Raw genomic sequence first — 134094 nt, 5'->3', positions numbered from 1 at the left:
CTAGAGCTTTGATTCAAAGATCAAAACAGGAATATTAACATTTAGGAAGACACTTGAGTGAAATAGCACCATCATGAGCTTTTGTGGGTGAATACCCACTTCGTAGGTAGGAAATAGTCTTGCATCCGAAGAAGTGGGTATTCACCCACGAAAGCTCATGCTGCAAAACGTCTGTTAGTCTATAAGGTGCCACAGGATTCTTTGCTGCTTTTACAGATCCAGACTAACACGGCTCCCCTCTGATACTTGAGGGAAATAGTATTATTGTCTATATGCAGGGCCAGTGCAAGGAAGTTTCGTGCCCTAGGCCGCCCCCAGTCCCCCACCCTCCCATCAAGGGAGGCCCCCCCCCGGTAGCAGCTACCCCCCTCCCCACGGCAGCTAACCGCGCCCAGGGAGACTCCCCCCGACCCTTCCGGCTTGGGTAACCAACACAGCCTAGGCCTTGGGGGGGGAAGGGGTCAGCTGCCACCCCAGAGGTGGGGTCGTCAGTGGCAGGGAGACCCGAGCCTCCTCTACTCCACTGGGTCCCAGCCCTGGGCCCTAACAGTGGAGGGGAATCCTGCCAAAACACGCTCACTCACTCTCCGGCAGGAAAACCACTGAAGTCTAGTTCTTCAGGACTATTTCCTACCAGTCTGGGTGTAGGGCTCTGTATCCAAAAGTCATTGGTCTACCTGGGGCACTCGTCTGAGGGCGGGTCCGGCAGCTCCGTCCGGAGGGCGCTCGCCTGACGGCGGTCCCGGCAGCTCCATCCCCATGGTGCTCGTCGGACGACAGTCCCGGGTGCTCCGTCCTCAGGGCGCTTGCCTGACAGTGGTTCCCGGCAGCTCCATCCGTGGGGCGCTCGTCGGACGGCGGTTCCTGGCAGCTCCTCGGGGCACTCGTGTGTCTCCTCCAGCTGCAGGGCACAGCTCCATTCGGGGGCAAGTCCAGGATCCTATTGAGATCCCAGCTCCCTTGAAGAGACATCTGCTCCCTCCAGGGCTCTCCTTTTACACTGCCTGTCCCGCGCCGCTGTGGGGGTGCATTTAGCTCTGCCCAGGGGGAGCGTAGTGGTCCCTCACTCTCCAGTCTGGAGGGAAGCCACTTTCACCTCACTACAGCCAGGAACACACAAATACATGTCCCCTGGGCTGATGCAACAGGCTAGGGCCATTCTACAGCTCCCACGGTCTGGCCCATCTCAGTGTAACACCTTTCTGAGGTTTCCTTTTTAAACACAAAATATAACATGATCCCCCAAAGATGCCACATGCAGTTGCAATATCTGTCCCAGCAACTGCTACAGAAAATGCCTGAGTCTGAGCTGGCTGGGAGCTGGAGCAGAGTAAGGAAGGGGCTAAGGCTGGAGGTGGGTGAGGGTGGCTCAGGCCTTCCCCTTTCATCCCTTCCAGGTCCCAGTGCTGCCGTCATTCCCAGGCACAGGGGAGTAGACAGGATGTTTGCCAGGCTATTTTCAGTGGCATTGATTTGGAGACGCCAGTTGCAGTAATGGCTGCAGCCCTGTCTGAGCAAAGATTCTGTTCCCACCCAGCCACCGCCGGGGAAACACACTCGAGGGGCTGCTTCCCCCCGGGCGGTTAGAGAGCCTGCACCATGGGGTTTGCCCTCGCCCCCCTGGACAGCGCTGTGTGTTGCAGCAGGTAGCTAGGGAGTTCCCGGCCCCCAGGAGTTCCCATATCCCTAGGAACTGGTTCAGGATGTTCCCATGGCTCTGGCTGCAGTATCTTCTTTCATTCCCATTCCTCTTTGTGGTGGATTGAGGACTGTGCCAGAATTTAAGCTGTTGCTTTAAGAGCTGGGTTCCCCCACCCCAACCTTTCCAGATCCTGCCTGCAGGCTTGCGTGCTCTGTAGCAAAGCATTCGATTGGAATCAGTCTGAAAAGAGCCAGTTCAAAGCAGGGAGGAGGGGGTGAGCTGTGCCTCTCTGTAGGGAGCAGCCTGTTTTGTTTCTCTCTGCTTTGGGGTTCTTGTGCGTTTTGACTTATAAGAAATAGGGTCACATTGCAACCGTCCAGCACAAGTATTTTGTGTTTGTAAGCTATTTTTTCTAGTTGTACGCTCATTTCACCATCATCCCAGTTCCCCCTGCCTGGCTGCATCAGGCTGTCTGACACATGGTGACTTCTCCCCTATAGATCATGCCCTTCGGCAGTGATGTTCCCCCTAGGAGAACCATCCCACCAGGCATCAGTTGGGTCCCTGAAGGATGAGCTGCCAGTCAGTATCAGCATTTGAGCCTTGTGTCCATCTCCTGCCGCTCGCGTATAAATTCATGCCCATTTTTAATTCCGACTACTGCTTTCCAGAACGCCGGCACTCTCCCCCCAGGGCAGGGTCTGTGAGCCCTCAGCCAACACGATGGCCTCCATGGGACACCGCCCACTCAGGAACCTCTGGCACGAACAGCTGGCGCGTGGTCAATTAGCACCTACCATTGTTAGTTCTTCCCTGAATTTATTTTTAATTATCCCTTGTCCTATTAGCATAATTGGGAAGCAGAGGCCCTGACTCCGGGAGGAGAGGCACACGGAAAGGGAGGGAATGCCACCCCCCCCCAGGGTAATGCTCCACAAGGGCGGAGTCTGGAGTTTAATGTACCTACCCCACATCATTCAGAAGCTTAGTTGCTGGGCCTTTAGCTGAGCTATGATGTGGAGCTGCCAACTGGTGCTGTAGGTCTGTTGCTGAGGAGAAACACTGGTCCCCCAATGAGCAAGTGTCAGGGTTGTGCAGTTCCAGACCCTCACTGCAACACGACTCTGACGGCAGTTTTCACTGTTTACGTTCATTTCACCCCCTCTTGTGGTGTTTATTAGTCAGAGCTACCCCCAGCGACGCATTCCGAGATTGGGGGTGGGTTTGCATGGGCAAGTTTGTGTTGTTTTCCAGAAATCCTAAAGCTGTTTAGCATGCGGCAAAAATGGCAAATAGCAACACGTTGCAATAGACTAACATGAAATGTTTTCACATCCCATATTCTGAATTGTCGGCAGCGTGTCTCACAAGGGAGCAATAGATTTTTATATTTTCAATTGAAATTCGCTGTCCAGCTTTCTCAGTGAAATGTGCCCCAGGGCCCGGCCATCGCTGCGCAGTGGTAGATATGAATTGCTCCTGTAATGCTTCTGTACAGACAATCTAGCTGCCTGGTAGAACGGTTCAATGTGTAATTGCCTAGCATGCAATAACAGCCTTTGAAATAGTCTAAAAACTGGCTTTTGAATTCCGTGACATGCACAGTTCAGTGTTAGTGTTAGAGACGACACTGTGCAGCTTCGATCAAAGTGCTCACTACGCAAAAATGGCAGTTTGGATACTAACATATCGAGCTAACGTAGCACAAGTCTGGAGACTTGTACACAGTGAAAAATGGCGGTAGTGATGGTGGTAACGTTAGCAACATACTTTGGGAACTCCCCGCTGCAGGGAAGTTACGGTCTATGAAGACATGGAGGATACAAGCTCCTTAGAGCTTAGACTCTCCACAAACTTTGAAAAATGTGTTCTTTGTCAAGAAAATCCAAAGAATGCCAACCACCACCAGTGCTGGGCAGAATTCGGTGCTGCTGGCAGCAGAAGGCAGGCGAGATGAAGTGTACTGATGGCTATTGGATGAGTTGTCTAGGTTAGAGGATTTGCCATCAATGCTCCCGCATGAGAGCTGTGTCCAGAAACACACACACACAAGTCGAAGTTGGTGCATTTCAGAGTTGTCTTGAACCCAGGAAAGAAAAAGACACTGAATCAGAGACTGTGTTTATCTGCTTCTCTAGCTACTCCAGCAAGCCCGTCCGCCCAAGCCTGGGCCGGCTGCATTGTTTGCTTGAGAACAACAAAACAGACAAGAAACTTCCTAAAATAGAAACCATTGAGACAGCACCAATCGAGAGAAGGCAGCACTCAGAAGAGATGATGTCACGTTGCGCAGAAGATCTGTGAAGACTTGATTGCTAAGGATGCAGTTTATCACTCATTTGCCTTTCTTCCCACTTGAGTAAAATTAATCAAAGCAAAACCAGCTAGTTACAGTACAATGGTCACCTTATGACACTGCATATTGTCAGCTGATTGAAGAGCTAGACAATGATCTTATGGACAACACCACGAAGGCTCTTCTCCTGTCCAAGGGGCTACACAGATGGGAAGCCCTGCACTGGCCTCAGCTGCACACAGCACACGCTATTCCAGGCAAGATTAGAAAAACACGGTGGTTCTGCAATTTCGTTCCATGCCCAGCATGGACAAGGCAAGTCTACCATTGCTCTAGGCAGCACAGTAACATCATCGGATCCTGTCCTAGCCGCTAGCAAACTGGACCTGGCACGTAAGTCATCCAGGTGTTTGGTGGATGTTCTGGTGAGGGAGCCGGATGAGCCGCTTTCAAATGACCAAGTGGTTTGTATAACCCCCCTTCAATCCTTCAGGCTGAAAGAGCCAAACTGAAGCCTCTGCATATTATCCAAAGCAGGTATTTGTAGTTTACTACTTTTGTCTCCAGCTGGTGCAGGAGTCAGTCCTTTGGTTGGTAGATAAAGGGGCACAACGGTCAGCCAGCAACGAGTACCAGGCTTCAGGAGACAGTCAGAGAAGGTGTCTCAAGTGCGGAGCACCTCCCATGAACAGTTCCAGAACAATCGCCCCACTGCACAGGCGCCTTGCTGCTCAGCCACCCCAGGAGTTTGGGCCTCGCAGTTTAATTGACAGACTGCGCGTCCATGGGTCTGCATTAGTTATGATGAGCTGAGATAGTTCATCAGCAGGGCTGCAAAAACTGCAGTGGACAGACTCCAGGGAGGTGTGTGTCACAGGGCACGTTGCTCACCGCCAGACGGGTGCCCCGTCCACGGCTTGCACACGGTCACTGCATCTGCCTGCAGTCCCTCTCGCACCCTCTTTGCAACTCAGCCCTCCAGCCGTGTCACCATCTGTGTTCCCACCTTCTGGGGAATAGCACTGCAGTCCAGCTGGCCAGCCACTTCCCCAGTGACACCTTGGGGGAGACACCCAGGCCCGTCCACTCCTCTGGGTCCCAGCCCAGGGACCCTGTAGGTGGCCGCCACAGGCTGTGTCCCTTCCAATTGCTCAGTATGTTTCCCTGCAGCCCCAGCACCTTCTTCACCCTGGCCTCAGGTCCTCAGCCTGCCAGCCCTAGCAGCCAGCCCGGAGCTCCCTCTCGCTCCCCGGGTCCCTGCCGGCAGCTGCTCTGTCCATGGTGCTGCACGACTCTCAGCCTGCTAGAGACAGTCCTGACTCCTTCAGCTCCCAGCAGCCACTGACCACCTCTGGCCCAGCAGCTTCTTTTATGTGAGTCCACTGGGCCCTGATTGCTTGCTCCCTGCAGCCCTTTCCTGATAGGCTCCGCCCAACACAGCCTCTCTAGGCTTGGAGGACTCACCTCCACTGCTCCCACCCAGGATTAACCCCTTTTACACTTATGTGGGGGAGACACCCCATCTCAGCGTGTTCATTCCAAATGGAATTGTCCAACGTCCTGCTGGCATCGAGCTCACCCAGGAAGGAGACGCTAGTGCTCACAAACGGCACGAATGGCTTCCATTCAATGGCCAGAGAGGCATGTCCACAGCAGCCTGCACCGTTTCCCATGAGGCTGGGCTACCACTGAGGCACTGCCTCTTCCCGGCCAATCAGAGGCGCTTGTGCAGGGTGCAGCGGCTGAAGCTGGGGCATCCCCCGCGCTCTCAGCAGAGATCGGAATAATGAACAAGATGCCGATAATGATGTTGACTAGAAATGTCACCAGCGCGATCACATTTCAATGATCCCCCTACACACCCACAGAGTTTGTTTTGTTTGACTGTTGCTGTGATGCTTTAAGGTCACAAAGAAATCCAGTTGTGTGTCTCGTCATAAACAGTCATTAAAAGTAACAGAAACAAAGGGAAACATTTCAAAGGGGTAATTTTAACATGTTGATGGGTCACCGTTGATCCCTGTTTCTATGGTAACGACACCCCTTGACAGCTCCACATCCCTCATCATAAAGTAGATGTAAAACTTTTGAGTGACATGAGGTGGGTGTAGGGAGGGGGTGCACTATGTCACCCGAATCGGTGGAGTCTGCTCGTCCCATCCCCATGGCATCAGAACTGGCAGCCGGCGACAGTCACTCATTTTCCTCCAGGCCTGTGCTGGGCTGTCACGGGGGCCTGTACTCACCGCTGGGGCTCCTCCGGGGAATAGTGCCGCTCGGTCCGATTCCCCCAGCTGGCTCTCGTTCGCACTGTGGGGCCCCCTTTCGGGTGATCTGTCTCAGGCCATCTTCCATTCTGCTGCCCAGACTGCACCACTTCCCCTGGCCTGCTGCTCTGGGTTCCAGCTCCGGGACCCTCAAATCAGCAGCCAGGGTCGGCTCCATCCCAAACCTCCTTTTCCTACTCGCCTACCAGGCTCCTCTCCCCCACTGGGCCCCCCCCTGCCCTCAGGGCCTGGCCTGGATCCAGGGCTGGGGCTTTCCCCTCCCCTCCCTTCTTTCCCTCTCCCCTTTCCCCCCCTGCCCCCTTCCCTGCCAGCGCCGTCCCGCCTGCTCCTTCGCCTTCTGCAAGCAGGGCTGCGCTCCAGTTCCTCCAGGTGTTGCCTGTTTGCCCAGCCCCCCCCCCTTCTAGGCTAGGGTGGGGTGTGGTGACCAGCACAGGGTGTCCAGGGGGCTGGTGTGCACTGCCAGGGGGGGCCCACCCCGTCCCCCCACCATGATCTCCTCCCTCCTCCTCTCCTCTCCTCTCCTCAGAGAGACGGTTCAGGCTGGGAGCTGCTTGACTCTGTGCTGTCCTGTCCTGCTGCCCAGATCTCTCATCCTGATGGCATGTTTGTGCCTCTTAATTCCAGTAACGGCGACCAGGATATTACTGTGGCTCCTGAATACCAGCACACCTGATCATCCCTCACGGACAGGACACAGACAAGAGCCGCGTTTAAATCCCCAGCACGTCGTCCGGGCACTTGGGGGCACTACGGGGGGGGGTTTCTTCAGGATGGGAGAATGGCTGTTGCAGGTCACCCCAGTGCCTGAGCACGGGCCTGGGGCTCTCCCTGGTGGGAAAGGCAGCCGAGGAGGGCTACAGCTGGGGCCATTAACTGACCCTGGTGTTGTGCGGCTGCAAAGCTGGTTTAATGGGCCAGTGAGAAGCGTGGAGGAGGCCGGAGCACGTCACACTGTCCGTGCAGGGCGGCAGGACCCTAAACGGGCAGCCAGAGGCACCAGCAGGTGCAAACGGAGCCATTTCCAGCGCAGCAGGTCGTGCTGCAGCCTGAGGAGAGGAGAATACAGTGCAGGCCGTCAGAGCAGCCCGGCTGAGCTGTGAGGCCAGCGGGTCACTGCCTGCTGCTCTCAGCTGTCACACAGGGTCTGAACATCGCCCATTGGCCTCCCTGGGCAGCGAGGACACAGGCACACGAAGGGTGAGTTGATGGGATGCTCGTGAGCTGGGGTCCCCACACGCCAGCAGGTCTGGGAACACGGTCTGGTCTGACCTGCCACCTGTTAGCTAAACAGGGTGCAGTTAATGGGGCCTGGAGAGAGAGGAACCCGGCTACTGATGGGGCAGGGAGGGGTACCACTGCCCAAGGCTGTACCCAGTGAGGGATTACAGCCCATCATGGTGCTGGGGGAGACTGGGCCAAGCAGATTCCACAGAGAGCGAGCAGTGGCGGAGCCGGACGGAGCCACCTGCCCAACCCAGCCCTGGGTGTCCACTACAGAGCCAGGCTGGGCCTGAGGGTGACAATTTATACAGCATCAGAGGGGTAGCCGTGTTAGTCTGGTTCTGTAGAAGCAGCAAAGAATCCTGCGGCACCTTATAGACTAACAGACGTTTTGCAGCATGAGCTTTCGTGGGTGAATCCCCACTTCTTCGGATGCAATTTATACAGCACATTTCCCCAGCCTCAGAGCACTGAGCAGGTCAAAAATGATACGAGTGACCATCTCCCCACCTCTGTGATGCAACTGCCTCTGGGGTGGGGAGACACAACAGCTCTTTACACAGCACACCGCAACACTCAGAAAGCAAAGACTAATCCCACAGCCGAGTAGCAGGGGCTGTTGGAGGCAGAACATCACTATGTGCCTGGCCATCGACAAGGACATTGGGGTGAACTCCCGTCTGCTGACAGAATGGGCCCTGGGGACCTCAGCGATCATAGGTGGAGACATTGCAACTTAGCTGAAAGGCAGCACCGCCTGCAGCTCCCCCGGTCCCTGCCAGCCCATCAGCTCTGTGGGCCAGAGAAACCAACCACAGCCCTGTCACGCCCCTTGCTTCCTGCAGCACCAGCGTTTGCCCATTCAGGTGCTGACCAGCCCCATCCCTGCTTTGGGTGAGAGCCCAGACAAGCTCCGATGCTGCTGATCTGGGCCCGGGGCAGAGGGGCACTGCAGGGCCCTGGCCGGGAAGAGTCGGTGTCCAGCTGTCTAGTCAGGAGATGATGGCAGAAGCTGCAGAAGTCTCTCCCCAGGGACAGGCTGGACACCCCCCCCCCCTTGGGCCACGTACAGCCAGACGGGACGAGACATTGCAGCTTGGGAATGGGTCTGCGAGGCCTTGGGAGACAGGGCGTTAACGATCAGGCTATGGAGGGAGTGCGCCTGAGCCAGAGGCCAAGGCAGATGGAGGAGAGTAATGGGGCAGAGAGGGGCTAGTGGGAGAGTCCCTGGGGCCCAGCTTATGCCCCCGCCCCAGGAAATGACCTGCTAGCTCCGGACTGGCTTGGACACGCCTGCAGCAAGAACAGAACCGTTCCCCTGGCTCCTGCTGGAGCGGACACAGGGGCGGCTCCAGATCCCAGCACGCCAAGCGCGTGCTTGGGGCAGCATGCCGCGGGGGCGCTCTGCCGGTCCCTGGGAGGGCAGCAGGTGGCTCCGGTGCACCTCCTGCAGGCGTGCCTTCAGAGGGTCCACTGGTCCCGCGGCTTCGGTGGAGCATCCGCACACCTGCAGGAGGTGCACTGGAGCCGCGGGACCGGCGACTGGCAGAGCGCCCCCCGCGGCATGACGCCGTGCTTGGGGCAGCGAAATGTCTAGAGCCGCCCCTGAGCGGACATGGCGGCACGAGCGCTGCATAAATCCAGAGATAAAGTGGGGCTGGGAAGCTCCTGGCGCCTGCCCCACGGCAGCAGAACAACGGCAGCCAGGACTTGCATGCAGGTGAGAACAAGCCGAACTCCCTACACTCCCTGGATGCTAAGGTAACAGGCACAGGACAGCGTGCCGGGCGTTTCCCGTACCCTCAGCTCAGCAAGCAGCTGCCGGGAAAATGCCAACAAGATGGTGGGTTGCACCATTTTCTGATGCCATTCTCTGCATCAATGGTACAGCCTAGTCCCTATGCTGGACGCAGGAATGCTCCCAGCCCCCAGCTCAGCGCAGGACAAGGGTGACAAGGGTCTGGAGAGACTGAGCAGTGGAGTGGTTCCCTTAGGGGAGAGGAGACAGCGAACGAGCAGACGCACCAGAGGGACACAAAACAATAGCTGGGAAAGAAGTAGCACCGAGAAAAGGAAATACAGTCACGAGTCTGTGGAACTGTCACAAGATGTCACAGAGGCCCAGAGTTCACGCGTCAGAAGCACAAGTGGCAAATGTGCCTCGAACATGAGCGAACATCTGCAGTTCTCCCTCTGCCTGTGGCACCTGGGATTGCAGCACTCACCCGCTGGCTTCCTCGCAGAGCTGGAGCCGAGCGGCGAGAGGCGCATCCCAAGGGAAGCCTGGCTAGGGCGCCTTAACTAAGCTAAAGTTAAAACACCAATTCCCAGCAAAGCTCAGATGCTCAGTAAGGAACCTTCCAACTCTTGCTCGCCCTTGAGCCCGAAGCTGCTCAGAATTTACGGGTGGCTAAGCCGCCCACCTCTCTCTGTCTAACTAAAGAGAACGCCTGCTGGGCCAGACCCCCGAAGGATGGCTCCAGGCCGGTGCCAGGGCTCCATCGTCTCCTCTAGGTTAACCAAGGCCCAGAACTGACTACAGAAAAAAGCAGCTTAAACCAGCTAAGAACAGCTTGCTGTGTGACCCAAACAGGCTGGAATTTCCACAGCTCACCCCCCTGAGGGCTGCAGAAGTCCAATCTGTGTCTTTCACCCAAACGTAGAAACTGTACATCCGTGTGCTGTACGAGCAGCCACCTCTCTGTACGGCTTGTTCCACCAACACATCTCCCAGCCCAGGATAAACCCTGGACGAGAGAAAATGAGAAGCGCTGGATATAATCAAAGAACATACGGCTCCTGCCCACTCGATTCTAGCACTGCCCAGCACAAGCAGGAACAGGGGCTGCTGGGAGAGAAGTGCTGCTAAGCCGGGGAGAGCTGGGACCCGCTGGACACATTGCTTTAGAAAGGGGAGACCACTCGATAGTCTGGGCTGATACCGAAATCCAGCCAGGCTTGGGCTGATACCGTTAGTTGTTGGTAAAGGTTATTTCACCTGACGCATGGAAATCGAGGGGAAAAAAAGATCCATGGGGGTGCAGGAGGGTCCCCGCTTGGCCCCTGGGCTGTGACAGGATGAGGGGCCCCTCCTCGCTGCCCTACCCAGGGTCTCTGCCTGCCCTGCACCTGCCAAGATCAGGCACCACTAACAGAGTGACCAGACAGCAAATGTGAAAAACCAAGACGGGGGTGGGAGAGTAATAGCAGCCTATATAAGAAAAAGACCCCAAATTCAGGACTGTCCTTATAAAATCGGGACATCTGGTCACCCTACTACTAAATAATTGTCTGTCCCTTGTCACCTCCCCCCCCACCCCCCGGCAGTGTCCCACAGCTGTGGAAATTCAAAAAATAAAAACAAGACAAACCCCATAATTCCACCTCGCCCTGAGAACATACAAACTGATTCCAACCGAAAAAAAATGCTTAAAAAGAAACATTCCTATTATCTGTCCAAACGACGAGCTCGCAGTCGGCCAGGGTTAACCCCAACCCAGGAAAGGAATCTCACAACTCCACGGAGGAAAAGGAGCACGAAAAAGGTGTTTGCAGCGTTGGCTCCCGGGATGGTAGCGACATGGCGGGGGAAGAAATACCTTTGATTGGACCCAGTTCGGTGGGTGAGACAGGCCGAGCTCCTGTGTTTCCCCAGAGCCCGGAGCTCTGTGCACACTGGGACGTGCCTGTCTCTGGGCCCGTAAGATATTCCTCACCCGCCAGGTCTCATTGAAAAGCGTCACACATCGGGCCCTCTCCTGGCCGCTGCCGGAAGCGGTGCAGAACCCAGAGCTACGAGCCCCTTGGAAAGTCCCCAACAGAAATCAGAGGGTGGCTGCCTCCAGCAGGGTATGGACAGGGTATACACACCTGAGGCCACAGCGAGGGACCCCAGGGCTTGCTGAACCCCCCCCCCCATCCTCGCCCATGGTTTGGATTCTCACTCACTCATCTTTCCACACTCCCCGGCCCCAGCCAACTGGCCTAGGAAAGTTAAAACATTAACTTTAAACAGGGGCGTTTGAGGTTGCAAACGGGCCCCTTTCAGACCCAGCCACTGACACAGCAGGGTCTACGCTCCTGAAAGCGCCGGCAGGTCAGGCCATGCACATCCTTGCTCTTGGGGAAAGCCTGGGGACGGCCCAGGTGCTAGGAGTGATCACATGCAAATGGAATGAGCCACCGTGGGGATTGGCACTGCTCCTCCCTGCAGAGCCCCGGCCTTAGTCCAGGAGACCCGTGTGCCTGACTGTCGGGGTGTGCTCGGGTCACCCCTCGAGCCCAGGCCGGGGAACCCATCGCCCAGGCCGGGGAACCCATCGCCCAGGCCGGGGAACCCATCGCCCAGGCCGAGTTAATAAACTGCTGATTGGTTAATAACCAAGTGTCCTGCCCAAGGTAAAATGGAGGCCACCAAAGCTCCCTGGCCTCAGTGACAGGGGTAACCCGAGTCGATTCCATCCCAGCACTTACCAACTGGGCACGGCCAGTTTGTTCGATTTCAGCTTTAACCTCCCCCCGGCAAATGCAGCCCATTGCCCCGGTTCACACCCCCAGCAGATCCCAGCAGCCTGGACATTTCTCTCTACCAAGAAGAGCCGAGTTACGAGGGGACATAGTCAGGGTTAGGTGGGCGACAGCCTCTGCTGCTTCGGGGCTTGAGCCAACGTGAGCCACGGGGACCTCCTGCAGCAGCTGGCACTGGCTCGGGGACGGGATACCGGGCACGGGGGACCCCCGTCTCAGCCATGGTGGCGATCCCTGTGCACCCTCCAGACAATGCCCAGGCCAGGGGACACAGCAGCACCCTAGCCCAGGGGAACAGACAGGGGGGCAGCGGGGGGTGTAGAGGGTGCACAGGAATTGGGTAATGTGAACCCACTGGGGGTGCTCCCTGTGTTCAGCTTGAGATGTCGTCAGAGCAGCAGTGTGGCTGGAGCAGGCCTGGCCTGGGGGCAGTTAGAAACAGGGGGATTTAGTGCCCCCCGGGGCCACGTGGCTCCATACAGCACGTTTGCTGGGTACAGAAGACACGACGGGGGCTCCGCGCTGGCCAAGACCCACTGCACGATTAGCTGGGTCCTGGCTGGATTTGTTTGTTCCTCCTTCCTCTGAAGCATCAGAGCTGGTGAGAGCTGGACACAGCCAGGCCTCTGAGGCTCCCCAGAGAATCCCCACTCAGGGGCACGGCCCATGGGCCTTGCTCCCCTGCACAGGGGCTAACTGGTCACCTTAGGAATCTCCCCCCACGAGACTGGCAGCAACCTTGGGGGTCTGCCTCCCTCCGCAGGCAGCATGAGGTGCAGGCCCCGCGCTGAGATCATCTGCCCGCCTGCCCATCTCACTTCCCGGTCACGGGCCTCAGCCCGGGGGGCCCCCGTTCCTGCCTGTCACCACAGCGGTTTAGGCTCCTGCGGGCCCAAGGCTGGGTCCCGGGTTGGGATGGGGGACCCGATGGCTCCTTTGCTTTGGCACAGCAGGCTGGCGAGGCTGCTGTGGGGCGGCGCTGCTGCTGGGCGCCTGAGCTGGGTGACGCAGAAGCAGCGAGCGGCTAAGTTGACCCAGACCCGCTCTGGTCCCTGGTGCACTGAGCGGCTCGGCTCCCCGGCGAGACCTGCCTGGGGGCACCTGCAGCTCGTGGCTGGGCTGCGAGGCCTTTCGGAGACATTCCTCAGCTCGTCCCCACCCAGCGGTGTCTCCTGCCCGCTTCAGAGGGCGAGGTGCCACCAAACCACATGGGCTCGGAGCATCGGCTGGGGCAGCCACAAGGTGGGCCAATGCCCGGTTAGAGCGCCCCCGGCAGGGCTGCGGACAGACACTGGCTCTGCTGCGAGGCGAATGCTGGCACCCGCACAGTGCCCATCAGCCCTGCAGCCAGCCCAGCCCAGCGCCCCACAGGCCCCGGGGCCTGGCGCAGGGATGGGACACGCCGTGCCCTAGCAGTGCCAGCTGGGACAGGCAGGGGGGTGGGGACTGGCCAGCAGCCGGGCTCTTGGCCCCACGAGGCAGCGGGCGGGAACGGAGTGAGTATACAGTGCCCCAGGGCTGCTCTCTGCCCAGCCACGCCCCAGTGCCAGGGCAGGTCACTCTGGGCCGGGGTAAAACCTCCCGTTTCCAGGGCCCATGGGCGCAGGGCACCAGACGAAGCCGCCAGGGGTCTGAGCACAGCATGGGACAGGGGGCAGCAGGAGGCGGGTTAATGGGCAGAGTGCGGGGAGAAGTGACGGGGCCTGGCCGCGCCCCGGGCACTGTCCCTGCACAGCAGGGCGAACGGCGAGGGAGCAGCGTGAGGTGGGAGCAGCGTGAGGTGGGCACCGTGTTTATTTCTCACCATGCTAGTCCAATGCAGCCAGTCACTGGCTCGCCCAGGTCCCCAGCCTGGCTCCGTGCCAAGGCAGCCTCCTCCTCCCCAAAACGGAGGCCCAGCTGCCGCTGCGAGCCCACCAGTGTCCGGAACAAGGGGGGCGCCGGTGGCTCTCAACAAACCTCGCACAGCCAGTGTCCGTCTCCTGCTGCCCCCGCCCTGCCCCAGAACCACCAGCCCCAGGAAGGGCCGACAGGGCTCTGGGCGGGCAGGGAACAGGGTCCGGCCTGGGAGGGTCTTCAGGGCTGGTGGGGGCGGGGGGAAGGGGTGTTCAAAGCCTCACACGCGACGCTCCTTCTGGCGGTGCTTGCGGCCGGTCTGAGCACCCCGCTGGGCCCCCTTCATCAGCCCCTTGAACTGTCCCTGCATCTTCGCCTTCTTCCTGGGGAGGGGAAGGAGCAGAGGGCACAGGTTAGAGCGGGCACTGCCCGAGGTCAGCGTCACAGCACGCCACCGAGCTGGGGAGCCCCGGCCTCTCCCAGCAGGGGGCGCTGTGGGGGACAGGAGCTGGCTGGGGGGGTGGAGCTCCCGGTGACCCCAGCCCCGGCCTGCCCCAGCAGGGGGCGCTGTGGGGGGTGGAGCTCCCGGTGACCCCAGCCCCGGCCTCTCCCAGCAGGGGGCGCTGTGGGGAGGGGGGCAGGAGCTGGCTGTTGGGGGAACTCCCGGCTAGTCCAGTCCTGTCCCCTCCCAGCAGGGGGCGCTGTGGGGAGGGGGCAGGAGCTGGCTGGGGCAGGGAGCTCCCGGTGACTCCAGTCCCGACCTCTCCCAGCAGGGGGCGCTAGCGGGAACTCCCAGCTCCCTGCCATGCGCAGCCGTTGGCCTGGAGCGAGCCCAGGACTGGCATCCAGGGATCTGCTCCTGGCTTCGCTCCAGTTCCACCCCAGCCTCAGAGTCGTCCCGCCCCCGGGTGACCCCCAGCCGCACCTTCGGTTGAGCTTGGCTCTGTTCAGCGGGATGTAGGTGTAGGGGTCCAGCCGGCCTTTCTTCTTCACGTCACCGCGGCCTGTCTGGGGAGCACACGGGAGGATGAGGAACCAGCCCGCCCCATGCTGACAGCCCTGGGCAGGGGGCCCCGAAGTGGGAGCAGGTGACATGGCCCCAATGAAGCCAGAAGGCCACTGGGGGCCCTGCCCCACCCCTCTCACTGCGCCCCGGGCTCAGTCTGACCTCCAGGACCAGGCACAGGGCTGCAGACCCACCCTCGGCTCAGGGGCGGCCGCTGGGCGGTGCCAGCACTGCCAAGACCTGCTCCAGGGAGGGAGCCAGGCCAGGAGACTGCGAGGGCAGCACGAATCCCAGGGAATGCGCCCCAGGGCCCCCCCAGGCAGGGCCCCCTGCACCCATGGCCAGGGACATGCTGGCATCCATGCAAGCTGCAGCTCCAGGCTGGGAAACCGCCTCCCAGGCAACTCTGCCTGCCACGTGCGGGGCCTTGGGCAGCACCGCAGCCGTGTGCCAGCCCCACATGCTGCGAACAGCGCTGCCCTGCCAGGGCAGACCCCAACGCCCCTGGACATGGGGCCTGCAGCTGTGGGGGACGACACCCTCCCATCCCCGCCAGGATCTCTTTCACTCCACCCCCCCACGAGAGCCCATGGAAAGTGACTCCTTACCTTGGCCTTGTAGTCTGCCCCAAGTGCCGGCCCTGCGCCCAGTCGCCGGTGGATGCCGGAGCCTCCAGCTAAAAAGAGCAGCAAACCTGCATCAGATGCAGCTCCAGGGATCGGGGGGGTTTCCATGCTCCCTGCCCGGGGAGGGCAAGAGGCAGGAACCAGCACAGAGCTGGGCATCCCACACCCCTGAGTTCTGCCCCAGGCCGTGGGCGATCCCCGGGGCTGCCAGGGTGTGTCAGTGACTGAGCCCAGCACTCCCGAGGGTCCAGAACCCACCCAGGCCCCAGCTCCAGGAGCTGAGGCTGATGCCTGGGGCATGCCCCGCCCTCTGGGAGCCGGCCGGCCGGGTGGGTGTTGGGGGAGCCGGCCGGCCCCCACGCCCGCTGGAGGCAGCACCGCGCAGCCTGGGGTCACCTTTGTAGTGCGCCTGAGTCCCATCCTCCGGCTCCTCGTCCTCCGCCTCCTCCCGGAACCGGCGCTTCTGAGCCTTCTTCTGTGGAGAGAGGGCAGCTCAGCCAGGAGCAGCTGGGACCCCCCGGTTCCCCCTGCCCCCCATCCCCACCATGGGTATCTGCTTTGCTGGCGAGACCCAGCAGGCCCTGCCCTGGAACGTGCCCCCGCTGGGACCGCAGGGCGTGACTGGCCCCAGCCCTACCCGGCCCTGGGGGCAAGCGCTCAGCGCCGCTACTCACGCTCCGGATCCCCACTTCCTGCATCAGGTCGGCCATCTCCTCATCCACTCCTGGAACAAAGAACAGCCGGGTCAGAGCCGGGAGCCAGGGCTGGGACCTCCTGCCTCCTGCCCAGGCCCAGCCAGACGGAGGGTGGCTCAGGGACCGACACGGCTCCCCTCCTGCCACCCCAGCAGCATGGCTGCTGTGCCCAGCAGGGCGCCTTTGCCAGGAGGGGAGACCTGCCTGCTATGGCTGCCCCACGTCACCAGGTGGGTGTGGCCAGGCAGCCCCACAGCCCGGCGTGAGGCTGTCCCAGCACTGCCCAGGCTGCAATGTGCCCAGCAGAGGGGTGACACCAGACCCCACACCCAGGGCCAGGAGACATTCCGGGGCCCAGGCCCCATCACACAGCTTGCCAGCTGCGGGCACTGGGGCAGGGAGGGGGTGGCCTGACGTGGAGCACTGGGTGGGAGGAGGAGAACCCGGAGCAGGCTGCTGAGCCTCCGGAGGTGTGGGGGAGCCAGGTCCCTGCGCTCCCCATCCCGGTCAGTACCTTTGGCTCCCTCGTCGTCCTCATCCTCGGGGCCCTCGCAGATAATCAGGCGCCCGTCCGCCGACACCTTGAAGTCATGGCTTGCTCCCCTGGCCCTGCCGCGGCCCGGCTTCGTAGCTGGTTCAGCGAGAGACGGAGGCTGTTAGCGGGCCCGGGGCGGAGGCTGTTAGCGGGCCCGGGGCGGAGGCTGTTAGCGGGCCGAGAGGTGCCCTGGCTGGGAACATGGCCAGCCACCCAACTCACCCCCAGCTCTGGCCTGGCCATGGCTAACCCCACCGCGCACATCCCCTCAAAGCCCAGCCTGCGGGCACGGCCCCGACAGCAGGGGCAACGGCCAAAGTCCCCCAGCCGACGCGGCCACGTCCTGCCGCGGGCACTGCTGGGTCCCGTGAGCCGCTCCTTACCCAGCACCCTCTGGGCCACGTTGGGGTCCAGGAAGTTGAGGGGCTCGTCCCCTTCACCCTCCTTCAGCCAGGCCTGGCTCTTCTGCCGCGCCTGCTTCCTCGTCTCTCCCCCGCCGCGCCGCTCGTCCTGCTCCTGCTCCGAGTCTGAGTCGGCCAGGAGCTCCTCCACGCTGGGACGGGGAGAGAGCAGGCCAAGGGTGCTGTGCCAGGCCGATGCAGAGCACGACCCTCCCCCCAGCCCGGCGCCACCCCCCAGCACAGGCCCCGAGACGAGACAACCCCCCCCAGCCCGGCGCCACCCCCCAGCACAGGCCCCGAGACGAGACAACCCCCCCCAGCCCGGCGCCACCCCCCAACAACCCTCCAGCACAGGTCCCAGGGCGTAACCCCTCCCAGCCCCGTGCCACCCCCAGGACAGGCCATGGGGTGAGACCGCCCCCCCCCGGCATGATTCACCCCCATCCCCAGTACCTGTCTCCCCTGGGCTGCACCGGCGCCTCCTCCTCGCTCGCGGCCACCGCCTGCTTCAGGGCTCGCTGCTTGCGGCTCCGGGCCTCGGCCTTGCGGATGTTCAGCAGCACCTTGTGGTACTCGGCGGGCAGCAGCCCCCGCACCAGCTCGAAGCTGGGGGTACAGAGAACTCAGCAACCCCCGGCCTGGCACAGCCCCCCCAGACATACACCCCCTGCCCCAGCCCACGTGCTGGAGACACCCCGGGGGCCTGAGGCCCAGCAGTGGGCAGCGCCCCCGGAGCGAGAGCTCCGCCACCCCCCACTCCCCGGCCCCTCACCCGAACTTCCGGATGAACTTGGTGAAGAGATTTCTCAGCTTCATGCGGAAGTGACGCCTCATGTCGTCCGTCAGGCGCCCCACGGCCTCCAGCTGCCGGGACAGAGCGCGTCACCCCCTGTGCCCGGGACAGCGCCCCCCCCATCCCCTTCCCTCCACCCCCCCCGGGACAGAGCGCGTCACCCCCCGTGCCCGGGACAGCGCCCCCATCCCCACCTCCCCATCCCCACGGGACAGAGCGCGTCACCCCGTGCCCGGGACAGCGCCCCATCCCCACGGGACAGAGCGCGTCACCCCGTGCCCGGGACAGCGCCCCATCCCCACGGGACAGAGCGCGTCACCCCTGTGCCCAGGACAGCGCACCCCATCCCCACGGGACAGAGCGCGTCACCCCGTGCCCAGGACAGCGCCCCATCCCCTTCCCTCCACCCCGGGACAGAGCTCGTCACCCCGTGCCTGGGACAGTGCCCCCCATCCCCCACGGGACAGAGCGCGTCACCCCCAGTGCCCAGGACAGCGCCCCCATCCCCTTCCCTCCACCCACCCCGGGACAGAGCGCGTCACCCCGTGCCTGGGACAGCGCCCCATCCCCACGGGACAGAGCGCGTCACCCCGTGCCCGGGACAGCGCCCCCATCCCCCTCCACCCCCCCCCGGGACAGCGCGTCACCCCGTGCCCGGGACAGCGCCCCATCCCCACGGGACAGAGCTCATCACCCCGTGCCCAGGACAGCGCCCCATCCCCTTCCCTCCACCCCGGGACAGAGCTCGTCACCCCCCGTGCCCGGGACAGCGCCCCATCCCCACGGGACAGAGCGCGTCACCCCCCGTGCCCGGGACAGCGCCCCCCCCTCCCCCACGGGACAGAGCGCGGCACCCCCCGTGCCCGGGACAGCGCCGCCCCATCCCCTTCCCTCCACCCCGGGACAGAGCTCGTCACCCCCCGTGCCCGGGACAGCGCCCCCCCATCCCCCACGGGACAGAGTGCGTCACCCCCTGTGCCCGGGACAGCGGCCCCCCCATCCCCTTCCCTCCACCCCCTCCGGGACAGAGCTCGTCACCCCTGTGCCGGGACAGCGCCCCCATCCCCACGGGACAGAGCGCGTCACCCCGTGCCTGGGACAGCGCCCCCATCCCCTTCCCTCCACCCCGGGACAGAGCGCGTCACCCCCCGTGCCCGGGACAGCGCCCCCCCATCCCCCACGGGACAGAGCGCGTCACCCCCCGTGCCCGGGACAGCGCCCCCCCATCCCCCACGGGACAGAGCGCGTCACCCCCCGTGCCCGGGACAGCGGCCCCATCCCCAAGGGACAGCACGCCCCACTCCCGGGATATAGTGCGTCACCCCAGTGCCGGGACAGCCCCCAGCCCCCGGGACAGCGCTCCCCATCCCCTTCCCCACCCCTGGGACAGCCCCCAGCGAGTATGTGGGCCCCACTGTGATCTCCAGGGACAGCGTGCGTGTTCCCCCCCACAATACGCATCACTCCTGCACCATCTGCCCCTGCCCATGGGCCCCACCCCTCAGACATTGCTCAGCACCCCAGCTGGGCCTCCCACCCCTGCACTGTCACCCCCGCAATCTCAGTCCTGCCACCCTCCCGCGCCAGCTGGCGCTGGGTGGGGGCCTGGCAGCGGGTGCTCTCCCCGGGCACTCAGCGCCCAGGCACCGGGCAGGCGGCCGGAGCGCAGCCACCCCGGCAGGTGTTGGGGGCAAGGAGCCTCGTCCGGGCCCCCTCGCGGGGGTCACCAGGGATTGGCAGCATCCACCTCAGGGCCAGGACTGGGCCCCAATGGCCCTACACGGAGCTGGCAGCCAGAGCAAGGGAAGGGCCCCTCCCTGTACCCCCAGCTTGCGGGCAGGACCCACGTACGCCTGGCAGGGACCCTGTTCTGAGGGCAGCCCCCCCCCCCCGACTCACCATGGTCTGGACGTGCTTGGCCAGCAGCTGGGCGTCTGCCAGCAGCAGCGCCACCTTCAGGAAGCCCAGCGCCGCCTTGACCACGTCCCGCGTGCGCGAGCCCAGCAGCAGGCAGACGTTCTGCAGCAGCTGCTCCACCACCGCCAGCCCCATGTGATCTGCAAGAGGCACAGGGCTCAGGCCGGGCAGCGGGGTCCCCCCGGCCCCCCCAGGCTGGGGCAGCAGCAGCACCGGGGGGTGGAGCCGAGGGAGAAAGCTGGAGAGAGTCTGGCTCAGGACACGCTCGCCCCTCACCCCCTGGGCTCAGCCGCAGCCCCCATAGTCATGGGGCGGGGCCTTCCCGCTAGCCCCGCCTTCTGACCAGCCTCAGCCCCCCAGCCTCTGGCCAGGGGTGCAGCAGGCACTGACTGTGCCCCCCATGTGCACACAGTGCCCCCCCCCGGCAGCTGCTGGGGCACTTCCCACCCCCAGGCCCAGCCAGAGGTGCCCGGGGGGCTGCCCCAGCTGCAGGAGGTCAGACACCCCTTGCTCAGCCCTGCATTGAGGGGAGCAGCTGGGGTTCCAGCCCCCCCCCGCCCCGAGTCCCTCACCTTTGAACTGGAAGAGGAGGCGGGTGAGCGCCAGCAAGGTGCAGCTGATCATGGTGACCGAGCCCGTCAGCCCTGCGTAGACCAGGGGCAGGAACCGCTGCATGGCCCCTGTGCGGGAAGGGACGGCCCCGGGTTAGCTCAGTCCTCCCCCCGCAGCAGCTGCAAGACCTCCCGGCTCAGCTGGGGCCTCCGCCAGGCCAGCCCTGGTGCCCGGCCTGGGCAGGCGCCACTGCAGCCCGGGCAGGGGACTGGAAGGCGTGCTGGCCAGCCGGGCTGTGCAGGACAGGGCCGGGACGCGGGGGGCAGGCAGGGCCTCCCGCAGAGGGGGCTGCAAGCGGCTGTGTGGCGGATTTAGCACTGAGAGGCCTTGGCATGGATGGGGGCGGAAATCAGAGGGCGCAGAGCAGGCCCCGGCAGGGAAGGGGGCAGGGACGCCTTACCTTGCGGCGTGGGGCCGAAGCGGAGGAAGGCCTCCCCCATCTCCACCAGCAGCAGGAAGGCGTTCTTCCGGGCCCCCACCGACACCTCCTTGGTGCAGAGAATCACCTGGTGGCGCAAACCCCATCAGAACCAGCGCCTGCCCCCCTCCCCAGCACCCACCTCTCCTCCCCCCCAGCGCCTGCCCCCCCCCAGCACCCACCTCTCCTCCCCCAGAGCAACCCCCCGCACTTGCACTCTGCAGGGAGCCTGCTCCCACAGAACAGCCCGGCAGCATGTGCCATCCTGCCTGGAACCCCCCCAGGGGCCGAGCCGTGCCCCCCCCTCACCTCTGGGACCAGGGCCACCACGAAGTCCTCGTGTTCAGCCGTCAGCTGCTTCACAATGTGGAACAGGCACTTTAGCCGCGGCTGGGGGAGGGGAGCAGGACAGCACCGTCAGATCCAGAGACACCCCTGCGCACCCCCCGCCCCCAGGCCATGCCCTCTGCCCCACGCCCAGCGGTTCCTCTCCCCCAGCCCGTCCTGGGCGCTCTGCTCCCCCCCCGCCCCAAGCCTGCCCCCGGGCGCTCTGCCCCCACTCCCCGGGCTCACCCTCTTGGCGGGGGAGGCGGCGCTCTGCAGGGAGCCCAGCAGATCTCTCTTCAGCTCCTCCAGGTGGCTGCGGACAAAGGCCTGGCAGGGGGGCCGGGGGGCCGCGCACACCTCCTCCAGCACGCGGTACGCCTTCTTCTGCACCCCGTGCTCCTTGCTCTGCAGGGAGACGGCGTCAGCCAAGCCCCCGCCCGCACCTCTCCCCCCACTCCACCGAGCGAGCCTCAGCCAGAGACCCCCGTGCCTGCCCTGGGGGCACCCGGCTGCAGAGCCTCTCCGCGCCCCAGATCCGGGGAGAGGCGTCAGGAGCCTGGCCCCCTCCAGTGAGCCTGCCTCCATCCCAGCCTCGTGCAGGGCTCATCAGGCGACTGCAGCGAGGAATGGAGGGGCCGGGGAGCCGGAAGCGCCTCCATCCGTACTGGTGCCCTTGCAGGGCGCCCTGTCCCCTCCCGCCCCAGCACGCGGGAGGCATCAGAGCCCCAGCCTGGGCGACTCACCTGCAGGGAGGGCTGGATGGTGCGGTACAGGGTGCCCAGGGAAGGCTCGTCGGCATAGGGCGCCATGGCCACTATCAGGTCCAGGATGGAGAGCCTGCAGCAGAGCGGGGTTAGCGGAGGGGAGGTGGGATGCCCAGGACTCTGTCCGGCTCCCTGCTGGGGTGGGGGATCTCAGCGCTGCGCCCCCCCGCCCGTCAGCCCCCAGAACGAATGGGCGCACACTGGCCGCCGCGAGGGAGATGTTCTTAGCCAGCAGCAGAGGCAGCCCCCCAACCCCAGCCGGGCAAACAACCCACCCAGTGGGAAGGGGGAGGTCCCTTCCAGCACCCCCCAGCAGCCCGGCTGTGTCCAGCCAGCACCCTAACCCGCGGCGTTACCTGGTGAACTCCGTGCTCTCGGGGCCGGTCAGTTTCTCGCTGGCTTTCTCCAGGAACCCGCACACCATCTGCAGGAGGGGACGAGCCGCGGCCCAGGGTTAGTTCAGACACCGGGCCCTCACCCGCGTAACCCCCGCGGCTCTGCTCACTGGCCCACAGGCAGCCTCCGAGCAAGGCCGACAGCTCAGGCAGCGGAGCCAGGGGTCAATCCCCACTGCCGGCAGCCCCCCAGGGTCCTCACCAAGCCCCCCGCCAGCCAGGGGCCCAGCTAGAGAGCGGCTGCCTGGGATCGGGGGCTCCACAGGGAATTCAACAGCTCTCTGGGGTGGGCTCCTCCCCAGCACAGCATCCCTGCGAGGCCCCGGCAGAGGCAACGACCCCCAGCCATGCTCACTCAGCGCCCCGAGGCCTGGGCTCCGCAGTGCCTAGACGCCAGCAGCTGGATCTGCGGCAGGCCCCGTGGGGAGGTGTTTCCATCGGGTCCCCCGGCAGAGGGGGCCGTGCCAGCGTTACAGCTGCCCCACAGGGCTCGTCCGGGCCCCCGCCCCGCCTCACCTGCTGCTCAGTGATAGTCAGGTACGTGCGGATGGTGTCCAGCACGGCGCGCCGATCGGCTGCGCTGCCCCCAGCGTCCCCCGGCTGGCTGTACACGTTGAACAGGATGGGCAGGAAGTTCTTGGAGAAGCGGCCGACCTCCGCCCGCTCGGCGTCTGGGGAGGGGCACAGAGCAGTGAGGGGCTGCGCCCGGGGCCCTGGGACTCACCCACCGCCCCACACGCGGCCAGAGGGATCCAGGTGCTCACGCCTGGCACCTTCACAGCAGGAGGCGCTGGGCCTCCCACAACCCTGGGATCGGGAGGGACCCCCAGCCAGGATGGGCAAGACCTTTGGGCATCCAGGTCCCTGTGGGGCTCAGGGCTAACTGAAGGTGCTGGAGACTGGGCCGCACTGCGGCTCCCAGGCCGCTGGAGAATGCTCCCCTGCCCCAGCAACGCGCCCCTCCACCTGCCGAGTGGCCCAGTCCCCCAGCAGGGGGCCCCCCAGGGCCCGGCCCTTACCCGTCTCGCAGCCCTTGCTGATGAGCGTGCGCAGGGCCTGGCAGACGGTGAGCCGCAGGTCTGCCCGCTCGCTGATGGCCGTGCCCAGTGTCCGCGCCAGCCCTTTGAAGGAGGCCGCCACGTCCGTGGGCCTGGTGCAGAAGCCAGGCAGCATGGTCCAGATCTGAAAGGTAAAGGAGGCGCGTGAAGGGGCGGAGGGGACACCAGCTTGACACGGCAGAGCCGCCCCTCGCGAGGATCCAGCCAGCCTAGCTGCAGGCTCCTGCGCCTGGGAGCCTCACGGCCTGAGCCTCTCACCTGCCACTGCAGCGTGTCATAGATCTTGGACTCCAGACTCTTCCCGGCCTGGGCCAGCTCCGCGGCTGCAGCAAAGAGACAAGGGAGACGTGAGGGCTGCAGCGGATTCCTAGATCCTGCGGCCAGAAGGACCCACTGGGATCCTCTCGTCTGACCCCCAGATAGCTCAGGCCAGAAACCAGCCCCGCAATGACCCCAGAGCCGATCACCTGGATTTAAACATCGCCAGCGACGGAGAATCCACCCGCCCTGGGGCGACGTTCCAGGGGTTAATTCCCTGCCCTGGCACTCATCCACGCCTGACTTCCTGCCTCGGTGTGTCTCGCTCCGGCTTCCAGCCCTGGGTCGCGTTAGACCTTCCTCGGCTGGACGGCAGCGCCCACCCTCCAGTCCCCGTTCCCTAGGTGGGTACTTACAGACTGCAACCCCCGAGGCAACCCACGGAGGGGCATCCCTGGGAGTGTCCCGGGGCCACCTGCCAGCAGGGTCTGAGAGAGCAAAGGCACCACCCTGATCTCAGGGCCCCTGGGGAGCAGAGCACCCAGACCACGGCCTCTGAACCCGCAGCAGGAGATGGGCCGGGGTGCAGCTTATTCAGCCAGTGCTCCCCATCTGCCTGCCCTGCCCCGCCCCACGGGGGCCATGCTGCCTCTGTGCCCCATGACTTCCTGGGGACAGGCCCCGCATTCCCCACCCCCGCTCGTTACCTCTGCTTTTCAGGGTGGCCGCCAGGGGCAGGAAATAGCTGGTGAAGAAGCTGAGCCGCGTGCCCTGGACGTGGTCCCGGATCACCGGCAGGAGCCAGCTGCGGGGGAAATCCAGCGTCTCCCTGTGGAGGGGAACACACGGGTGAGGTGCAGCAGGGGGCGCTCCTCACAGATCGGCAGGATCGGTGCTTCGCCGCCAGCTCTGGAGCAGCCACCGGGAGAACCAGCCACCGGCTCAAACCAACCAAACCGACAGTGGGGTAGAGCAGCGTCCCGGCAGACAAGCCAGTCGCAGAGAAACTCACTGAATTCTTTGCTTTGGGGAGATTCCCACGCCTGAGCCAGGCTCTTTAGGGGACAAATCTGAGGCCCTGCCCCAGACTGAGGTGTCAGTAGAGGAGGTTTTGGAACAAACTGACAAACTAAACAGGAACAAGTCGCCATTTTCAGACTGGAGAGAGGTCAATGGTGGTGTCCCCAGGGGTCTGTACCGGGCCCAGCCCTATTCAGCACATTCATAAATGATCTGGGAAAAGGGGGAAACAGTTTGTGGACGATACAAAATGACTCAAGATAGCCCAAAGCTGACTGCAGAGGGATCTCTCAAGCCTGGGTGACTGGACAAGAAAATGGCAGATGAAATTCAATGTTGATAGATGCAAAGTAACACACATTGGAGAACAATCCCAACTACACATCCAGAATGATGCAATCTGAATTAGCTGTTCCCACTCAAGAAAAGATCTTGGGGTCATCGTGGAGAGTTCTCTGAAAACACTCAGTGTGCAGCGGCCATCAGAAAAGCGAACAACGTTCGGAACCATTAGGAAAAGGACAGATAATTAGACAGTAACTGTCCTAACACCACTAAGTAAATCCAGGGCAGGCTCACGCCATGAATACGGCCTGCAGTTCTGGCTGCCCCCTCTCCGAAAAGATCTATTCAAACCTAGGTTCTCTGTAAGCTGCACAGCCGTGCAACCTATTGAGCACCGCACAGGTGCCCAGCGAACCCGCCATGGCCAGGGGAGGGGCACCCCTCCCCCAGACCCCACCTAGCCTGGCCCCCAACCTGCCGCGCCCTTCCCCCGGGGGCTGCCCCAGTCCCCAAATGTGGCCAGGGCGGCCCTCCCCCAGCCCAGACGTGCTGGGGCCAGGGGAGGGGCACCTATCCTGCAGCCCCAGAGCTGCCACCTCTCCCCCCAGCCCAGGTGCTGCTGCGGGGAGAGAGAGGTGGGGGGGTCCCCTCTCCTCACTGTAGCCCCGGAGCACCCTTCTGCACCCCAAAGCCTCACCCCCTGCACCCAACTCTCTGCCCCAGCCGGAGCCCCTCATCCCCGGCCCCACCCCGGAGGCCGCAGCCCCAGCCGGGCTCCTCATTCCGGCCCCACCCCGAGGCCGCAGCCCCAGCCGAGCCCTCATCCCGGCCCCACCCCGAGGCCGCAGCCCCAGCCGAGCCTCATCCCGGCCCCACCCGGAGGCCGCAGCCCCAGCCGGAGCTCCTCATCCCCGCCCCCACCCCGAGGCCGCAGCCCCAGCCCTCAGCCCCTGCCCCACCCCGGAGGCCGCAGCCCCAGCCGGAGCCCCTCATCCCCCGCCCCACCCCGGAGGCCGGAGCCCCAGCCGGAGCCCCTCCTCCCCGGCCCCACCCCGGAGGCCGGAGCCCCAGCCGGAGCCCCTCATCCCCGGCCCCACCCCGGAGGCCGGAGCCCCAGCCGGAGCCCCTCATCCCCGGCCCCACCCCGGAGGCCGCAGCCCCCGCCGGAGCCCCTCATCCCGGCCCCACCCGAGGCCGCAGCCCCAGCGGAGCCCCTCATCCCCGGCCCCACCCCGGAGGCCGCAGCCCAGCCCCCTCATCCCGGCCCCACCCTGGAGGCCGGAGCCCCAGCCGGAGCCCCTCATCCCCGGCCCCACCCCAGAGGTTGCATCCTCCCACACTCCATACCCCTTGGCCCCACGCCTGCCACATGAATTTTGTGATGTGCACCAATATGGAGGTGATGTGTCATGAGTCACTTCCACATTGGTGCACATCAAATTCATTCCACACATGGGTGGGAACCGGATTAGAGCTGGGAGAGGTGCAGAGAAAGGCCACGCAAGGGATGAAGGGATTGGAACAGCTTCCGTACGAGGATTCAAAAGGCTGGCACTGTTCAGCTTGGCAAAGAGACGACGAAGGGGGAGGTGATGGAGCGCCGGACAATCGTGCCTGGGCTGGAGAGGGTGAATGAGTGTTATTTACTCCTTCACTTCACAGGCACCGACTCTGGGTACTCCGGGGCTGGAGCACCCCCCAATCAGCACCACCCCCAGCTCCTCCCGCCCACTGGGGATCAGCTGTTCCCAAGTGTGCAGGAGGCACTGCGGGGCGGAACAATGGGGTGGGAAGAGGCAGGGAGGGGCTGGGGCCTTGTGGGAAGGGGCGGAGTGGGGGCGGGGCCTGGGGCAGAGCGGGGGTTGAAACGCCCCCCCCAGCACAGTAGGAAGTTGGCACCTCTGCTTCGCATCACCCACAAAACGGGGTCACTGAATGACATTAATAGGTAGGACGGTTAGAACGGACACACGGAGCACTTCACCCCACACACAGTCAGCCTGTTTCTCCTTGCCAGGGGGTGCTGAAAAGGCGAGAAGTAAACGCGGATTCAAAAAGGAACTAGATACGTTCCTGGAGGACAGGTCCAGCGATGGCTGTCAGGCAGGATGGACCATTCGTCTGACCCAGGATGGCCGTTCTCATGGTCTTAGGGACCCTTTCAGCGGGCCAGGCCCCCGCGAGGTCTCACTCTTCCTCCTGGGCCGCGGCACTGCCCCTGGGGCTCCGTGCTGGGAACTGGCTCAGGTCAGAGACAGCCTGACCGTGGGTCCACTGCAGCACGGCCGGGCTGCCAGGAAGGGGCTGGGCCGTAACCTTCCCCTTGGGCGAGGCGACGGCTTCCAGCCCCCGTGGCCAGGGAACTAATAGCCAGTTCCCTGCCTGCGTCCCCGGAAACACTCAAAGCTACAGCACGAGCCTCCAGCCGGAGCCTGGCCTGGCTGCATTCGCTGCAGGGAGCCCCAGGGACCGCTGGTGCCGGAGGCTGGTCAGGAGTCCTGCCCCTGCGGTGCTGGGAGAGGCCCTGGGTGCGGCCCCTGGACCTGTCCGGCTGTTTGTTTGCAGGAGGGTGAGGCCCAGCCGCGCGGGGGCAGGGGTCGTACTCACTCTGTGCCGTCTATCTCCAGGGCCACCGCCTGCAGCAGCACCTCGGGGCCCATGCTGGCCACGGCAGCCCCCACCGCCCGGTCCAGCTCGCCGGTGTGCGGGAAGTGTGGGGAGTGGCGCAGGTCGCACAGGGACTGGAGACACTGCAGAGGAGATGGGGTGGTCACACGGAATCCTCCCAGAGGCCCCTGGGCAGGTGTGTCCCCCCCCCCGCCTGACTCACACGCCTGGCCACAGTCCAAGACCTTCTCAGAGCAGATCCCGTCCCCGAGCGCCAATGCAGCCACCTCCGAGGAGGAGCGCAGCCTGCACCAGCCTGGGTGGACTAAGGAGGCAGGCTCAAGCCTACCCAGAGATCTCTGGCCCCAGGACAGTGCTTGGAACCCCCTTCTCCCCGGGAGGGAAGGGCAGAGCCGGCCCATGGGGACACGCAGCCCCTCAGCCACAGCAACACGGGCTCCGGGCAGCCAGGTGCCACGCACACACCCCCACTCTCTGGGCCAGCTGATGCAGCGGAGGCCAGCCCGGGTCTGGGAAGCCGCTGCTGGACTCCACCTCCCGAACGGCCCTTGGGATGCCCAGGACGGGGCTTTAAGCACCCGCTCGCCACCCAAATGCCGGCGTCTGGGAAGCCAGTGCAACCGACCAGCTCTCAGCAGGGAAGCATTTGCAAGGCCCAGCCCCGGAGCCCAGGCCCCTCTCCGAGTCACCCTGCTGGCCCCCCGCACCCAGGGCTCTCCCGGCCCCCTTACCTTCCGCATGAAGGGATGGCACTGCCTCCCGCACACCTCGAAGAAGGCCCGCAGCACCTGCAGCACGGAGGCCCACGCCGCGTGGAATCGGTACGTCAAGCCCTCCTCCACCGCCCTGCACCGGGAGAGAGCACCGGCTCAGCGCCGCCAGGACACAGACAGCACCTGCCCTCGCCACACCAGGGCTCCCCGCGGGGCAGGCACAAGAGCCCAGAGGTGGGGAGAGACAGGGGCCACGAGGCAGCCCCAGCCCCACAGCCAGGCAGGCCCCACTCACCTGAACATCCTGCAGACGTGGGAGGCGGGTCCGGAGGCAGAGGCAGAAACGGGCCCCAGCTCGGCCATGTGGGGAGCAACGCACTCGCTCAGCAGAGCCTGCGGGGGGCAGTCACGAGGGGAGGGGTTAGCCACGCCCCTCAGCCCCATGCGGGCCAGGGAAGGGAGCAGGCTGCAGCGGGGCAGATCCCAGCATGCAGTGCTCCACCGCAGCCTGCCCGAGCAAAGCCTGGTGCCCCATGGCGGAGGGCAGGAATAGCCACCCCCCAGGACAGCCCGGCCAGAGCGGGACAGAGCGGGGAGCTGCTCACGGTACCTTGAGCGTCTGCGTCGCGGCCGCCAGCACCTGTGGGTGGGGGGAGAGGAGGCAGCTCACAGCAGCCGTGAAGAGGCGGGGGAGGTGCCCCCAGCACAGGTCCCACTGCAGCCTGTAAGAGAGAGAGGGTCCAGCACCAAGGAGAGCCCCCACCCCTCTTCCCCCAACAGGGGTCCCCGCTGCCACACCTCCTGCCCCGCCATGGAGTCCCCCGCACCTCCCCCCCCCCGCCATGGGGGCCTCCGCCACCCCCTCGTCCCCAGGGCCCCTGCATCTGACCCCCCCCATAGGGGCTCCTGACACTTCATCCTCAAGGAATCAATTCTGAAGCACTTAGAGGAGAGGAAAGTGATCAGGAACAGTCAGCATGGATTCACCAAGGGCAAGTCATGCCTGACTAACCTAATTGCCTTCTATGAGGCAATAACTGGCTCTGTGGATGAGGGGAAAGCAGTGGCTGTGTTACTCCTTGACTCTAGCAGAGCTTTTGATACGGTCTCCCTCAGTATTCTTGCCGGCAAGTTAAAGAAGTATGGGCTGGATGAATGGACGGTAAGGTGGATAGAAAGCTGGCCAGATTGTCGGGCTCAATGGGTAGTGATCAATGGCTCCATGTCTAGTTGGCAACTGGTATCAAGCGGAGTGCCCCAAGGGTCGGTGCTGGGGCCGATTTTATTCAACATCTTCATTAATGATCTGGAGGACGGCGTGGATTGCACACTCAGCAAGTTTGCAGGTGACACTAAACTGGGAGGAGTGGTAGATACGCTGGAGGGTAGGGATAGGATACAGAGGGACCTAGACAAATTAGTGGATTGGGCCAAAAGAAATCTGATGAGGTTCAACAAGGACAAGTGCAGAGTCCTGCACTTAGGAAGGAAGAATCCCATGCACTGCTACAGGCTGGGGACCAAATGGCTGGGCAGCAGTTCTGCAGAAAAGGAACCTGGGGTTTACAGTGGATGAGAAGCTGGATATGAGTCGGCAGTGTGCCCTTGTTGCCAAGAAGGCTAATGGCATATTGGGCTGTGTCAGTAGGAGCATTGCCAGCAGATCGAGGGAAGTGATTATTCCCCTCTATTCAGCACTGGTGAGGCCACACCTGGAGTATTGTGTCCAGTTTTGGGCCCCCCACTACAGAAAGGATGTGGAGAAATTGGAGAAAGTCCAGTGGAGGGTTATGAAAATGATCAGGGGACTGGAGCACATGACTTATGAGGAGAGGCTGAGGGAACTGGGATTGTTTAGTCTGCAGAAGAGAAGAGTGAGGGGGGATTTGATAGCAGCCTTCAACTACCTGAAGGGGGGTTCCAGAGAGGATGGATCTAGACTGTTCTCAGTGGTGGCAGGTGACAGAACAAGGAGCAATGGTCTCACGTTGCAGAAGGGGAGGTTTAGGTTGGCTATTAGGAAACACTGTTTCCCTAGGAGGGTGGTGAAGCACTGGAATGGGTTCCCTAGGGAGCTGGTGGAATCTCCTTCCTTAGAGGTTTTTAAGGCCCAGCTTGACAAAGCCCTGGCTGGGATGATTTAGTTGGGGTTGGTCCTGCTTTGAGCAGGGGGTTGGACTAGATACCTCCTGAGGTCCCTTCCCGCCCTGAGATCCTATGATCCCCAGGGGCCCCAGCACCTGATCCCCCATAGGGGCCCCTGCCACCCCCTCATCCCCAGGGCCCCCGACACGCCACCCCCCATGGGGGCCCCTGCCACCTCAGGCCCAGCCCAGCCAGTTACCTGGCCAGGTTGCCGTGTGCCTTCTCCATGACGGCCAGCCAGGCCAGCAGGGGCTGCAGGTCGCTCTCGCTGGGCATGTAGTCATACAGGGCCTGTCAGGGCAGGGCGGGCTCAGTGAAAGATGCCCATCTCCCCCCATCCCCCACCCCTCAGCCCACCCTGCCCCCATTCTGTGACCCTGCCCACCCCTCCCTGCCCCCACTCAGTGACCCTGCCTCCAGCCCCGTGCCCCCCTCCCATCAGCCTGCCCTCCCCACTCCATGACCCCATCGCTCAGCCCACCCTGCCCCCACCCCATGAGCCTGCTCCCCCCTACCCCCACCCTGCAACTCTTCCTCCCAGCCCCCGCCCCACCCCCAGCACTCACGGTGATGATCTGGGCGTTGAGCTCGGCAGACAGACACGCCAGGCCAGGCTTGGCGCTGAAGAGGCAGTGGAAGGCCTGCATGGCACATGCCGTCACCAGCTGCAAAGGACACAGCGTTAGCAACGAAGGGGGAACACGCCGCAGCCGTGGGCAGACTCCACCCAGGAAGGGGCAGGGTTGTCCCAGCTGAGTCCAGGCGTTCCCTGCGCACTCCCGGTACCCTGCAGGGCCCCCTCGCCTGACCTGGGCAGCCCTAGCCCTGGCGCGTCACGGCGGGAGACAGCGCCTGGCCGGTGCCAGGGCGGGAGGCTGGGGGCCCAGGACAGTGACGGGAGCCCAGCCGGCTGCTCACCACATGGCTGAGGGTCATGACGCGGAGCAGGGTCTCGCAGCAGGTCTTCACCATGGCCAGGGGCAGGCAGGGCAGCAGGTCCCGGAGCAGGGTCAGGACGTGCAGGGTGGTGGTGGCCTCCTTGGTACCTGGGGAACGGGGCAGAGGTGAACACACAGAACAGCCCCCCCTGCTCAGCCTGGCCAGCGAGGCCCCCCATGACTGAACCCCTCTGCCAGGGGCTGCCGGGCCCCGAGAGCGCAGCACCGAACCCACCGAGCCCAGCACAGACCCCAGAGCTCGGCAACCGCCCAGTAGCCCCATGCCCCCTCCGGTCCCCATGCACCCCCCCCACAGCTGCGCCCCCGCACCTCCTCTGGTCCCCATGCACCCCCCCCACAGCTGCGCCCCCCCCGCCTCTCTCCGGTCCCCATGCACCCCCCCACAGCTGTGCCCCCCGCACCTCCTCTGGTCCCCATGCACCCCCCCCACAGCTGCACCCCCAAACCCCTCCGGTCCCCATGCACCCCCACAGCTGCACCCCCAAACCCCTCCGGTCCCCATGCACCCCCACAGCTGCGCACCCCACGCCTCTCCGGTCCCCATGCACCCCACAGCTGCGCCCCTCTGGTCCCCATGCACCCCCACAGCTGAGCCCCCATGCCCCTCGGGTCCCCACAGCTGCGCCCCCCACGCCCTCTCCAGTCCCCATGCACCCCCCGAACAGCTGCGCACCCCACGCCCCCTCCGGTCCCCATGCACCCCCCACAGCTGCGCACCCCACATCCCAGCCAGGTCCCCATGCACCCCCCCCCAGGCTTCCCCCAGTCCCCATGCACCCCCCATAGCTGTACACCCCATGTCCACCCATCCCCCCCGCCGTACCTCCGGACTTCTCGATCTCCTGCACACAGAACCGGGCTGTGGACTGGGCAGCCGGGTGGTGCATGGGAGCCGTGTCCCCAAACAGGAACTCGCTGCCCTTCAGGATGGAGCAGACGCCGTGCTGGGCTTCCTTCCGCACCTGCCGAGCATGGGAGCGGGGTGAGTGGGGGAGCCCCGGGCAGCCTCCTGCCAAGGATCGGGGAGGCAGGGCTGGGACCCCCACGCCCAGGGCACTGCACAGACCCAGGGCTGAGGCCCCAGCGAGACCCTGCAGACTGAGACAGAGCTACACAGGGCCCCACCTGGGGGGCAGGAGGGGGCACCCCACAGGGTCCCGCTGGGCTCACCTTGGGCTTGGCGTGGACGGTGAAGCTGAGCAAGCCATGGTAAACCTGCAGCGTGACAGGGTAGCTCCAGGCCGCCAGGTCCTGCTTCCGCAGCAGCGTGGCCAGGCAGGAGAGCACCTGCAGGGAGAGACCAACAGGGACATGTGGGTATCGGTGCTGCCCTCCCGGGCCAGGGCAACTGCCAGCCTCCTCCCCCCGCCCCCCGGTCAGACTGCCCTTCCCCCACACGCCTGCCCCCCCCCGGTCAGACTGCCCTTCCCCCACACGCCTGCCCCCCGCCAGCCCCGAAAGTCAGACTACCCCTCCTCCACACCGAGCACCCCTGCCAGCCTGACCCATCCAGGGACGGCAGGAACCCAGGATGCTGGGGGAGACGCACACCCTCCCCCCCCCGCCCCCAGGCTCAGCACAAGGGGATGGGCCCCGTACTGCTCACACCCGCGCTCAGGGCAGGGAGTCCGAGCCAGCCGCACCCCAGTGACCCCCTCCCGCCTCCCGCTGGCGGCACTCACCCACCGCAGGGCGGAGGAGGGGCTGCTGCCAGCCTGCGAGGCCATGATGCCCATCAACACTTTGGAGGTGTCCGAGAACTTCTTGATCAGCACGGGCCCTGGCACCCTGCGGGCAGAGAGGGGAGGGCGTCAGCGCGGCTGGGGGCCCGGCAACGGGGAGGGGGGATGTGACGTTATGACTGTGATATAATATCTCATCGAAAGATGACAGGAACAGAAAGAGTTAATTAACTCATAGACTGACCTGACCCATGGGTGAACCTGAGGAGAGTCTGCATTGTTAGAGGTAGAAGGGGAGATGTTTGCTCTGTCTATTGCTATAGTTTTAATTCAAAGATCAAAAGGAATATTAACATACTCTGTGCTAATTGCCAGGGATGTTTGGGAGAAGGTTTGAGCTATTGTTTTTTCTCAGGCAAAGGCTGCTATCTCAGATCTGCTTTGGGTTTCAAGGAGGAAACCTTAAGCCATAAAGAATTGAGATCATTGACTGACTGGACTGAGCCACCCATGGAATGGGAACTTGGACCTATGGACTATTTCTAAAACTAAAGGACTTTGGCACAAGCTGCTATCTCTCTGAACCTCAAGAATCAAATTGAATTCAAATCAAAGTCTGTCTGTAGATTAATCTTTAACCAACACTCTCTTTTTTTTTTTTAATTAATTTATAGTAGCTTAAATAATAAGAAAGCGTGTATAAGATTAGTTTTATAATTGGACCTGGGGGACTGGCTGATCTATTGGATCCTTAAGAAAGTTTTCTTTTATTTTTTCTTTTATATGATGAAGTATCATCATCATAATCATCATCATATCTGACAGGTGTGTCTGGACGGAGCCTGAGAGGGCTGAAGGGGAGGAATGGACTTTGGACTTCTAAGACCAGTACTAGGTGACTGAAGTACTGTTTTGTGCTGGGTGGTATTGTCTTAATCCACCACCTTCCACCCACAGCTGCACCTTTATCTGCCCCGTTTGGACACAGAACAGACACAGAATAGCAGACACCATTCTCCTACACAGCACACACAGCTTGGGATTTCCTTTCCCTTGTCCCAGCACTCAGCTGTCAGCACAACAATGAGACTGGTGGCTCTGCTCCATCTCTCACTCAAGTCAAGTACCCTGACAGACACAGGCACATTGCCTTCTTCATTACATTTCTTCACACAGGGCACACAGGGACACTTCCACTCCACTTCCTTTCCAAACTCATTAGCTCACAAGGCTGCCTAGGCTTATCCAGACTTTTTTACCCAGCACATTGCCACACCAACAGATATAACTGCTGTTTTTTCACTACACACTGCTACTTTCTAGCAAACCACAGTTATTCTTTCAGGTTCCACTTACAAGCTGTACTAGCCACCAATCCATTACCCCATTACCCATCACAAATCTACCCCTCCCTCCAGTTAGGCTTCCACACTTGAGTATTTACTTTAATTTGCTTTTGAGAAATATTCTCTCACTTTTTTTTTTTTTTTGCTCCTCTAACAACATTATGCACAAACAGCTATTACCCACCAGGTTAGAATCCCCCTCAGCCATAGCAAAAAAAAAAAAACACAAAAAACAAAAAAGAATAATATATACCCACATCAACATTGTTATAACTACTTTAAGAGGATACAGTTTCTGTTGTTCTTCCATTGCTTTTTTTTTTTTGACTTGGAAGCCCAGTTTCTTGTTGCATCTTCTGGGTGGTCCGGTTCCAGCTCCTGTCCTCTCTGGCGGCTTTCTCTTCCAGCAGCAGTAATTCCAGCCGCCCAGACGCTTTTTTTCTCTCTTCTCTCTCTCCTTCTTTTCTTTTCAGCAGCTTTTCTCTCTCTTTTCTTTCTTCTTTTCTTCTCCTTTCTCTCTCTGGGCCAAGGGGCAGACTCTTCTCTTCATCCATTTTCTTCCAGTTTTTGCTCATATTCAAACTGCACTGCAGCTGTCTCTCTCAAGTTTCATTGCTTCATTTCTTCTGCTGTTGTTCCATCTCACTGATCTTTAACCAACCAAACTCTCAATCCTCTCAATCCCATTTGGATGGCGTGGGGCGCGTGGGGTTCCTGCCCAATTTTGACTGTTCTGTGGGATCCTGCCGACCACGCCACTGTGACGGTGCCAGCCGTGGGAGCTGAGAGGTCACACAATCAGGTCAACTGTGAAACCAAAACAACCAGATAAAGCAGATACCAGCTGGTTATTCCAATACTTAGATTTACCAACCAGCACAAAACAGCTTCTACAGTACCTTACTGATCACTTAGAAGTCCAAACCAGTTCCAGTTCCCTTTAAAGTCAGGCCTCTCCGGCAGACACCCTGTCACATATGTGATGATTGATATGACTCCTTTTTCATCATAATAAAAAAAAGAAAATCCAATCCCAAAGGATCAGCCAACATACCAGGTCAAATTATAATCCAATTAAACTTAAATACACGCTATATAGCCAATCCTTATTAAAATAAATTAAAAAAAAAAGAAAAAGAGAGAAGAAAAAAAAGAGAAAGAATTAGAGAAGACTCAGATTCAAAGACTTACAGTTCAGATACTTAGCAGAGATAAGCAGACCAAAGTCCTTTTAGAAATAGTCCAGTCCAAAATAGTCCATAGTAGTTCCATCCAGTTCAGTGTGGCTCCAGTCAACTCATGGCTCAAGTCTTATGGCTTAAGTAAGGTCCTCAGATCTGAGATGAAGAAGGATCGTGGTCAGGCTTTTACATTTTTTTCAGCCTTCGATCCTGGCAATTGGCACAGAGTAATTTACCCATTAAACAGTTCAGATAGAGGTAGCACAAAACTTCAAAAGAGACACAGATAATATTCCTTTTTTTCTCTGAATTAAAAAAAGCAATATAGAAGAGACTTGTTTGCTGCCATCACAAGACCTGAGCAAAAACATCCCTTCTACTCTAACAATGCAGACTTTGCATTTCTTCTGTTTCATCATTTACATATCTTCCTTCTAACCCTAACCTGTAGGTCAGTCATGGGGTCAGTCAGTCTATGACTCTTTTAACTCCTTCTGTCTGTGTCATCTTATTATCGAATATTATATATAAGAGGGGACAATGGGAGATGTGCCGCACCCCCCCCCCCGAGACCCAGCTGTGATTCCCAGCCCTTCCCCACCCCGGCGCTGGAAGGTGAGACCCCCCCCTGTGAGTGGGACCCTCCGACATGGGACGAGGGGTCCCCTGAGGGGGTGACCCTGCCCCAGCTCGACTCGGAGACACCAGCACATCAGCAGCCACGTGGCCCCAGACAAGCCCCTGGGCTCAGAGCCGCACCTGTTACAGTGCTTCCTGCAGCCCGGCCCCCTCCCCCAGCCTCGCCGGCCTGCAAGCAGCACCCTGCGTGGTCCCCTACACCTTGTTTCCATCCCCAGCCCCAGCCTCGCCCCGGCCAGCCCCCCCAGGCAGGGAGAGTAACCCGGGGGGGTGCAGGACGAACGACTCACCGCTTCAGCACCAGGTTGAGCAGGTAGGCGACAGCAGCCAGCGACTCCGGCGACTCCACGGCCTCCAGTGTCGTCATCTGGCAACACAGCCAGGGTGAGCACGGGGGGACCAGGCTCAGCCGGGAGCTCCCCGGGCCGGGTGACGGAGCGCCCATGACCCGGCTGGCAGGGAGAGCAGAGCAGCCAGCCCAGCCTCTGGGGCTGCACCAAGCCCACTCACGGATCCCCAGACCCGTATGCACGGGACCCCGGCCGGACACCCCCAGGCACAGCATGGCAGAGTCCAGCACGTCCCTCGAACTCACACTGCCTGACGGCTTCACCTCCGGCTCGCTGAAGGACCCACCCCCCGCCCCGGGAGCCAGGGCTCAGCCCCACCGAGCGTAGCTAGAGTGCTGCGCGGGGAGTCAGCTCCTGGCACTCCTAGCCAGCACTCTGCTGCCACAGTCCCCTGGGCCCTTCCCCGACACCCCGTCCAGCTACCCCGGGACAGTCACGGTCCCTTCCAGAGCCCCCCAGCACAGGGCACACTCGGGGCCAGCCACAGGCTGCTCCCCCCCACCTCTAGCCGAGACCTGCCCCCACGCACACGGCCACTCACCAGTGCAGCGAAGTACTCGGTCTCACTCTCCGTGCCGCCCTGCGAGCGGATCACCTCCGTCACTGCAGCCAGCACCGCGCAGATCTGCGGCAGGAGGAGATGGGTGAGCACCACAGGACATGGGCCTGGCCCCACAACACACCGCAGCATCCGGGCCAGGGCAGGGGGCAAGAGCCTGGCCCCAGAACACGCTGCCCTGCCCCCTCCACGGCATCCAGGAAGGTCCCAGAGCACCCCCAGCGCCCGAGGCAAAGGCCAGAGTCTCCCCCGCTCCCAAGCTGAGTGCCCTGCCCACCTCTCTGTGCGCGGCGGAGCTCGACTCCCAGAACCGCTGCACTTTGCTGAAGGTGACGTTGGTGCAGTCGCTCAAGCCGCTCAGGAAGGTGCGCGAGGACTTCTCGGTGACAGCGGCTCCGTCGTCATCGTCCTCCTCCATGCGGAGCTGGGTGCCCTGGCCTGCCTGCTCGGGGTGCACGGACCCCGACTGCAGCTCATTGTGCAGCTTCAGGGCATCCACAGTCAGGTCACTCTTCTCTGTGGGGGACACATGCTCAGGGCCGCCAGACGAACACCTGAACCCCCCCTCCCCCAGACTAGCACCCTGATCCTCACGCTGCCAGGCCGCAAACACTCCCTCGCACAGGGCCTCCGGCCGGCCCAGGCCTGCACAGCGTGTCCCTCTGATGGCCTGGCTGGGTCAGAGATCTCCAGCGTGTGGAACGAGAACCCTGGGCCAGAAGCCCCAAGGAGGCAGAGCAGCGACCGAGGGAGCAGAGAGTCTATAAGGCGGCTCACCGGGGTACAGACCCCCCAAGCCAGTCCATCCCTCCCAGCCTCCTCCCCCTCCAGAGGCAAAGCCTTAGGAAGGCTCCGCTGTGCGGTGTCGGGGCAAGAGCCCTGTCACCATCTCCTAGCCAGTGCAATGCCGAGATGCCTGCAGTGCCTGCTCTGCTGCTGACTGCCGCCAAGGCCGCATGCGGCTCTCACCACCTGTGGCCCGGGGAACTGGGCGTTGCCAGAGCAGCATTTCCCTACCCAAGCTGAGAGGTGATGCTTCCAAATCGGAAACAAATCCCAGCCAGCGTTACCCGCAGCACCTCGGTTTTCGGTCCATGCTTTGGCCTCCTGCAGCTCCCAGCACAGGGGTCGGTGCCAGGTCCGGCCTCCAGCACTCCCCCCCCGGCACTCACGACACCAAGGGGTTTATAACCCAAGCACGTTTTCCTGGCGTTTTTAAAGGCCAGGGACCCTGGCCCCCCACGACAGGCTTTGCATCACCTTCTCTGAGGTTCTACTGGCTGCAGCGCAGTCGCCCCAAGAGCCAGGATCGGGACCGCTGCGCTCCGCACAGACAGGCAGGTTGGGGGGCCCTGACCCAGAGCCCCTGATCTTCCCACACAACCTCCACCTGGGACAGCTGCCAGGTCCCACAGCTGCCAGTCAGACACAGCCTGCGACCACCCGGTGCAGGTCGGTTCTCCCGCCTCCTGCCTCTGCCCTTCCCCTGCCCCGAGACCGGCACCCCGACAGAAGAGCAGATCCCCCCAGCCCCATGCTGCTCCCCACTCCCATCCCCCACCCGCAGAGAGCCGGGAACTGGACTGAGCCAGAGTCCAGATCCCAGCTCGTGAGCCAGAGCCCAGGGACCGCCCCACCCCCCGCAGGCCCCAGCGTCTCCCTACAAGCGCCCCAGGGGGACCCGCCTGCACCACCCAGCTCCACAGGAGAGCCGGGACAGGGGGCAGCCTGCGGCCCAGCTGCGGGAGGAGCAGGGTGTGAAGATCGACGGGGCGGCTTGTGCCCCAGCCCCGGCCGGCCCCACGGCTCCCAGCACGGCTCCCCGGCCCGGCCCGGCACAGCCCCCACGGCTCCTCCCGCCCCCGGCACTGCTCCCACGGCTCCCCGGCCCCGGCACGGCCCCCAGCTCCCCGGCCCCGGCTCCCCACGGCTCCCCGGCCCCGCCCCACGGCTCCCCAGCCCCCGGCACGGCCCCCCACGGCTCCCCCGGCCCCCGCTCACCCGCGGGCCGGCTGAAGAAGCGGCTGCGGGCGGCCAGGCGGTGGCGGCGGCTCTCGGGGTTGCTGTCGCTGCTGTGCCCCTTCCGCCAGCGCTGGAGCTTGCGGGCGGCCCCGGAGCGGAGCCTGCCGGCCTTGCCCATCCCGCGGCACAACAGCTGCTCGCCGGCCACGCGGAAACCACGTGTGCCCCACTTCCGCCCCTCTGCCGCCACTTCCGGCCTGAGCATGAGGGCACTTCCGGTATGGGCAGGACGCCATCTTTACTGCGGGCAGAGGGGATTTTTATTTTTTCCCTGCCCCCGTCGGCCACTGCCAGCACTTCCGCCATCACTGCCAGCCTGGCCCCGCCCCCAGCCCCCACCCCCGAGAGCCTGTGGGGCACGGGGAGGCGGGGCACGGTCAGGGGCTGCCCTGTGGGGGCACAAGTGGGGCAGCTGCATTGGCCCCGTGCCCTGCGTGCCACAGGCTCTGGCCTGGCACCGAGGGGCTCCCGGGGGAGACACAGCCGGGCCCTGGGGGGCTTCTGCCCCAGAGCCTCCGCCCTGCGCCCACCCAGCACCCGTCAGAGAGCGCCCCAGAGCCGGGCCGGAGAGGCACAGCCTGAGTTCTCTGAACCGGCCACTGACTGGGAGCCTTGGGGGTTTCGGGAGCAGCCAGAGCCGGATGTCCCACGGACTCCGGAGACAGCTGTGGCAGTGTCCGGTGTGTCACCACAACCATTACAAGTCATGAGCCAGGGCCCCCAGAAACATGAGATGAGTTTAAGAATCAATGTGGGTCCTTTGCCTTTAGGGGTCACATTCTCAGGCTTTTACCGACCACCACTAGAGCTGGAACCCTTAAAGAAAACTGAGAGTCTGACCTAATCCCATGACTCTGGGAGCTGGGGCTTTCAGACAAGCATGTTGTGCATAACCACTGCCCTTCAGGTAGGAAGCCATTCAGCTCTTCTATGGACCCAGGTGGCTGAAACAACAGCAACCTTCACCTCAAACTCAGGCATGTCACCACCCAAAACAAAGCCACACGAGGGCGGAAGGGTTTCACTGGCTATTGTTTTGTGAAGGTTTGGGTGTCTGTGAAAGAGGCAGAAAGACCAGAGAAGATGAGAGAAAAGGCAGCAAGGAAGCACCACACACAGCAACACAAGCACCTTGGCCCCATGAAAGCCTAGAGAGACTGGAGGGCTTTTGGGCAGAGTGCTGTCTGAAAGGGGCTCGGAGCTGTGAGCAAATAAACTGTCTTCCACAATTCCATTCCTCCTGTGTTCAGGGGAACAGGACTTAATAGGCAGCAAGTTTAAAACAAACACAAGGAAGTACTTTACACCACATACAGTCAGCCTGGGGAACTCCCTGCCAGGGGATGTTGTGAAGGCCAAAACTATAACTGGGGTCAAAAAAGAACTAGATCAGTTCCTGGAGGCGAGGTCCATCAATGGCTATTAGCCAGAATGAGCAGGGATGCAGCCCCATGCTCTGAGCATCTATAGCTTCTGACTGCCAGAAGCTGGGAATGAGCCACAGGGGATGGATCACTTGATTCCCTGTTCTGTTAATTCCCTCTGAATCACCTGGCACTGGCCACTGTCAGAAGACAGGACACTGGGCTGGATGAACCATTAGCCTGGCCCAGTCTGTCTGTTTTTATGTGAACTTCATTCATTCTTTGTACACGCACAGGTTTGCACCCGAGATACCTGGTTCCATCACCAATTTCTCCTCCTAACAGAAACAAGCTGCAGGGCCCTGAACTTTTGCTAACCACTAGGGCCTAGAGGGGGAACAAACACCAAATTTCAGGAGAGTTGGCAACAGTGTTGTGGGCAACCAGCACCTTCGAAAATCAGGGCTCATGGGTCTCACATTGAGCACTCAAAATCTCTGACCGCTGTCACACTTTCTGGAAAAACAACGTGGAGTCCGTGTGGCACCTTAGAGACTAACAAATGTATTTGGGCATAAGCTTTTGTGGGCTAGAACCCATGAGCCCATGAAAGCTTATGACCAAAAACATTTGTTAGTCTCTAAGGCACCATAAGGACTCCTTGTTTTTGCTAATACAGACTAACGCGGCTGCCTCTCTGAAACCTGCCTCAGGGCAGACGGCCAAGAACAGGACAGACACCCCAACCCGGTGGTGGGTTCTATCATTAGATTTCACCACGCCAGTTTCAAATGGGAACTCCTGGGTCACATACACACCAATAAGTTACCATCTAAATCCTAAAAGTGACAGAGTTGCAGGGATCTGTCAATTCAAAGTGTCTTTCAGGGCGGACCCAGGAGCCCCTGGGGATCTCTGGCTTCAGTTTAGAGTCTCGGAGCCTTCAGAGTTCAAACAAAAAGATGGAAAATTTTCCTGTGGTTTTATTACCTTCCTTCAGCTTCCAAGCCCACAAGCCCAGCTTCCAGGCATGTCTGCGGGAGGTCCACCGGATCCGCCTGCACCGCCCCAAGCGCTTGCTTGGCTTGCTGGGGTCTGGAACTGGCCCTGCCAGCTTCCCAGCCCCAACAGGGCCACCAATCAATCCTTTGTGCTGCAAGTTCCCTAATGGCCCATCTAACTGTGATAGTCCTTCTGGATGGGGTGGGGGATGATTCCCGCCCCTGGGTTCATAAGTGCAGGGCAAACATTTTCAAAGTTATAAAGCAAAACGTACATATTTTCTTATGCCCTGGAATCCACGCACTGCAAATAAGATTAATGTCGGCAGCAACTTACAAGCATTTCATAGAGTCTAAGCAGTAAATACATTTGTATGAGTCTAATATCTATTTTGAGCGAAACTAACACACAGGTGACCTGCTCTGGTCTCCAGCTACGAGTTTGTCAGCTCTTAGTTTATCCCTGCAACCAGGGCAAGAGCTGGCATCTGGCCTGCCACCGTCGCAGCCACCTTTGAAAATGTAACAAAATCCAGTCCATTTCTTCAGCCAGGCCAGAGGCCGGCTGCTCGCGAGGGGCTCCCCCAGGGAAAGTTGGGAGATTTAGAATGAAATCTGTGGCCTCACCCAATAGCAAATGATGCAAAAAATAAAAGCTCCCATGTGACATTATGATTGTAATATAATATTTCATTGAAAGGTGACAGAAGGAGTTAATTACCTCCCAGACTGACCTGCCCCAGGGCCGAACTTTAGAAATTGGTTAGGAAGATCTGTAAATGAACAGAGCTTTGAAATGCAGCCGCATTGTTAGAGGTAGAAGGGGAGGTGTTTGCTCAGGGCTTGGGATGTCAGCAAACAAGTCTTGTCTATTGCTAGAGCTTTGATTCAAAGATCAACAAAGGAATATTAACATTTAGGAAGACACTTGAGTGAAATAGTATTATTGTCTGTGTGTCTCTTTGAAGGTTGTGGTAACCTGTATCTGAACTGTTTAATGGCTAAATTACCCTGTGCTAATTGCCAGGATGTTTGGAAGGAGAGTTAAGCCCATTGTTTTCTCAGGCCAAAAGGCTGCTGGAAATGTATAAAAACCCTGGGACACGAACCTGCTTCATCTCAGATCTGCTTTGGGTTTCAAGAGGAGGAAACCTTAAGCCATAAGGATTGAGATCCCCAGTCACTGACTGGAGTCACCCTGAATATGGACATTGGACTATAATATGGACTCTGGACTATATCTAAAAGGACTTTTGGCAACTACAAGCTCATCTCTACTATGTACCTGAACCTCAAGAATTGAATTCAAGTCTGTCTGTATATTGATCTTTTAACCAGCACGCTCTCTCTTTTCTTTTTTAATACATTTTAGCTTAGTTAATAAGAGTTGGCTCTAAGCATGTATTCTGGGTAAGATCTAAGTTATAATTGGACCTGGGTGTGTGGCTGATCCTTTGGGATTGGAAGAACCTTTTCTTTTATATGATGAAGTAAGATTTTCAGTAACCATCATCATATCTGACAGGTGTGTCTGGATGGAGGCCTGAGGCTGGGCACTTTAAGGGAACTGCGGTGTTTGGACTTCTGAGTAACCAGGGAGGTGCTACAGAAGCTGTTCTGTGCTGGTTGGTAAATCTCAGTATTGGAAGATCCACCAGCGTTTGGGGTTTGTCTGCCCCGTTCTGTTTGCAGTTCACCCTGACTGAGTGACCTCAGCTGGCTCCCACAGGCAGCACCGTCACATCCCATATTTTGCCTATTCCAGATTTTTTCTGCACAGACATCTCAGAAATAGCCAGTGCCCCTGGGTTGTGGATAAACGGAGGAGACTGCCGAGATTGGCGGCTACCAGGGTTGCCAGACACCACAGTAGAAGCACCTGAAGAGACCAGAATCCAAGCCTGGCAGGCTGAAGTGAGACTAGTTCGAGTGCTGTAAATATTCCAGCTGATCCCGCGCCCGCATCCACCGGGCAGCCCCCTGCGCTTTATGCTGTGGCCATCAGCACTCACGTTCTGCATCGAGTTGTGCATGGAATCAACAGCTCAGCCGGTGTTGGTGCCTCTTCCCCAGAGCCCCACGCTGGCGGCTGGACACTTGCCAGCAATGCCCCAACCCACAGCAGCTTTCCCTCGCGTCACCCCCCCAGCTTTGCTCGGGCCGGGACGGACAGTCAGGTTTGAACCCCACTCTGGGAAATAGCCTCTTTGGCTCTAGACGCCACGACACCTACTTGGAAAAGGGGCGGGGGAATCCGCCCAGGCTCCTGCACAGGTACATTTTGTTTGACATTAGCCCTCGGGAAGTGGGGCCGGAAGGAGGTGCTGGGTGTGTGGTGTCCCCAGAGCTGAGATCAGGACGCTGCCTGACATCACCCATCACTGGCTGTGTCACTGCAGCGCTGGGCTTGTCTACACTGGCACTTTACAGCGCTGCAACTTTCACCCCCCGAGTGCAGCAAGGTTCAGTGCTGTGAAGCGCCCGTGTAGACGGCGCTGGGAGCTCCGCTCCTCAGTCATGGAGGTGGGTTTTTAGAGCTGTAAGAGCTCGCTCCCAGCGCTCTGCCGGGACCACACAAGCCACGTTGAAGCGCTGCCACGCGCCCGTGTAACCAACACTGGGGCTGGACACACTCCCCTGGCCCCTCCCCTGGCAGGCTTGGGAGAGGGGCCTCCTCTTTCTAAGCCCCAGGAGCTGGGAAGCCTGCAGGTCACATTCCTTCCCAAGGACAGTGCTCATTGCCCTGCAGCTCCCATCTCTAGGGCTGCCTCCCTCTTGCTGCCTCCCTGCTGGAGCAACCCAGGCCCAGCCCATGCCCTGAGCAGCCCTGCTGAGACCTGGAAAACTTGTACCAGTGTCAGGCCATTGATCCTTTTCCTGCCTCTCTGGTCACGTCTCCCAGCGGCGCTGGGAAGGGCACAGTCCTGGCCAGCCGAGCCAGACTCTGGTGGAGCAGGAGAGGGCGAGGGAGCGAGGAAAGGGAGACATGGGAGAAGGAGGAGGACACCTGGGGTGCGGGGAGGTGTGACAGCCGGAGAGCAGGGCACCTGGGGTGCGGGGAGGTGTGACAGCCGGAGAGCAGGGCTCGGGAGTCAGCCAGGCCGGTGGGGGTGTCACTGGGGCTCTCTCTGGCTCAGGATGATGAAGGCCCAACCCGCGGGTGGCAGAGTTTGCTCCTTTCAGTCCCCCATCTCTGCCCCCTTGATCTCCCCTTCTGGGGTTTGTTAAGGGCCCCACAGGGGAGTGGTGGGGACTAGCCCATCCCCTCATTATTCTGTTCACTAATTAGGCCTAATTTCTGACACCTCGATTTTGGTCCATTCATTTCCAATTCCATGCGCCTCTTTTCTACCAGGCATGATCTCAACCTGGCCCAGAGCAGGATCGCGCCTTATGGTCTGGTGAGCCAGGCTGCCAGCCCAGGGCTGTCGCTGACTGGTAGGGAGCAGGCTGAGCTGAGCTTGTTCCCGGGGGTCCCTGCACGCCCCCTGCCAGCGACCGGCCGCCGGGCCTCCTCCAGCAGTCGGGTGCCAGAGGGGCCTCCCAGCGTAATTCTCCGAGGCTGGAGCAAGGCAGCGGGTTTGGCTGGGATGCGTTGGGAGCCCGGAGAGGGGCAGGCGAGGGAGCAGGGGACAGGGCGCCGGTGCCTGACCCGAATGCAGTGAGTTCCCAGGAACCAGGGCGTGTGTATACAAACAAACGGCTCCCGAACCCCCCCAGCCCCTGCTCTGCCAGGCCCTGAAATCGGCTCCCCGCAGCAAGCCAGAGCCAAGGGCTCCAGGGGACCATCCGAGACAAGGCCAGACAGCTCCTGCCACAGGGGCTCCTAAGCTGCCACCTGGGGGGCTGCGTCGCAGGCAGAGCCCCCGCTGCATTGTGCCCTGCCAGGTGCACAGGGGAGCTGTGCCGTGGGGACAGCAAGGCCAAGCCAGACGTGGGGAACACGAGCGGTCTGAGCCGTGTCAGGAGGAGCCGCTGTGCCCCCGGGGGCAGGGGAGGGCGGCCGGCTGCCTGGCGCAGGGGATTCTGCCGGGCCTGGAGCGCGGGGCGTCCGACCCGACAGAGAAAGGCTTTGTGCAGCCAGGACAATAGAGCAACGGCCAGTCGCAGCCAGGGAGGCGGAGGGGGAAGGAGCAGCTGTGGGGGGAGCCCCAAGGGAAGGGGGGGCCGTGCAGAGGTGGAGCTCTCCCCCGTGGGGGGCAGCCCAGGGCAGCCGGCGTAGCTTGGGCAGCGGGAGGCAGGCTGCCCCCCAGCCCTTGCAACTGAAGTGTTGTCCCCAGGGGAGGGAGCTTGTTGTAGCAACGGTGACCAGGGAGGGTTTGGTCTCTCTGGTTGGCAGCAGCGGGACATTTAAACGCAGGGCTGGGCTGGCGACAGGAGCTGAGCTGCAGGGAGGAGCGAGGTGGGGACGGGCAGAGGCACCCAGAGCGGGCAGAGCGGCCCCAGGCCATCGGAGCGCTAGGCAGGACTGCAGCCGTGCCTGGCCAGGGGCAGGGGACCAGCTGCTTGTGGGGATGAGCTCTTGGCCCTGGCAGCAGACCCCACGGCAAGGCCCGTCCGCGATGGCCAGCCCCGAGGGCGCCAGCCTCCACCCAGGGAACCAGGCCACCCGCCCGCCTGCCGGGCTCATCTTCTCCCCTGAGCTGGGGCCGTCACCCGTCGGCGGCTTGTGCACGAACATGGGACATCTCAGCTGTGTGGAGAGGTACCTGCCCCCACTCCTGGCCCGTCTCCGTGCCCTGCCGCAGGGAAGGAGACGGGTGGGCAGGGGATGGAGGTGCGGTGGGGTGGGGTGGGGATGAGCCCGGGGTATTTAGCTAAATGTTGCTCTGCAGTGACCCCTTTTGTCCAGGTTAGGAACGGCCTCAGCGAGCTCCAGCAGAGACTGGGCCAGTCCACCCGCTCACCGTGACGTGCACCCCTGGGGGGAGCTCCGGCAGGGCGGGTGCTGGGGGAGATCTATGGATGGGGGGGTGACAGGAACCCTGCCCCCGTGTGCGTGGAGGGCGTGGGATGGGCCCAGGCCTGGTAGCAGGATGAGGAGGGTGATGGTGAGTGAAGAAGGTAATGGTGGGTGGCAGGGTGACGGCGGGTGAGGAGGAGGATGGCGGGTGAGGAGGGTGATGACGGGCAAGGAGACGGGTGACAGTAGGTGAGGAGGGTGATGGCGAGCGAGGGGCAGGATGGCAGGTGGCAGGGTGACGGTGGGTGGCAGGGTGACAGCGGGCGAGGAGGTGATGGTGGGCGAGGAGGAGGATGGCGGGTGGCAGAGTGATGGCGGGTGGCAGGGTGATGGTGGGTGAAGAGAAGGATGGTGGGTGGAAGGGTGACAGCGGGTGAGGAGGGTGATGGCAGGTGAGGAGGGTGACGGCGGGTGAGGAGGGTGACGGCAGGTGAGGAGAAGGATGTCTGGTGACAGCAGGTGAGGAGGGTGACGGCGGGTGGCAGGGTGACTGCTGTCGAGGAGGGTGATGGTGGGCGAGAAGGAGGGTGGCAGGTGGCAGCAGGTGAGGAGGGTGACAGCAGGTGAGAAGGAGGATGGCGGGCGGCAGGGTGACAGCAGGTGAGGACGTTAACGGCGGTCGAGGAGAAGGATGTCTGGTGACAGCGGGTGAGGAGGGTGACGGCGGGTGAGGAGGAGGATGGCGGGTGGCAGCAGGTGAGGAGGGTGACGGCAGGTGAGGAGAAGGATGTCTGGTGACAGCGGGTGAGGAGGGTGACGGCGGGTGAGGAGGGTGACGGCAGGTGACAGCAGGTGAGGAGGGTGAGGGCAGGCGAGGAGGAGGATGGCGGGTGGCAGGGTGACAGCAGGTGAGGAGGGTGACGGCAGGTGACAGCAGGTGAGGAGGGTGACGGCGGGTGAGGCCGGTGCCTGCTGTCGAGGAGGGTGACGGCGGGCGAGAAGGAGGATGGCGGGCGGCAGGGTGACAGCAGGTGAGGACGTTAACGGCAGTCGAGGAGAAGGATGTCTGGTGACAGCGGGTGAGGAGGGTGACGGCGGGTGAGGAGGGTGACTGCTGTCGAGGAGGTGACGGCGGGCGAGAAGGAGGATGGCAGGTGGCAGCAGGTGAGGAGGGTGACGCCAGGTGAGGAGGGTGACGGCAGGTGACAGCAGGTGAGGAGGGTGAGGGCAGGCGAGGAGGTGACGGCGGGCGAGAAGGAGGATGGCGGGCGGCAGGGTGACAGCAGGTGAGGACGTTAACGGCGGTCGAGGAGAAGGATGTCTGGTGACAGCGGGTGAGGAGGGTGACGGCGGGTGAGGACGGTGCCTGCTGTCGAGGAGGGTGATGGCGGGTGAGGAGGAGGATGGCGGGCGGCAGGGTGACAGCAGGTGAGGACGTTAACGGCAGTCGAGGAGAAGGATGTCTGGTGACAGCGGGTGAGGAGGGTGACAGCGGGTGAGGAGGGTGCCGGCGGGCGAGGAGGAGGATGGCGGGCGGCAGGGTGGTCACGGGCTGCTCTCTCCCGCAGCGTCACCCCAAGGAGAAAGCTGAGGCTGTCCCCAGACACCCTGACTCCGAGCCCCACTGGCTCCCAGCCGCCGGCTCCCGCGGGAACACCCACAGGTCAGCACCAGCCCCTCTGCGTCGTCCCCACCCCCCGGCCAGTGCCCCACTGACCCGCTCTCTCTGTCCCAGGTGGTCCCCGGGAGCCCTGGCTCAGCCCCCAGGCCTGCAGCAGCAGCAGCAGCGAGGGCAGGTACCTGGGGGGGTGGGAGCGGGGAACAGGCAGGCCGGGGGGCAGAGCAGAGGCCGCGCTGTGTCTGTCCCAGGGGAGGGTTATTATGGGTCACCTGCAGCAAGCCAGCGCCTGGGGCTGAGACCCCATTGGAGCAGTGGCCAGGGGGGGTGCTCTCCCCACGGGGCCCCCAGCCCCTGCTGCCCATGGGTCCCCCTGCAGTACGTGCCAGGCCGCTCGCACCTCCAGCACCCGCTGCTCGGGGGCTGCCCGGCCTCTGCCAGCCCTGGGGGGCTGCTCCGCTGCCTCGTGGTGCCACCGCTCCCCCCACGCAGCTCAGCCTGCCCCAGGCTGGCTCTTCCCTGCCCTGCTGCCGGCACCGACCAGCCTCTGCTACCAAACCCGTCCACGCTCCCCCCACGCCCACGGACCCTCTGCACCCAGCCCGCCCCCCCCGAGCGGTTTTACTGTATGTACTGGTGTGATAGCCCCCCCCACAGTGCACCCCATACGCCCCCACTGCTCCCCAGACCCCACTGCTCCCAGACCCCCACTGCTCCCCAGACCCCCACTGCTCCCCAGAGCCCCCCAGCGCATGCAGTGCTCCCCTTAGCTCCATTGACACACGCAGTGCACCCCATAGCCCCCCGCCCGCACTGCCTGTGTGCCCGGCCGGGAGGCTGCTGCCCACTGGAGCCGCTCTCACCCCGGCTCTGGTTTCTCTTCTCAGCTGCAGTCAGATGCCCTCACGCTGCAGCCTGCCCCGCTCCGTGAGTACCCGGGCTGTGTCCGAGGGGCGCGGGAGGGACCGTGCAGGGCAGGGGCAGGGCCTGTGGGTCGCTGTCCTATCCCCCTCCCCTGGGCCCGAGGGCACGAACACCGCCAGTCTGCAGCCCCAGCACCCGCCCTGGCACTGCCGGGCACGCTCTGCACCCACTGGGTCGGGGCGCCTGTGGGCCGGCCGGTGCCTGCTCGTTCCAGCCCCGAGGGGTGGGCACTGGGCCCCTTCAGAGCCTGCCTGGGGGGAAGGAACCAGCCTTCGCGCCCCCCGGCTGGCTCTTCTAGCCCAGGGCTCACTGGGGGCTGGGGGGTGCCCAGGGCTCTGCGTGGGGTGGGGGCAGCGTGATGGGCAGTACCGAGGTGCGGGTGGATGGATTTATACAGCCCAGCCTGGCACCGGCCCCAGCGCATGCACAAAGCGGCAGGAGGCCTGCGGCATTGGGCTAAGAGCAGGGGCAGGACGGACAGGGCTGTCTCTGCAGGCCTGGCCCCTCTGCCCCATGACTGCTCCCTGCCTGGCACCCCGCCACACGCGCTCCGCCCTGCACCCACTCCATGCCCGGCACTGCCCCTGCTCCGTGCCCTGTCCCGCTCTACACCTGCTCCGTGCCCGGCCCTGCCCCTGCTCCGTGCCCTGTCCCGCTCTACACCTGCTCCGTGCTCGGTCCCACCCTGCACCCGCTCCGTGCCCGGCCCCGCCCTGCACCCGTGCTCTGTCCCGCTCTACACCCGCTCCGTGCCCGGCCCTGCCCCTGCTCCGTGCCCTGTCCCGCTCTACAGCCGCTCCATGCCCGGCCCCGCCCTGCACCCACTCTGTGTCCTGCACCCGCTCCGTGCCTTGTCCCGCTCTGCACCTGCTCCGTGCTCGGTCCCACCCTGCACCCGCTCCGTGCCCAGCCCCGCCCTGCACCCGCTCCGTGCCCGGCCCTGCACCCGCTCCATCCATCTCCTGCTCTGACACCAGCATGTTTTCCTTCCCCACTTACCCCATGTCCTGGGCAGCCTTGTCATGGCTCCCTCCCTTCTGCCCTCCCCCCAGAGCAAGCGCCTGCGAGGAGCCAGCCAGGGACCAGGGGAAGGAAGTGCCAAGGTGAGTGGGGGCAGTGCTGTCTGATCTGCCCACAGAGGCGGCTCTAGACCCCAGCGCGCCAAGCAGGTGCGTGGGGCGGCCCTTTCCCGGGAGGCGGCATTTGGCTCCGGTGGACCTGCCGCAGGCATGACTGCGGCGGGTCCCCTCTTCCTGCGGCTCCGGTTGAGCTCCCGCCGGCATGGCAGCGGCAGGTCCACCGGAGCCGCGGGACCACGACACCCGCCGCAGTCATGCCTGTGGCAGGTCCGCTCGTCCCGGGCTCCGGTGGACCTGCCGCTGCCATGCCGGCGTGAGCTCAACCGGAGCCGCGGGAAGAGGGGACCCGCCGCGGCACCAGGGAAGGGCGGCGCAGCGCACCGCGCTGCTTGGGGCAGCCTACTTTCTAGAGCCGCCCCTGTCTGCCCATGGGGATATTTGGGTAGCCCGGCCGTGTGCTGGGGAGAGACTGAGGAGGGAGGCTGGGGCGTTTGGGTGCCTGCAATGCCATGCCATGGGGGCTCACAACTTAGCACCTGCACACCCTGGCTGCCACCGCCCACTTACTGTTCACGGGGTGACCCACCCCGCAGTCCCAAATCTCCCCCAAACCGTCTGCTCTCCCCTGGGCTGCTCCCAACAGCAGCTGGTCGATTTCCTGGGGGTTTGACTCTTCCAGGCACAGCGCTGGGCTGGGTATTCGTAAAGGTCTGAGCACAAACACGAGCGCCCGCCACTGTTGCGCCTCCCGCTGAACTGCAGCAAGCAACAATCTTGGCCTACGCAGGTTTCTCAGCTGGCCCCAGTTCCCAGAGACTCCTGCCCCCTGGTCTGAGATTCCCACAGCTCTGGCCCCTCTGGGGATGGATGGAAAATGGCTTTCTGGCTTCCCCCCATCACTGCCCTGGCGCCAGGAGGGAGCCCCCCTGGGGGTGCTGCACGTGCCCACCGGGGAGCCGACGCCCTTGTGACGATGCCGTTCTGGCAGGACCCAACTGAGGTGCCAATTCAGGACAAATCGCTCAAACAGGGCAGTCACAGCCCTAGGCTGGGGTTTTTCCACCTCTAAGACAAACCAAACCAGCCAGACAAAGAGGACTTTGGTCTCACCCCACTGGCTAACCACAAGTCACACAAGCAATTTCCTTAGACACTCCAGTCTCCCAGCATCACCACCAGTGCACTCATCCTGGGGATAAATGGTTATGAAAACCAACACCCCAATAAAAGAAAAAGGTTCTCTCAATCCCAAAGGACCAAGCCCCAGACCCAGGTCAATATACACATCAGATCTTACCCACAAATCACGCTGTTGCCAATCCTTTAGAATCTAAAATCTAAAGGTTTATTCATAAAAGGAAAAAGGTAGAGCTGAGAGCTAGAATTGGTTAAATGGAATCAATTCCATACAGTGATGGCAAAGTTCTTAGTTCAGGCTTGTAGCAGTGATGGAGTAAACTGCAGGTTCAAATCAAGTCTCTGGAACATCCCCTGCTGGGATGGGTCAGTCAGTCCTTTGTTCAGAGCTTCAGTTTGTAGCAAAGTCCCTCCAGAGGTACGAAGCAGGATTGAAGACAAGATGGAGATGAGGCATCAGCCTTTTATAGGTTTTTCCAGGTGTAAGAACCTCTTTGTTCTTACTGTGGAAAATTACAGCAACATGGAGTCTGGAGTCACGAGGACAGGTCCCTGCACTTTGCTGAGTCACAAGGCGTATCTGCCTTCTTTCAATGGGTCAATTGTGGAGCTGATGGTCCTTAATGGGCCATCAAGCAGGCTAGGCAGAGCTAACACCAGCTTGTCTGGGGTGTCACCCAGCAGCACAGCACAAGTTTGAAGCACAGACAGTACAGAGCCAATACTCATAACTTGACACAGGCACCCAGACAGCATAATCCTAACCAGCAACCCAGAACCTGGTCTTAGACACCTCAGATGACCCCTTTACATAAGATTTGGTGCCACTACAGGACCTTGGTTGGAACCATGTTCTATATGGTCCCAGATTATATCAATAACGTCACAGCCCCCCCGCCGGTAGTTAAGGGCTGTCTCCCCCCTCGCTAGGCTGGGGGCTTCATTCACCTGGTACGTCAATGGACCTTCAGCGTCGCAGCCCGGCGCCCGGGCTGGGGTGGGTCACACATCGGACTTGACCCCTTTGGCTTTTGTCTCCCAGAAGCTGCTGTGGAGAAACCTGGCGACTCTGTTCCCCAACCCGGAGGGCCAGCCCCAGGGAGGCCATAGCCCCCGGGGGGGGGGGGGTGAGGAGGAAGAGCGCAGACCACCCAACCCTGCCTCTCAGCGACTCTGCTCAGCCACTCAGACCCCTGGGCACCTCTCCCCTCCGGTGCCCCCCTGGGGGAGCCTTAGCCGGGGCTGGAGCTGCAGCCTGCCTGGGGAGCAGGGACGTCCGGCGCACCTGGCTCAGGCCGGGCTCAGGAGCTGAGAGACAGAGCTGGTCGCTTTGTCCTGCTTCACGTGGGCACAGGGCCAGTCCCGTGCCAGGCTGGCCAGGGGCTGGGGGAGGCGTGGCCAGAGGGAAGCCAGGCGGGTGGGGGCTGGATCTGCCTCTCTCCCCCGTCCATGTCTCTGACACTCCGGCTTCCCCTCGTCCCCTCTCCCAGGGCAGCTCTGGCCTCTCTCCTGCTCCAGCCCCTGGGACGGACGGCAAGATCCTGACCGGGGATTTTTCCAGGGTGAGTGGATCGTACCCCTCCAGTGAGCTCACACACCCCCCCCCCCAGCCCAATCGCTCCGCAAGGGCCCATCACCCTGGGCAGTGACCGAAATCCCCGCGCCCCTGCCCAGAGCCCAGGCCCCATGTTCCGGCCTCTCTCTTGGGGCCAGCGAGCCTGTGCTGCTCTCATTAGCTGAGCTGGTCTCATCAGCTAGCATCCGCAGCCCTTCCCGCCCAGGCCCCGTGGGGGCACGGACCATCCACCCATCCTCCCCATCCCAGGAGGGTGCCGGCTGCCCCTCGAGGGATGGTTTCCAGCTCCATGCAGTGAACACGCCTGCCCCCGGGGCCAGTCTGTGACTAAGGTGAACGTCTCACCTCTCGGCTCCAGGGAGGGTAGGACGTGTGTGTGTGAGGGGGAAGGGGACATCCCGCTCCAAGGAGGGCAGAGCATCTGGGGGGAGCATCCCACTCCAGGGAGCACAGGGCGTGTGTGTGGTGGCAAGCAGGGGATACATATGTCCCTCCCCAGGGAGAGCAGGGATATCCCTTCAGCTCTGCTTTTGTGCCAATGCCTGTCTCTGTTGGTGCCCCCAGCCCTGCTCTCTGCCGCTGGAGGATGGCCAGCACCGGGATCTGCGTTACGTCAGCCCCGCCACAGTAAGTGTGAAATGCACCCACTGCTGGGTAACAGCACGCGCGGACCCCATGCTTGTAAAACAACTCTTATTAAGAACCGCAGTGCGGTGCAGCAGCTGCAGCTGGCATTCCAGCCATGTGCACACAGACCGATGGCTGTCTGGGTGTGCCGGCTGTCTGGGCGTGCTGACTGTCCAGCTCTACTCCCCTGCTGTCTCCGTTTGCTCCCCACTACTGTCCTCGGTCTGCAGCTACTCACAGGACCAGCGTCTCAGAACAGCTTGTAGCATTGTCCTTTGCCACTGCTGTGTGTGGCTACTGACGGCTGGACCCCACTCTGCTCCCCTATGTAGGGGTCTCGGCTCCTTGGCTCCTCTGTCACAGCGGCTGCGCTGCGCTGCCTGCGTGGCATTCCCTGAACTGCTCCCTCCTGCCCACTGTCCCTCCGCTGGGTTACAGCAGCCCGCCCTTCCGGGGAAGCAAGTCCAGTTCTCTGGCTCCTTCGCTTTGCTGGGGTCCCTGGGAGTGATGCCGCTGTGATCCAGCATTGCCCTTCCTGTCTGCTTGGCCTTTGCCATCGTCCCCTGGCTGCGGGCACTGCCAGGGCTCCTTCCCATTGCTGGGTGGGGACTTGGGGAGACGGCTTTTGCTCCAGTTCCGCTGTGGATGCTGCTGCAGTGAGCTTGCAAAATGCACCATCAGCTTCCTGATCACAATTCTCACCTCCAGATTGCCCACCGCCGACCTCCACTGGGCCGCGTAGTTCCTGGCATTAGCAGAGGGCAGGTCTGGTCCCACCTTTCCGCAGCCTGGGGGTAGGATTTCCTGCGGCTGCAGTCTCGCTGTATTCTTTGTGCAGCTCCCATGGGTCCATGTACTGATCTCATTCACGCCTGGCCAGCAGGTCTGCTCCCTGGCTTGTCTCAGGCCGGCTGCTATCCCCAGGTCTTACAATGTCAGCTCCTAAATCTGCTGGGATTACTGCCCGGTCCCCTTTAAACAACCCCCGTCTTCTGCGCCTCGGCCTGGCCAACCCCGGAGCCTGAATCGTTTCACTGCCCCCGCCTGGCTGGACGGCCAGGAGCCCCCCCTGGGAGAGGGGAGGGTGATGCTGTGGAGAGACTGTCCCACACAGCATCTGTGTTAGCTCTGCCGCTCCGCAGACCGGCCGCCAGCAGCGCCGTTCCTTGCCCTCACGTCCCAGCACTGGTGTCTTGAGAACACGCGTTGCAGTCGCGTGGAGCACCCAGCCGCAGCGTGTGCTCAGTCTGCACGTGCTGCTGGTGATCAAAGGGAACCGCTGGAACCAGGCACCCCTGTCACGGAGTGTGGGGGAGTCCGGGCCCTGCACCCCCGGCTTCCTGCAGTTCCCCAGGACTCTCAGCCAGCCGGTAAAACAGAAGGTTTATTAGTGACAGGAACATGGTTTAAAACAGAGCTTGTCTGTCAGGTCCATCTTGGGGAGGCAGGGAGACCAGAGCACCTCTGGCCCCCACCATTTCCCCAGCCAGCTCCAAAGTGAAACTCTCCAGCCCCTCCTCTGCCTTTGTCCCTTTCCGGGGCCAGGAGGTCACCTGATCTCTTTGTTCTCCGACACCTTCAGCTGGCACCTTGCAGGGGAGGGGCCCAGGTCCTCAGTTGCCAGGAGACAGGGTGTCGGCCATTCTCTGTGCAGACAGGATCACAGGGGCCCTCTTGGGCTCTGCAACAATCACACACCCTGATCCCCCCACCTAGATACCTAAGACCTGCATAGGGGAAACTGAGGCACCCACACGATATTCAGAGAAAACATTAAGAGCATCCCCACTTTGTCACAGCCCCTCTCCTGTCTGAGCACATCCCCTTCCTGTGCCTGGCAGGCCTTGGCACCAGTGCTGCCCCTAGCCCTCCTCCTGAGTCCTCCCCTGCAGCTCCGGTGGCTCGGCAGGGCTGCGCACGAGGGGCTGTGATTTTCAGTGCTCTTTCCAGTGCCCGTACCCGCGCTGCATCGCTGTGGTAGCTGCCTGCAGGGCCCGCGGGCGTCTGATGGGCAGGAGCAGAATCTGCACAGACAGCTGCCCATTCCTCCACATTGCTGGACCCCTGCCACAGCCTTTGCTGTGGCATTTTCTTGCTGGCTCAGTTTTGCAGGGGCTGGCTGGAGTCCCTCAGAGATGAGCAGGTCTCCGGCGTAGGGCACCTCAGTTCCCCTCGGCTCACCTGAAATCTGTTTCCAGACCCCCTGCACTGCTGCCCATAGCTGGGCGCTTTTCCTTCTGCCTTTCACCGGACCAGGATGCCAGCACTGTCAATGCGTCAGTGTCCCTCGGTCCGGCCTCCTGGGTCCCTTCAGCTTGAGCCCAGGTCTGTGTTCTGCACTCGTGCCTGTCATTGTTGTGATCCTTTCCCTGGACACTCAGCTGGCCTTGCTCTTTGGAGGCATTTCTCTAGGGCTAGAGCCGTTTCCCTGTACACTGGAATCACGTGTCCTACCAACGAGCCTCTCACTGATCAGGGAACCTGTTACGTTTTCACAGCTCCATGCGCTCTCAGCTCCATACTGCAAGAGCACGGCTCTGGCTCCCTCTCCCAGCTCATTCCATTCGGGGCCCCAGGACCAACCGCCTCGATCCTCCATTCCAGTGTTTCATGCCTTGTTCCCGGCAACAGGGTCTCACTCCTTTCCCCCCAGTAGGACACTACAAAATCTCCCCCTTCGCTGCATCATCTCAATCCCCTCTGCCCAGTTCTCCATACAGACTCATTTCTGACACCTCCTGCTGCCATGCCTGGGCAGAGGGTTTGCTGGCAATCCAGCTCTCTCTGTGCTCTGCGTCCTTCCAAGCTGTCTGTTTGCTCTGCTTCTAGCTGCTGCATCGTCGGCCTGTGACTTGTCCCCTGTTCTGTGCTGTGTCTCACTAGACTGACGCTGCCACCCCGTGTGCTGGGGAGTGACAGGAAAGGACTAAAACTAAAGCTGCCCAGGCTCCATTATTTGCAGAGGAGCTGCCCCGGCAGCCAGCATTCCAGCCATGTGCCCACAGACCGACTGCCTGGTGCTTCCCCCATCTCTGACCCCAGGCAGGAACTTCACAGGGTGAGGGAAACAGCACTTGCCCTAAAGCTGCTCTGTGTCCATGCCTCTGCTCCTGCCCAGGCCCTCTCCTGCCTGCCTCCCTGCCACACACATAAAGACGCAGCACAAAGCCACACGCCTGACGGGCAGCAGCAGAGCCAGAGAGGATCCGGATCAAACAGAGCAGGCTGTAGGCAGGGACTGTGGTGCGTTGGTGGAGCTGGGAGTGAGCACTGTGGGGGGGTGCGGGTCAGGATTGGGGGCATTGGACCAGCTATGTGTGGGGACCTGATGCCCCAGTGGAAACATGGACTCGCTGCTGGAGCGCCCCCGCCTGGCTGGGCATGGCACAGCCAGCTCTTTTCATCTAGAGCCCCCGCTGATGGCTGCTCCGGCCCAGTGGTTCTGCCTCTTCTCGTGACTCAGCCCTCCAGCCAGATCATGCTTAGTCCCCCCTTTCTGGGGAACTATGTCCAACAACCGTCCGGTCTGCTGCCCCCCATTGGGGCCCGTACCCCCCCTGGGCTCCCACCAGTCCACGTCCCCTTCTCAGGGGCATCTCGTCGCCTTCCCCAGAGCAGGTAGGGGAGCCCAGGCCTGGCCTCTGTCCTGGGTTCCAGCCCAGGGATCCTAGGACAGGCAGGCCAGGTCACTCCACCCGACTCCCGGCTGCTGCCTCTGTGGTCTTCTGCCTACCCAGCCAGTCAGCAGCCCTCTGTGGGTTCACCCTTCGCTCCAGCGTACACACCGAACCTGAGCTCTGCCTCGCCCTGTTCCTCCACTGAACCCCTCCCAGGGCTCTCGCTCTGCAAGCCCAGATCCTGCCCTTTCACCAGGGCTCCCCACCCCAGGGGCAGCTCGGGGTCTCTCCTGGCCTCTTGCCAGACACTTCCCTACTCAGGCGAGGGTCCCAGGGCAGCTCTGCCCAGGGCTTCCTCCCCGATCCTCCTCCTCTCTCCAGCCTCGCCCCGCAAGGGACCGCAGAGTGCATCCCTCGCGCCCCACAGCCCCCGTCTGCTGACCCCCCGCCGGGAGGTGCCCCGCACTGGGCCTGGGCCAGGCTCCAGGGGACCAGGGGTTAACCGGCCTCTCCTGCTCCAGTTAACTCTTTCAGAGCCAGGATGGAGTACACCCCCTCGCACCCCGCCATGCGACCCTGCACCCTCAGCACGTTGGCCAGCATGAATAAACCCATCACATGGGCCCAGCGCCTGACGCCAGGGGCCCTGGTGGGCGGGGGGAGGAGGAGCCCAGAGCTGCCATGACACAGCCTCTCGGGAGCTCATCCCCCTCCCCATTTCAACCCCCCCCCCCAGGTGGCTTCCCTGCTGTGCGGCCAGCTGGCTGGGGTGGTGGAGGAGTACGTGGTGGTGGACTGTCGCTATCCCTATGAATACGCTGGGGGACACATAAAGGTAAGAGAGCCTGGCTCAACCGGTCCTGCCCCCAGAGAGAGCTCCGGCTAGGGTGTCACAGAGAGCGGGGCAAGAGCTGGGGGGGGGATGGGGACGGGAGCTTCCGGCTAGTCCAGTCCTGGCCTCTCCCAGCAGGGGGCGCTGTGGGGAGCGGGCCAGGAGCTGGCTTGGGGGGAGTTCCCAGCTACTCCCAGCAGGGGGCGCTGTGGGGAGCGGGGCAGGAGCTGGCTGGGGGGGGAGCTCCCGGTGACTCCAGTCCTGGCCTCTCCCAGCAGGGGGCGGGCCAGGAGCTGGCTTGGGAGGAGTTCCCAGCTACTCCCAGCAGGGGCGCCAGGGGAGCGGGCAGGAGCTGGCTGGGGGGGGAGCTCCCGGCTAGTCCAGTCCTGGCCTGTCTCAGCAGGGGGCTCTGTGGGGAGCGGGGCAGGAGCTGGCTGGGGGGCGGAGCTCCCGGCTAGTCCAGTCCTGGCCTGTCCCAGCAGGGGCGCTGTGGGGAGCGGGGCAGGAGCTGGCTGTCGGGGGAGCTCCCGGTGACTCCAGCCCCGGCCTGTCCCAGCAGGGGGCGCTGTGGGGAGCGGGGCAGGAGCTGGCTGTCGGGGGAGCTCCCGGTGACTCCAGCCCCGGCCTGTCCCAGCAGGGGGCGCTGTGGGGAGCGGGGCAGGAGCTGGCTGTGGGGGGAGCTCCCAAGCCTCTCCCAGCAGGGGGCGCTGTGGGGAGCGGGGCAGGAGCTGGCTGGGGGGGAGCTCCCAGCTACTCCCAGCAGGGGGCACTGTGGGGAGTGGGGCAGGAGCTGGCTGGGAGGGGGGACCTCCCGGCTAGTCCAGCCCCGGCCTGTCCCAGCAGGGGGCGCTGTGGGGAGCAGGGCGGGGTGCTGGCTGTGGGGGATCATGAAATTATTAAAATCCTATAAGCATCATGCAGGATCCTGGGCTGCCCAGTGGTTTAGCCTGGGGAAAAGGGGGCAGGGGCCATGGCACTTTGTCAGCTGCCAGTCGACCCCATCTATGGGATGCTCCCCCAGCCCTGAAGGTGGGGAAGGAGCCCTGAGCCCTGGTCCTGCCTGTGCTGCCTGCTGCCCCCCACCCACTGCACCCCTCTGACCTCCTTGCTCTCATGCAGGGCGCCCTGAATCTGTACCGAGAAGAGCAGCTGGCGAGGTGGTTCCTGCCGGATCCCTTGGGCACGACCCCGTGCCCCCGCAGCAGTGTCCTGATCTTCCACTGCGAGTTCTCCTCTGAGAGAGGCCCCCGACTGTAGGTGCCTGGGGGGCCCGCCCAGCTCCCCCCCCCCTCCGCTCATCCCCCTGCCGAGGTCTCTGTGATAGGGAGGAGCCGCAGAGTTGGGGACACTGGGACGCCTCCCCGGCTGAGATCAAGTGGCCCCCACACAACCGGGCATGCCTGGCTCCCATCCCAGCAGTGCTGCCCAGCCGGCGGCCCCTCGCTGCTCCACTCCCAGGGCAGCAGTGGCAGCCATGGCTGGGTTGCAGGTGCCCCCCGAGGATCTATGTCCTATCGGGGCGAGGCCAGTGCCTGGCTCTGGCGGCTGGGGCTGGCCAGTCTTGCTGGCTCCAGGCTCCATTAACCCCACAGTGCCTCCCACAGCTGCCCCCTGCCACAGTTCCTGTGCCCATGACCCCTCCTGCCCTCACGAGCTCACTTTGGCCAATCAGACTCACCCACTCCTGCCCTGTCCTGTGGCCCCTGTGGCTGCAGGGGGTCCCTGGAGTGACAATGGGGAGGGGCTCAGTGGTGAAATCCCTCTATCATCGGGCAGGTGCCGCAGCCTGAGGAGAATGGACCGAGATGCCAATCGGTACCCAGAGCTCTGGTACCCAGAGCTGTATGTGCTACGTGGCGGCTACAAGGAGTTTTACCAGCATTTCCAGGTACCTAGGGGGCTGTTGCAGGGGAGGGGGTGGCATAGCCTAGAACAGAACCCAGGAGTCCTGGCTCCCAGCCCCCTGCTCTAACCACTAGGCTCCATTTCCCTCCCCAGGAGAAGTATCACATGCTCTCTCTCTCTAGGATCTCTGCGAGCCCCAGGGCTATGTCCACATGCGACACAAGGACTTCCGAGCCGAGCTTAGGAACTACCAGCGGAGGAAACAGCCTTGGAGCCTGCGCAGGATCCGCAAAGAGCTTTTCAAGCCCCTGTCCCCAGGGACTCCCTTCCCAGAGCCCATCCCTGACTCACAGCGAGGGACCCACTAGCCCCACTCCTTGCCTCTGAAATGGAGCTGCCCCTTTCCCATTTGGCAAGTCAGACCTTCCCCTGCTGGCTGCCTCTGGAGCTCCAGCATCCCAGCTGTAATTTAAATCTCTAGCCTTTATGGCTGCAAAGAAAACCTTCAAAATGTGGCTCTGTGAATGAACCTGATGCAGTGACGTCTTCCCGAGTCTGCAGGCAGCCTGAAATGATAGCTCTGTGAGGTTGAACTGCTCCATTCAGCTCGCTGGATGTTGACTTGATGTCAGCGTTGTTCACGTTTTCATTTCGGACCCAGAGACACAGGACAGAGGAAGAGCCGTAATTTCATGGAGACCTGCACAATTTGCCTTTATTGGTGTCACATTTTCGTGCCTCAAAAGGGTGGAGTTTGGACTGTGGGTGGGGCTTGGGTGCACATCATTCCTTCCCCCTCCAACTGACCTCAGCCCCTGCCCCAGGGCAGTGATTGACAGGAGCTTCCCCCCCAGGGCTGCCCTCAGCCCCCTCCCCTCCTCTCGCTCCCCTTCTTGCCAGGCAAATACAATAAAAGTGCAGCAGCGTGAGTAAATCAAACCTGGACTGATGCAGCAGCAGCTTTAAGGCCTGGCTCTTTGTGGCCACCTAGGCCTCCTCTTGTTCCCTCCTCATGTTCTCCTGACATTCCCTTTTACTCTCGCCTCCCACCTTCCCCTCCGCACATGCTCCCTCCCCTCTCCTGCTGAGCCACCCCTGGGAAATCAGGCCTCACCAATCTACTAGATTTCTCTGAGGGGGTCAACAAGCATGTGGACAAGGGGGACCCAGTGGATATAGTGTACTTAGATTTTCAGAAAGCCTTTGACAAGGTCCCTCAGCAAAGGCTCTTAAGCCAAGTAAGCTGCCATGGGATAGGAGAGAAGGTCCTCTCACAGATTGGTAATTGGTTGAAAGACAGGAAATAAAGGGCAGGAATGAATGGTCAGTTTTCAGAATGGAGAGAGGTAAATAGTGGTGTCCCCCAGGGGTCTGTACTGGGCCCAGTCCTATTCAGCATATTCAGAAATGATCTGGACAAAGGGGTAACCAGTGAGGTGGCAACATTTACAGATGATACAAAACTACTGAAGATCGTACTAAAGTACCAGGCAGACTGTGAAGAGCTACAAGCGGATCTCACAAAACTGGGTGACTGGGCAACAAAATGGCAGATGAAATTCAGTGTTGAGAAATGCAAAGTGATGCACATTGGAAAATAATCCCAACTATGCATATAAAATGATGGGGTCTAAATTAGCTGTTACCACTCAAGAAAGATCTTGGAGTCATTGTGGGTAGTTCTCTGAAAAATCCACTCAATGTGCAGCGGCAGTCAAAAAAGCGACCAGAATGTTGGGAATCTTTAAAAAAGGGATAGATCCTAAGATGGAAAATATCATATATAAATCCACAGCATGCCCATATCTCGAATACTGTGTGCAGATGTGGTGGCTCCATCTCAAAAAAGATATATCGGATTTGGAAAAGGTTCAGAAAAGGGCAACAAAAATGATGATGGGTATGGAACAGCTGCCGTATGAGGAGAGATTAATAAGACTGGGACTTTTCAGCTTGGCAAAGAGACGACTAAGGGGGGATAGGATAGAGGGCTATAAAATCATGAGTGGTGTGGAGAAAGTGAACAGGGAAGTGTTATTTCTCCTCCTCATAACACAAGAACCAGGGGTTGCCCAATGACATTAACGGGCAGCAGGTTTAAAACAAAGCAAAGCGGCGCAGGTGATCTGTGGAACTCCTCGCCGGGGGCTGTAACAGGGCGCCGAGACGCACTTGGTCCAGGCTGGGCAGGGCCGTGGCCCCCGCCTGTCTGCCTGGGGCTGGGGGTCAGGGGATAACCGCCCGGCTCGGCTCCTGGCACTGGGGGACACGGGGCTACGTGCACTACGGGTCTGACCCCCCGGCACCTCCTGGGCCCAACCCCGGCTACGCCGGCGGAGGGGGCGGGGTGGAGGCCCCGGGGAAATTTATGCGGCGTCTCTGATCCACACTTTACGGTAACAGTGTCTCGGCTGTAGTGACGTCACGGCAGCTGAAGGTCACGTTGCCCTTCGCGTGCGTTCCGTGCTCTTCGTGCTCCTAGGCGGCCCTCCAGGGCGCACGCGCCACAGCTTCTTGTCCACATTGCGCATGCTCCAATTGGCGCTGTTGCTCCGGAGAAATGCTGTGGGAACAAGGAAGAGGGTGCGCATGCGTCTGGCCCTGCTCGCGGGAATGGCTCGAGGACGCACGAGCATAGCCCGCGCAAGAGTCGCCCTGGAGCCATATGCGCATGCGTGAAAGGCTCGGGGGACGAGCTCTCTGGCGGGCGGCCAGAGCAGGGGGAGGAACCTGTCTGACTCTGGCGCGCGCGCATGCGCAGTGCGCGTGGGCGGGGCCGCGCGGCTTTGGTGCAGTCCGGCTCGCGCGCTGCAGTCCCGCCATGGCCGCCTACCGGCTCGTGCTGCTGCGGCACGGCGAGAGCGCCTGGAACCTGGAGAACCGCTTCAGCGGCTGGTACGACGCCGACCTCAGCCCGGCCGGCAGCCAGGAGGCGCAGCGCGGCGGGGAGGCGCTGAGAGGTACCGGGGGGCCGGGGTCGGATCGGGCGGGGCCGGGGGGAGCGGGAGCGGGGCCGGGGGCGGAGAAGGGGGACGGGAGCGGTACTGGGCCGGGGGTCCCGAGGGGAGCGGTACTGGGGCAGCGAGGCCGGGGCTCCGTGTGGGGCGGGCGGGCGGGCGGGCAGCAGTCGAGGCCCGGCCGAAGCCTGTGGGACAGTGAGAAGAGTGGAGCCCCCCCGCCCCCGGCCCGTGCCCAGGGTGCCCCGGGGAGCTCCCCAGGCACGTTCCTGGCTTGGCGAGGGCCCCCCCGCCTGGGGGCGCTGGGCCTGGCTCCGCCCGTGGAGCTGTGCAGGGATGCGCTGCGGGCTCGGGCAGGAGGGGGCTGCGCTTTGGGCCCCCAGGCTGTAAAGAATCTCGCCCATAAAGGAGCTGATCAGCCCGGAGTCCAGGCCCCGTTCCCAGCCCTGCCATTGAGACATGCTGTGACCTTGGGCAGTCTGCAAAATGGAGCAGTACTTGCCCATCCCCACGGAGGGCCCACGCGTGCCCGTTGGCAGAGTGATCCCTGGACGCTGGGAGAGCCCAGCTTCATTGGGATAGAGCGTTGGGAGCCCCTTGAAATATGGTGCGGAAGGGCTGTGCGTTATCCCCCTGCACATTGCTTCCCAGCAGTGTGGTGACCGGTCCCCCTCTCCCATCCCTCATGTGGGGCTGCTCTGCCAGGCTGCCTTTGCCAGGACTCCTCTGTGTCTCTCCCTGGCGCTGAGTCATTCAGAAGTGGTGCTCCTGACAGGCACGTCAGCCGTGACTGGACACAGCCCTCTTCTCTCCGGGGAGCAGGGAGACAGAGTGTGCGCTGGCTGTGGGTTACAAGTGCTGGCGTGTTCCCTCCCCACAGCCCTGTGAGGGAAGCAGAGTCATTGACAGGAAATTGCAGGACCTATTTCATCCTCTTGCTTGCTAGACTCAAAACGAGACAATAGGCAGCAGAGTGCCTGATTCATTCCTCCTGCAGATGCAACCGGGTGCAGCAGAATGCGATAGGCGCTGGCCTAGCGTGCCCTGGGGTGGGACAGAGCTTGGTTTATCTAATCACATTGCCAGAGTGGGTGAAGCAAAAACGTCCCAGAATAAAAAAACGTCTGAGCAAATCTGTGCTGAAGCTGCTCTGGCAAGTCACAGCCCGTGCTGGTTCTTGCGCAGGTTGGCCAATCTCTCCTGGGCACCGGGGGGACGGGAGAACATGTGCAGTGTGATCCTGGGTGAGATGAGTCGGGTGCCAGCAAGCTGCACTGCCCTTCCACTGCACCTTGGAACCCAGTCAGCAGCCTTGTGTAACCCTATTGCCCCTTCTCAGAGCCTTGGTCGTGTTCGGCGTGGGGCGTGTTGTGGGGCAGGCGCACTCTAGGGGAGAAGGCCTGGCTTTCGGAGGAACTGCATTACCTACCAGGAGGAGGGGATTTCTGAGGCAGTGGTGGGGGTGGAGCCCCCAGGTTCCTGTCTGACTCTGGCTGCAGCAGGCAGTGTTCCCTAGAACTGAGTCACCTCCCGCTGTGTGTGGAGCTGTCCTTTGTACTCATGCCCCACTGCTGGCTGACAGCTCACATGCCTCTGCAGGGGAGGCTTGGCCTAGCGCAACTGCCAGCACTGCATCGTGCTCCCACCATTCTGGCCCCTGTGGGGGTACGGCTTGGGCCTGGGGGTCCTTAGCCACCCACTCAGTGCTGCGTAGGGCCAGAGCTTCTAGATGCTTCTGTGTTATTGTGATGGATTCAGGCCAGTGATAGAGCTTCTCTGGTGGGGGAGGGGGCTCTCAGAGCCCCTCTCTCCTCCAAGCCTGCCCTGTGAACCTGCGTTCTCCCCGCATGCTCCCCAGGGCTCTGGAGAGGAAGCAGTGGCTGCCTGGGTCTCCACCGCACTGAGGTTACATAAGCATCCTGCCTTTCCACTTCAGCGAGTTGAGCTGCCTTGTGATTGGTAGGCAGAGCTCGGCCAGGCTGTGGAGGGGGGGCCAGCTTGTGGAGGGGGCACGTTCGCCCTGCAGTGAAGCGTCGGGGACTCAGTAGCTTAAAGCCCTTCTGAGGCAAAATATTCCCTTTCCGTGGTACCCTGTGACTCGCGGGCTGGTCCATCGGGTTACGCCAGCTGCCCAGCCTGAGGACAAATCAATGCAGGCCCCTGAGACCCCCAGATGATGGGAGCTAATGTGACCTCCCAGACCTGATGCCGTGGGTGGATCCGATTCACTGCCAGTGGGTGAAGCCCATACCTCATTGCCTCTGGTTGAATTCTGAGTGCACTGGAGGCCTGCTGGGGCTGGGCATCCCGGAAAGGCTAGGGCCAGGGAGTTCTGGGAACCAGTGCATTCTCTGGTGGTGGGGAGACAGCCTGATGTCAGAGCCTGGCTTGTTGGACTAAAAGAGGGAAGTACTCCTGGCATCTGCCCCCTGCCCTCGTTTGCCTCTTGTGGGTGCTGTGCGCTGATGGCCTCGGGCTTCTGATCCCTTCCAGATGCTGGCTACGAGTTCGACATCTGTTTCACCTCTGTCCAGAAGCGGGCAATCCGCACTCTCTGGATAGTGCTGGATGCCATTGACCAGATGTGGCTGCCTGTGGTGAGGACCTGGCGCCTCAATGAAAGGCACTACGGTGGCCTGACAGGCCTCAACAAGGCTGAGACAGCTGCTAAGCATGGGGAGGCCCAGGTGAAGATCTGGAGGCGTTCCTATGATATCCCACCACCTCCCATGGAACCGGACCACCCTTTCTACAGCACCATCAGCAAGGTAAGGTGGGGCCCTCGCAGCTCTGCCTTCTCCCCTCTCCCCACAACAGCCGAATGTGGGGCCTGTTGGCTGTTCTGTGGGCTCCTGTGTGAATGGGGGGTAGGGGGTGCTACTGCATAGTCCTGACTGGAGCGGGATGACATTTTGGGGGTGAATACTTTATTTGCCAAAAAATGCAGCTTTGGGTCGACCAAAACTGTGCAGAGATTTGGCAAATCGGGTTGGCCAAAAGAACCATATGCGGGTTGAAACGTAGATAGTTCGGCTTCCCAGAGGGGAAACAACATGGGGATGAAATGCGTCGTTCGACCCAAAACAATTTTCAAGTTTATCGTTTTGGCCAAAAAAACCCAACAACCCAATAATTGTTTTAGGACCACCCAAAACGAAGTCTTTTCCCAGGTGTCTTTGTTCAGTGGTCAAACCAGACAGTCCTTGGCCCAGCGCCAGTCCTCTTCCCATGGCTCCTGGTCTCCCAGCCTAGGGCTGGGGTGGAGGGGCACTTGGCACGGCCCTGGGCACCCCCCATTGTGGTCTCTAGCACGCAGCTCCACCCTGACTCCATGTCACCAGTGGCTGTAATGATCCCACTGCTGCCTGGTGTCAATCTCTGCTCGCTGTCCCGTGCCATGAGAAGATACTGACTCCACTAGGCACTGCACAGGCAGGGGCTGGGAGCCCTGTTATGCTGTTAATCATTACAGGCCCGTGTAGCTCCCTGGGGTGTTTGCTCTGCAGTGAAACCCTGCTCCTAGATAGGGGCCCCCAGAGCCCAGCTGACAGGTGAATGAATGTCCACTAGCCATGGGAAATGCACAGCAATCCAGGTGAGGCCTGGGAACTAGAAAAGGCTTCCTGGGTCTGGGTCACTCTGTAACGGACTTGGTTGCCCTGCAGAGCTGGGTTGTGTGTCGTGTCTTCCCCCACCCCCCAATCCTGTGGGGATGCAGACCAGGACAGCAGAGTGGTGGGTGGGGCTCCCTGCAGGAACTCCCAGTGACCACATCGGGGGCAGCTCGCCATGAACCCAAAGCCCTTCGCTAGCTAGGCATTGCTGCCTGTGTCCACGGTGACTGAGGGCTGTCGGTGGTGGTTCCCCAGGACCGTCGTTACGCCGACCTGACCGAGGACCAGCTGCCAACCTGCGAGAGCCTGAAGGACACCATTGCCCGGGCCCTGCCTTTCTGGAACGAAGAGATCGTGCCCCAGATCAAGGAGGGCAAGCGCGTTCTCGTTGCCGCCCATGGCAACAGCCTGCGAGGGATTGTTAAGCACCTGGAAGGTACGGCAGCCTCATGCCCTCAGCTGCCTGCGAATCGGTGGGGCTATGGGCTGGCTTGGCCCCAGGCTCAGCAAGGTGCCGGCACCTGGCAGCATGTGTGTCTAACTGAACTCCGTCCCCTGCCCACCCCTTTCCCCACCCAGCGACCCTCTGCTCCCTGCTGCTCTCGCAGCCCCTGGGGCGGGCAGCGCCCTGCTGAAGGAGCAAGTGTGGGGCTCGGTGGGTGACTGTGTCTTGTGTTTGCAGGCATGTCCGAAGAGGCCATCATGGAGCTCAACCTGCCCACTGGCATCCCCATCGTCTACGAGCTGGACAAGAACCTGAAGCCCATCAAGCCCATGCAGTTCCTAGGGGACGAGGAGACTGTCCGCAAGGCCATGGAGGCTGTGGCAGCTCAGGGCAAAGCCAAGAAGTGAAGGCAGGTAGTGGAGGCTTGTGAGCAGTAGATGAGCCCCCTTCCCACCCCTCCCCTGCCCAGAGTACAGAGCCAGCTCCCTGGGACCTGCACCCCTCCGCAGACAACCCTGCAACCCACTGGCCAGCTAGACTGCAGACAGCTGGGAGCCTCTCCTCAGTAGCCAGGCGGTAACAGCCTCCGCAAGGCTCCAGCGAGCCCTGGGCTAGACAGTGCCTGTGTAAGGTATTGGCCAACCCAAGCATTCCCTGGGCCTTCCCAGCTGTGCTTGGGGAGCTCTTGTCGTCCTCACGAGTTTTACATTCCAGGCCTGTGAGCGAGGGGCCAATGCTGCTGTGAGTCGGGGACCAGTCTTGCGCTCTCATGCCCCTGGGGGGTTTGTCCCGGTTTACTGCCGGAAAAGGGCCATGGTTGGGGTGCTGCCTCTGTAGGGTGTTCTCGGGGTGGGGGAGCGCACTGGCCAGCGACTGTACCTAGCTCTCTAATGTAATGCCTTCAACCACGGACTGGGGAGGGGGCGTATGGAGGAGTGTGGTGTGGAGCTAGCGTCGGCCCTGCCCTTGAACTTCTACTGCCACGGCTGCCCCCTTGCCTGCTGTGTAGTGCTAGTGAAACACAGCTCCTGTATGTTAGCCCACGCGCGTGTGTACCTGGCACTGGCCTCGCTGTGCGCCTGGGTTTGCACTGGGTCTAGTGTAACTGTCCAACAATAGCGGTTGTCTCGTTAAGTACAATAAAGGAGTGATGTGCAATAGCTGCTGTGTCTGTCAGTCCCTCGGCAGGGCCAGCACAGGGGCAGTGATGGAACTGGGGGAGCCTGTGACACCAGGTACACACACACCCACCCATTAGGCCCTTTGCCTACCCCAGCTGGGCCTTGAGTCCTTACAGTCCTGTTCCTCCTCCTCCAGCCATGGCAAAGTCTGGTCTCCCTTTCCCTTGGCCAAGAGCCCCCCAGCTGCTCCTGGAACACCTGCTGGAAAGGAGCAGGCCCTGCTCCACTGATTACAAACCATGGGAGGGCTGCCCTGATCCCCCCAGCCCCTGCCAGTGCGGCAGTGTTCTCACAGCCGCTCTAGCTACTGCAGCCTGCCCTGCATTGCTGCCATGGTGGAGCTGGCTCCCACAATGTCTAGACTTTCCCTGGGGTGGAACCGTGGCTGTGATGGGTGCCCAGGCCTTGTGCCACTTAGCTCCTCAAGGGAACACCCTGAACAGAACCCACTCTGGTAGGCTCTCCCATCTGCTGCTGCCTTCTCTCTTCCCCCCACCCAACTCAATTACACAGGGTTAGCAGGGGCCGGGTAGCTTAGTAGAAATTTAAGGGGTCATGAAAACTGCCTTTAGAAGCTGTGTGAGGACTGCAGCATTAGAGGGGGCAATCCTCCCTTGGCTCAGCCCTGGCTGTTTGCCCACACCCGAGGCCAGTTCTTGAGTCTGGCCTCTCAGTCCTGGACAGTGCACACCGTCCTGCAGAAGTGCCCTGGCGAAAGCCAAGGCTGGGCAGTAGGGGCAGCCTCCGAGGGTGGTTCCATTTAAGCCTGGGCACCAAGTGGCACAGGGGCCCATACCTGAACAGAGCAGGTGTCTGTGCAGGGAGCAGCAGGAGCTAACAGGGCCTGGATTCCAGCTCCCAGAAGGGGATGCCAGCTTGTGGGCACAGCCAGCCAAGCAGTATCCTCACCAGCATGACAGGAGCCCAGAGCCCTTCAGGAATATGTTTATTGTTCAGGGCACAGCACTTTAAAAACCAAACTGGGGAGCAGGGCCCTGGCAGGGGCTACCCCTTGCAGAAGGGCATAGGGGACCCTACTCCCCCCACACTAGCCTTAACACAATCCAAAATCCAGTGGATGTTCCAGGAGGTACTGGCTGCACGCACAGGCCCCCTGCCCTGGGGCAGGTCATGGCCTGGCTCACTGGCCTGCAGGGGTTGCTCTGGTTAAGGGATGACAATGGAGGCGCAGGCTGGCGGCCTGCAGGGCCCTGCAGCAGGGACGGGGCACAGGCTGGCCAGCTAGGTCTGCAGGAATTCTGGCTGCACGCGGGCCACCTTGCGGAGCTCCTTGGAGTGTGTCCTGGGGCACTGCATCTCACACCAGCTGATCGGCACCATCTGTGCCCCTAGAGCCAAGAACAGGAGGTCACTGTCCAGCTTCCCCAGCGGAGAGGGGCTCGGCCTACGGAACGTTCCAAGCACCCACAGGACTGCAGCTCCCTCTGGGGAGAGTCCTGCCAGCGCCTCCTCCCAAGGGACCACAGTGCTGTGAGCAGCATGGCCCAGGCTCCCTCCCCACTGGCTGGAGGAGAACAGAGGGGCCTGCTGCGGCAAAGGCAGGGTTAGCAACAGAACCCAGGAATCCTGGCTTCCAGTCCCTCGCTAACCACTAGAGAGCAAAGCCAGCTCCCAGGCTGGGAGCCGTTAACGCCCCGGACAGGGTCCTGATGCTCATTCTTCCCCCACTGCCCAGCAGCTACAATCCTCTCCCCACAGGCAGCAGGGAGTTGGAGGCGAGGCTGCGGGCCAGCTCTCCCTGCCAGGCCCGGGGAGCCAGTGACTTACCTGCTTCGCTGTGAGCCACCACCACGCCCAGCTCGTTCTCCGCTGTGCTCAGCAGGTAGTTGGACTGTATGTCCCCCAGGGAGATCTAGGCACCAGCAGCTTAAGGGAAAAGCCCAGCTGGCCGTGCCCCACCCCACCCCACCCCTGCAGGGAAGGATACCACTTTGGCCAGGACTATGTCCCCAGGACGGAAACTCTTGTAAACTTCCACCTGCCAGAGAGAAGACAAGGCCCAGGTTAGTGGGGGAGGGGGACAGGAGAGCAGCCTTGGCCTGGACCAAGGCCAGTCTCCTTTGCAGAGAGGAGCCACAGAGCCATGTCCAGCAAGTCCCATTACCTTTGGAGCAGCTTGGTACAGACCCCCCCAAGGGACAGCAGCGAGCCCCAAACACTGCACACTGCTCAGCCTGTCCTGGAGGGGGGCTCCCTTCAGAGCCTGGGGGGAAGACACTGGGCTCAGCAAACCCCCCTCCCAGAGGGGGATGAATGGGGCAAGCCATGCCAGGGGGATGGGGTTACAGCTGCACACACGGAGTGGGGGGGATTTATGGCTGCAGACACAGGGAGGTGAGTGGGGCAAGCCATGCTGGGGGCATGTTAGGGCTGCATGGGCAGGGAGGTGAGTGGGGCAAGCCATGGGTGGGTTTAGGGCTGCACACAGGGAAGTAAGTGGGGTGACCCATGCTGGGGAGGAGGGGGTTATGGCTGCAGACGTGGGGAGGTGAGTGGGGTGACCCATGCTGGGGAGGAGGGGGTTATGGCTGCAGACGTGGGGAGGTGAGTGGGGTGACCCATGCTGGGGGGGAGGGGGTTATGGCTGCAGACATGGGGAGGTGAGTGGGGTGACCCATGCTGGGGAGGAGGGGGTTATGGCTGCAGACATGGGGAGGTGAGTGGGGTGACCCATGCTGGGGAGGAGGGGGTTATGGCTGCAGACATGGGGAGGTGAGTGGGGTGACCCATGCTGGGAGGAGGGGGTTAGGGCTGCACGTGTGGGGAGGAGGGATGTCAACTGTCACACTGGGCAGTAACACATGCAGGCAGCTCCAGACTGACCTTGTCTTTCTCTGTGGCTCGAATGTCTTCTCTCCTGTGAGAAGAGACAGAAGGATCCTAGTAGCGGGGCAGGCAGACCAGCCCATTCCCATGGGGCAGCAGGGCCCAGGGCTACTCCCACTTTCTTTTGAGACCCACCAGTAACTGCCCCAACAGGGCTTAGCCACCCCCCTGCCTGCCCCTTGTTCCGGGATAGGCCGTTCCCCAGGACACTGCCTGGCGCTGGGTGGAAGGCATTAGCCTGCAGGGGCCAGTCATTGGATAAGGCAGCACTGGGATTACAGAACTGGCCCCATTCTCCTTACGTTCACCGGGGGGTAGGGGGAGGCAGAGCGGTATTAAGGTGTCACAGAGTCCCCGGGCGATGCTTTCAAACTGCTCCCCACAAAGGCAGGCAGGACTCTGGGGAGCCTCCTCTCCCTCAGAGCAGCCTGTCTCCAGGGCAAGAAGCTCCCACGGCTTCACCTCCTGGGTCTCTCCTTGGAGCATTCAGCATCCTCTGCCCCTCCGTGCGCTTCCCACAGCGAGTCTGCCCAGGCGGGGTCCGGGGGAAGCCAGAGGGTCCTGCACCCCCACTGCGCAGTCAGACGTGACTCTCAGCCAGCCAGTAACACAGAGGTTTATTCGATGACAGGAACAGGGTCTAACACAGAGCTTGTAGGTGCAGAGAACGAGACCCCTCAGCCAGGTCCATTCTGGGGGGCAGTGAGCCAGACCCCCATGTCTGCCCTCACTCCTCGTCCCCAGCCAGCCCCAAACTGACACCCCCTCCAGCCCCTCCTCTCTGGGCAGTCTCTCTTTCCTGGGCCAGGAGGTCACCTGACCTCTTGCCCCACACTTTTAGCATCCCCTTGCAGGGGGGAAGGGCCCCAGCCATTTGTTGCCAGGAGACACAGTGTCGGCCATTTATGCACACTGGAGACTTAAGAACTGCACAGGGGAAACTGAGGCACCCACCCAGTATTCAGAGGAAACATTAAGAACAGCCTCACTTGGTCACATAAGGCAGCGGCAGGAACCCAGCCCTCCCCCAGGGAAGGGCAGACGAGGCCAGGCCCTACCGTATGGTGCCTCGGAAAGCGGATTTCAGCGGTGTGGAGCCGATGTACAGGATGCGCACCTTGGCGAAGCGGGAGTTAATGCTGCACACCTGTGAGGAGAGAGTCCGGCATGAACCCTGGGCTGAGCGCGGCCCCCAGAGGTGCCCATGTACTGGGCAGGGAGCCCAGCAGGGACTGGGCTCCTCCTGGCTCTCCTCTAGGGGACCTAACGCCACTCCTGCTTCTCCTTCCTGCTCCCAGGGGAGTCGCTGCACGCCAGGCAGACCCCGCCCCCCCCCCTCCCTCCAGCCTGACACAGGAGCCAAGCACGCCAGGATTTAGTGCCTGCCCCACAGCCCTGGGGGGAAAGGCCCTCACCTCTTCCCCAGAGCAGGGCCAGCCTGGCTGAAAGCAGGAATTCAGCCTCCATGGCCCACACCCTCAGTGGCCTCTGGGCTGAAAGAAATGTGTGTGGGGGGGAGCGGGGTCCACCATGCTGACACCTGCCCCACCAGGCAAGGAGACGAGACTCAGCAGCTCGTGGCCCCGGGCCCCGAGCAGAGCGTGGCCTGGTTGGTGCTGCCGCTGTAGAGCCAGGATGCGCCCGGCCTGGCCTGCCAGCCCCTCGGGAGAAGCCTGGCACCAGGGCAGAGAGGGCATCGTCCGCAGGCTGTGCGGCAGAGGGGAACGGCTGTAAAACTTGCCAGTCGTTGCTTGGGCATCTCTTGCAGAGGACTCCTGTCCTCCCCCCGCCAAAGCGCTCTCCATGTCACCCCAGACGTGGTGCCCCTGTGATGAGACAGACCCTGCAGGCCTGGCGGGTTCGGCTGCCTTTACCTTGCACGTCACGATGGCCCCTACGTCGGGCAGGAGCTGGGACTCGGCATCTCTCACCACAGACACCACCGGCAGCTGCACAGGTGCAGAGAGAAGAGCCTCCGGTTAGCCCAGTGCCTGGCACGAGTATCTCCCACCTCCTATGGAGCCAGCGACTGGCACACTGGTGCCACGTCCACCAGGCCCAGCTCGGCCAAGGGGCTTAGCCAGTCCAGACTGTCAGCCCCCACATACTTGAGTTATTTCCTTATATTCATGGGCGGCAGGTATAATAGGCCTGGGGAGGCTCGGGGCACAGGGGGTCTTGTGGCTCCAGCCCTGGGGACGGCGTGGGCGGAGCTGGGGGCTAGCCCATGCGTATAGTCACCCTTTGTCATCTGAGCGAGGTTCCACTTTTTGTAGGACTCATTTTTGAGTTTCAGATCATTGACGATCTCCTGGTTACGCCAGGCTGGTCTCTTGCCAGACTTCCTACGCAGTCGGATAGTTCGCTCTTGTGCCCTTAATAAGGTCTCTTTGGAAAAGTGCCAACTGTCTTCTATTGTTTTTCCCCTTAGACTTCCTTCCCATGGGATCTCACCTACCAACTCCCGGAGTTTGCTAACGTCTGCCGCCTTGAAATCCATTGTCTTTATTGTGCTGTAACAAAGAATTTTTGCGCCCGAGGCAAGGGCCGGCTCCAGGTCCCTGAGTCCCTGTCGGAGGGAAGGACTCGCCCCCAAATTGCGGCCCAAGAATGAATGAAGCGGCGGCGGCAATTTGGTGGCAGGTCCTTCCCTCCAACAGGGACTCAGGGACACACGCCGAAGAAGCGGCAGCGGCAGAGCTGCGCCCCTCCCTTTGCGCGCCTGAGGCAAGTGCCTCACTCACCTGGCCCTTGTTACGGCCCTGCCCCTTAGTGTGCTGGTCTCCCTGCCACCATTCCTTAGAATCATGAACTCCACCGGTTCATGGTCACTTTCACCCAGCCTGCCTTCCACTTTCACATTCTCAACCCGTTCCTCCCTATTTGTCAAAATCAGATCTAGAACAGCCTCCCCCCAGGAGCTTTCTCCACCTTCTGAAATAAAAAATTGTCTCCAATACATTCCAAGAACTTCTTGGAGAATCTGTGCCCTGCTGTGTTATTTTCCTAACAGATGTCTGGGGAGTTGACGTCCCCCATCACCACCAAGTCTTGTGCTTTGGATGATTGTGTTAGTTGCTTAAAAAAAAAAGTCTCCTCCACCTCTTCTTCCCGGTCAGGTGGTCTGCAGTAGACCCCTACCAGGACATCACCCTGTTTTTTACCCCTTTTATCCTTACCCAGAGAGTTCCAACAAGTCTGTCTCCCATTTCCACCTCACCCTCAGGCCAAGTGTGGACATTTTTCATACCTAAGGCAACACCTCCTCCGTTTTTTCCCTGCCTGTGGTTCCTGAGCGAGCCGCACCCTTCTTTCCCAATATCCCAGCCCTGCCCATTACCCCCCAGGGCAGCTCTCCCCGCACTCGGCGGGGCGCGGGGGGGTTCACTCCCTGGGGTTCCCTGCGCCAGGGCGGGGAATGGGGCCGAGGGGGGCCGGGCGCACCCCACGCTAACCCGAGCCCAGACACCGGCAGCCTCCGAGTGCAGCCGCGATGGACCCCGCGGGACCGGCCAGCAGCGGGGAATCTCCCCGCCCCCCCCTCACCGCTCCGTCCTCGCTCGTCTTCGCCAGGCAGCCGGCCAGCGCCGCGCACACGTAGCCGTGCCGGGTGTAGGTCCCGCTGCCCGCCGCGCCCTCCTCCAGGCTGCAGAGCCGCTCACCTAGGGACAGCCCGAGTCAGGCCCGCCCGGCCGGGGGGGGGCCGAAGGGGAGGGGGGGGCAGCCGGCTGCGGGGGGAGAAAGGGACCGAGCGGGGGGACCCAGCCGGCAGCGGGGGCAGGAGCGGGGGACCCAGCCGGCCCCGGGGGAAGGGAGGCCTGGGGAGGGGGACCCAGCCAGCTGTGGGGGCAGGGAGCGGGGCTGGGGACCCAGCCAGCTGCAGGGGCGGAAGGGACCCGGCCTGGGAGGGGGACCCAGCCAGCAGCGGGGGCAGGGAGCGGGGGCTGGGGACCCAGCCAGCTGCGGGGGCAGGGAGCAGGGGACCCAGCCGGCAGGGCGGGGGTCAGGGGAGGCCTGGGGGGAGGGGGGACCCAGCCGGCACCGGGGCGGGGATCAGGGAGCGGGGGAGGGGGCGGCCCCCAGGGCGAAGGGGGCACGGAGCGGGCGGGGGAGGAGGGAACCGACCCCCCCCTCACCTGGGACGCAGCACCGCACCGGCGGGGCCATGCCTGCCGCTCTGGGAGTCTCCCTGAGAAAGCCGTTTTCCCATTGGCCCCGGCTAGAAGTGCGGTTGTAACCGACGGTGCCATTGGCCGAATCTCCCACGTGATCTCTACCCACTAGATGGGAAGGACAATGGCCTGCGCGACGCCCTCTGGGAGTTGTAGTCTGGAGGGGAGAGACTACGGCTCCCAGCGTGCACCGCGGTGGAACCCGCACATGCGCAGTGGGGCCAAGGTGCCGGGGAGATGCCTGGCCGGCGCTGACGGCTGGGGCCGGGGCAGATGGAGGCGGAGCGCGGTCCGGTGCGGGCGGCAGGTAAGGGTGGGCCAGGGGTGTCAGAGGGGAGGGGCGGGGTGTCTGGGGGGGTCTCAGGGGCGGGGTGTCAGAGGGGAGGGGCGGGGTGTCTGGGGGTCTCAGGGGCGGGTGTCAGAGGGGAGGGGCGGGGTGTCGGGGGGGTCTCAGAGGGGAGGGGCGGGGTGTCTGGGGCCTCAGGGGCGGGGTGTCTGGGGTGAGGTGTCGGGGAGGGGTGGGGTGTCTGGGGGTCTCAGGGGAGGGGCGGGGTGTCGGGGGAGGGGCGGGGTGTCTGGGGGTCTCAGGGGAGGGGCGGGGTCTCTGAGGGAGTGTCTCTCCTGCCCCCCTGCGCGGTGGTGTCTCCTGTGTGCCCCCTTGGGGGGCGTCTGGCTGCTTGGGGAACTCAGCTCTGCAGCCCCCCCGTGTTTGCCTGTCACCATCCCGGGGGTTGGGCCCCTGACTCTCCCCTCCCGCCCCCCGCAGGGCCGGTGCTGGGAGGGGATCTCCCCCCAGTCAGTGTGTCAGTGTCATGCACACCCCGTTGGGGGTGGCGAGGCCCCGAGCGCCTGGTTCGGTTGAGCACTGCAATGGGCACCCTGGGGTGCTGCGCCCATCAGAGCCACCTGCCAGGCAGGAGCCACGGCGCTTGGGTTCCATGGTGATGGGCGCGTTGGAACCGCCTGGTGTAGACACCCCCCCGACTCTGCACTTTCCCTGGGCCTGCTGCCCTGGTGGTTGGGCACATAGGGGATGGGAGGCCCAGGGCAGAGGCGAGGACCAGCCTGTCTCCGATATGCTGGGCAGATCCCCCTGCCTGTGGGATTCCCCACCTGTTCCACAGTCTTCGTCTATCGGGGGCAAAGACGGGCTCAGAAATAGCCTTAGCCTGTGCCCCGGGAGCTGGAGGAGATGCCGGCTCAGCGGGGACAGGGTGTGCCACATGCCACTCTGGCTGCCCCCGTCTGCTTTTCAGTTCACCCACTTTAATTCACTGCAGTATTTTCCTAAATAAAATGCTCCCGTTTTCAGTGGGACACACTAAAAAGACAGCGTGAGCTCTCCCTGCTGCCTGTGCAGGGCTAAGTCATTAACATGCTGCGGTACCCCTGCACCTGTCAGAGCCTTTCCCAGGTCGAACAGTCACATCCCAAAGCCCTCTGCAGAGCTGAATATCACAGCCCAGAGAATACGGAAGGAGAACCCCCAGCCCCATATCAGAGCACGGGGGCTGAATGGGGGGAGCCCAGAGAAGGGCAACAAGAATGATGGGGGGACTGGAGGAATCGAGGATGAAACGGGTACAGAGTGGACGAAGGGACAAATCTCGGGGGAGGCTAAGTGCTGGCAGAGACAGGAGACAGGTCTGAGAGAGGCTGGGCCGAGGCTCCGCTCAGCATGATTCCTCCCCAGAGATGGGTGCTAGCTAGGCTGGGAGACAGGCCCCAGGGCCCCGCCTCGTGCTGCCCCATCCTGGCAGCCCCAGTGTGCTGCAGCCTGCACTGTGCCTGAGCCCTGGGGGGGTCCCGGGGCAGCCTCTCCTAGTTAATGCTGGATGCCCCAAGGAGGCGAATCTCTGCTCTTGTGCGGGGCTGGCTCAGGTTCCTCCTCATTCCCAGCTGACTCTCCAGGCCGGAGCAGCTGGCTCAGCAGGCGGATGAGCATCCCAGCCTGGCAGGGCCCCATTCACCCCACGCCCAATACCAGCTGCACCCACTGGGCAGCTCGTCCTGGGGCCTCCGCCCAGGGTCTGGGCAATGGGAGATCAATCCAGCCTTGTCTCCCAGGCTCGCCCGAGATGAATTGGACTGAGGGGGTGGATAACTTGTGGGGCTCCCCCAGACGGGGGCTGTGAGCCCTTGGGTGGGAGGGGAATAGCCCCCAATGCTAGGTTCAGGCCCAGGAGGGAGGCTGCCATCTCTGCTGGGGTGGGAGATGGTGGTGTCGGTTTTTAACGCTACCTGTACCCCTCTGGCGGCTCACTGGAGGAGCTGGCAGTGTCGGAGCTCCCACCCTGGAGCCAGCCTCAGCGCCGTCTCTGGTTTCTTCTGCATCTGGAGTGGGAAAGGCGAGATGGGGCCAGTGAACACCTGAGCCGGGATGGGGGCGGGGAGCTGCAGGAGTTACCGGGGAGCGGGCTCTGCTTCCCCCACCCAGGCCAACCGAAGGTCACTGGCCTCCTCCGCCTCCACCCGGGGGCTGGGCTGGGCATGCCAGCAGGCGCTGCCAGCCGGGCAAGGCAGAAACGTTGGTGCCAGTGCTGGGAGGTGGGGACGGCACAGCAGCAGTGACTGCTGGGGAGAACCCCGCCCGGTCTCTGGCGCTCCCTCGAGGGCTCTGAGCCGGGCTCTGCTCCCGCAGGCTGTGCGCGGCAGGGATGAGGAGCCGCCAGCGGGCGTTCTCAGCGGTGATGCGGCTCTGTGTGAAGTGCCTGCGTGTGGGCCGGCGGTGCAGGTTCAGGCTGGCCTGGCGGGCGCAGCAGCTGTGGCGCTACGGGCACCTCTGCCTGCGCTCCCTGCTCTACAACTCCTTCACCAACAGCGACGTGGTGCTGGACTCCCTCTTCGAGCCCATCTACTGGCTGGTGGATCACGTCACTCGCTGGTTCGGTGTGGTGAGTGCCCTGCGGGGCTGGGGGGTGCCAGGTGGGGTGAGTGCCCCTCTGCCCAGGGCTGGGGAGCCAGGAGAGGGAATGGGGTCTCTGGAATGCAGCTGTCTGGGCCAGCCCCAGAGCCTTCTGCCCCCCAAGTTGGAGCTGGCAGGGGGTGCTCACTGGCATGGATGGGTTCCCAGCATGCTCTGCCCGTTCCTGGACCCTGTTTAGCGGTGCTGCTGCCTGAGCTCCGGGCACCATGCCAGAGAGGGAAAACCAACAAAATCTGGATCAGCTGTGTAAAGAGTCATGTGCCCCACACCCTTAGGGGCTTAGGATGGAGTGGGCAGGGGGTGCGCTGGGGCTGGGGGCTCGGAGCAGAGAAGGGGTGTGTGCTGTGGCTGCGGGTTCAGTGCAGGGAAGGGGGGTGGGCTCAGGCCCTCTCCTGCTCCTCCCTGCAGGTGTTTGTGGCGCTGGTGATCGTGCTGACAAGCTCCATCGTGGCCATTGTCTACATCTGCCTGCTGCCCGTCATCCTGCAGAGCTACCCGCCCGGCTGGATCTGCTGGCACCTTGCCTACGGCCACTGGAACCTGCTTATGATCCTCTTCCACTACTACATGGCCATCACCACCCCGCCAGGGCACCCCCCGCAGGTAGGGTGCTGCTGCTGTCCCTCTTCACCCCGGGGGTGCCGTGGGGAGCGGGGCGGGGCGCTGGCTAGGGGGTAGGGAGGCTCCCGGCTGTTCCAGCCCCAGACTCCCCCAGCAGGGGGTGCTGTGGAGAGCGGGGCGGGGCGCTGGCTGTGGGGGGCTCCCGGCTGCTCCAGCCCCAGGCTCCCCCAGCAGGGGGTGCTGTGGAGAACGGGGCGGGGCGCTGGCTGTGGTGGGCTCCCGGCTGTTCCAGCCCCAGACTCCCCCAGCAGGGGGTGCTGTGGAGAGCGGGGTGGGGCGCTGGCTGTGTGTGGGGGGGGTTCCCGGCTGCTCTAGCCCCAGGCTCCCCCAGCAGGGGGTGCTGTGGACAATGTCGGGTTCTCAGTGCATTTCAGGGAGCAGTGGCCACGGCCAGGTCCACTGGCACCACTTCCGTGGACTTCCCAGAGCCATGGGGCTCAGGCAATGCTGGGGGCTGGGCCTGTTTCCAGCATGGCCAAAGGCGGATGGTGAGGAGCCTGCACTGGGCAAGGGGCGATCAGGGTCTTGATGGGGCAGCGAGGGGAGCCCTGAGCGGGCTTGGCAGGGCGCTGGCCAAGGGACCCAGCGGGACGCTGCTCTGAGTGGTGACAACCCTGCCCGGGCTTCCCTCCACAGGCCAAGAGCAACACCGTGGCCGTCTCCATCTGCAGGAAATGCATCTCCCCCAAGCCTGCCCGCACGCACCACTGCAGCATCTGCAACAGGTAGGGGCTCCCCCCGCTTAGCCCCCCCTTTACCACTGCAGCATCTGCAATGGGTAGGGGCTCCCCACACCTAACCCCACCCCCTGCACCACTGGCCACCTGCAGCAGGTGAGCAGCTCTCCTCTCCCCCTCGCTCCACTGGCTTCTTGCCTCAGTCCCGGTGGGCTGTGTTGAGATGGGAGACCCCAGCTGGTACCCGTCTCTGCAGCCCGGCCGCGGGCTTGCTGTGTGTGGCACTCAGTGTGTGCCGCTCTCCTTCTCCCAGGTGCGTGCTGAAGATGGACCATCACTGCCGTATCCTTCCGCACAGGCGAACCCCTGCAGCCCCTGCCCAGCACGGGGAGCAGTAGGATGGACGGGCAGGGCTCTGGGCAGGAAGGGGGCAGGCTTTATGCTGTCCTGGCACTCGGGGGCCAGCTCTTCATGCCTGAGTGGCACAGCAGGCTGGGCAGGGGGTCCGTGATGCTCACTGAGCGCCTGGGGCTGTACGGAAACCTGCCCTTGGAATGGCGGCTCCACTCAGAGGCCTGGGCTGGTGGACAGACAGGCAGCACCTGGCAGGTTGGGCACGGAGAGGCTTCTGGCTGGGCTGCAGCCTCCTGAGCACTCGGTGGGTCTTGGTGCACTTGCCGGGCAGTGACCCCGTCCTGTTGGACTCTGGCCCAGGCTGGGGCACTGGGCACCTCTGCTTTAAAAGTGCAGCCCAGCGAGACTCCAGGTCCCAGCACGCTAGGCTCTGTGAGCGCCAGATGGGGCAGTGCACGCTGGGGCTCCTGGTTTAAGCTGTGGGGCTGCTTTCCTGCCCCCTTCCTGGCAGGAGCTCCCTGGGGGTCCGTGGGCAGGGAAGCGTGGGGCCAGCCAGCAGGAGGCAGGGGGCTTTGCCAGCCTGGCTCGGGGGGTTCTGTACCCGCCGGCCCATTACACATCTTTAACCCGGGCGCAGCGTGGCTGAATAACTGCGTGGGCCACTACAACCATCGCTACTTCTTCTCCTTCTGCCTCCTCATGACCATGGGCTGCGTCTACTGCGGCATCAGCAGCTGGGACATGTTCCGCGAGGCCTATGCTGCCATTGAGGTGACTGGGGGCTCAGCTGAGCCAGCCAAGGGAGTTGGGGGCTGTTGTGCCCGTCACCCTCTCGCTGGGCCGTGGGGAGCTGGGAAGCCAGTGCCCCTGGGCTGGCAGCCTGCTGAATGAGGTCCTGCCTCTGACACGGCAGAGGGGCGGGGCCATGGATGCTGGGGGCGGGGAGGGGGCTGGCGCCCCTGCTGGGAGACGTGTAACTGGCGCCCTGTTTTCCGTCCACTAGAGACTGAAACTGCTTGAGAAGGAGACACTGCAGGTGGCTGCCAACCAGGTGGGATATCCCCGCTCCCCCAGCTGCTGAAGGCAACATGGGGCAGAGTTGTGTCTAGGGGTCCACCACAGCCCCCTGAGCCTACAGCTCCCAGCATGCACTGCTCCACCCTGTGCTGGAGCACTGCATGCTGGGAGCTGGAGTCTCAGCCAGCTGCACAGCCTCTCTGTGGTTGGTGATGGGCCAGGCGACACTGCCCCAGCACCTCGGCATTGTGGGAACAGCTCTTCCCCATGTGCCACCCGGGTTCCTGCTCTGGGGGCGCAGCAGCACCCACCTGTGCCGTTTGCTCTGGCAATGCCTGCAGGCCCTGCTTGGCGGCCATCCCATCGCTCCCAGCTGCTGGGGGGGGTTAGCCTGAACCAGTCACACGCCCAGTGCTTTGTGCTCTCGCTGCTGCTGTCTCCTGCCAGGTGTCTGGCCGGCCATGCACTGTCTGTCCATCCATCTGCTCTGGCTGCCCGGGGGACCATTTACATCGCGGGGGGGGGGGGAGTAGCCCCCGACGGCTATGGAGGCCCAGCATGAGTCTGGTCTAACCTGCCCTCCCTTCCTTGCAGACATACTACCAGACGCCGCCCCCCGCCTTCTCCTTCCGCCAGAGGGCCTTCCACAAGAGCATAGTCTACCTCTGGGTCCTGTGCAGGTAACTGGGCTGGGTGCAGACCTGGCAGCCCCACACAGGGGTGAATGGCAGTGGGGCGAGCATGCCTGTACCCCCTGAATGGGCAGGCAAGCCTGGGCCTTTCCCTGCAGAGACGCACATTGGGAACCCAATGGCTTCCCTTGGCCAAGCCCTGGGGTTCCCTAGGGCAAGGAGGCAGCTGGCTCTGCTGGGGTTCGCAGCATGCTTCAGCTTGGCCCCTCCCCCCCATCCATCAGCACCCCGTCTGCTCTCCCCCCAGCTCGGTAGCCCTGGCCCTGGGGGCCCTCACGCTGTGGCACGCCGCCCTCATCACCCGAGGGGAGACCAGCATCGAGAGACACATCAACAAGAAGGAGAGGCAGAGGCTGCAGAAGAAAGGCAGAGTGAGTGCGGGGCCCGTGCCCTCGGCGGGGCGGGCGGGGGCGGCTGAGCTGCAGGGACTAACGTCGGCCCTCCCTCCGTCACAGGTGTTCCGGAACCCCTACAGCTACGGCGCCTGGGCCAACTGGAAGGTGTTCCTGGGAGTGGACACGCGCAGGTAGATGGCAAGGGGGGGCTCTGCCCAGCAGCTGCCCAGTGGACACGTGCGCATAGACTGCCCGGGGGGGGCGGGGGGGCTGGGGCTCTGCCCGGCAGGTGCCCAGTGGACACGTGCACATAGACTGCTGGGGGGGAGGAGGCCCTGGGGCTCTGCCTGGCAGGTGCCCAGTGGACACGCGCAGGTAGACTCCCCGCTGCAGGGGGAGGGGGTGGCTGGGGCTCTGCCCGGCAGGTGCCCAGTGGACACGTGCACATAGACTCCCGCTGGGAGGGGGTGGCTGGGACTCTGCCCGGCAGGTGCCCAGTGGACACGTGCACATAGACTGCTGGGGGGGAGGAGGCCCTGGGGCTCTGCCTGGCAGGTGCCCAGTGGACACGTGCACATAGACTGCTGGGGGGGAGGAGGCCCTGGGGCTCTGCCTGGCAGGTGCCCAGTGGACACGCGCAGGTAGACGCCCTGGGGGGGAGGAGGCCCTGGGGCTCTGCCCGGCAGGTGCCCAGTGGACACGCGCAGGTAGACTCCCCGCTGCAGGGGGAGGGGTGGCTGGGGCTCTGCCCGGCAGGTGCCCAGTGGACACGTGCAGGTAGACGCCCTGGGGGGTGGCTGGGGCTCTGCCCGGCAGGTGCCCAGGGAGGCAGCACTCGGCGGTGATGGGGTCACTCCTGGGTTCTCCAGCTGACTCAGGGCCGCCTCGGGCAGATCTCTGCAAAGCTCCGTCCACCCCTGCTTTAGACGCAGGGGCCGGTAGCTGGCCCCCAGCCTGCAGGGCGCCTGGCCGCTGTGCTCACCGCTGTTGGAGCCTGGCCCAGTCTCAGCATGTGACATAGGGCCACCCCCACCCCCCAGGCTCTGAGGCCCCCTTGTACTACAGCAATGGGGGCTCCTGGCACCATCTGCTGCAGTGCTGGAGCCCGGAGCCCAGCCCCTGGGAAGCTAATTGGGGGAGGGCAGGGCCAGAGGGGCTGGAGCCAGCCTCCCCCCCCTCCCCCCCCGGGGGACTGGCAGCCAGGGCTTGTCTTCTCACCAAGGGGCTCTATTCCCTCCCCCAGACACTGGCTCACCCGGGTCCTGCTGCCGTCTACACACCTGCCCCATGGAACTGGCCTGAGCTGGGACCGTCCTCCCTGTGTGACAGAGCCGCGCACCCCCCTCCTGGCCCTGTAACGGACGCGGGGGCAGAGGCGCAGGGTGTGGTACCCGCCGCAGCAGAACCTCCGCAGGGGTGTCTAGCCTGAGGGAACGCTCCGCTCACCAAGCCCCAGCGTGGCTGCAGGCAGCCCGTGGCACTGGGGGGCACATGCTGCGCTCTGGACACACAGGGACAGGCAGGCAGCATGTGCAGGGCACCGCCCAGGACAGCAGAGACTCCCCAGCTGGCACTCGGGGCCCCTCCTCCCCCCCCAGGGGATTTTAAATGCCAGAAATAAAAACGTTTTTCACTAATGCAGCTGGAGTGTTAGTTGCTGCCGGGGCCAAGGGCCAGAGGGAAGCTTTGCCCACAAGCCTTACTGAGGCAGAATGCACCTAGGGGCCACCCGTGGGCGAGCAGCGACCCGGCCCCGTGGGCAGGGGGCAGCGCTGCTGAGAGGACGCACCGTACGGACCGACGCAGCGTGGGCCAGCAGTTCGGGCACAGGGACCTGAGTTCTGCGCTGCGGGCTCACCTTGGGCAAAGGAGTGGGCGGGGGGCCCTGCCCCCCAACAGCCAGCGGGGATGAGCAGGTGCTGCTGCTGGACAGAGCCGGCATAGCCATGAGTGGGGAAGGGCCCCTGCCTGCAGGACACAGCAAAGCCCTGGAAGGGGCAGGTAACAGGACCCCGGGGAGCCAGGCTCACGTGGTCCCTGGGCCTTCAGACCCAGACTGGAGAAAGCCAGGGCCAGGCCAAACCCTCACCCTCAGGAGAGAGATGGAGAGACGGCAGGGGCCAGCTGCAGGGCTCCCACCTCCCCAGCAGGGGGTGCTAGGAGCAGCCTCGGGCCCCTCACCCCAGCCATCTTCCCCACTCAGGCCGTTAGCAAAACGTGTGTTTATTCGGCTGGCCCATGGATTCCATGCGCCGCCTACAAGTGGGCACGGCCGGGGGGGCAGGCGCCTGCCTTCCCTCCAGCACTGCAGGCAGCAGGAGCGGGGCCGCCCCGCAGCTCCGACGTGTGCTAGGAGCAGGCTGGCCTCCGGCAGGGGCTGCCGTCCTTCCCGGCCCGCTCTGGGAGGCTTGGCTGGTTAGTGGGTTCCTGGTTAGATTGTCAGTCAGTGCGGGCAGGGCCTCACCTGCCTGGGCTCCCCAGCAGGAACCTGCAGACACAGAACAGGCAGCATGGTCGGGGGGGGGCTCCAGGCTGTGTCCTGGGAGTCCCCTGCCGCACCCCCCTGCACTCACCATTCCCCACGGGCCACCACCGCCTCCTTCCGCACCAGCCGCTTCATGTCGTCCAAGGGTTTGGCCAGGGCCCGGATCACCCGCGGCTTGTAAGGGAGCAGCTGGAGGGGAGAGGTGCCCGTCAGTGTGGGCACTGCACGCCATGGAGCGAAGGGGGCTGGCTGCCCTGCCCTGCCCTGGGGAGCGTCCCCTCCCTCCACGCCCCCGGGGGAAGCACCCCTGGTCCCTGGCACTCGCCTTACCCCCCGAGGCCAGACACGGTGCCCAGCCTGCGCGGAGCGGGGACTTACCACGGGGATGGGCAGGCTGGTGAGCGCGTGGACACACTGCAGCGCAGCGATGCGGACGGCCTGAAAGACACGGAGCCGGGTGAGCGTGGGCGGCAGCGGGGCGGGGCGAGGCGGGGCAGGGAGGGGCAGGGCAGGGCACGCACCATGGCGGGGCTGGAGGTCAGGCCCAGGAACTTGGTGACCAGGGTGTCGATGTGCAGGCTCATGACGTGCGGCGCCTCCAGCAGCAGGGGCTGCAGGCAGCTGAGGGTGGAGAGCTGCACCACGCGGTCCGGGCAGGATAAGGCCTCGAGCAGCAGAGACAGCAGCTGGGGGGACACAGGCAGTGAGAGGCCCGTCGGCTTGGCCCCCTGGCCCCCCCCCGGCCCGGCCCAGCACTCACCGTGGGCAGCTCCGTCACCAGCACCGGCCTGGGCAGGTGGTTCAGCACATGGGACAGGCCCTTCAGGTAATTGGCCTTCACGCCTGGGGAGAGCAGAGGGCAGCTGGTCACAGCCCCGTTCCTGGGAGGGGCCATGCGCACACCAAGGGGGCAGCACCCCCGGAGCTGGCGGCCCTGCGGACACTGGGAGCTCATCCGGGAGAGGCCCAGGCAGCAGGAGGGGCAACCCAGGGGGCAGGGGGTGGCCTGGGGGAGCGACTTAGGGGGACTGGCAAGTGGCTGGGCCCAGGGGGTGGGAGGGGCAGGCAGCAGGGGCCAGCCGGGGTGGGAGCAGGCAGCCTGGGGGCAGTGGGAGGCAGGCAGCGGGGGCAGGAGGGGCAGGCAGCTGGGGGGAAGGGGCAGGCCAGCTGGCCCGGGCGGGAGTGGCCCAGGGGCAGGAGGGGCTGGCAGTGGGAGGGGCCCAGAGGGCAGGAGGGGCCGGCCATGGGAGGGGCCGGCAGCGGGAGGGGCCCGGGGGCAGGAGGGGCCGGCCGTGGGAGGGGCCGGCCGCGGGAGGGGCCCGGGGGCAGGAGGGGCCGGCAGCGGGAGGGGCCGGCCGCGGGAGGGGCCCGGGGGCAGGAGGGGCCCGGGGGCAGGAGGGGCCGGCCGCGGGAGGGGCCCGGGGGGCCGGCGCGCTCACCGGGGCCGGCGGCGTGGAAGCCCTGCACCAGCTTGGGCACGCTGTCGGTGAAGAAGCGCTGGCGGAACATGATGCGCACGTCGGCGTGACACCCCTTGTGCAGCACGTCTGGGGAGTCGGCCATGAGCAGGGAGAAGCCATCGGCCACAGTGGGGCCCAGCTCAGCGTCCCCCAGGAGGCCCAGCAACTGCAGGGGGCGAGAGGAACCGGGAGGCTGAGCGCGGGCAGGTGCCCCAGGCCTAAGGAGAGGGGCAGGGTCTCCCCGGGTGGGCGGCCGCTCACCTTGTCTGTCAGGCGGGAGCTCAGCGGATGGTAGCGCAGCACCAGGGCTTTGGTCACCTGCAGGGGCAGAGACCAGTCAGCTGGGGAGCCGGGCGGGCACTGCCAGCGCCCGCGCCCGCCCAGGCTGCCGTGCTTACCCAGAGGAGCAGGGCGAGGGCCTGGCTTCGGAGCGGGCCCTCGGCAAGGCCGGCCTCCATCCTGCTCACCGCCGTCTCCAAGAGCTGGTCCAGCTGCTGCCCTGGGGGGGGACGAGACAGGCTGATGGAGCCCTGCAGCGCCCCGGCCGAGCGCCCCGAGGCTGCCCAGCGCCCGCCCCACCCGCTTACCTGCCGGGTGCTTGTTCACCAGCCCCGCGAAGCACTTGGCAGCCGCGGTGGCGGTGAAGGGGCAGTCGCAGGAGCAGCTCAGAGCCAGCAGCTCCTGCAGCAGCCTGTCCTGCTGGGGAATCGGCACCTGGAAGAGACCAGAACCCAGTACGGACGCTGGGCGCTGCCCGCGCCCCATCCACACTGCCCCCGGCTCAAGCCGGGAATCCCATCCCCCGACTCACGTTCCTGGGCAAGGAGCAGACGAAGGCCATGAGCAGGGCGACGAGGCGTCTCTGTGCTGCCACGTGCTGCCCGCCCTGCAAGGGAACAGCAGCGCCAGCGTCACCAGCTGCCCGCGCCCCAGCCCCCCCCCGGCGCCCCCCACTCACCTGGAAGGGCTGGAAGGGGCAGGGGAAGCTGTCCTGGGGCAGGAAGGAGACCTCCCCGTCCAGGAAGAGAGGCACCAGCTGGGAGACGCTCTGGGCAGCCAGCCTGCGGGGAGACATGCAGGAGCCTCAGAGCCGTGGCCAGGCAGGTCAGCAGAGCGGCACTTCCACCCAGGCACAGCGCCCCCACTGCGAGGGAACAGCCCCTCCTCGCTCAACCCCCGGCCCCCCAGGAGGCAGAGCTGGGGGCTGAGCAGCAGGATGGGCACATGGTGGGACAAAGTGGAAAGTGTTTGTAATATTTTACGAGTCCGGCATGCGTCAGTTTCCCCTGCGCTGCTCCCCCGGGGGTGGGACAGGACTGTTTGCTCTCAGGACAGGCTGAGCCAAGGGTGGTGTCGCCTGGCTGGCCTGGCCTGGCCCCAGATCAGTGGAGATTTGAGACGCCGATGGCAAATCCAGTCCCCAGGACGCTGACACCCAGCGCCCCAGGGGACAGATCTCCCCACCTCTGCGCAGGGAGGCTGAGCCACCCCCTCCCCCCGCCAGCTGGAGATCAAAGGGCTGGGAGGAGCTGGGGGGCTCAGAGGGGGCTGCTGGAAGGAGTCGGACCAAGGAGGCCCCAGCCCGACAGAGCTGGAACCCAGGGGCTCCCTACAGCCTGGCCGGGCTCGGGGCTCCCCAGAATGGGCCGTGCTGGAACCTTCAGTTCTCTGGGCGACACGCCGGCCGGCCTGGGCCACGGCCAGTTACCGAACAAACCCGACTGTCTGGCGGCGCTGGGGGAGTCGCTGCGAACGCTGGGGCAACCTTCAGGGGCTAATGCCCAAGCCTCCCTCGGGGTCTGTCCCAGCTGGACCCGCTGCCTGGAGCTATGGGGGGTAGGAGGGGGGCTGCAAGGCCGGGGGTCCAGGCCACGGAGGTGGGGAAGCAGCGAGGCTTATCCAGGGGTTCTGGCACACTGACAGGCTCCTCTCAAGCTGGGGCCGTAGCACCAACCCTATGGCTCCGGGACGCGGCCCCGGTTCGGTGCCGGTGTTACTCACTCAGGGCACAGGTGGGCACTGGCCGCGCTGACGACGGGCACCATGGCAGTCAAGACCTCCTCCTCCAGCAGCAGCTTCCCCGGTGGCGAGTGGGCGTTCTCTGCAGCCAGTGGCGAGGAAAGGGCCAGGTCAGAGCCTGCCTGCAGCCCACAGGGCCTGCAGTGTGGGCTCAGGCGCCCCCGGAGTGCTCCCGGGCACTCGCAGGGCTAGGAGAAGGGCTACAAGGCTGGCGTGGCCATTGCAGGTCCTCTCACCAGCAGGGACCGGGTACTGCCACCAATGGAACCTTCCCTTTCATGCTCCAGACTGTGACGACGCCTCCCCGAGGGCGCCACGCCTGGCAGGGCAGCTGAGCCCAGCCCTGGGGGCTGCCCAGGCACAGGGACAGCATCTGTCCTGGGTGCCTTTAGCTGCTTTCCAGCCTGAAGCCCCCGGTCGGACCCCAACGAGCCACCAAGCCCCCGACTGCCCCCTTCCATGCCCGAGCGTGGGCCTCACCTTGCATGGCGGCCTGCACCGTGACAGCGAGCAGGCAGGGCACCACGGTCTGGTGGTAATACCAGCAGCTCTCGGCATCCCGCTGGCACTGCACCGCCACCCGCTGCAGGCTCTGGCACACGGCCACCGCGTCACAGGCCCCCGCTGGCACGGTCCCTGCAGGGCAGAGAGTGCCATGAATATGACTCCGGCACAGCGCGCGCCAACACTCCCCCGCTCCGGGGCTCAGGAGGTGGCAGATGCCAAGCAGCACACGGACAAATTATGAAGTGCCCCTGGGCCAGCTCAAAGCTCCAGCCCATGAGGCACAGCAAGGTACCAGCTCTGCTAATGCTCCTCAACCCCGACCCGCAGCCCCCTGGTAGCCCAGCCCTGGGCACCTCCCCCCCCCAGGGTTCTGCTGACGCCCCTCAACCCCTACCCCCAGGCCCAGACTCCAGCTCACACATCTCTGCTGATGCCCCATCTGGCGCCCCCTGCTGGCTCCCTCCGGAACCCACGAAGGCTCCGGCAGGATTCCCCGGTGGCTTTACCTTTCGGCACCTGCCGCAGACACTGCAGCAGGACAGGAACCGTCTCGCGCACTATCCCGGGGTGTGTGGACACGGCTGCCAGCGCCTGCAGGCAGCGCGCCCGCAGGGAGTGCGTGGATCGCCTGCCCTCCTCCTCCCGCTCTGAAAGAAGCGGCACATGGATGAGACCCAGGGCACAGGCTGGCGGCTCAGGATCAGGGCGGTGGTGGGGGAGCAGAGAGACTGGAGACCGGGCACAGCCTGACCTCCCCAGCTGGGATCCGCCCTCAGCCCAGCCCTTTGAAGCACTGCCAGGGCCCAGCCCGGCCCTAGGGCGATGCTGCCATGGCACGGCCATCAGGGAGCCAGCTCTGCTCTGAGCGCCAGGGCCAAGCCGCAGCAGCAGGCTGGCAGTGACAGGAGGGAAGGGAGAAGGGGAGTCTCGGGGGGGGAGGCAAGGCTCTGTATGGCATAGAATCAGAGAATCGTAGGACTGGGAGGGACCTTGAGAGCTCGGCTACTCCAGCCCCTGCACTCAAGGCAGGACTAAGTATTATCCAGACCAGCCCTGACAGGGGTGTGTCCAACCCGCTCTTAAAAACCTCCAGTGATGGACATTCCACAACCTCCCTAGGTAATTTATTCCAGTGCTTCACCACCCGGACAGGTAGGAAGTTTTTCCTAATGTCCAGCCTAAACCGCCCTTGCTGCAGTTTAAGCCCATTGCTCCTTGTCCTGTCCTCAGAGGTTAACAAGGACAATTTACCTCCTTGGAACAATACTTGAAAACTGTTCTCATGTCCCCTCAGTCTTCTCTTCTCCAGATTAAACAAACCCCATTTTTTCACTCTTCCCTCATAGCTCATGTTTTCTAGACCTTTCATCATTCGTGTTGCTCTTCTCTGGACTTTCTCCAATTTGTCCACATCCTTGCTGCAATGTGGCGCCCAGAACTGGACACAATACTCCAGCTGAGCTCTATCAGCGCAGAGTAGAGCGGGAGAATCACTTCTCCTGTCTGGCTCACAACACTCCTGCTAAGACAGCCCAGGATGATGTTTGGTTTTTTTGCGACAGCCCTTACACAGGTGACTCATATTTAGCTTGTGATCCACTGTGACCCCCGATCCCTTTCCGCAGGACTCCTCCCTAGGCAGCCATTTCCCACTTTGTATCTGTGCAACTGATCGTTCTTTCCTAATTGGAATACTTTGCATTTGTCCTGATTGAATTTCATCCCATTTACTTCAGACCATTTCTCCAGTTTGTCCAGATCAGTTTGAATTTTGATCCTGTCCTCCGAAGCACTTGCAGCCCCTCCCAGCTTGGTATCATCAGCAAACGTTACATGTGCACTCTGTGCCATTATCTAAATCACTGATGAAGATATTGAACGGAACCGAACTCAGAACTGATCCCCGCAGGACCCCACTCGTTATGCCCTTCCAGCCTGACTGTGAATCACTGATAACTACTCCCTGGGAACCATTTTCCAACCAGTTATATGCACCCACCGTATAGCAGCTCCATCTAGGAGCTGTGCATAGCATGGGCACTGCAGTGACAGGTGTGTGCGGGAAAGTGCCAGTGAGGGGGGCGTGGCTCCGTACAGCGTGGCAGGAACACTGCAGTGCAGGGGGAAGGAGAAGCAGGGTGCCAGTGAGGGGGGCGTGGCTCCGTACAGCGTGGCAGGAGCACTGCAGTGCAGGGGGAAGGAGAAGCAGGGTGCCAGTGAGGGGGGCGTGGCTCCGTACAGCGTGGCAGGAGCACTGCAGTGCAGGGGGAAGGAGAAGCAGGGTGCCAGTGAGGGGGGCGTGGCTCCGTACAGCGTGGCACGGGCACTGCAGCGGGGGGAGGGAGAAGCGGGGTGCCAGTGAGGGGGGCGTGGCTCCGTACAGCGTGGCAGGAGCACTGCAGTGCCGGGGGAGGGAGAAGGGGGGTCCCAGCCTCTCCCAGGGTGGTGGCGATGGGACCTTCCCCCAGGTGGAGAGTTGCCCCCCCGCCCACACAAGCCGGGCCCCGTACCTGACTGTAACTCCTCCGCTAGCCTCTGCACCATGCGCCCTGAGAAGGCCCCGGGGTAGGTGGGGGCCAGAGATCCTGCGGCCTCCATCGCGGCCACGCTGTGGGGAGGAAGAGAAGAGGTGAGAGCCGCCGGGTGGGGCCAGCAGGGTCCCACCCCAGCCACACGCAGCGGGCAAAGGGCTCGGAGCACAGCACCGCGGGGAGACAGGCTGGGTTCACAGCCCCTCAGTAGGGGAGCTGGTGGCTTCGCCCCAACCCTGGTCACTCCTCCATTCCCGCGGCAGGCCCCGGTGTAGTTCTTGGGGGCACCGGGCACCCGGGACCCCAGGAGCCCAGGCATGCTGGGTTTGTTCTAGCCAGGCCTGCCCACAGGCCAGGGAGCCCCGCAGCCACTCACCGGCTCTGAGAATCGTCTGCGTGCAAGACGAGCCGGGTCAGGTGATCCACGACCAGCTGCACGTCGGGGGGAGCCAGGAGCCCTGAAACGAGACACGGCTGAGCTGTGTCAGGCCCAGTGCCCAGGGCACTGCCCCGCCCCGCCCCCACGGCCTGCAGCGCCATCTAGTGCCCCCAGGTGCTGCCACAGCCCAGCCCAGCCAGCGGGGAACAGGGCCCCAGGGCGCCCCCTACGATCAGCACCCTGCAAGGGACTGACACCGGCCCATAACCAGACAGCCCCCCCGAGCTGCCAGCACCAGCGTCCCCCCTCCCCCGGGAAGACACCAACCTGGCAGCGTGCCCAGGACGGTCAGGGCTCGGATCCCCACCAACTGCAGCTGCACGCTGGGGTCCGTCAGTGCCGAGAACAGCACGGAGCACAGCGGGGCTCGGGAACACAGCAGGGCGCTCTCCTCTGGGGGACACAGACACAGCGTCATGGCCCTGCGGGCACAAGTCCCAGCACCTCCACCCCACAGGCACCATCCGGCCTGAGGGCTGCACAGATTTCACACACAGCACACCTCACCCACCACAGAAGTGCAGCCACCTCTGAGGTGGGACGCAGCAGCTGGTTCATCTGCACGTCAGTTTGAAACACTAATACTGAATGTGCTGCCGGCCCATCCCTGCGCCTAGGACCAGTCCGGACCGTCGGGGGCACCGTGGAAGCAGGTGATGGCCCCCCATGCTGGGGGGGTTGGGTTAAGAGCCTCACCTTCATCCTCGTGCCCCCACTTCTGCTGCAGCTCTAAGAAGCCCAGAAGCATCTCCAGGATCGTCCTCCGCTGGCTGCTCTACAAGGGAGCAAGGCACAGCCCAAGTCAGAGCCCCTGCTCAGAGCTGGGAGGGGGTCCTGTGCAGTGTCCCAGCACCAGGCCCCCCCCGTGCACACTGCTCTGGCGGGCGCCCCTCACCTGTGGGTGCTGGTTGTACTGCTCCAGCAGCAGGGGAACGACGCTGCTGGTGATCCGGTGGCCGGCTCGGAAGGAGGCGCCCGCCGCTGCCTGCAGGAGCTTGGCGCTCGGCCATACCAGCTTCATATCAGGCTCGCAGAGATGGTGCCTGCAGTCTGAGAGAGCAGGCGTCAGCTACGTCCCCCGGAGCCCCAGGCCACGCTGCTGCTCTCCGCTCCCCCAGAGCCCGCAGGCGCCCCTGCCATGCCAACCCTCTGCTGGGAAGGGTGTGACCCTGGCAGTTCCCCAGGCTTATCCCCCAGTCCATGCTCCCCGGCATGTCCTGGCGGTGGGGAGAGCCGGGAGGGGACAGTCAGTGCACACAGCCCCCAGAGCCGGCCGTGGGGCCCCGTGCAGGGCCCCTGCAGGAGGTACCTTGCAGGATACCGCTCAGGAAGGAGTCTAGCAGGTCCTCAGTGTCCGAGCTGAGCACGGAGCGGGACAGACAGGCAGCCAGGCCGCGCAGCGCAGCCAGAGCCTCCACCTCGACCTTCTCGCTGGCCGTCTGGAACACCTGGGGGAGGGAGTCAGACATGGCCAGATGCCGGCCACTGAGCACTGGGCCCCACCCCAAACGCACTCCCCAAAAGCCCCGAATAGCCCCGATGGGGTCTGGGCTTTGCCCAGGTTCCCCCCAAGCCTCGTGTTCTGGGCAGGGCTGCCAAGGCCGACCGCAGTGCTCTGGGGCTCTCCTGTGAGGAGGGGGAAGACTCGCCCGTGGGGCCCAGCTGCACTCACCTCCCGGCGCAGGGACGACCAGAGGCTGGGGAGGAATTCCTGCAGCTCCTTCTGCCCGTAGATGGTGCAGCAGGCGCCCTGCAGGAGGGAGCCAGGACAGACGTTAGGGAAGAGCCAGCAAGGGAGGGGGCCGGAGAGCAGGGACCCCCCCGCCAGGGCTCAGCCCGCCAGGCTGGCTGTGGGCAGGGCTGCAGGGATAACCGCACTAGGGCCAGGGAGGAGAGACCCAGTGCTCCCACTCCCTTCAAGGCAGCAGCGAGCGTGTAGCAGTAGAGTTTGGTGTTTGTATTTTTATAACTGAGAACGAAGGAGAAAGGATCAGAGCGTAGTATGATTGTATTCTGCTGGGATGTGGTTTTTTCCCCAACAACCCAGGGTCGTTCCTTCCTGCTGCTATCCAGTCGGGGTGGCCGGCAGAATACAATCAAATCAATACATCCGACATTATTATCCTTTATCCTTCCTTCTAAGTTCTACAAAACACAAACAATAAATCCTACTGCTACACCTGTCCCCCGTACCAGGGTCTGCAGGGAGTCCAGCTTGGCGCTCTGCATCTCCGAGTCCATCTTCTCGATTAGCAGCGGCAGCAGGAACTGCAGAGAGAGAGAGAGAGGCGGTCAGGCTCCCTGGACCCAGTCCAGCACCCAAGCCCACACTGCCAGCTCCCCCGTCCCTGGACAGAGGCAGGGCTGCAGGTGCAGAGCCTTCCCCAGTGCATGGCTGCCAGCAGCCACCCTGAGCTCGCAGGGCAGGGGACATTTCCAGGGGAGGCCCAGCCATCAGCTGCCATCTTCCCCCAGAGCGCTGAGACGTAGCACAGAGCACGTGGTGTCAGTGCCGGAGCCAGCCTGGCCGCTCCCAGCCATTCACACCAGAGCGGCGTACGTTCGTGACAGGGAGGGGCACCAACCAAGGGAACCACACCCCAAGGGGCAGGGGGATTCCCCGGCTGTGCCATTTTTAAAGCAAGCTGGGATGTTTTTCTAAGGATTATTTCAGGGCAGGTCTCCAGCCTGTCACACAGGGGGTCAGACCGGACGATCACAACGGCCCTGGGATCTGTGAATTCCCTTCTCCCACCACGGTGCGCCATGCAGGGAGCTGCCTCTGCTCAGAGGTGCCGCCCGCGGCTCTGGAGAGGGGCCGGTGCCCAGACCAGCACGTCCGGTCCTACAACCCAGAGCCCAGGGCATGGAAACACCAGCCCGCCCTCCCTCCAGCTCAGAAGGACGATGCTCCTCGGCATAGCTGCTGCTGCCCACCTGAGGGGCGTCGTACCTCGGCAAACTGGGGCGTGGAAGCCAGCACGGCCCGGAGGCTCACAATCAGGTCCTCTCTCTGAATGCAATGAGGGTCGTTGGGGGGCTGGAACGGAAGCACAAAGAGCAGGACGCCCGTCAGACAGATTCCCCAAAGAACAGAACAAGCAGCAAAACATGCCGCCATGGCTGAACCAGAGTAAAAGAGGCCGTTAGAGATTTAAAGGCGTCTTTTAAACCCTGCAAATCAAACTCTACTGAGGAAAACAGAAAGGAGCATAGACTCTGGCAAGTTTCTTTGCATGGGTCTTCACGGCTGAGGATGTGAGCGAGATTCCCACACCTGAGCCAGTCTTTTTAGGTGACACATCTGAGGTGTCATTAGAGGAGGTTTTGGAACAAACTGATAAACAGTAATAAGTCACCAGCAATAAGGACCAGATGGGATTCACCCAAGAGTTCTGAAGGAGCTCAAAGATGTGAAACTGCAGAAGTATTAATGGTGGTATGTAATCTACCACTTAGATCACCCTCTGTGCTAGGTGACTGGTGGACAGCTAACGGGACACCAATTCTTAAAAAGGCTCCAGAGGCGATCCCGGCAATTACAGGCCAGTGAGCCTAACTTCAGTACCAGGAAAACTGGATGAAACTTGAGTGAAGAACGGAATTACCAGACAGAGATGAACATAATTTGTTGGGGAAGAGTCGACATGGTTTTTGTAAAGGGAACTCAGGCCTCATCAATCTACTAGAATTCTTGGAGGGGGTCAACAAGCACGTGGCCAAGGGGGATCCAGTGGATCCAGTGTACTTGGACCTTCAGAAAGCCTCTGTCAAGGTCCCTCACCAAAGGCTCTTACGTACAGTAAGCTGCCATGGGATAAAATCCATGATCCTCTCGGGGACTGGTTACTGTTTAAAAGAGAGGAAACAAAGGGACCAGAGACCAGCAATACCAGGCAAACGAACCTGGCCTCACGCACAGCGTCCTGCCCTCAGAAAGGTCCTCGGCCTACGACACCGAGACCCACAACAGGCCGCTCACCAGCCTCGGTTCTCACCTTGCCCCTCTTCCCCCCAGCCCTGGCCAGCACAGGGCCCCATGGGAACACGCTGACGGGCGATGCACAAGGTACGGGGAGGGGAGACTCACTCACAGGAGTAAAATCAATGGGGAAGTAGCAGGATGTCACTTCAAAGAGCTCCTCCACGAAGGGACCTGCGGGGAGAGAACAGAAATGGCTCAGTCCCAGGGCCACCCCACAGGAGACCAGGCCAGGCGCCCGACAGGCGTCACCCAGGCCAGGGGCCAGCAGCTCTGGAGCCAGCCCAAGGCAGCTCAGGATCACAGGGGCCTGCAAGGGTGGTGGATGCCCAGGAGGCCGGCCCCTCCAACAGCAGGGGGCCCCTCAAGCTGCCTGCAGGGCTGCCAGCAGCAGGGCTGCCAGGCGCTTACCCAGCACATAGTCCTTGAGGATGAGGTCGCGGACAATCTGGAAGGCAACCAGCAGATTGCGAGGGTCCTTCTCCCCGTCCATCACCTGGATGAAGCCGAAAGTGAAGTCGGCGGCCAGGCCCTTCAGCTCTGCAGAGGGAAGGAGCAGGCACAGCGATGGCCCAGGGTCCCCACAGCTCAGCTACTGGGCCAAGCCACGGGGCACTGCCAGTGGGCTCCCCCCTGCCCCCAGCCAGGCCACAGCGCCCACCCTCCCCACTTCCAGCGGGTCACCTCCCGGCCTCACCTTCCTCTCTGGTGCGCATGAAGTTGGTGATGATGCTGTAGACCGTGTGGCGATCCAGCTGCGGCAGGGACTGGAGGGGAAGAGTGGAGGAGTTAGGAGAACTCACAGATCACGCCCACTGTGCTCCAGAGCAGAGGGATCACGGCACCGCTGACTGGGGGCTGGAGGCACTACGCCACACGGTGCTGCCAGGTGACGGGACGCCAACACGAAGGACACGCGCCCCCGGGGGAGAGGCGTTCGTGTGGCACACGGGTGTGCGCAGGAGGAGTGCGAGGGCATTACACGAGGCTGGGCAATCGTCTCACAGAACAGGAGGTCTAACCCTGGCCTGCAGAACAGCCTGAAGGACCCTATCCCGCCCTGGCCAGAGGGGTGGGGGCGCGGACCAGATGGGACCCAAGGCTCTGCTCTCTGAGACTTTTCCAACCACTCCCCAGAAGGGAGCCGGCTCCTGAGCAGCCCTGAGCCGCCAGCCAGCAGGGAGTCCCCAGGGACCAGCGCTGCCTTCCTCCAGGCATGGCTTGAGCCACACCACCACGCCGGGGGGGGGGCACAGAGGAGCAGGAGCTGTGCCGCTAGCCAAGAGGCAGCCTGGCTCACCAGACCATGCACGTGACATGTTACCCTGGCCCCGGGGGGCGCAGACAGAAGCTGGGAGGGGCCCGCAAAGGGGGGTGACAGACGGGCTCTGGCCGCTCACCTGAACGTGCACCTCCTGGAAGATGGCTTTGAGCACAGACACGGCCAGGCCTGGCGCCAGCACCTCGCACAGGCTCTGGGGACACAGGGAGAGAAAAGCAAGGTACAGCGCAGAGCTGCCAGCCAGCACCGGAAGGTGATCTGCAGCAGAGTGGGGTGCCCCACGCTATCCCCCCCCCACAGGACAGGATTGATCAGCTGTCCCCTCACACCCTGCACAGAGCCCACAGGCTAATCACACTAACGATTCAATCACCTCGGCCCAGCCAAATCCTGCGCCAGAGGGACCCACCCGCTCCTGGGAGGAGCTAGTCCGTGGCCATTAACATGTAAGAAGGGTGATCCAACCTCCTGCTTCAAGGGCTAAGCTGCCCTTGCCCCCACCCCCCCAGGGTCAGGAAGGCATCTGCCCTCCCCCCATGCATTAGAAGTGGCTTCAGCTCCTTCGGAAGCATCCTACGTGTGGAGGAGATGAGACAATGGCTGCTGCAGCACAGACTGTTCCCCCCCGCCCCTAGACGGACAGATGCTGCTGGTTCCCAGCTCTGCCCTGGAACCCTTCTCCCGGGGGGCTGGCCGGCGAGGGGGCTGTAGCAGCAGGAGACACGAGCTCACCAGCGCGTGGAGTCCCTGCAGCACAGCAGGGATCACAAGGTGATGATCCTTCAGCCGGTTCTCATAGAACAGGACCAGGTGTGTCACTGCACAGAAACAAACACCTGAGATGTGAGACCCCCAGCTCTGTGGGCTGAGTCCACACCTCCCCGAGAGCCATGGCACCTGGGACAGGGCAGCAGAGAGAACCCAATGCACTTCCTGGTGAGCACCTGGCTCTGGAGCGGCTGCAGGCTTTCTGCCATCAGCAGCAGCACCCCCTCCCCCGGATGGGCCCCCCCCGGACACCTCTCTACCCCAAGAACAGCCCTTTCTGCACCCCATGGCTGAGCGCTAATGAAGTGAGGCTCTGCCCATGGCTGGGTGGAACCAGATAAGGGCCTGGGCGTAAGTGCATGTGCAAAGACCGGGCCAGGAGCTGACAAGTCAGCTCAGCCAAGCAGAGACACACCACAGCAGCCTGGGATTCCCCCCACCCGGTTCCAGACACGTTCCTCTGCCCTGAATCACAGCCCAGAGCACCCTGGGGCCACTGCGGCAGGAAGCAGATGCCAGAAGCCAGCTCACAGCACCTGTGTTCTCTGCTGCTGCAGGGGAACACTCAGAGCCCTGGCATGAGAGCGCCTTGGAAACAAACAGTGACCCCTTTCACACAGCAAGGCTCCCAGTGCAACCCCCCCCTTATAAATTCAAACCACATTGTTTTATATGTAACGCTATGATAAATGCTGGAGCCAAGCGGGGTTTGGGGATGGAGGCTTGCAGCTCACAACCCCCAGGAAATAACCTTGCAACCCCCTGAGGTGTCCCAACCCCCCGGGCGCTACGGCACATCATGCACATGGGAAGTCAGCCAGCTACCAGAGCAATGCCCATGCTGAGCTGCACCCACTCCCGTGTCCAGGGCTGCAGTCACACCGGGAGAAGGGGGCTGGCACGGCCCCTACCTTCCTCCTCTTGGAGCATGGAGTGACATTGGAGCAGGACCTGGGACAGCAGCTGGAGGCCTCGCCCACGCGTGCGAGGTTCTGTATTCTCAAGGCAGGACCTAAAGGGGGGGTGGAGAACGATGACAGGGCTGCGGTGAGCAGAGCCCACACTCAGTGTGTACAAGTGAGGGGGAGAGTAGTGGTCAGAGCAGGGGCCGGCAGCAAGGACTACTCTGCTCTGTGCCCAGTTCTGGCACTGGCTGCATGGCCTTGGCAAAGTCACGTCCCCACTTGGTAACACAGGACCCCGCCTGCCCTCGGGGGAGCAGGACTGGGGACCTCGCCCACTCATCTGGCCAGGGCTTTGGAGTTGACACCAGAGGCCTCTCCCCCCCACCAATACATCCACAACAGAGAAACCCCAATGCTCTGTTAGCAGGAGCCCGGCAAAGAAATGGCTCTTGGTTCCGACTGGCCGCAGGGACTGGGACAAGGACAAGGACCCTTCCCTGAGAGCACCCACCCAGCAGGGAACTCCCGGGGAAGATGGGGGGGGGGGGCAGTTACTCTGGATCCTGGCAGGCAAAGATTTGGTGGCGACTCCTGCTCGGTTTGGGTCCCAGAATTCATTCTCCTGAAGCAACCCGGTATGCAGGGGCTGGGCAAGGGCAGGGGCACTCAGTCATCCCCAGAGGGGGCGCTGCCTGGTTCCGATCCAGCCAGAGTGCACAGGGGGTCTCGGCCCCAGGCCAAGGGAGCGACACAAAGCCCCCTTTGCCTCTAACGCTCCTGCTCCTGACTCTCCCGAGCCGGAGGAGGAAGAGGGAGGTGGTGTACGAGGTTCCTCTCACCCCAGGGCTTCCACGATCTCCAAGATGGTCCAGCTTCCCGCTTTCACCCCTAGGAAATGAGACAAATGGTGAGCCAGGGAGAGCCCAACGCATCCCTCAGACTGACAGGGCCCCAGAGCGCGGGGCTGGGCTGCTCGTCCTCTCCGGGGAAGGAGAGGCAGGCCTAGCTGATGGCACAGGTGCCATGCGTTTCCCTGGCACTGGGGGAATTACGAGGAATTGTGGTGCTTGGCAGGGGCTGGTGTACACACGCCAGCTCCTGAGGAGACAATAGGCTGGGGACGGTTTTACGAAGTCTCTGCATCGCCTGGTGCAGCACAACTCGGTGCCACACAAGCGTCTGAGTTCCAGTCCCACGCGGGGATCCCTTCCTCTGGCTCCCTATGCAGCCTCACTGGGCAAGGGGGTGGAATACATGGGAATACACAGCCATGGGAGCTGGGGCTGGTTGCCTTCAGCAGAAAAGTCCAGCCCTGGGATCCAGTGTTTTGGTGCCATCTTTGCTTAGCGGGCGGCCCGAGTGGGACAGCATCAGGAGTCCCAGGTTCTATTCCTAGCTGTGGCTCAGATCCCTCAGGAAGGTCATGTCATCTATCTGTGCCTCAGTTTCCCTACCAGTAAAGCAGGTGTAAGTCACCAGCAGAGGCCTCTTTAAATGTCCGTAACACACACTGAGAACTTCGGAGGGACAGCACCAGAGAAGAGCTAATACTGCACTACTGATGTCATCCAATGATGTGATTTGCTGTCCTGGATGGCGTTCGGCACGTGCTGTCAATTACTGGCGCACGAGGGGGTTACCTGACACACACTCATCTGGTGTTCCTAGCTGGCCACAGCCCTCCGCCCACCCCCCCGCCAACTCCAGGGCCACATCCTCCCCACAAAGCAGGGCAGGGAGAAAGCAGAATCCCTGTCAGTGGAGGGGCATTGCAATCAACACTGTCCCCACGTGACTGGCAGGGCAGCCACCCACTGAGCATGCTCTGGGTCAACATTCTGTCCCTCTCCCAGGCTTTCAGTCCTCAGCTCGTGTCCCCCACCCTGCTGCAAACACTGCTTAGGCTCCGGCTAGCCCAGCTCATGCCCCTGGTAAGTACCGGTAGTTCAGTCGATCTCCCCGGTATTGGGCCCACGAAGGAGGAAGGAACCTGTAAGGTTAGCACACCAGGCAGCTTGCTAACTTCAAATGCTGGTCAGGAGAAGCCGAGCCCAGAAGCAAGAGGGTCAAGAGGTTTGTGGTGGGCAGGTGGAGCTACCTGAACAGGCGTAGGACGAGAGGCACGGAAGGGCTGCAGGAGGACTGGTTACTCTCAGGCAGGGAGACCTGGAGAGTGGGCCCTGGATCAGCAGCACAAGGACCTGGAACAAAATGCTGCTACTGACTGTCGGGAACCGGAGATTGGTTTTCACTAGCAGGCTTCTGGGAATTACTACACTGATGTACATGAACAAATGATGCCCAGAAGCAGGCTTTGCATCAGACAGTGCGAAATGATGTTCCCTTCATGGGTGGAAGAAAGGGGAAACTGAGGCAGGCATCCCCGTCATGCTGCAGCCTGCTGCTGGAGAGCATCCAGCCCTTGACCTGCACAAGGCAGTCTGTAAGTGAGGAGCCTCAGCAGAGCTATGGGAGGAGGACTGGAATAGTAGGGGCATGCAGGCCAGAACCGACAGGCACTGGGCGAGCTAGGAAGAGCCCAGAACTAGAATCGCAGGGGTGCCACGGGTCACCAATCATTGAAGGGCACTGCCAGAACTGCGTGTGGAAAAGCGGAAATGGAATCGCACAGGAGTGGGTTAGGATGCAATGAAGTTGCATCGGAAACTCCAAGAAGGAAACATGTAATGTGCAAATCTGAAAGAAGCTCAACTGTCAAGTCTCCTTCCTTAAACTGTCTCCTAAGAGGCCAGGACCACCACACCTCCAAGGACTCTAACCCTGAGCAATGAACTTCTGCACTTGCAAAGGCAAGATTTAAAATAATACCTACAGAGAGGCGTGTTTCCTCATAAACAGGAAAAGGCGGAAGTATAGTGACTTAACCATGACAAGTTACAAACGCTTCTTGAGGTTAACTACCTGCTCATTCGGCTATGTTCTGAGGCTAGAGCATTTGCTCAATTCTCGGGTGACCGGAGGCTTGAGTATTTTCACCGAGTAACCGCATCAGCCTATGAAAGACACCTTTTGTTGACTGTGCCAGCAGTGGATATCACTATAGGGTTGAACATGGTATAGCCATAAGCACAGGCAAGATCCAATTGTGCTCAGCATGGTTTCAAAAACTATGGTAAACCTGTGAAACTCTCAGCATCGTCAATCTACGGTGGTATGGCAGAGAGTGCCAAAGGTTAATATCCATTGTGTAAACCAGTACTTCCACGCATCACTTTGTGCTGTCTTTCCATGTTGTTGTTCTCATGAGGTCTGGGGTGAACAGAAGTGCAGGATTTACCTTCTCTGTACCATTCATTCGTGTACAGCATGTTCCGCTGATTTGTCTCCACTCTACACTAAACACTCCCAGCCTTTTGTCTCTCTTTCCAGACCTCTAATCATTGCTGCATCCTGTCATTTCTTCTAGAGCCTTTCAAATGTGGTGGCCAGGAACGAGGACGTCCTCAAGGTGAGTGTGTGATGGATTTCATAGTGTGGGGGGAGTTCAAATTGTTCCTTCCAACAAACATCAACACGAATTTTACTTGCCATCATGTTAGCCAATGACATTCTGCATTATCTGCTAGCTTTGCCAGCTCAGCCCTTTCCCCAACTCACTGGTAAACATGTTACAAACCAACAGTCCCTGTACAGCCCCCCGACCCAGACCATGTACGCCTACTGCTCTCTTAGCTCCTTTCCAAACCAATGCCAGGTTAGTCCCTAGACGCAGCCATACAGCCTTGTGTCCTTAAAAGCCAAATTCCAGATGCGGCAGAATCCCTTAATATAACAGTCACCGAATTACTGGTACAAACAGAATGGCAAGTTCTCTGGGGAACCGAACAGCACAAACCTTGTCAAGAGAATCTTGGAAATGTGGGGCTGGAAGAGATCTCAAGAAGTCCTTTAGTCCAGCCCCCTGCACTGGGGCAGGACTGAGTAAACCTAGACCATCCCTGACAGGTGTTTGTCTAACCTGTTCTTAGAAACCTCCCATGATGGGGATTCCACAGCCTGCCTTGAAGCCTGTTCCAGAGCGCAACTATCCTTACAGATTAAGCCCAATACTTCTTGTCCTATCCTTGATACACATGGAGAACTGATCACCATCCTCACTAACAGCCCTTAACACAGTGGTCTCCAACCTTTTCTGGGTGGCAGATGCCGGACGACAAGCCACTGAGGACCGTGGCCGGCGGACAAGCATCCGCCAAAATGCCGCTGAGAAGAGGCAACATCAAGAGGCGTCACTGCCGAAATGCCGCCGAAAATTGGCAGCGCCGCCTATTGGTCTGCCAGCCAGTACACGGGCGCACATAGACGCCATGGCGTTGGGGACCACTGCCTTGACACATCTGCAGACTATTATCAGATTTCCCCCCCAGTCTTTTCTCACGCAAACGTGCCTTTTATTAACCATCCTTCACATGCCAGGTTTTCTAAACCGTTTATCATTTCTGCTGTTGTCTTCTGGACTCTCTCTCTCTCATGCCCATCTTCCCCGGAGCGCGGGGCGCCCACACTTGGACACAGCAGTGCAGCTGAGGCCTCGCCAGCGCCCAGTGCAGTGGGGATGGTTACCTCCCACACCTCACCTACCACAGGAGAGACCTATCCCACCACGAGAGGTGCCAGGGAACCTACACACAGGAAAGGCAGCCAGTGACCAGGCCACAGCAACCCCAGAAGGTGCAGATGTCACCCAAGTCACCTGGAACACTCTTTTCCTGTAGCCAGTCTTGCCCACCCACCCCCAGGCAAGTGGCCCTGACCATCCTAACCCAGATTCCCAGCATCCCCACTAGCCCCCAGTGCCCTGCCTCCCAGCACACTGCCACGCATCCCCACTGCCCCAGCCCTACATCCCCCCAGCCCCGCCCCATGTCCCACACCCACCCTGCCCCAGCCCCAGCCCCGCCCCACATTCCTCAGCCCCGCCCCATGTCCCACCCTGCCCCAGCCCCCCCCACATTCCTCAGCCCCGCCCCACATCCCCCCAGCCCTGCCCCATGTCCCCCCAGCCCCAGCCCCGCCCCATGTCCCCCCAGCCCCAGCCCCGCCCCATGTCCCCCCAGCCCCAGCCCCGCCCCATGTCCCACACCCCCCAGCCCCACATCCCCCAGCCCCGCCCCATGTTCCACATCCCACCCTGCCCCAGCCCCAGCCCCCGCCCACATTCCACATCCCCAGCCCCAGCCCGCCCCATGTCCCACCCCCAGCCCCACATCCCCAGCCCCATGTCCCACCCCCACATCCCCAGCCTCGCCCCATGTCCCACCCCAGCCCCACATCCCCAGCCCCGCCCCATGTCCCACCCCCACATCCCCCCAGCCTCGCCCCATGTCCCCCCAGCCCCAGCCCCGCCCCATGTCCCACAGCCCCAGCCCCATGTCATCCCCAGCCCGCCCCATGTCCCCCCAGCCCCAGCCCCGCCCCATGTCCCACCCCCCAGCCCCACAACCCCCAGCCCCGCCCCACGTCCCCCCCGCCCCGCGCCGGCCGGTACCTGCCGCCACCTCGGCCGCCCGCCCGTCCTGCAGCCCGGACACGAAGTCCCGCACCCAGCCCCGCAGGGCTCCGCCCGGCCCCTCAGCACCGGCCACCGCCGCCGCCATGATGCGCTGGGGGGGGCGGGGGACAACCACAGGCGCATGCGCGCCAGAGAGCGACCACCCTCCCGTCACGTTGGACAGGCGGGACAAAATCTGTCACGTGACAAACGGGCCCGGGAGCTGCCAGTGCGCGTGCGCGGAGGGACAGACTCAGTGCCGGGGGGCGGAGCTTGGATGAAGGGCGGGGCCTGTGATTCCCAGTGGGAGGGGCTCAGGGCGCGGGAGGGGCCGGAGTTAAAGGGGGTCAGGACCTGCCCCCCGAGGCTGTGACCGTGTCCGAGCCGAGACCGGAGCAGGCCTTGGGGGGCGGGGTCACACTCAGCCCCCCCACACACACACTCCCATTGGTCCGGCCCGGCCCGGGGGCGGGGTCACACTCAGCCCCCCCCAACACACACTCCCATTGGTCCGGCCCGGGGGCGGGGTCACACTCTGCCCCCCCCTACACACACTCCCATTGGTCCGGCCCGGCCCGGGGGCGGGGTCACACTCAGCCCCCCCACACACACACACTCCCATTGGTCCGGCCCGGCCCGGGGGCGGGGTCACACTCAGCCCCCCCCAACACACACACTCCCATTGGTCCGGCCCGGCCCGGGGGCGGGGTCACACTGCCCCTCCCATACGCACAGTCCCATTGGTCCGGCCCGGGGGCGGGGTCACACGCTGACCCCTCCCCCCGTACACACACTCCCATTGGTCCGGCCCGGGGGCGGGGTCACACTCTGCCCCCCCCACTCCCATTGGTCCGGCCCGGCCCGGGGGCGGGGTCACACTCAGCCCCCTCCCCCGTACACACACTCCCATTGGTCCGGCCCGGGGGCGGGGTCACACTCAGCCCCCCCCACACACACACACTCCCATTGGCCCGGGGGCGGGGCTGCGGGTCGCCGTCACGTGTTCCGGGGGCGGGGCTCTCCGGGCAGAGCCGGTCCGGGTGCGGCGGGCAGCGGCTGCAGGGCCCGGCCCGGGCCCCCCCGGCAGGAGCCTCCGCCATGGGCAGCTGCGTGGGGCGGCCGCGCGGGGAGCGCCCGCCGGCCCCGGGCCACCCCCGCAAGCGAGCAGGTGAGCGGGGCCGGGAGCCCCGGGGGCCCGCGCTCGGTGCGTGCTGGGGGGCGGCGGAGCAGCTCCCGTGACGCGGCCGGGGCCGCCCTCGGGACCCCGCCCCGGGACCCCCCCGGCTTCCCGCCCCCGGGACCCCGCCCCGGGACCCGCCCGCGGGCCCCCCCCCCTCCCTCCCGGCTTCCCGCCCCCACTCCAGCCCCCCCCCCCGCCCGCCCGGCTTCCCGCCCCCGGGACCCCCCCTCCCGGCTTCCCGCCCCACTCCAGCCCCCGCCCACCTGGCTTCCCGCCCCAGGACCCCCTTCCTGGCTTCCCCCGGCTTCCTGCCCCTGGGACCCCCGCCCGCCCGGCTTCCCGCCCCAGGACCCCCTTCCCGGCTTCCCCAGCTTCCCCGCCCCGGGACCCCCTCCCGGCTTCCCGCCCCACTCCAGCCCCCGCCCACCCGGCTTCCCGTCCCCTCCCTGCAGCCCCAGGACCCCCGGCTTCCCGCCCCACTCCAGCCCCCGCCCCGGCTTCCCGCCCCAGGACCCCCGGCTTCCCGGCTTCCCCGGGACCCCGGCTTCCCGCCCCACTCCAGCCCCACCCGGCTTCCCGCCCCGGGACCCTTCCTGGCTTCCCCGCCCGGCTTCCCGCCCCGGGACCCCCGCCCGCCCGGCTTCCCCGCCCCAGGACCCCCGCCCGCCCGGCTTCCCCGCCCCTGGGCAGAGTCTCCCCCGCCGGTTGCTGCCCTTGCTCCCTGGGCTCCCACTTCAGGCTTGTGACTCCCCGCGCCTGCCGGGCACGGACACAGGCTGGCACAGCCCCCTGCTCTGCCCGAGTCCCCGCGGCGTGTCTGCCAGCCAAGGGGGACCCCAGCCCGGCCGGAGAAACCCGGCAGTTCCCCCCTGTGTGGCTGGCGCTCAGCTCTCTGGACAGCCCCTGGAGTCTGCCCTGTGTACCAGGGCCGTGTACAATCCGTGTACACACACGTCAGACAGGCGTGTGCAGCCTGTACCGACCAGCGCCGGGGGAGTGACAGCACCTAGCACCTGTGCTGGCCCCGCCGTGCCCAGAAACTGCATTCACTGCCCCAGCCAGGGACAAGGCAGGCCTGACGCTACCTGTCACTCCCCTGCTGCGGGGCTGCTGGGCGGCCGAGGTGCTTCTCCCTTAGAGCTGCTAGTGACCCGGCCTCGCCCCGTGTCAGGGAGCTGTGCTGGCGGAGGGCAGGTGTCCCGCCAAAGCGAGTGGCCAAAGCTGGGGAAGTCTGAGACAGCCAGAGCTTTGCCCAGCTCCCACAGTGCGGTGGGGCCAGCCTGGATCCTGCCCTGCCCGGGGCTGGCCTCAGACGCCACAGCGGACTGGTTGTGCGTTGTCCCCTGTTTGATTCAGGAGCCTCTTATAGCCTGGCTGCCCCGGGAGCAGGACGCAGCCCAGGTGTGTAATGTTCCCTGGCGTCTGGGGAGTCGTTCCTGTGCGGAGCAGGGTTAGCTGGGACCGGCTGGCTTTCAGCGGGCCTAGAACGTTGTGTGACTAGCTTTTCCGGGGGGCTTAGGGAAAAGGGGAAGAAAGCATGAAACCCAAGTGCTCTTCACCCTGCTGCTTCAGGACACAGGCTGAGGCTGAGCAGGGGACAGGGAGAAATACCCCCCCCCCGGGGGTGGGCTTGCACTGTGCCATACTTCACGGGAAGCCTCACGCATTGGCTGCTACTGGAGACAAAGCGGGGACTCGGGTGGGCCGCTGTCCTGCGGGCAGGGTCCTCCTGATCTGTTGGGCTTTGGCATTTCCTGAAAACAACGCAGCAGATTCTGTCCCGGTTCTTTATCCACCTACAGGAAAAGGGGCCGCTTCTGCCAGTGCTTCAGGTGCCTTAAAACTTTGTTTGGGGGCTATTCCCAGCCCCCTTCTCCGGGAGCGCCGGAGCGCCGGCAGCTGGAGTTGTGTAGTGGAAGCGTTCTCAGAGGAGTTCCTCTTGCCGTGTTGTTGGGATTGTGCAAGTGCAATCCTTGTGGACTAGGCTGAGTCACCTAGCAACAAACCCAAATACCCACCCAAGTCTGATTATCTACCGCCCTTCCCCAGGAAAGGCCCCACAGAGCACAGCCCTGCACGTGGGCTGTCCCCTGCTGGGACCCTGTCAGATCTTGGGCTAAGCAGGGGTGTTCTTGGTCAACATTTGGATGGGAGAACTGCAGGGAAACCGAGTGTTGGGAGAAGGGGCGTCGTGCTAGTGATTCAGTGGAAGAGACTCTGGCTGCTCATGAGCCTTAAAGATCCCCTGGGATTCTTCTGGGAAGTGTTGTTTTGTGAACCTCAGTGTGCTGGCCGACTTCTAACCGGAGCGCGGCTTTGTCTCGGCATTCTCAGCTGGCTGTGGTGTGCATTGCTCTGTGTCCTCAGCTCTTGTACCATCGCTGTTACACAGCTGCCATGCTGCACCTCAGAGGTGGATGCAGATCAGTGGTGGGTGAAGTGATCTTTGCCTGTCCCTCCCTCCCTCGCAGAGGTGTTGTGATGTTTAATTAGTGGTGTACCTGGGGACTGTGGGAGGGCTGTATTGATTGCACGGTGTGACTGCAGATTACACCCGCCAGCCCGTGATAAGCAGCTCCAAGCATTCCATGCGCCAGCCACACCAGGAGTGGGGGCAGGGTGGCTGTGGGGCTGACTCACGCTCCCTTCCTGTCACGCACTGGTGATAACTACTCTGTTTGTGGGAAGCAGGCGAGGAGAAACAGGCAGCGGGGTCACGGGGTGGGGAGCAGGGACGGAGCGACACCTTCCCAGGGAGGCTCCCGGACCTGAGCAGGGACAGGCTTGGAGCCAGAGGGGTTTTTCTGCAGAATGCCAGCAGCCAGGCCCCAGACCCGACCAGCGCATCCTTGTGAGCGCTGGCGCGGCCGAGGTGGGCAGTGCCAGAGTCGCTGTTGGACACCAGGCAGCCCAGCGGGTTCCGGGGGCCCAGGCACCGAGCAGCCCTGCTCTAGCACTGGCAAAACCAGCTGTGCTGCTGGGCGCTCCCTGGGACGTGGGGCTGCAGCGTATGGTGCGCGCTCTGCAGCCTGCCCGAGCCGGCGCTGGACATGCCAGGCGCTTGGTGCCAGCATCCGGGCTCCGGTGGGTGGGGGAGAGGCCTCATGGAGGAGGTGAGGGGTGCTGCTGCTCACAGCTGGATGGGAATGTGGAACAGGCGCTGCTAAAGCAGCGTCCCCTACCCAGGGCCTGCTTCGCCCAGCCTCTGAGCCGTGCCCAGTGGGGCTGTACCAAGGTGGCTGCAGGACTGTGAGGGCGATTGGTGCCTGGGCTCCCCCAGCTTGGGGCTGCCCTCACTGCCTTCCCCTAGCTTGTGGCAGCTGTGAGCTCTGCCACCCTGCGAGCTCGTTGCCCGGTGCCAGCGGTACAGCAAGATTGGGCATGGGCCTCTGTGCGGCGCTCAGGCGTACGGAGCAGAGCCGCCACTCTAATAACGCAGCGTCTGGCTCCGCTGCAGGAACAGCGCCCCATGCACAGCTCCTTCCACCTGCTGCGCTCCTGCCTCCTTCCCCGGGGTCACGACTCCCCACCGTGGCAGCTGCGAATACCCTAATTAGCCCCTCTGCAGAGCCCTGGCGCTGTGACTCCTCACAAACATGCAGGCACTAATTAGCCGGGGGTCCCAGCTCTCTTTGTTTTTGCAGCTGCGTGGCCATGCGAGGTGCTTCACAAACGGCTCCTTGCTGCCGAGCTCCCTGGGTCAAAGCTGGGGGCTGGGTGCCCCCTGCTCCCATCAAAGCCACGGGGAGATCGGGGGCCTCGCCTTGGCCCCCCAGTCCGAGAGTCCAGCCCTTGTCCCAGGTGTGGCTGCACTGCCCTCTTGTTTCCCCCCCGCCCCGGCCCAAGTCAGTTTTCAAACTCCTGAACTTAGCCATGGGCTGGGGAGTCGGAGCTGGGCTCCTGCCTGGCCCCACGGGCGCTCACCCGCCCTCAGCCATGTGCATGCTCCCCCCAAGGGTGGCGCTGGGGGAGCGGAGCTTGGAGGAGGCCTTCGCTCCTGTGGCCAGACTGACACCTCGCCCCCTCCTGCCATTCGGGGCATGGGCAGCGACTGGCCTGGGGTCTGAGTCGGGGGTGCTGGGGATCTGAGGGTGGACCAGCAGCTCCTCCCGGCGAAGCCAGGTCTGCATTCCTGTGGGCCCCAGCTGTGAGCACCAGCTGGCCTCGGCTGGGTCACCTTCTGCTGTCCCCAGCCCATCAGCTCCCCACCAGGCGTTGACTGCTGAGGTTTTCCTGCAGAGCGTCTGCCCTGCAGCACTCCTCGTGCTGTCCCACCCAAGGGCTCGGACAAGGCAGCAGGGGAAGTCTCCCCAGGGGGTGCTGTGAAGCTGGGAGCACAGAGCTCCTCGGGGAAGTCACTCGCTGCGGGTGGGGTGCACGTCGGCCCCAGGAGCTGGGACAGCACCTGGCTGCGTGCCTGGGAGACAGGGCTGGCTCCTGGCCTCTCGCCCCGGTGCATGGCAGGAGCCCCAGGACTGCAGCTAACTGGTGTGGGATGGGGCAGGTTTGATGGGGGTGCAGCCCACGGAGGCGCCTGAGCCAGGCTGGCAGTCGGGGTGGAGCATTGCATGCTGGGAGCTGTTCATCGTGGGTCACGCTGTGGGGTTCATGGGCCTCGTCCCCAGCTCAGAGCGTGCCACTCCCAGCCCAGAGGAGGGGGACAGGCAGCCAAACCTGCTCCCCCGGAGCAGCCCCCCCACCCCAGCCCTGGTATCCCATGGCTTTCCAACACGCGCCTGGTGACCTGGCATCTCAGACATTTCTTCCCTCTGGGCTTCCCTGCCCCACATCTGTGCATGGCACTCACGTCCGGCAGGGTTTGCCCAGACCCCTGCAAAGACTATCCCAGCTGCCGGCCTTAGCCAGGTGCCCGCTGTACCCGTTTGGGGCTTCCTGCCTGAGTAACCTCCTGTGTCGGTGAGTTCCACAGGCTGCTGAGCTCACATGCCCTAGCACCATCAGCTCTGTGCAGCGGCTTTCAGACAAGTGTCTCCCTTGAAGCTGCAGGGGCGTCGGGAGCCAGCATTGCATTTCCCCAGGTGCTGTGAGACTTGCTAGGGGCTCTTCAACAATGGCTCATGCTCCCAAGGGCTGCACCATGTCGCTGTGCCCCGACTCAGGGGAGAGCGCGCCCGCCGCCTGCCCTAGCGTGGGGCTGTAGCACTGGGGGCGGTGCTGACCCAGAGGGGCCATGCCCAGCGCTGCCCTGTGCAAAGCCATGGACACCACTGCTGCATGGGCCGGTGAACCAGCAGGGGGCAGCGCGCCCTGCAGCCCCTCCCCGCAGAGCGGATGTGGAGGGTTCCCAGCATCACTTCCTCCCCGTGCCAGGGTACCAGCCTGCGCCCGCTGCTGAAGGGTTGAATCTCCATCTCCTCCCCGCATGATGGGGAAAGGGGCATGTTGGCCTCTGCCCCCACGTGCCCTGCAGCAGCCCAGCCCCCAGCCTGCCCTTGCTGTCTCTGCCGGGCTAGCCGGGGGCTGCTGGGATGTGACAGCTACGCACTGACCGCAGCCGCCTGGGGTCGCCTCTACAGCCGGTGCATGGGCCCAGCCTGGGCCGAGCTCCCCATGTGCTGCCCTAGCGGGTGAGGTGCCAGGCCAGGAGGCATGTGCGGGCGCTGGGTCTCTGTGGAGCCGCTCTCGGTCCAGGGGCCAGGGATTGGCTGCACTTCGGCCGTCCCTGGCGCTGGTTGGGGATCCGGATCGGCTGGGCAGGAGGGATAGCTCAGTGGTTTGAGCATTGGCTGCTAAACCCAGGGGTGTGAGTTCAATCCTTGAGGAGGCCACTTAGGGATCTGGGGCAAAAACTGGTCCTGCTAGTGAAGGCAGGAGCTGGACTCGATGACCTTTCAAGGTCCCTGCCAGTTCTAGGAGATTGGTATATCTCCAATTATTACCTGTTACCTTAGGAGTGGTGGGGAACAGGGCGGCCCTGGGCGGAGGGCGAGCCGCCAGCACCCTGGATCCTGTTGGCCTGGCTCCAAGTGCAAGAAGTGGCCCAACCTGTCTTGGTTTTCCTGTGGGAGGCCCGGGGAGCGGGCCGGGGCGGGGGCTGCCTGGGCCAGGAATAGAGCGGCACAAGGCGATTAGAGGCAGCGATAAATAGAACAGGCTTAACTCCTGCGTCCCTGCCTACCTGGGCCTAGCTCCCTGCGGGACCTGCCTGCGCCGGTTACCACGTCTCTAAGCGACCTCCCGCGCTGGCCTGGCCCGGGCCCCTACTCGCTGTCGGCTTCTGGCCATGCCCCTGTGAGGGAGCAGAGGGAGTGGGGGCCGGCTGGGCCCGTAGGGCTCCACACAAACCGAGCACTGAGTGCTGCGGGGAGCGGCCCTGGCCAGCCGCGGGGGTGGCAGTGCCCGAGACATCACTATTGCTCTGCCCTGCAGGAGTCAAGCACACGTCAGAAATGCACCTGCTTCTGGGGCGCGAGGGAGCTGCGAGTGGCTCACACCCTGGCTCTGATGCCCAGGCCTTTGAAGGCCTTCACCGACAGTCCCTGGCCCCACCACCCCAATCCGTGGGGCAGCTGCTGTGCCCAGGAAGGAGGAGCTGCATTGGCCCTGCCAGGGCTGGAGCTGAACTCACTGGCCCTGTGGGCACCGCCCCACGCCGGAGGGAACTGTGGTGTCTGCAGGCTCCCCCGGGTGCTGAGCGGCTCAGGGGTGCAGAGAGATGTGGGTGCTGTTGGCCCCGTGCACAGCTCCCCCGTAGCGGGACCTGCTGGCTCAGTGCTGGCGGTCGCTAGGCTGGGCCTTGAAACTGAATTGGGTCCGAGCTCGGCCCTCACTACAGCCAGGGGCGTCTGGGGCCACCGAGGCTGCGCCCAGAGGGGTGAGGGCAGCCCAGGCTGTGACGGCCAGGGGCCCTGGCACCCTGCACTCAAGGGATGGCTCCTGGGTCCCTTTCTCTGCAGAGGAGCAGAGCCTTGCGGCGAGGGGGCCCCAACCCTGGCCATGCCAGGGGCTGTGTCCTCGCAGTGTCTCTAGTGTTTGTGGTGCTCGGGTCCTGCCTCCCCGGCTGTGCCCGGAGGGTCCCGGAGCCGCCTGGGCTGCGCTCTTGGCCTGACACGGCTTGTGGCTCCACTCCCTTTCGGGGTGGGGTGTCCTGTGCCCCGGGCCGTGCAGCGAGCAGGGCCCAGGTCGCGGCTCAGAACTGGTCTGGTCTCAGGGCAGTGCTTGAATTCAGGCTGGAGGGGTGGGAGCAGGGCCCCCCAGCAGTTTCCCAGGGGCCCTTCTCTGTGCGAACTGGCGCCAGCTGCCGGTGCGTGGGGCTGGGGACAGGCTCAGCTGCCGCCTTCAGGATCGTGTGCACCCTGGGGCCCTGGGGGGGGGGGGGGGCTGCGCTGGAGGAAGTTGGCACAAGCAGCGGGGCTGGGCCCAGGTCTCTTTTCACTGCCCACACAGGCTGCTCCGAGGGCATCGTGCCAGTGTTCCCTGGCCGAGCAGGGCCTGGCATGCTCCCAGCTGCCCCCGGTGCCGGTGTCTGGAGGGCAGGGGGCTGGTACGGGCTGGTCCTGTGGGCGGGCTGCGTTCATGCACCGGAGCACAGGGGAGTGGATGAGTCCCGGCTGCAGCTGCTCTCCCAGCCTTTCGTCCTTCAGAGCCCCCGCAGCCCTGATGCAGCTGGCCTGGCCCAGGACAGCTGTGATCTCTGCCCTTGTCCTGTGCCACAGGGGCGCCTGGCCTCTGGCTCGGGCTGCAGAGCATGGGGGGTTGGGACTCATGCCCTCGGCACCCCGCTGCCTGGACTGGTGTCCCCTGCACTCCCTGCCCGGGCGCTATCCCCGTTCTTGCAGGGTGGGTTTGAACATCTAGCGCACAGAGCAGCATGTCCAGGGCATTGCTCTGCTGGGCACAGGTCGCTGGCACACACTGGCGTACCCAGCCGTGCCCATGGTCCCTGGGGGAGCCCAGCTGTCTAGCGTGCCCTGTACACACACCCAGGAGCAGCCTTTCCCCATGTGCCCTGTGGCTCCTGAATGCCGAGCGAGAGGAGCCCGGTGGGGCAGCGCCTGCCTCCTCAGCCAGGAAAGCTCGGGGCGGGTTCTTGCTGGGGGAGACAGGGCTGGCACTGGCGGTATGGGGCTGCCTCCAGGAGCTCCCTGCAGGGCTCCCAGCAGGTCCGGCTGGCCAGGCGGCAGGGAGAAGGCTGGGGGTGCCCTAATCCCCGTGCCCGGGGCTGCTGGAGGTGCAGCAGCACCCTGGCCTCAAAGTCACAAGATCAACCAACGAACTGGCTGCTGGCACACAGGCTGCACCTGCAGGGCTTGTTCCCTGGCTTTCGGGCCCCCGCTGTGGGGCTCCCTTGTGCCGGCCTGGCGGCAGTCCTCTTGGGACGGTGCCCTGGCCAGCAGCCAGTCCCTCTCTAAGCCGTGGGTGAGTTACGCCACCCACCTTGTACCGGGGGGCACCATGCCTCTTCTACAGATGGGGAAACTGAGGCATGGGCAGCGACTTGCCCAAGGTCACACATGGCAGGCAGGAAGAGAACCCAGGAGTCCAGGCAGCCCTGTACGTTAGTCCCAGTGCATCCTTTCTTGTCTGCTCCTTCCCGGCCCCCAGGAGTGGCTCAGCCCTGTAATCCCCCCGCTCTGACTCTGGCTAATTCCCTGAGCTATAAATACTGCCCTTGCCGGGGCCCTCTCAGCCCCTGCAGCTGCCTGGCAGGGGTGGGATTAGAGCAGCTGACTGGCAGGGGCACAGGGGCGCCTGCCTCTGGCCAGGGCTCCCAGCTAGGCCTCTCCTGATGGTGAGAGCTGCATCTGTTCCCGTTAGCAGGGGAGCCAGAAACCTGCAGGCCCCCTCTGAGGGCAAGGGAGAGCCAGGGAGGGGGCTGGTTTGTGGACTGCAGCTGTGCCCTGCAAGGGGGCTGGGCAGGGTCCCTGGGACCTGAGGAATGCTGCCCCTCACTCCCGACCTACAGCCCCCTGCTAGCCCAGCCCTGGGCTCCCCCTACCCAGCTGTGCCGGTGCCCCTCACTCCCGACCCGCAGCCCCTGCTAGCCCAGTCCTGGGCTCCCCCTACCCAGCTGTGCCGGTGCCCCTCACTCCTGACCCTCCACCCCTGATAGCCCAGCCCAGAACCCTCAATATCTACCCCCTGAAGCTCCTCCCACCCCTTTCCCTGCCCCATGCCTTGTGCCTCAATGTCCCCCCATTCCTGCTTGTGGGACAAGGCACCCAAGGAGACCCCAGCTAGTGCAGGTGGCCTCAGCCCAGGCGACTGACCCTCCCCAGGCCTCGCCTGCAGGGCCTTGCCCAGTCCTTCCTCTCAGCGGGGATGGAGTGAGGCTGTGGCTCCGGGGACAGGGCTAGGGCTGGGCCTGGCCTGCCCTGTGGGCACTGCCTGGTGCCTGTGGGGTGTCAGTCCTGCGTGGGGGAGGGGAGCGAGCATGGACTCAGACTGTGATGGGGGCAGGGGTCTGCAGACAGGTGCGGGGGCAGGGGCACTGGGGGGGGCAGGGTCTGCAGGTGGGTGCTGGCCCAGATGTGCCAGGAACAGGGGTCTGCAGGTGGGTGCTGGCCCAGCTGTGATGGGAGCAGGGGCGGGGGGGGGGGGAGACGGGTCAGGGCGGGTGCTGGCTCGGGGCCCCTGCTGAGCTCTCTGCCCCCCCCAGGCCACAATGAGCCCCTGCGGAAGGAGCGGCCCAAATGGAAGAGCGACTACCCCATGACGGACGGGCAGCTGCGCAGCAAGCGGGACGAGTTCTGGGACACGGCACCTGCCTTCGAGGGCCGCAAGGAGATCTGGGATGCCCTGAAGGCGGCTGCCTACGCTGTGGAGGCCAACGACCATGGGCTGGCCCAGGCCATCCTGGATGGCGCCAGTATCACCCTGCCCCACGGTAGGCAGGATGGGGATGTGGGGCAGGAACCTGGGGCCAGCGGGGTGGGAGGGGGACATGCGGTGGACACATCAGGCAGGATGGGGACCTGGGACAGGATGTGGGAAGAGGACAGAGACTTTGGGCCAGCAGGGTAGGAGGGGGACATGGGGCAGGGACTTGGGGCCGGTGGGGTAGGAGGGGGACATGTTGGCCGGGGGTGACCCAGGAGTGGGCCCTGCACTGGGGGAGCCCCTGGAACCCACTGACAGGGGTGGCTGAGATGGGCTGTACCCCCAGGGTGAAGCCTGGAAGCTGTTGGAACCACTCTGCCCCCAAACCATTCAGCTGGACTGGCCTCTCAGACTCCTGCTGATGACACAGCCAGCCCCTCTGGGCCCTGTTATAAAAAATATACGGAGCTACACCTCTCTCCTAGAGCTGGAAGGGCCCCGAAAGGTCAGCGAGTCCAGCCCCTGCCTTCACTAGCAGGACCAAGTATTGATTTTGCCCCAGATCCCTAAGTGGCCCCCTGAAGGATTGAACTCACAGCCCTGGGTTTAGCAGGCCAATGCTCAAACCACTGAGCTATCCCTCCCCCCTGTTATTACCCAACACAACAGTAGGTGGCGCCACACACCCAGCTGAGTCACCTGAGTGCTTTACCTAGGCCAGGTATTGAGGCACCAGCCAACGTCCCAGCTCCTGAGCCTGGCATCCCTGCTGGAGCATAAACCCAGACTGATAGCGGCCTGCGCCGCTCGGGGGCGTGTACGGTGCAAGCTCATGAATTAGCCTGCTGCTCCCTCGCTGTGGGGAAGATACGCACCAGCCTTTGTTACAGAGCTGAGATTCCCTAACTCTTCACTCAGAGACACACAGGTTAAGATAAAACATGAAGCAGGTTTATTAACTACCAAAAGATCCATTTTAAGTGATTATAAATGACAGCGAACAGATCAGAGTAGATTACCCAGCAAGTAACAAAAGCGCAATCTAAGCCTAATATACGAGACGGGATTTGAATCAAACAGCGTCTCACCCTGTTCGCTAGTACAAGCCGTTTGTCGGTGTTCTGCACACGGGCGGGAATCCACTCTTCCAGCCTGGGCGTAGCACGGCCCCCAGTTCACTCTTTGGTCCTCAGGTGCTGCGTTGTAGAGGGAGTGAGGCCCCTTGGTGGTGTCACTTTTCCACAGGGTGGGAGCCTCTTTGTTCCAAGCCAGGTGCCCAGCTCAGTTTGTGGGAGAAGACAGGTTCCGAACTGGGGTTCAGTATCATGTGGTCTGGTCACATGCCCTTGCGTGCCTCCCCCAGTCACAGCCGCCAGTATCCACAGGCTGTCGGAAGGGTCCCCAGGTGAGGACGAGCCTTTTCCAGGGCCTATAGTTTCTGCTGATGGGCCATTAGCACGGTCGAGCTTGTACCTGAAAGGCTAGTTGTGGGTGTTACCCAGAGCAAGCACATTTGAAATACAGCTACATGCTCAATCGTCATAACTCCAGAGACACAAATGATACAAGCCTACAAATAGGAGAATCATATTCAGCAAATCATCACTTTTCCATTGACACCCCACATGACACATTTTGTACAAGGTCCATCACAATTATGTCATACTCATACCATTAGGACGAATATGGGGCAGTGTCACACCAGCCATCACTGGACCCACACCATCCACCCTGGGGGGCTCCCTGTGCCCCAGCTCTGCTCTGGGGGTGCTGGGGGCAAAGGCTCCCAGACCCCACTCTGCCCACCCAGGATCAGGATCTCCCTCAGCTCAGCTCCAGGCACGTGGGCAGCTCACGTGGCTCAGGTTGCTGGCTTCTCCCAGACTCAAATGAAGAGCCTCAGAGCTGTGCAGCTCAGGGGGTCCTGGCTGTGTCTATCCCGGAGCCCCAGCTCCCCCAGCCAGCTCTTAGATCCCAAGAGGAGAATCCGTCTGACCCCTGGCACCCAGGCACTGAGCCATGGTGGCTGAGAGGCCGCACTCCCCCTGGCGCACAGGGGCTGGGGGATCTGCGGGGCAGGGAAATGGGGGTAAGGGGCTTCAGGCGGTGGATTTTGGGTGTCCTGGGCTGGAATACCATCGGGCTGCAGATTGGGATTGAGGGGCACTGGTAGGGCAGAGCTGGGGGGCCCCAGGGCTGGGCTAGCCGGGGCTGTGGGTTGGGATTGAGGGGCACTGGTAGGGCAGAGCGGGGGGGCAGGACTGGGTTAGTGGGGGCAGCGGGTCGGGATTGAGGGGTACCAGCAGAGGGGTCTGTGCTGTAGCTGTCTCCAGCTCCTTCCCCTCATCCCTTCGCTGGCATCTCCGGCTCCCCCGCAGGGTCCCTGACCGAGTGCTACGACGAGCTGGGGAACCGCTACCAGCTGCCCGTGTACTGCCTGGCGCCGCCTGCCAACCTCATCCTGGAGCGGGGCGGCGACGAGAGCACGGAGCCCCCGGAGCCGGCGCCCAGCACCCGGCGTGAGTTCCCGCTCAAGGTGCGGCTCTCCACTGGCAAGGACCTGCGGCTGAGCGCCAGCATGGCCGACACCGTGGGGCAGCTGAAGAAGCAGCTGCAGGCGCAGGAGGGCATCGAGCCGGGCTGGCAGCGCTGGTTCTTCTCCGGCAAGCTGCTGACGGACCGCACGCGGCTGCACGAAGCCAAGATCCAGAAGGACTTTGTCATCCAGGTGATTGTGAACCAGCCGCTGGTGCCCAGGGACTGAGCTGGGCCGGCTGACGGGCGCAGGGGCTGCTGGGACCCAGGGAAACCCAGCAGGGCCCTCAGAGCCGGTGAACTGAGTCTCCAGCCCAGAGGCGACAGCCCGCACTCGCCCACCGGGCACGGCTGGGCACACAGCCCCGGGCAGAGCCGCACCCGCGGGGCTTGCGCTCGCCTCTGCTCTGCGTCGATCCTCCCCCCCTTCGTGCCTGCTGCTGCCCCCCGCTGCAGCCGCGGGGTGGGGGCTCACTGGCATCAGCACACGGCAGCCCCCTCAAAGCCCTGTCCCTGGAGGAGGTGTGTGCCCAGCAGTCTCGGGAAGGGCTGCCGGGGTGGGCGGGGCTGCGGGATGGGCGGGGCCTGTCTCACCCCGTCGGCACTTGGACACTTTCATAAAATGGTTTTGAGGTTTGAGACCAAATCTCTTCCTGCAGGAGCCGCATGCCCAGGGCGCCAGGACCCTGCAGTGCCCAGGGCGCCTGGCACCTCAGGCTGCCCTCCCGAGCCCGGCTCCTGGGGCAGGCCAGCCTGGCACCTCCCGTGCAGGCCGGGCGCTGGGCAGGCCGGGCGCTGGGTGGGGCCGGGCAGAGGACATCTCTCCCGGTGTCTATGGGTCTGCGTATTTATCAATAAAGCCTTTTTAGCTTCTCCCAGCCCCGCTGCCTCCAGCGCCTGCTTTCACGTCGGCCAGGGCTGGGGCACAGGCACGGGCCGGCCAGGCTGCATTGACACCTGGCACTGCTCCTTACAGCTGCCCCGTCCCAGCCCAGCCCTTGGCCCCTGCGGGACAGGGTAACGGCCTCACCCCTGCCCCCCCGCCCCTCATAGCTCAGAGCCACCCACCCCACTGCTTCTCCCGTGTCATCAAAGGGGGAAACTGAGGCACAGCCAGCGACTCCCCAGTCACTAGAGCAGAACTGAGAATTGAACCCAGGCGTCCTGGTGCCCAACTGCTGCTGTAACCACTAGGCACCGCAGCCCGTCATCCCCAGTGTGTGTCCCCCTCTCAAGCCCAACCCATCCAGCCCAGCCCCCCACGAGTGGGGCAGGCATTGGGCTTGGCTCAGCTCTGCCCCCTGGCTGGGAGGGGCCTGTGCCGGCAGCGCCCCCTGGACCTGACTGATGTCCACGTGCCGGCCCTGGGCTCCGGCCGGTGCTGGGACCCGGCCGGCGGCTGCTCCCGGCGGGGCAGGCTTGGCCCGTTCTCTGCGGTGCCGGTGGCTGGGACGTGCCCGCCTTGGGGCGACTTCAGGTCCCCCTGCGGGGACCTCTGGTGGAAAGGTCAAAGGTCAGCACCGGGAGCATTCTCAGCAGCCTGGGATGCCCCCGGGCTCCGGCCGCGGCCCCGTGGGGCAGGGGCAGCTGGCGTCCCCCACCCCTCGGGAAGCCAGCCCCCATGACGCAGCCCATGAAACAGCTGGGCCAAAGCAGGGGGTAGAGAGCCCCCCACGTTTCACCAGCCCCCAGTGTGTGGGGAGCGGAACCTGTCGGCCCCCAGCGACTCGCCCTGACCCCGGGCATTGCCCCCAGGCTTCCCCACCCCCCGTTCCCCAGCCCTGCCCCCAGGCTCCCCTGCCCCCACCGGCTCCCCAGCCCTGCCCCCAGGCTCCCCACCCCGGGCGTCCCCACTCCTGCTCTGCCCCAGGCTCCCCCGCCCCCCCCGGCGCCCCAGCCCTGCCCCCAGGCTCCCCCACCCCCCGGGCGTCCCCACTCCCCTGCTCTGCCCCCAGGCTCCCCTGCCCCACCGGCTCCCCAGCCCTGCCCCCAGGCTCCCCGCCTCCCCAGCTCCCCAGCCCTGCCCCAGGCTCTCCCGCCCCAGCTCCCCCGCTGCCCTTTACCCCGGCAGCCGCTGGCTGACCAATGGGGGAAGTGCTGCAGCGAGGGCTGATTGTGGTGCTCAGAGCCAGGAATAGCTCCCGTGCCCCCCGTGGCCTGGCTCAGCACAAACTATTCCCACCATTCCTGGCTGGGGGGGGGGGGGGCACCCTCCGGGCAGCACATCCCGGGGCTGGGCTCTGAGCTGTGCAGAGCCAGCAGCTCCTGAGATCATCCCTCAAACCAGCCAAAAGCATCACCTGCCACCCAGCCCGGCCAAGGGGATCAGAGACGCTGCCCCGTTCGCACGTGGGGCTCCCAGGGCACCATGGAGCTGGCCCCCGTCACTCAGAAATAACCCCAGGTTTGGGGGGCTGTGGCTGGGGGCAGTGACGGGAGGTCAGGTGTGGGAGCGGAACAAGGTGCCCCCCTGCCCAGACTGCTGGGGGCTCCCGGCACAGGTTGCTGGGGCAGCCTGGCCAGTGAGGGCCGCGCTCTTCCCAGATCGGGGAGGCGCCAAGGCCCTCGCCCCACAGAGCCCCCAGTGCGCCCCAGCCTGCCCGGGAGCAGGGCAGCCCCCACCCCTCGGCGTGCCCGAGCGGGGGGGGCGCACGGCACCAGGGCCAGGCCCCAGGCTTGTTAAGCCATGCCAGGCACTGGGTGAAGGTGACCCCATGACAGCGGGACTGAGAATGCAGCCGGGTGAGCTCATGACAAAGGCTCCCGGGTCACGTGTCGGTTCCCTTGGGCCCTGGGGTGGAGGAGCAGCACTGCATAAAGCGCCGGCGCCGGCGGAGCCCCCCGCAGCAGCGTGAGCTCGGACGGGGCCCCAGGCGGCTCCGTGGCACAGCCGGCGGCTCTGCCCGGGAGAGGAGCCGCTGGGCGCACACCCAGGGCGTGGGGGGGGCATGGAGGAGCCACCCATGGAGCAGGGCGTGAAGTGGGCGACGGAGCTGATTGACCAGAAGCTGGAGGAGCAGGAGGTGAGACCCTGGGGGAGCGAGCTGGAGGGCAAAGGGGGCCAGGAGCTCCTGGAGCGGGGCTGGGCTGGGGGTCACAGGAAGCGCCTGGAGCGGGGCTGGGGGTGACGGGGCGCCTGGAGCAGGGCTGGTGGTGACGGGGGGTGCCTGGAGCGGGGCTGGGCTGGGGGTGACAGGGAGCTCCTGGAGTGGGGCTGGGCTGGGGGTGACGGGGGGCGCCTGGAGCAGGGCGGATGATGGGGTGACGGGAGCTCCTGGAGCGGGGCTGGGCTGGGGGTGACGGGGTGCCTGGAGCGGGGCGGAGATGGGGTTGACAGGAGGCGCCTGGAGCGGGGCGGGGCTGGGGGTGACGGGGCGCCTGGAGCGGGGCGGAGATGGGGGTGACAGGGAGCGCCTGGAGCGGGGCGGGGCTGGGGTGACAGGGAGCTCCTGGAGTGGGGCTGGGCTGGGGTGACAGGGGTGCCTGGAGTGGGGCTGGGGTGACGGGCGCCTGGAGCGGGGTGGAGATGGGGTGACAGGGGCGCCTGGAGTGGGGCTGGGCTGGGGGTGACGGGGGGCGCCTGGAGCGGAGCTGGGCTGGGGGTGACGGGGGGAGCCTGGAGCAGGGCGGAGAGGGGGGTGACGGGGAGCTCCTGGAGCGGGGCGGAGATGGGGGTGACAGGGAGCTCCTGGAGTGGGGCTGGGCTGGGGGTGACGGGGTGCCTGGGGTGGGGCTGGGGGTGACAGGGCGCCTGGAGCGGGGTGGAGATGGGGTGACAGGAGCTCCTGGAGCGGGACTGGGCTGGGGTGACAGGCGCCTGGAGCGGGCGGAGATGGGGTGACAGGAGCGCCTGGAGCGGGGCGGAGATGAGGGTGACGGGGCGCCTGGAGCGGGGCGGAGATGGGGGTGACAGGGGGCGCCTGGAGCGGGGCGGAGAGGGGGGTGACAGGGAGCTCCTGGAGCGGGACTGGGCTGGGGGTGACAGGGCGCCTGGAGTGGGGCTGGGCTGGGGTGACGGGGTGCCTGGAGCGGAGCTGGGCTGGGGTGACGGGGTGCCTGGAGCAGGGCGGAGATGGGGTGACGGGAGCTCCTGGAGCGGGGCTGGGCTGGGGTGACGGGGTGCCTGGAGCGGGCGGAGATGGGGTGACGGGGCGCCTGGAGCGGGGCGGGGCTGGGGTGACGGGCGCCTGGGCGGGCGGAGATGAGGTGACGGGCGCCTGGAGCGGGCGGAGATGGGGTGACGGGGCGCCTGGAGCGGGGCGGAGATGAGGGTGACAGGGGGCGCCTGGAGCGGGGCGGAGATGAGGGTGACAGGGGTGCCTGGAGCGGGGCTGGGCTGGGGTGACGGGGTGCCTGGAGCGGGGCGGGGCTGGGGTGACAGGAGCTCCTGGAGTGGGGCTGGGCTGGGGTGACAGGGGTGCCTGGGTGAGGCTGGGCTGGGGGTGACGGGGTGTCTGGGGTGGGGCTGGGGGTGACGGGGCGCCTGGAGCGGGGTGGAGATGGGGGTGACAGGGGGTGCCTGGAGCGGGGTGGGGCTGGGGGTGACAGGGAGCTCCTGGAGCGGGGCGGGGCAGGGGGAGACGGGGTGCCTGGAGCGGGGCGGGGCTGGGGGTGACGGGGTGCCTGGAGCGGGGTGGAGATGGGGGTGACAGGGAGCTCCTGGAGTGGGGCTGGGCTGGGGGTGACAGGGGGTGCCTGGAGCGGGGCGGGGCTGGGGGTGACGGGGGGCGCCTGGAGCGGGGCGGGGCTGGGGGTGACGGGGTGCCTGGAGTGGGGCGGGGCTCCAGGGGCCAGGCCTGGGAGCTCTCCGCAGGGCTGCATTACCATTGATTGCCTACACCTGAACCTGTGCCCATCACCATGGGCTCAGGGCTCCTCGGTTCAGTAACCGCCCAGACTCACCGACCTGGGGAAACACACGCCTCAGTCTGCGCTGGGCCCATGCCTGGGTCACTGCTCGGTGGGCAGCCAGGGGCCGGGCACCCCGTGGCAGGGAGTGTGCCAAGCGGTGGGCCCTGCCCCAGGTAGGGTGTTCGGACGCTCTTGCAATGGGCGGGTGTGGGGCACAGGGCACCAGCATGGGGTGTGGGGAGTCAGCCCCATGGCAAGTGCAGGAATGGGGTCGTCCCTGCTTGGGGTGGGCCCCAGGCCTGGGGGATCCCGGGAGGTGCCCTCGGGGAGACGAACCTTTGGGGCTGGCCACAGGCAGTGAGCAGACCCAGACCAATGGGGCATGTCCGTCAGGGCTCATGGGGACGCCAGCGCCACCTCCTGGTCTGTTTTGGGGGCCCCTGAGGGGCCAGGGCTGGCAGCGCCCAGGGATTAAGCTGTTGCCCTTGGCAACTCGGGCTAAACCCCTTGCATCTGCAGTGCCCATGTGGGTACCGGGGCTGTGGCGGGAGGGGGCCTGGGCCGAATGCCAAGGGGGGCAGGGGGTGTGGGGCAGGCCGGGGCCTGGCCCTCACCCTGCCGGCTTCTCTGCTTGGCTTCACAGCGGCTCAAGAGCCAGGCCCCCAAGATGCCGCCAGCGGTGGCGAGAATGGACACGCCGGAGCTCGAGGACGAGAAGCGCCGCGGCCCCGTTCACTGGGGCATCGAGGGGCTCAAGGTACGCGGGCCTGGCCTGCCCTGCTGGGGGCATCACAGCCAGACTCCCCCGGCACAGCGAGCCCGGCAGCCCCTCCCGCCCCGGCACAGCAAGCCCGGCAGCCACCCCCCCACTGGCACAGGGAGCCCGGCAGCCCTCCCCGGCACAGCGAGCTCGGCAGCCCCACTGGCACAGCGAGCCCGGCAGCCCCGCCCCGGCACAGCAAGCCCGGCAGCCCACCCCGCCACTGGCACAGCGAGCCCGGCAGCCCCACTGGCACAGCAAGCCCGGCAGCCCCCACTGGCACAGCGAGCCCAGCAGCCCCTCCACCCCTGGCACAGCGAGCCCGGCAGCCCCCGCCTGGCACAGCAAGCCCGGCAGCCCCGCCACTGCCACAGCGAGCCCGGCAGCCCCGGCACAGCGAGCCCGGCAGCCCTCCACCCCGGCACAGCGAGCCCGGCAGCCCCACCCGGCACAGCAAGCCCGGCAGCCCCGGCACTGGCACAGCGAGCCCGACAGCCCCCCACGCCCTGTCTGGCTTGCACCGTTAACCCTTCCCTGGCCCAGCCCTGTGCTGGCACTGGGGGTCAGCAGGGAATTGGCCCCACGTCTGGGCTCATCACCTCCCCTGGGCATCCGTGTCCGGAGCTGCAGGCTGGGTCCAGGCCAGATGGAGCAGGGCCGATGTGGGCAGAGGAGGAACCTGAGGCAGGAGCAGCCGGCAGCATGTCAGTCTGACAGAGGGGCAGGGGCCGTTCTATGCTGCTGCCCCCCAGGCCTGGCTGGTTGGGGCTGGTCTCTGCACCCCAAATCCATCCCCCGCCCCATGGTGTGGGGGGCACAGGGCCAGCACCAAGCCCCTGGCTCACTGCCCCTGGGGTGCTGGGCAGGGACCCCCTCCCCAGCCTGCCAGACACCTGGCCCAGGCCAGCTGTTAAACACAGATGGCAGCGCTGCCCCACGCGGCTCCCCTCTGCTGGGGCTGGGGTCGGGCAGTCTGTGATATGGGGGATCAGCTGGGGGCTGGGCAGTCTGTGATGGGGGGAGTGGGGGTCGGCTGGTGGGGGCTGGGCAGTCTGTGATGGGGGGGTCAGCTGGTGGGGGCTGGGCAGTCTGTGATGGGGGGGTCAGCTGGTGGGGGCTGGGCAGTCTGTGATGGGCGGAGTGGGGGTCGGCTGGTGGGGGCTGGGCAGTCTGTGATGGGGGGGTATTGCCTGGTTGGGGGCTGGAGCAGGCATTCTGGGAGGGGTCAGGGCTGAGGGGTTGATGAGGGGCCTGGGGTTGGGTGATTGGTAAGAGGCCAGGGAAGGGCCAGACAGATGGGAGCCAGGGTGTGTGTGTGTGGGGAGGGCCGGGGGTCAGGACTGGGGCCAGGCAGATGGGGACTAGGGAGTCTGGCAGGGGGGACAGGTTGGGGGTACCCCACATCCTGCTTGTTTAAAGCCAGGCAGTGGGCGCTGCCGGGGAGGGACCCAGGAGTCCGGTGCCCTGGCAGGGCTCTCCCCAGAGGCTGCAGCACAGCTGTGCCCGTCTGCGCAGGGCCAGGGGCGGGAGCGGAAAAGCTCGCTGGACCTGCGCCGGGAGATCATCCACGTGGGCGGCATCCAGTACCTCTTCGAGCTGCGCAAGACGCGCCGGCAGCGAAGGGAGGAGAAGGCGGCGCCGGAGCCCGAGCCGGAGCCGGAGCCTGAGGAGATCGTAAGTGGGGACCCGGGAGGATGTGGGTCTGTGCCAGCCTGGCTTGGGGGCCAGCGGATCCCTGTTGTTGACCAAGATGGTGGCCACCCCAGAGGGCAGCCCCCTCCCAGTCAGAGCACCTCTGGGGCAAGGGCCATGGAGCTGGCATCCTCGCTGTGGGGCGGGGCTCTGGGGCCAGGTTCGTGGAGCCCCCCCGCATGGGGCACACAGGCCCCCTGAGCTGCTGTTCCATCCACCCCGCAGGTGGGCCCCGTGGAGGAGGAGGCGTTCCTGAGGGCAGCTGTGCAGGGCAAGATCCGTGTCATTGAGAAGTTCCTGGGGGACGGGGGCTCCCCTGACACCTGTGACGAGGTAACACCCCCCATCCCTCGCCCCCCCGGCGAACCAGCGAGCGGGCAGCACCCAGCCCAGGCCCCTCCACCCCGGCAGCTCTTGGCCCGGGGTCTGGGGGGCCCAGCCCCCCAACAGCCCCCAGGGCTGGAGTCGAGAGCGATGGAAACTGGGGGGCCCCAATCTGGCCCAGTCCCCCTTGATGAAGGGCTGTCGAGGCCATACCTGAGTGGTGCTGTAACCCAGTGTGCCAGGTTGCGACGCCACTTGCCCAAATCCGGGGGGCCCTTGAGATGGGGCCGTGTGCCGGTGCACCCAGGGCACGTGGTTTAATCCGGGTCTGTTGGCACCGAGATACCAGGGGATCGAGCCTTCCCCAGATGGACATTGGATGGCTGGGCTGGGGCACCCCCTCTTCCCAGGCATCTCCCGGAGAGAGCCACCCTCCCTGGAGACGGTGCCTGGCCCAGCCGACCCTGGACACGCCCAGGAACACGCCCCGTCCCAAGCACCGAGCAGGCCGGGTCCCTGGGGCCAGCCCCGTGGCTCGCCCTTGGGAGGGCTGGCAGCTGTGGCTGCCTGGGGCGGTGCAGCAGCACTGGCTGGGAGTCCTTTTGATGCCTGCGTCTTTGCTGCCTCCTGCCCCAGTTCCACCGGACGGCCCTGCACCGCGCCTCATTGGAAGGGCACATGGAGATCCTGGAGAGGCTGCTGGACCGTGGCGCCACCGTGGATTTCCGAGACCGGGTGAGACGGGCGCTCTCCCTGCCCGCAAAGCAGCGATGTGCCCAGCTTGGGCGGCACTGGGACTGGCACCGGGTCTGCACTCCTCCGGCCAATCCATCCAGGGAGGAGCCGCAGTGGGGTGGAGGATGTGGGCGGCCAGACAAGCCCAGCCATTGCAGCCAGGAGACCCCTTCCTGGGGTCTGGCTGCGCCACGCTGCTACCGCACAGCTCACCCCCCTTCCGCTGCGTAGCTGGTGCAGGGCACCATGGGAGACGTGGTGACACCAACCCGGCTGTTCACACCTCGACTCAGACCCCAAACCAGCTTGCGAGGCCGACCCCGGGCTGCTGCCGCTGCCCATGCACATCCTGCCCCACTGCAGGGCCTCCCCCAGCCCCACATCCTCATCAGATAGAGGGACTGGAGGGTGGGCAGTGAGGGGTGCAGGGTGGGGAGCCGGGGGTGCGGGTGTTGCTGCTGCCGTCCTGACTGGGGTCTCTTGCTGGTGCAGCTGGACTGCACGGCCGTGCACTGGGCCTGCCGGGGGGGGCACCTGGACGTCGTGAAGCTGCTGCAAGACCGAGGTGCTGACCTCAACCTGAAAGATACGGTGGGGGCTGGGGGCCAGGGCAGCCCGGGCGGGGGGGGGCAGGGGAGCGCTATGGCTGGCCTCGAGCAGTGGCAGCAGAGGCAGGAGGGTAGTGGTGGAGGGGGACGTATGGGGGGTAGGGCTGAGGTGGGTGGATGTGGGGTGGGGGGTGCGGCTGTGGGGGTGGGGGATAGGGCAGAGATGGGGAGTAGCAATGAGGCTACAGCATTTGACTGGCTGGATTAATTATTTTAAACCAATGGGGAGCTAATGGCAGGTGCCCCCCCTTGCCATACTCAGCTCCTGAGCACCCCTCTGCATGTGGCGACCCGAACTGGGCAGACTGACATTGTGGAGCATCTGATCAACACAGGGGTGGATGTCAACTCCCGGGACAGGGTAAGAGCCCCCAGGAGCAGTGTTTGCACCCACGGGTGTCTGGCACCCCCAGCACCAGCAGCTGGTGTGCATCCTCCCACCCCCTGTGACCCAGAGCGTCCAGAGCAGCCCACACTGACAATGCCACGGTCAGAGCAGGCTGCAGGAGGAGAGCAGATCCCCCCCAAACTGGTGGTTAGATTCACCCACCAGTCCCAAACTGTGCTCCAGATCCCCCCCGCTGGTTATCAAGAAGCTGAAAAAGGAAATCACCCAGGGCCCTGTATTGCATTCCAGTTCTCTGGCTCCCAATCAGCCAACTGGCTCAGGGAAGTGAGAAATGACTTCGAAACTCCTCATTCTGTTTGCTGATACAGACTAACACGGCTGCCACTCTGAAATTAGAAACTCTGCTCACTGATACAAATGTCCTTCTGAACCCAGAAGGGCCAGCCACATTCCCAGAGCAACACTGGTTTGGAGGACAGGTTTCAGAGTGGCAGCTGTGTTAGTCTGTATCAGCAAAAACAACGAGGAGTCCTTGTGGCACCCTAGAGACCCAGCCACTCCCAGTCTTTATTCAGGCCTAATTTGATGGTGTCCAGTTTGCAAATTAATTCCAGTTCTGCAGTTTCTCGTTGGAGTCTGTTTTTGAAGTTTTTTTGTTGAAGAATGGCCACTTTTTAAGTCTTATTGAGTGTCCAGGGAGATTGAAGTGTCTCCTACAGGTTTTTGAATGTTACAATTCCTGATGTCCATTTATTCTTTTGCGTAGAGACCGGCAGTTTGGCCAATGTACATGGCAGAGGGGCATTGCTGCTGGCACATGATGGCATATATCGCATGGGTAGATGTGCAGGTGAACGAGCCCCAGAGGGTGTGGCTGATGTGGTTAGGTCCTATGATGGTGTCCCTTGAATAGATACGTGGACAGAGTTGGCACTGGGGTTTGTTGCAGGGTTTAATCCCTGGGTTAGCATTTTTGTTGTGTGGTGTGTAGTATCCTGCAACAAACTGTTCTCATGTCCCCTCTCAGGCTTCTCTTCTCCAGACTAAACAAACCCAGTTCTTTCAATCTTCCCTCATAGCTCACGTTTTCTAGACCTTTCATCATTCGTGTTGCTCTTCTCTGGACTTTCTCCGATTTGTCCACATCCTTGCTGCAATGTGGCGCCCAGAACTGGACACAATACTCCAGCTGAGCTCTATCAGCGCAGAGAGAGCAGAAGAATTACTTCTCGTGTCTTGCTTACAACACTCCTGCTAATACAGCCCAGAATGATGTTCACTTTTTTTGCAACAGCCTTACACTGTTGACTCATATTTAGCTTGTGATCCACTATGACCCCCAGATCCCTTTCTGCAGGACTCCTTCCTAGGCAGCCATTGCCCATTCTGTATGTGTGCAACTGATTGTTCCTTCCTAAGTGGGGTACTTTGCATTTGTCCTTATTTAATTTCACACTGTTTACTTGAAACCATTTCTCCAGTTTGTCCAGATCATTTTGAATTTTGATCATATCCTACAAAGCAATTGCAGTCCCTTCCAGCTTAGTAACGTCCACAAACTTTATAAGTGTCCTCGCTATGCCATTATCTAAATCATTGATGAAGATATTGAACAGAACCGGACTCAGAACTGATCCCTGCAGGACCCCACTCGTTATGCCCTTTTCCAGCGTGACTGTGAACCACTGATAACTACTGTCTGGGAACGATTTTCCAACCAGTTTTGCACCCACCTTATAGTAGCTCCATCTAGGTTGCATTTCCCTAATTTGTTTATGAGAAGGTCATACGAGGCAGTATCAAAAGCTTTATTAAAGTCAAGTTATACCACATCTACCACTTCCCCCCATCCACAAGGCTTGTTACCCTGTCAAAGAAAGCTACCAGGTTGGTTTGATATGCTTTATTCTTGACAAATCCATGCTGACTCTTATTTATCACCTTATTATCTTCTAGGTGTTTCCAAATTGATTGCTTAATTATTTGCTCCATTATCTTTCCGGGTACAGAAGTTAAGCTGACCGGGTTGTCCTTATTTCCCTTTTTGTAGATGGGCACTAGATTTTCCCGTCTTCCATGACTTTTCAAAGATAATCGCTAATGGCTCAGATTCTCCTCAGCCAGCTCCTTGAGTATTCTAGGATGCATTTCATCAGGCCCTGGTGATTTGAAGACATCTAATTTGTCTAAGTAATTTTTGACTTGTTCTTTCCCTATTTTAGGCTCTGATCCTACCTTATTTTCACTGGTATTCACTATGTTAGACGTCCAATCGCTATCAACCTTCTTGGTGAAAATCAAAACAAAGACGTCATTAAGCACCTCTGCCATTTCCACTTTTTCTGTTATTGTTTTTTCCCCTCATTGAGTAACAGTCCTATCCTGTCCTTGGTTCCTCTTGCTTCTAATGTATTCGTAGGATGTTTTCTTGTTACCTTTTATGTCTCCAGCTAGTTTGATCTCGTTTTGTGCCTTGGCCTTTCCAGTTTTGTCCCTACGTACTTGTGTTATTTGTTTATAGTCATCCTTTGTCATCTGACCGAGTTCCCACTTTTTGTAGGGCTCTTTTTTATTTTTAGATCATTGAAGATCTCCTGGTTAAACCAGGGTGGTCTCTTGCCAGACTGCCATACTTCCTACGCAGTGGGATAGTTTGCTCTTGTGCCCTTAATAATCTCTCTGAAAAACTGCTATTGTTTTTCCCCTTAGACTTCCTTCCCATGGGATCTGACCTACCAACTCCCTGAGGTTGCTAACGTCTGCCGCCTTGAACTCCAGTGTCTTTATTGTGCTGTTCTCCCTCCCTCCTATCATTCCTTAGAATCCTGAACTCCACCGGTTCATGGTCACTTTCACCCAACCTGCCTTCCACTTTCACATTCTCAATCCGTTCCTCCCTATTTGTCAAAATCAGATCTAGAACAGCCTCCCCCCCAGGAGCTTTCTCCACCTTCTGAAATAAAAAATTGTCTCCAATACATTCCAAGAACTTCTTGGAGAATCTGTGCCCTGCTGTGTTGTTTTCCCAACAGATGTCTGGGGAGTTGACGTCCCCCATCACCACCAGGTCTTGTGCTTTGGATGATTGTGTTAGTTGTTTAAAAAAAGCTCATCCACCTCTTCTTCCTGGTTAGGTGGTCTGCAGTAGACCCTACCATGATCCCTCCTACTTCAATCTCAACCTCAGGCCAAGTGTGAACCTTTTTAATATCTAAGGCAACACCTCCTCCCTTTTTTCCCTGGCTGTCCTTCCTGAGCAAGCTGTACCCTTCTATCCCAATATTCCAGTCACATGAATTATCCCACCAGGTCTCTGTGATGCCAAGTATGTCACAGTTGTGTTTGTTTATTGGCATTTCGCGTTCTTCCTGCTTATTCCCCATACTTCTCACATTAGTATACAGACATCCAAGATACTGATTTGGTTTCCCCCCCACCCAGTTCTGTCTTGTCTCTCTTTTATCCCTGCTATAACAGCCCATGCTCCCCCCAGATTCTGACCCTTCTCCCAGGTCTCCATGTTTTTTACTTACCCGTGGGCTTTGGTCACCTGCCCCCGTCAAACCTAGTTTAAAGCCCTCCTCACTAGGTTAGCCAGGCTGTAGCCAAATATGCTCTTCCCCTTCTTTGATTGGGTCCACCTATCTCTGCTTAGCATCCTTCTTCCTGGAACAGCATCCCGTGGTCAAAGAAGCCAAAGCTCTCCTGGAGACACCATCCTCGCAGCCAGGCATTTACCTCCAGGCTGTACCTGTCTCTGCCTGGGCCCCTACCCTTCATTGGAAGGATTGAACTCATTCACTCTTACTCCCAGAGCCCTATAGTCACTCCTGATCTGCTGAGAGTCATACCTCGCAGTATCATTACTGCCCACATGGATGAGTAGCAGGGGGTAGAAGTCAGAGGGCCAGATGAGCCTCGACAATCCCTCTGTAACATCTCAGCTACGGGCCCCTGGCAGGCAGCATACCTCCCGGGATGCCATGTCAGGGCGACAGATGAGTGCCTCTGTCCCCCTCAGAAGAGAGTCCACAACGACCACTACCCTACATTTCCTCCTGGGAGTGGTGGCTGCGATCCTCCCAGCCCTGGGGGTACATGGCTTCTCCTCCTCCATCTTTTGGGGGTGATTCCTCATCACTCGTTGCCAGAGCAGCATATCCATTTTCCATCACTGTGGTGGGTGGGTTGGGAGTAGGGGTGGAGCCCAGCCTGCTTCCGGAAGTCACCAGCAGCCAGTGTCCTCCCTGTGACAGAGCCACATCCTCCTCCCCCAGGGGCGTGACCGCAGTCCTCTGGAGCTGGGTAGCATCCGCAGCCTTGGATGCTCCATGTGAATACTCTCGAGGAATTCCTCCTCAGCCCAGCCACCTCCTCCTGTAGCTCTGCTCCCTGCTCCCTGAGAGATTCCACCAGCAGGCACCTCTCACACTGGATGGTCCCCCCAGCCTGGCTTCCTGTGAGTGGGAAATGCAGGCCACAGTCTCTGCAAATCCACACCAGGATCTGGGGAGAGGCATCCAGGGTCGGGATCGCTGTCTGGATGCAGGCGCAGGCGGAGACAGGAGCAGCACTGGCACTGGTGATGTGGCCCTTCCTAACCATAGCGACTATATCACGTCTCCCTCCCACAAACTCCCCTGTTTGCGGTCCCCTGTTCCCATACCTCACGCACTAACCCCTTACGTGGCAGATCTGTGCAGGATTCATTGCAGTGTTGTAATATGGGTACAGATACTGTTATAAATGGTCACCCCTATTCCATCCAGCGTCACATCCCCCCGCATACACCCCACCCCCAAGCCATGCTGGCCCTGTGTGGACGGGGTGCTGCTTCCCTTGGGGGGCAGGGGGCCAGGCCCGCCATCCTCTCCCTTGCCGTCCCAGGGCGCCGGGTATGGGGGGAGGCATGTGCTCAGGGCAGGCTGGGCTCCTTTGTGGGGAGGGGAGCTGCAGGATGGGGCTTCCCTGTGACTCCCTTGCAGGAGGGGGACAGCGCGCTGCATGACGCCGTGCGGCTCAACCGCTACAAGATCATTAAGATGCTGATCCTGTACGGGGCGGACATGATGGCCCAGAACCTGGTGAGTGGCTCCCCCTGCGGCTTCCTGGGCTGGAGGGGGCGGGCAGGGGGCAGCCCCCACACAGCGCAGATAAGAGCCTTGCTTCTGTCGCCAGTGGGGGATTCTCCTTCTTTGGGGGGGCAGAGCCTCGTCCCCAGAGCCGCCCATGTGCTGTACAGGGGGAGCCTGCGGCACATGGAGGGGCGGCAGGTCTCGGCACCTCTCACATGTCCCAGCCCCAGCTGGGCTGCTCCCCTCACATGGGGCAGCAGGTACTGGCTCGTCTCACCCTCGGCCCCCTCCCTCCCCCCACAGGCAGGAAAGACCCCCACAGATCTGGTGCAGCTCTGGCAGGCAGACACCCGGCAGGCGCTGGAGACGCAGGAGCCTGGCGAGACGGAGGCCCCGGCGTGAGGGGTGGGCGGAAGGGCCCTGGGCTGGGGAACGGGACCCATTGCACGACTCCCAGCTGTGTGAATCCCAGAATAAAACCCAGTGAACGAGAGTGCAGCATCCGGCGCCAGCACGAGCCACATGGGCTTCAGGGGCAGGTGTTACCTGGCTGAGCCCGGGGCGTCCCTCGGGGGTGGGGGCGGGCGGTGCCCGGCCGGGCCCCGTGTCATCCCTCGGGGGTGGGGGCGGGCGGTGCCCGGCCGGGGTCCGGGGCGTCCTCGGGGTGGGGCGGGCGGGGCCCGGCCGGGTCCGGGCGTCCTCGGGGTGGGGCGGCGGGGCCCGGCCGGGTCCGGGCGTCCTCGGGGTGGGGCGGGCGGGGCCCGGCCGGGTCGGGCGTCCCTCGGGGTGGGGCGGGCGGTGCCCGGCCGGCGCCGGGCGTCCTCGGGGTGGCGGGCGGTGCCCGGCCGGGCGCCGGGCGTCCTCGGGGTGGGGCGGGCGGGGCCCGGCCGGGCGCCGGGGCGTCCGTCGGGGGTGGGGGCGGGCGGGGCCCGGCCGGGCACCGGGCGTCCTCGGGGTGGGGCGGGCGGGGCCCGGGGCATCCCTCGGGGGTGGGGGCGGGCGGTGCCCGGCCGGGTTGGGGGCGTCCCTCGGGGGTCGGATGCTGGGCAGGGCTGCACCATTCGCTATCTGGATTTTTTTTCCTTGCATTAATCCCATCCGAGGGGGTCGGCTCTATGTGCCCTGCCCGCCACAGTGCTCTGTTCAGTGCCGGATCCTCCGTCGCTGTGACATGCCCGGCACAATCCAGGCCAGTGAGTAGCTGGGTCACCCCTTCCCTCTAACCTGGGGGCCCCTTTGCACTGCTTTGCTGCTGGAGCCTCACACACAGAGCCCCACCTGCAAGTCACTCCCAGCCCTGTGTGTGTGCTGCGGCCAGCCAGCCGTCCCTTGGCTCCTGCCAGCCTGAGACCCCAGCCCACCCCACCCCCCATTGGCCTGGACTGCCCAGCCCTCTCCTGGCCAATGCAGGGTTATATAAAGTCCATTATTGCTTGAATAGAAATAGAATCATAGAATCATAGAATATCAGGGTTGGAAGGGACCTCAGGAGGTATCTAGTCCAACCCCCTGCTCAAAGCAGAACCAACCCCAACTAAATCATCCCAGCCAGGGCTTTGTCAAGCCTGACCTTAAAAACCTCTAAGGAAGGAGATTCCACTACCTCCCTAGGTAACCCATTCCAGTGCTTCACCACCCTACTAGTGAAAAAGCTTTTCCTAATGTCCAACCTAAACCTCCCCCTCTGCAACTTGAGACCATTACTCCTTGTTCTGTCATCTTCTACCGCTGAGAACAGTCTAGATCCATCCTCTTTGGAACCCCCTTTCAGGTAGTTGAAAGCAGCTATCAAATCCCCCCTCATTCTTCTCTTCTGCAGACTAAACAATCCCAGTTCCCTCAGCCTCTCCTCATAAGTCATGTGCTCCAGCCCCCTAATCATTTTTGTTGCCCTCCGCTGGAGTCTCTCCAATTTATCCACATCCTTCTTGTAGTGTGGGGCCCAAAACTGGACACAGTACTCCAGATGAGGCCTCACCAGTGCTGAGTAGAGGGGAATGATCACATCCCTCGATCTGCTGGAAATGCCCCTACTTATACAACAAATAATATGCACTTAACTTGCCACCCGCAATGGAGGTTCCCAGACACTCTGATTTAAGCACACGGGATTAGGTAAAACAATAGCGAGCTGTTGTGTGTGTACACGGCATGAGGCATAAAAGTCAAAGATGGTTCCAGGAAAATAAAATTAAAAGGCTCCTGGTGCCTAACTTAACTCCACCAGAGAGGTCCTTTGGGGCCATCTGCCTGTCCCAAGTCAGGGTAAAGGAGGAGGGTTGGGCGTGGGGCTAGCAACTCCACCCCGTAAAAATCAGCTTGCTACAGAAACGCCAACAATAGAGTTAACAGAGACTTTTAGCCTGGAAAAAGAAGGGTCTTCAACTCGAAGACGCATGACGCTGGGTGGTGAAAGCCGCGAGGAAGCCACTAAGCCGATCACCCTTCTTGCAGCCAGGAGGATTACCATCGGCACATGGAACGTGAGGACCATGTACGAGTCAGGAAAGACGGCGCAGGTTGCAGCAGAGATGAGGAGCAACAACCTGACCCTACTAGGCATTAGCGAGACAAGATGGACGCAAGCTGGACAGAGACGACTGTTGACAGGAGAGCTGTTGCTGTATTCAGGACATGAAGAGAGCAACGCACCCCACACACAGGGAGTAGGCTTCATGATGTCCAAACAGGCACAGAGAGCACTGATTGGTTGGGCACATGGTCCCAGGATCATCACAGCATCCTTCAGAACTAAAATGCATTAATAGCTGCCTCAGAAGGATTCTCCAGATCCGCTGGCCAGACACCAT

At 62.9% G+C, this 134094-nt stretch overlaps 8 protein-coding genes across 15 annotated transcripts; 5 read left to right on the top strand and 3 right to left on the bottom strand.

The window, feature by feature from the left end:
- Positions 1-13750: 13750 nt before the first annotated feature.
- On the bottom strand, positions 13751-39342 carry RRP12 (ribosomal RNA processing 12 homolog). Its single transcript, XM_039482684.1, has 34 exons — positions 39124-39342; positions 37400-37638; positions 37105-37188; positions 36504-36580; positions 33048-33153; positions 32536-32652; positions 32189-32327; positions 31325-31452; positions 30973-31071; positions 30606-30697; positions 28872-28983; positions 28557-28654; positions 28280-28394; positions 27528-27670; positions 24323-24444; positions 23616-23680; positions 23319-23481; positions 22816-22970; positions 22261-22328; positions 21884-21977; positions 21387-21545; positions 21123-21203; positions 20796-20901; positions 20356-20463; positions 19766-19923; positions 17846-17937; positions 17527-17679; positions 17056-17225; positions 16652-16768; positions 16117-16166; positions 15839-15917; positions 15425-15492; positions 14736-14818; positions 13751-14193 (listed from the first exon to the last, which is right to left on the bottom strand). Exons 1-34 carry the CDS (start codon positions 39260-39262, stop codon positions 14091-14093), a joined length of 3882 nt encoding a protein of 1293 aa, XP_039338618.1. The 5' UTR covers positions 39263-39342; the 3' UTR covers positions 13751-14090.
- A 6729-nt stretch (positions 39343-46071) lies between these two features.
- Positions 46072-60414, top strand: LOC120409440 (M-phase inducer phosphatase 3-like). The gene is made up of 9 exons (XM_039547541.1): positions 46072-46214; positions 48148-48208; positions 50007-50057; positions 52661-52732; positions 53311-53373; positions 57727-57825; positions 58942-59075; positions 59599-59710; positions 59850-60414. Exons 1-9 carry the CDS (start codon positions 46072-46074, stop codon positions 60033-60035), a joined length of 921 nt encoding a protein of 306 aa, XP_039403475.1. The 3' UTR covers positions 60036-60414.
- Positions 60415-62387: 1973 nt separating this feature from the next.
- On the top strand, positions 62388-67843 carry PGAM1 (phosphoglycerate mutase 1). Its single transcript, XM_039546726.1, has 4 exons — positions 62388-62627; positions 65118-65392; positions 66494-66674; positions 66921-67843. Exons 1-4 carry the CDS (start codon positions 62489-62491, stop codon positions 67088-67090), a joined length of 765 nt encoding a protein of 254 aa, XP_039402660.1. The 5' UTR covers positions 62388-62488; the 3' UTR covers positions 67091-67843.
- EXOSC1 (exosome component 1) lies at positions 67758-74993 on the bottom strand. Of its 2 annotated transcripts, XM_039546727.1 has the most exons (8): positions 74848-74975; positions 74258-74373; positions 72586-72660; positions 71770-71858; positions 70709-70742; positions 69813-69863; positions 69653-69737; positions 67758-69213 (listed from the first exon to the last, which is right to left on the bottom strand). In XM_039546727.1, the coding sequence occupies exons 1-8, from the start codon at positions 74876-74878 to the stop codon at positions 69107-69109; spliced, it is 588 nt and encodes a 195-aa protein (XP_039402661.1). In that variant the 5' UTR covers positions 74879-74975; the 3' UTR covers positions 67758-69106. The 2 variants fall into 2 exon arrangements, with proteins under 2 accessions (XP_039402661.1, XP_039402663.1); XM_039546729.1 differs by lacking the exon at positions 74258-74373 and having other exon boundaries at positions 74848-74993.
- Positions 74994-75045: 52 nt separating this feature from the next.
- On the top strand, positions 75046-83142 carry ZDHHC16 (zinc finger DHHC-type palmitoyltransferase 16). 2 transcript variants are annotated; one of them, XM_039546724.1, is made up of 11 exons: positions 75046-75190; positions 77525-77777; positions 78218-78412; positions 79067-79155; positions 79421-79449; positions 80099-80232; positions 80465-80512; positions 81073-81158; positions 81418-81541; positions 81626-81696; positions 82749-83142. In XM_039546724.1, the coding sequence occupies exons 2-11, from the start codon at positions 77541-77543 to the stop codon at positions 82861-82863; spliced, it is 1128 nt and encodes a 375-aa protein (XP_039402658.1). In that variant the 5' UTR covers positions 75046-75190; positions 77525-77540; the 3' UTR covers positions 82864-83142. The 2 variants fall into 2 exon arrangements, with proteins under 2 accessions (XP_039402658.1, XP_039402659.1); XM_039546725.1 differs by lacking the exon at positions 80465-80512.
- Positions 83143-83712: 570 nt separating this feature from the next.
- Positions 83713-103609, bottom strand: MMS19 (MMS19 homolog, cytosolic iron-sulfur assembly component). Of its 6 annotated transcripts, none has more exons than XM_039546717.1 (32): positions 103393-103609; positions 99982-100084; positions 98723-98771; positions 97890-97990; positions 96943-97028; positions 96329-96403; positions 95626-95695; positions 95340-95468; positions 95041-95102; positions 93900-93986; positions 93140-93214; positions 92619-92696; positions 92256-92394; positions 91842-91996; positions 91643-91721; positions 91214-91339; positions 90884-90965; positions 90487-90584; positions 88483-88623; positions 87950-88105; positions 87452-87551; positions 86409-86511; positions 86262-86336; positions 86038-86164; positions 85849-85949; positions 85712-85768; positions 85430-85616; positions 84751-84833; positions 84512-84676; positions 84369-84428; positions 84079-84179; positions 83713-83993 (listed from the first exon to the last, which is right to left on the bottom strand). In XM_039546717.1, exons 1-32 carry the CDS (start codon positions 103537-103539, stop codon positions 83966-83968), a joined length of 3225 nt encoding a protein of 1074 aa, XP_039402651.1. In that variant the 5' UTR covers positions 103540-103609; the 3' UTR covers positions 83713-83965. The 6 variants fall into 6 exon arrangements, with proteins under 6 accessions (XP_039402651.1, XP_039402654.1, XP_039402653.1 ...); XM_039546720.1 differs by lacking the exon at positions 99982-100084 and adding an exon at positions 102293-102526 and having other exon boundaries at positions 103393-103517; XM_039546719.1 differs by lacking the exon at positions 99982-100084.
- An 805-nt stretch (positions 103610-104414) lies between these two features.
- UBTD1 (ubiquitin domain containing 1) lies at positions 104415-117768 on the top strand. Its single transcript, XM_039482639.1, has 3 exons — positions 104415-104563; positions 114195-114422; positions 116734-117768. Exons 1-3 carry the CDS (start codon positions 104494-104496, stop codon positions 117117-117119), a joined length of 684 nt encoding a protein of 227 aa, XP_039338573.1. The 5' UTR covers positions 104415-104493; the 3' UTR covers positions 117120-117768.
- Positions 117769-119748: 1980 nt separating this feature from the next.
- ANKRD2 (ankyrin repeat domain 2) lies at positions 119749-131764 on the top strand. The gene is made up of 9 exons (XM_039481497.1): positions 119749-119913; positions 122385-122498; positions 124017-124175; positions 124419-124526; positions 125154-125252; positions 125745-125843; positions 126123-126221; positions 131195-131293; positions 131588-131764. Exons 1-9 carry the CDS (start codon positions 119839-119841, stop codon positions 131684-131686), a joined length of 951 nt encoding a protein of 316 aa, XP_039337431.1. The 5' UTR covers positions 119749-119838; the 3' UTR covers positions 131687-131764.
- The last annotated feature ends 2330 nt before the right edge of the window (positions 131765-134094 follow it).

Source organism: Mauremys reevesii, linkage group 7 (genome assembly GCF_016161935.1).
Source record: "Mauremys reevesii isolate NIE-2019 linkage group 7, ASM1616193v1, whole genome shotgun sequence".
Taxonomy (NCBI): domain Eukaryota; kingdom Metazoa; phylum Chordata; order Testudines; family Geoemydidae; genus Mauremys; species Mauremys reevesii.
Note: the sequence above shows the minus strand (reverse complement) of the source record. Positions and strands in the feature narration are given on the sequence as shown.

Coding starts and splice junctions, on each gene's coding strand:
- ZDHHC16 (XM_039546724.1), top strand. CDS start 77,541: ATGAGGAGCCGCCAGCGGGCGTTCTCAGCGGTGATGCGGCTCTGTGTG. Junction 77,778..78,217: donor TCACTCGCTGGTTCGGTGTG/GTGAGTGCCCTG, acceptor TCCTCCCTGCAG/GTGTTTGTGGCGCTGGTGAT. Junction 79,450..80,098: donor GAAGATGGACCATCACTGCC/GTATCCTTCCGC, acceptor ACCCGGGCGCAG/CGTGGCTGAATAACTGCGTG.
- RRP12 (XM_039482684.1), bottom strand. CDS start 39,262: ATGGGCAAGGCCGGCAGGCTCCGCTCCGGGGCCGCCCGCAAGCTCCAG. Junction 22,329..22,815: donor TGACTATCACTGAGCAGCAG/GTGAGGCGGGGC, acceptor CCCCTCCTGCAG/ATGGTGTGCGGGTTCCTGGA. Junction 21,204..21,386: donor CCGCCTCCCCCGCCAAGAGG/GTGAGCCCGGGG, acceptor CCCCTCCCCCAG/CCGCGGCTAAAGTGCCTGTT.
- MMS19 (XM_039546717.1), bottom strand. CDS start 103,539: ATGCGCCTGTGGTTGTCCCCCGCCCCCCCCAGCGCATCATGGCGGCGG. Junction 98,772..99,981: donor CTCGTCCTACGCCTGTTCAG/GTAGCTCCACCT, acceptor CTCATTTCCTAG/GGGTGAAAGCGGGAAGCTGG. Junction 93,215..93,899: donor CCACGCCCCAGTTTGCCGAG/GTACGACGCCCC, acceptor CTCTCTCTGCAG/TTCCTGCTGCCGCTGCTAAT.
- EXOSC1 (XM_039546727.1), bottom strand. CDS start 74,878: ATGGCCCCGCCGGTGCGGTGCTGCGTCCCAG. Junction 74,374..74,847: donor GGTGCGGTGCTGCGTCCCAG/GTGAGGGGGGGG, acceptor GGCTGTCCCTAG/GTGAGCGGCTCTGCAGCCTG. Junction 72,661..74,257: donor AGACGAGCGAGGACGGAGCG/GTGAGGGGGGGG, acceptor GCACCTGTGCAG/CTGCCGGTGGTGTCTGTGGT.
- LOC120409440 (XM_039547541.1), top strand. CDS start 46,072: ATGGCCAGCCCCGAGGGCGCCAGCCTCCACCCAGGGAACCAGGCCACC. Junction 52,733..53,310: donor TGACCGGGGATTTTTCCAGG/GTGAGTGGATCG, acceptor TGGTGCCCCCAG/CCCTGCTCTCTGCCGCTGGA. Junction 53,374..57,726: donor GTTACGTCAGCCCCGCCACA/GTAAGTGTGAAA, acceptor CCCCCCCCCCAG/GTGGCTTCCCTGCTGTGCGG.
- ANKRD2 (XM_039481497.1), top strand. CDS start 119,839: ATGGAGGAGCCACCCATGGAGCAGGGCGTGAAGTGGGCGACGGAGCTG. Junction 122,499..124,016: donor GGGGCATCGAGGGGCTCAAG/GTACGCGGGCCT, acceptor CCGTCTGCGCAG/GGCCAGGGGCGGGAGCGGAA. Junction 124,176..124,418: donor AGCCGGAGCCTGAGGAGATC/GTAAGTGGGGAC, acceptor TCCACCCCGCAG/GTGGGCCCCGTGGAGGAGGA.
- PGAM1 (XM_039546726.1), top strand. CDS start 62,489: ATGGCCGCCTACCGGCTCGTGCTGCTGCGGCACGGCGAGAGCGCCTGG. Junction 62,628..65,117: donor CGGCGGGGAGGCGCTGAGAG/GTACCGGGGGGC, acceptor GATCCCTTCCAG/ATGCTGGCTACGAGTTCGAC. Junction 65,393..66,493: donor TCTACAGCACCATCAGCAAG/GTAAGGTGGGGC, acceptor GTGGTTCCCCAG/GACCGTCGTTACGCCGACCT.
- UBTD1 (XM_039482639.1), top strand. CDS start 104,494: ATGGGCAGCTGCGTGGGGCGGCCGCGCGGGGAGCGCCCGCCGGCCCCG. Junction 104,564..114,194: donor CCACCCCCGCAAGCGAGCAG/GTGAGCGGGGCC, acceptor TGCCCCCCCCAG/GCCACAATGAGCCCCTGCGG. Junction 114,423..116,733: donor CAGTATCACCCTGCCCCACG/GTAGGCAGGATG, acceptor GCTCCCCCGCAG/GGTCCCTGACCGAGTGCTAC.